Here is a 143214-nt window from a genome sequence, read left to right as displayed (position 1 = left end):
TCCACCAAACACTGATTTAAGTGTTGTTGTGTATTTTGTAGATGAGATTACAACCCTCATGACCAGTGAGTGACTCAGTTTTGCAGGCAGGTCTTATCTAACCAGCTGAAAGCCTGGAAGAGCAGACCTGGAACCACCAGCTTTAACCCTTCCAGCTGCCCTCCTGGGCATCCCTGTGGATTTTGGACTAGACCAGCTAGTTCCTATAGGTGTGAAAGCGAATCCCACATTAAATCCCTGAATATATGTCCCTACTGGTTCTGTTTCTCTACATGAGTCCTGACTGATACAACACACTCTTCTTACTTTGCATTCTAATTCAACAATATTTCTTGGAAATCGCTCCAAGCCCACTGACAGAGCTATAGTTCATTCTATTTAATGCCTGCATGCTGTTCTATGGCATGAATGTACCATTAAGGTTTGACTATTTCCAGCTTTTTTGCCATTACAGAAGACGCTACATTAAACGCCTTATACTGATGACTTTTTCCTTCTAGATAGAATCCCAGAAAGGGGAGTGCTGAGTTAAATGATTATGTAGGTATCTTCTGTAATGTGTATACACATATATACATAATATTAATTGATGTTAATACTTTACTTTCCAAAACGAGTGGAACAACTCCAGTGCTATTCCTTGCATGAAAACATTCTAATAATAGGTGCCACTGTTCTATTTTTTTCTGATGACTATAGAGTGATATAGAATAATCACTTTAATTTTCATTCCCTGATGTGTAAACTGAGTATATTTTATATAGTTTTGAGCATTTAGATTTGCTCATCTTCCTTGAAATTTTCTTAATGTACCTTGTCTATTTTACTTTTGGGCTGTTTGCCCTTTCTTACAAATTTATAAGATATTACTCTGTTCTCTGTATAGCAAAAATTTTAACATATTGTTTATTGACTTCGTTTATGGTATATTAGCCAACATTTTCTTTACATGCAATTAAAATATGCCTATTATATCCCTTATATATACATACATACATACATATTTGGCTGTACTGGGTCTTAGCTTTGGCACACAGGATCTTCAACCTTCCTTGCGGCATGTGGGATCTTTAGCTGTGGCATGTGAACTCTCAGCTGGGATGTGGGATCTAGTTCCCAGACCAGGGGCTGAACCCCAGCCCCCTGCATTGGGAGCCTGGAGTCTCAGCCACTGAGCCACCAGGGAAGTCCCTCCATTATAGATTTTATCCCCCATTACAGCTCTCTGGTTTCAAATCTCGGAGAAGGCAGTAGCACCCCACTCCAGTACTCTTGCCTGGAAAACCCCATAGGCGGAGGAGCCTGGTAGGCTGCAGTACATGGGGTCATGAAGAGTCGGACACGACTGAGCAGCTGTTTCAAATCTTGGTGAAGAAGGTTGCCGATGTCCCTAGAAGAGATGGCGTTTGTAGGCTGTCTTAGATTTGTATTGCTTTATTGTTATATTTAAGCCTTTTAGTATTTTTGTGTATGTTTACCTGAAAAACCTAAGCAGCTTTGGTAAATCTTAATCATATTTATAAACAAATGGAGATTGAATTCTCCTTTTCAAATTCATAACCAATTTAAAACATTTCTTGACTTACTGTAACAGTCAGAAATCCCCCACAACCTGAACAGCTTTACTGAAGTATAATTGACATCCATTAAACTGCACGTTTAAAGCGGGCGCCTTAATCAGCTTTGAAAGATGTACACATCCATGACTCTATCATGACCATTGGGAAAGTGAACATACCCATCTCAGAAGCTTCCTTCATAACCCCGCCCCCTCCTGCCTACACACAGGCAGGCAGATCTGCTTCCTATCACTACAGTGAGCTTGACTTGTCTAGAATTTTATATAAACGGAATCATGAAGTATGTACTTTTTTTTTTCTTGATCTGCCCTTCACTCAGCATTTTAAGATTAATTTACATGATGGAACGTATCAACGGGCTCCCCTGGTGGCTCAGATGATAAAGAACCCGCTTGCAAAGGGGAGAACTGAGTTCAATCCCTGGGTCAGGAAGATCCCCTAGAGAAAGGAATGGCTACCCACTCCAGTATTCTTGCCTGGAGGATCCCATGGACAGAGGAGCCTGGTGGGCTACAGTCATGGGGTCGCAAAGAGTTGGTTGGACAGGACTGAGTGACTAACACTTTCACACTTTCATGTATCAATAGGTTTTCTTAGCTAACTTCTTTTTCAAATTTATTTATTGATGTGGAGTCTTTTTAAAGTCTTTATTGAATTTGTTACAATATTGCTTCTTCTTCTTTTTTTTTTTTTTTAAATGTTTTGATGTTTGGCCAGGAGATATGTGGGACCTTAGCTCCCCAACCCGGGATTGAACTCCCACCCAGCTGTGTTGGAAGACAGAGTCTTCACCATTGGACCACCAGGAAGTCCCAAGTTTATCTCTTTTTATTGCTGGATAGCACTCCAGCATGCAGCTATACCACAGTATATTTACCATTCACATGTTTTTGGACGTCGCCTTCAGCATCGGTTCTCATGTGTGGAGAGTAGGCTTCTCCACACACTTTACATTCGTGTTCATTACCTGTGTGAGTTCCTCACATACAATAAGCAGTGAGATTCCACAGGATTTCCACCCTTAGTACATTTACAGGGTGCATCGCCTATATGAATGCTGTAATATTTAATGTGGCACAGTTTCTGCCTGAAAGTTTTTGCACATTCACTGTATTTTCAGGGCATCTCTCAAATGAGATTTTTCACTTGCCATTGAATAAATTCTCATCTTCCTTACATGCATAGGGTTTATCTCTAGGAAGATCTCTCAAGCACCTACTAAGGCTTGACTTTGGAATAAAAGCTTTCTCATAGCTACCACATTCATAAAATTTCTCTCTTGCATGCATTTGATGAATAATGAGGTTTTCCCTTTTGTCTGCAGATTTTTCACATTCATTACATTCACCAAGTTCCTTTCCAGCCTGAATGTTTTGATCTGTAATGAGGCACTGCTTCTAGGTAAAGACACTTCCACATTGATTTACACTCGGGGCAGTCTTTCTAGCGTGGACTGTCTCACACTCTGTGAGATGAGATTTGCTATGGACGTGGGGATCGCCCACTCTCTTTATACTCATTGGCTCTCTCCACATGCCCTCTTTGATTTCAAAGGAGAAATGACATTCGAATACAAGTTTTCCCACACATTGACAAGGTTTCTTCTTAGAAAGATGAGTGTGAGCTTTTTCTATGACAGCTGAAGGCTTTCCCACCTTCATCACTTTTATATGATTTCCTCCTTATGTGGATTCTGAAATGTAGAATGAGATTCAACAGAACACTTGAAAGGGTGAGAGACGCTTGACTCCACTCAGTGCATGCCTGAATGCACAGTCTCCAGGATGCATTTCCTCCTGGTCTCTGAAGTATTTCTTCTGGCTCATTATATTCGTGAGCGTTCCCTCTAGTATAAATTTCCAACATTCCTTACATTGGAATGTTTCCCTTTGGTGTTCATTCTCAGGTATCTATCGGCATTGTATTTCTGAGAAGAGTCCTCCCACAATGCGGTTTCTACACGTGGACTCAGCAGTTGTGACTCCCGGGCTCTAGAGCACAGGCTCAGTAGTTGTGGCGTATGGGCAGCAGGCTCTTCCTGGATCAAGGCCTGAAACCCTCAGTGAGATCACTACACGTAGGAGGAACCATATCAAGATCATTATATTCATAATCATTCTTGCTCACACTGGCTCCCTCATACTGAAATCCAAGTTATGGTCCAAAGTCTTCAAACTGAGCTACATTCATAAAATGTTTTCTTGAAGCAACAACGTTGGATGGGAAGTACTTTTCCATTTGTCATTTGTGCTTGAAAAACATTAAAGAATTGTTACGCTTGCTGCCAAATGGTTGCTCTTCTTCTTCTAGCGTTCCTTTCCCTCTGATCAGTTTGCTTTCTTCTGAAATGATGAGCTTTCCCTTTTTTGCTCATGGATTTTGTTTTTAACCTTTGTAGGGTTCTCACTCTGTTTTTTTAATGCAGCTCTGTGATGCTTTTAAAGAAAAAAAGTCTTTTACAAACAGCATGTACAGCATTTCAGTTGTTTTCCTTTTTTTAACTTTATTTACTGAATTTTATTTTTGGCATACTGGCTCTTTGTCACTGTGACGGCTTTTCTCTAGTTGCGGAAGCAGGGGCTACTGTCTAGTTGCGATGCCCAGGCATCACAGTGGCTTCTCTCATTTCAGATTGCAGGCTCTAGGGAGTGCAGGATTAAGAAGCTGAGGCATGTGGGCTTAGTAGTTTCAGCTCCTAGGCTCTAGAACACTGACTCTGTAGTTGTGCCACAGGGTCAGGTGGGATTATCCTGGAGCAGGGATCAAACCCTTGTCTCCTGCATTGGCAGGCAGATTCTTTACCACTGAGCCACCAGGGAAACCCTTTGATTAACAGTTGTTTACATGGACCTATCTTATCTGCTATACTATTGGCGGCAGATGTCACTCTTCACCTCCCACTCTTTCTTCAGAAGATTCCTACTACAGTTTCTAACCCTTCCCGGAAGCTGCTATTGACAAATGACCAGCTGCTTCCTCTCCATCTTTCTGGTTATCTGCGTCTTTCTTTACCTCGCAGCATCATGAGCTGCATCTGACGACTATACCCTTTTTCAAGTACTCTCTTCCCTTGGCTTCTCAGACTCCACCCTCACCTGTTCTCCTGTCTTATAGGCCTTCATGATCTCTTTGGTTGGTTCCCCTCTCACCTCTTTGGTTGGTTCCTCTCACCTCTGAATTCAGCAGCTCCCCGAAGTTTAATCCTGGACCCTTTTGTTTCCTCTATAAATACCCTCTCCCTTGTCTAATCCTCATTAGATGACCTCATCTTATTAGACTTCATGGAATCCAGTGTATTGAACAATGATTTATGGCAGGGGGAGGGATAGATTAGAAACTGGGATTAGTAGATACAAACTACTGTATATAAAATAGATGATTAATCAGGACCTACTGTATAGCATAGGGAATTCTAAATACTCTGTAATTAATGGCCTATATGGGAAAACAGATATCCTTTTCATTATAGGGGACTGGAATACAAAAGTAGGAAGTCAAGAAACATCTGGAATAACAGGCAAATTAGGCCTTTGAATACAGAATGAACCAGGGCAAAGGCTAATAGAGTTTTGCCAAGAAAACAAACTGGTCACAGCAAACACCCTCTTCCAACAACATAAGAGAAGACTCTACACATGGACATCACCAGATGGTCAACAGTGAAATCAGATTGATTATATTCTTTGCAGCCAAAGATGGAGAAGCTATATACAGTCAGCAAAAATAAGACCAGGAGCTGACTGTGGCTCAGATCATGAACTCCTTATTGCAAAATTCAGACTTAAATCGAAGAAAGTAGGAAAAACCACTAGACCACTCAGGTATGACCTAAATCAAATCCCTTAGGATTATACAGTGGAAGTGAGAAATAGATTCAAGGGATTAGATCTGATAGAGTGCCTGATGAACTATGGACAGAGGTTCGTGACATTGTACAGGAGACAGGGATCAAGACCATCCCTAAGAAAAAGAAATGCAAAAAAGCAAAATGGCTGTCGGAGGAGGACTTACAAATAGCTGTGAAAAGAAGAAAATCGAAAAGAAAAGGAGAAAAGGAAAGATGCCCCTTTGAATGCAGAGTTCCAAAGAATAGCAAGGAGAGATAAGAAAGCCTTCCTCAGTGATCAGTGCAAAGAAATAGAGGAAAACAATAGAATGGGAAAGACTAGAGATCTCTTTTAAAAAATTAGAGATACCAAAGGAATATTTCATGCAAATATGGGCACACAAAAGGACAGAAATGGTATGGACCTAACAGAAGAAGAAGACATTAAGAAGAGGTGGCAAGAATACACAGAAGAACTACAAAAAAGATCTTCATGACCCAGATAATCATGATGGTATGATCACGCACCTAGAGCCAGACATCATAGAATGTGAAGTAAAGTGGGCCTTAGGAAGCATAACCATGAACAAAGTCAGTGGAGGCGAAGGAATTCCAGTTGAGCTATTTCAAATCCTAAAAGATGATGCTGTGAAAGCGCTGCACTCAATATGCCAGCAAATTTGGAAAACTCAGCAGTGGCCACAGGACTGCAAAAGGTCAGTTTTCATTCCAATCCAAAAGAAAGGCAATGCCAAAGAATGCTCAAACTACTGCACAACTGAACTCATCTCACATGCTAGCAAAATAATGCTCAAAATTCTTCAAGCCAGGTTTCAACAGTATGTGAAACATGAACTTTCACATGTTCAAGATGGATTTAGAAAACGCAGATACACCAGAGATATAATTGCCAACATCCATTGGATCATTGAAAAAACAAGAGAGTTCCAGAAAAAGATCTACTTTTGCTTTATTGACTATGCCAAACCCTTTGACTGTGTGGATCACCACAAGCTGTGGAAAATTGTTCAAGAGATGGGAATACCAGACCACCTGAGCTGCCTCCTGAGAAACCTGTATGCAGGTCAAGAAGCAACAGTTAGAACCAGACGTGGAAGAATGGACTGGTTCCAAATTGGGAAAGTACGTCGAGGCTGTGTATTGTCACCCTGCTTATTTAACTTACATGCAGAGAACATCATGCAAAATGCCAGGCTGCATGAAGCACAAGCTGGAATCAAGATTGCCAGGAGAAATACCAACAACCTCAGATACGCAGATGACTTCATTGGGAGGACTGATGCTGAAGCTGAAATTCCAATACTTTGGCCACCTGATGCAAAGAACTGACTCATTTGAAAAGACCCCGATCCTGGGAAAGATTGAAGGTGGGAGGAGAAGGGGACGACAGAGGATGAGATGGTTGGATGGCATCACTGACTCAATGAACATGAGTTTGAATAGGCTCTAGGAGTTGGTGATGGACAGGGAAGCCTGGTGTACTGTAGTCCATGGGGTCAGAAAGAGTCGGACAGGACTGAGCAACTGAACTAAACCGACTGGTACTTTTCCTCTCACTTACACTACTGTTTTAGTCCAGATCACCGTCATTTCCTGTGTAGATCATATTGCAACAAACACTTACTATCCTTTTCTCCTGATTCCTTCCCTTCCCCACCGTGATAAGCTTCCTTGAGCAGTCTGAGTTATCATTAAAACAAAACGAAATAATGTATCACATCTTTGCTTAGAACCCCTAACTACTTTAAATTGTACTTCAAATACAATCTTCCATATCATAGCCTTCAAAACCACATATGATCTGGCCTTTGCCTGTTAGCCCAGGTTTTTTTTTTTTTTTTTTTTAAGATGTATTTATTTGTTTTTGCTGTGCTGGATGTTTGTTGCTGATTGTGGTCTTTCTCTAGTTACGGAGAGCAGGGGCTACTCTCTAGTTGTGGTGTGTAGGCTTCTCACTGCAGCGGTTTCCCTTGGTGTGGAGCATGGGCTCTAGGCCCATGGGCTCAGCTGTTCCTTGGCATGTGGGATCTTCCTGATCCAGGGATTGCATCCTTGTTCCCTGCATTGTCAGGCATTCTTTACCACTGAACCACCAGGGAAGGACCCCCAGCCCCCAAGGTTTTTTGAATCACTATATTCCTTGCCCTGTGTTCTAGCAACTCAGGCCTTATTGTATTTTTCAGTGTGTTAGGATAAAAGCTCCATAAAGGCAGGGATTTTTATGGGTTGTTTTTCCTTTTGTTCATAATGTTGACAAATCTGTCCTAGGTATCCTAAGCACCTAGGACAGTGCCTGACATATCAGAAGCGTCTGGTGAATATTCATTCAGTGGAAGAATGAGTATGTGCAAACTTTTCTTTCACTATCATGCCCTTAAATTTGCTGCTCTCAGACAGGAATGTTCTCCAGGATCTTAGTGTGGCAGGCTTTTTTTGTTTTTCATCAATCAAGTCCCAGCTCAAATGTTAACATCTTAGAAAGGATATCTTTGACACCTCTATTTAAATTGCCAGTGTTTTCCTCCCCTTTGCATTTTCCTGCTTTTATTTTCTTCAAAGCACTTATCGTTACCTGAAATTATCTCATTTATCAACTTTCTTCTGTTGCCTCCACCAGAATGTAAGCTCCATGAGAGCAGGGGCTTCATTTTGTTTTTGGTTCCCCATTCCATCTTCCTTATTTACAGTGGTGATTGGTACACAGTACATATGGACATGACTTACTGACTCAACAACAACAACATATTCAATACTGAAAGGAGAGAATTCTACCGTATGCAAATTTAATTTAAACATTTATATAAAAAGCAGATTCCTGAGGCTCGTTCCAAACCTTCTGAATAAAAAATCACTGGGGCTGATCTACTCAGCGATTTTTTGTGCAATCTAAGTTTTAGACAATTTCTCCAAGTTCACGAGGCTAAGTTGGGCTCTCTAGTCCAGACAGCCCCATTTCTCATAGTAATCTCCCTTTTTCGGTTCCTTGGCAACATTTAGGGTCACCAGGCCTCAGCTGTGATGATCCCAACCCATCAGAGAGGATGCAATCATATTAAATCTGAGAACAGGGTAAGTTCTCTCCAAGGGCAGTGGATCTGGCCCCTTTTGCCACTGTCTACTCACCGCACCTAAAGGGAACATTTAAGTGGGTCTCTTAACCAACAGCATTGTTCCTAAGGCACCTACTATATAGCACAGGGAACTCTGCTCAACGTTGTGTGGTAGCCTAGATGGGAGGGGAGTTTGGGGACGAATGGATACATGGCATATGATGACTGAGTCTCTTCGCTGAAACTATCACAACATTGTTAATCGGCTCTACCCCAATGTAAAATAAAAAGCTGTGGAACTTTTCCTGGTGGTCCAGAGGTTAAGAATCTGCCTGCCAATGCAGTGGACATGGGTTCAATCCCTGGTCCAGGAAGATGCCCACATTCCTCGAGGCAGCAAGAGCCACCACAGTGAGAAGCCTGTACACTGCAACTAGAGAGTAGCCCCTACTCTCTGCAGCTAGAGAAAATTTGTGCAGAGCAGTGAAGACCCCGCACAGTCAAAAATAAAATAAAAATTTAAAAAGTCAATAAAAAGGTAAAAAAAAAATTTCCTAAGGCCACTGACTTCCGCATGTCTATATCCAGTGATGAGTCAACAGCATCTCTCTCTATAAATGTTAAGGTCTGCCTCATCCAGCCCAAAATATGCTTTTCAGTTAAATTCAACAAATGTTTAACGACAGCTTGCACAGGAGTCTATGGAGGAACAAGCCATTGGCTAGTCATCAAGTTGCTTACAGGGTAGTCAACTGTCTTGAAATTCTAAAAACATAACGTTTTCTCAAGATTTCCCAAACTTTGTTTCCAGTTTTTAAAATACATGAAACAGTAACGAGGATATCGTTTAATGAATTTTACCTCCTCCTCACCTTCTCCCATCAGTGTTTTCTATTCTCGGGTCTTTTACTTAGCTGTACTTTTTTCTTGGTTAGTTAGTGAAGTGAAGTTGCTCAGTCGTGTCCGACTCTCTGCGACCCCATGGACTGTAGCCTGCCAGGCTCCTCCGTCCACGGGATTTTCAGGCAAGAACACTGGAGTGGGTTGCCGTTTCCTTCTCCAGGGGAATCTTTCCAACCCAGGGATCGAAACCGGGTCTCCCACATTGTAGGCAGATGCTTTTACTGTCTGAGCCACCAGGGAAGTCCCATAGTATAGCAATTTTGCCTGTTTCTTCGTCGTTAATTCTTCATCCGTTTAAATTCTAGTGTGCTATTTTACATGTAAATTCCCCTTAATCTTCAAAACAACATAGCAAGGTAGATGTCACGCACAGGGTAACTGCCCCATGAAGGTCCAAAGGTTCAAGATCTGTTCAAGAGCTAGTTGTCATTCATATTAGGGCCAGGGGGATTAGGGCTGATGTCTTGCTGCTAAGCTTGAGCTCATTTCTCTGCCCCGGTCTGTTATGCGAAGGCAATTTTATGGGATGGTACGATGTGGAAACCTGAGGTTAAGAGTGAGTGAAGCCCTGGGTTAACCAGGGTTGAATAAGATCATGTTTGTGAAAATCACTTCCTCTGAGCACAGTAAAGGGGAGAGGAGAGAGCCGGCGTGGCGCTCTAGGGTTCTGCCGGGCTAAGCCCAGACTTCGTGGCCCGGCTCCAAGGCGCAGGGGCGCGAGTCCCGGCCGCCCTGCGCTCGGCTGCGCGCATGGCGTGGGCTCGGCGGGGCCTCCGCAGATCGGCCCGTCGGGTGCCCAGGCGCGGCTCCCGGGACGTGGGTCCTCGGGGACCTGCAGGGAAGGCTGGGCACCCGACGAGCGGCCCCTCCTCCCGACCTGGGGTACAAGTCTTCCCACCTGGGCAGCCGGGGGTCCCCGCAAGCCGTTCTGGCCCTGAATCCGGAGAGTCGGCTTCTCTGATTGGCTTAGAGCACAAACGCAGGCGAGCGCTGCCTGAGACGCGCTCTTTGATTGGATTTGAAACGAACAGCAGAACACGAAATAAAGAGGCCTTCCGTCATTGGGCCATCGTGTGAATCTCCTTTTGGCTTCTCCGCCGACTGAATTAGCGTCTCAGGATCTCGGTCATGAGTCTTAAATCTGGGCCTGTCAATTCGCCCTGGCGTTACTCGTCTCTAGACGAGGCACGGAGTTTACAGAGTTCAACCAATCACATAAGGCCGAGATCAGGTTGCCAGGCAGGTTATGCTAATGAGGCCCCGCCTTTTATGCTGCTCCCACTCTGCGGCGGGAAGAACCACCTGGAGGTGGCGGGGGGGGTTTGATTTCCATCACCCCTAGGGAGAGAGGATCGGGGACCCGCTGATCTCCCAGCTCCCCTCACCCAACGTCGTGTAAGTACCTAAAGGATTAGGGGAACCGGATAAGCCAGCGTCCAGAGTACCCCATCGACTGGGAGGGTGTTTCGTCTTTGCTTAGTCCCACCCAAAATGGCGCCAAGCTCTTTCCGCGTCTAAGAGCCCGGTCGGGGCCAACCGACCGCGGACCCGGGTGGGGGGGGACTTGATGGTGGTGGTGGGGGGGAGAAATCCCGGCGGCACCGCCCGATGGTACAGTCCAGCCGGGGCTGGGACGAGGCACCTCACTCGGGGTGGGGGGTCAAACCATCTGCACCTTCCAAGGGGAAAGGGGCGAGATCTGCTCTCGGAGCCCTCCTGGCGCTGCGATCGGCCATGGCTCCGGCGCCTCTTCGCCCTGCCTTCCCCGCGCGCGGCCTCCCCCCTGCGACCCCCGAGCGGCTCGCACGCTCAGCCGGCCGCGCGCACCTCTCCTCCCCTGCCCGCGTTGGTTGGGCCGGGACGGCAGTTGGGCGCCCTGCGCGCTCCTGCGGCGGCGGTTGGCCGGGCGCTCGGGGTGCGGCGGGCCGTCTCGGCCGGCGGGCGCGGGGGCGGCGGGCTCCGTGGATCGGGCACCCTGCTTTGTCTCGGGAGGCTGCGCCGCCGTCCTGCCGTGGATCGCTGGTGTCCCCGGGACCCAGCGAGGCCCCGCTCGGACGGCGTAGGGGTGGCCGGCGTGGGTCGGTCGTGGAGGACGGTGTCCGCGGTGGGCAGGGCGCGGGCCGAGGTCCACGTGCGCTCGGGGTCGAGCCCGAGGCCTCTGGGGAGCCGGTTGGTGATTCCAGCTGACCGTCTGCTTTCCTTAACCACTTTTGAACCTGCGGCCTCGTATCAGGCCCTCCACCAAATAGAGCGAATGCAGCGCTCTGGAATCGCGGGCGTGCGTGCCTGGCCTGCCTAGCCTTTCCTGGCGGATTGGTGGGTTTCGGTCCACTTTGAGGCAGTGTCTGCCTACGTCTAAGCATGAGCCAGTTCTGGGTCTGAACCCGAGGGTTCGGCGCCTGAGCCGTCCCACCCACCCCGGCCCTGTGCCGTCTGCGCCTGTTCAAATCTGGCCTGGCTCATCGTCTCCAAACGGTCTTGAAACTCAAAAGCAATCTTCGTTAAAAACAGACTTGCTCGTGACGGTTTGCGGCCTGTGGGTCAGACCCACTCCTTCGTTTCTTTTTCCACCTTTTGCTGGAAGCTCTTTGAGGGCAGGAAGATACGCGGCGTGCCCCGGGTACCCTCCCACACACTCCTCCCACGGCACTGCAGCAGCTTCCACGTTGAGGAGCCGTGCTTACATGATGCTGTAGAATTGAAAAAGCAAAATTAAGAAAAAAGCTGGGCTGGGGCAAAGCTATCCTTAAAGCAGCTTTGATTCAATCTGATATGTTTACAAAGTAACCTCTGTGTTTTTAAATGAAGTGAAATTGACATAAAGTGAACAGTTTCGTAGTAGATGAACATTTAAAAATTTTGAACCAAGACTTTTTTTTTTCCACTTTGTAACTCATATTTATTTCTTGAGCACCCATTCTTGGCTCTGTTCTTTGTTTTGCAAGGGCGGTAAACTGCTGTTTGCTTTTCTGAATAAGCCATTTTTTCCTAATGTTTTGCAGTATGCCCCACCTCGCGATAATGTGTCCATCGAGTATGTATTGTAGATAAGGCTGCAAATAAGGCGAAGCTCAGGTCTTCAAGGCCCTCAGTACTTTTTAAGATATTACAGTGGTACAAGGGATAGTGTAGCAATCTAGTGTAATCCTAAATTGGTTGGCACTGCCTCAACCTCCACGTGTCTGAATTTTTTTTTTTTCTAGTTTTAACAGTAAGACATGATCATTGTAGAAAATAGAGAAATAGTATATAAAAAGTAAAAATTAACCTGAAGTTCAATTACTGGAGATAGTTTCTGCTAGTATTTTGGTTACTTCAAATCTTTTGTGTGTGCATAGAAAATGTTTTTACAAACTTGTCATCATGATATGTGGTTTTCATATCTAGTTTTTTTGGGGGGGTTTGTTTACTTATTATTTTTCTCTTTTAAAAATGTAGATAGTTACCTAATGATTTGACTGATGATTTGCCATTTTCAGTAGTTTTCCCCCATTATTTGAAGGGGGCATCATGAAATCCTCTGAACTAAAGGAATTAGGAAATTTGGGTCATTCTGTTTTTCACAGGTAGAATTTATTGATTGCTGTTTAAATTTATCATAGGTAACCTAATGAAATAGGTTTCTGAGTAATAAGTGGAATTGTTTCAGGAGTTGAGAAATACTGTACTGTAATTTTGGTTTGCTTAGTAAGCTTACATGTTAAGCTGGTGAACACATGGTAACTGCATAATTTCGTTTGGTACAAATGATAAACACCCTGTCATTCCAATGTTGGATTTGTTTAGCCAAAGTTTGTTCTAAAATAGGATACTGATGTACTTTGACCTATGCCCAGCAAAATACAGTCTTTCCCCACTGACTTCAGCCCCAGAGAGTGGCAGACACACCCTGTCCAGCCATTTGTATGATTTTCACAAGCAGAATTAATTGGTTACTGTTTAAATTTTTCACAGGTGCTCTAGTAGATTAGCAGTATTGGTCTGGTGACTAAAAAGAGCTGTGAGTTAAGGAAGTGCTATGGCCACCTCTTTGTAGAATGGTCCTGCTGGAGTTCTGGGGATTGGGTAGGGACAGGAAGGTGAGAGGGGAGCTTTTCTGACTTTATTATGTTGGTCATTCTCAACCTCTTCCTCTCCCTCTGTGGCCTTATGCTGTTTACATGAATTACTGCTTAAGGGGTGTCTGGCCTGGCTCATTTTTATTCTCTAAATTGTAAGCCTAGTTCAGGACTTCAGTGGGGCATCCTGAGCAGTAGCCTTTCCCGTTTTATCTGCAACCGCAAAGCAGTTTATTTGCCCTTTCTGTGACACTTGATACATTACTGAAACATTCTTCCCACTCCCTTTCCCAAGTCCTTTGGTGGCTTCAGGCTTCCCCTTGCCCAGACCTGAGTAGATTTTAAATGTTCAGGTTGTAGACAGCAGCTGCAAGTAGGTTCTTTTTGGAGAACTTTGAAATATTCGAAAGAATTGGGGTTGAAGAAATGGAGGGGGGAGGAGAGAGACTGTATAGATCCTCCCAAGTTACAGTCATAGCAAGACCAGTTAAAAATGTGGTGAAAACACATAATAAAATTATAAAACACTCATTATTGCACATTATAAAACAATAATGTGCAGTGCTTTAATAGCTCCAAACAGAGATTGCTGGAAGGTGAACCTGCCAACAGCCTCTCATTTATCTCAGCCCTGGAGCACTGGAGCCGAATCCCCACTTTTCTACCCACATGCTGCACTCTGGCTCTCTGATAGCAGCCACAGTCTCTTCCTAACTGTCTCTCAGACCTGTGCTGTCTGGTCCGGTGGCTAGTGCCGTGTGTGTGACTTACAGGCCAGATTTTGAGATTTAGTGTAAAAAAAATGAAATATTTCAGTTTCTAAAATACTGATTGCATGTCGAAATGATAATATGTTGCCAGTCCCATGTTAATAAATAAAATACATTATTGCAATTAATTTGGCCTGTTTGTACTTTAAACAAATGTGGCCACTGTAAGATTTAAAATTATGTTTATGGCTTGCATGTGTGGCTTTGCCTGATAACAACAGCCACTTTAGGCTTAGTCCCATGGGGCTGGGTGCTCCCAGGTGGCAGTAAATTATCATACAATGTATTCTCTCTTTGTTTCTATAGTTTCAGCCAAAAGATACTGCTTATGGTAGCTGTATCTGATTTCTTTTAGTGCTTTTATGATAGCTCTCACAGAAGCACTATTCTTCTGAAGAATAGCTTAATCTTAAAACCACTTCCAGGTAAATGAGTTAACTGTTACTGAATTAATATATTCAATTAATCATTGAACTTAAAATAATGAAATGACATCTGTTAAGCACATAATCCATTAAAGAAAATGTTGAGCTAAGCATAATCAGCTTAATTTTCCCCAGCTTGGCCTGCTACTTACTCACTGATTTTTATAACGGACTATTTTTCAAAGATTTAAGAAATATTTTTGAGAGAAACTTGAAATTGAGAAAGTCAAGCTCATGATTTATTTTTTTCTCCTGTGATTAAAGAAAAGGCTACAATAGTTTGCTTTTAAGTGTGGAACACTTTGGACCAGCTCGTGGGACAGGTATCCTTTTAACACAGTTGAAAGAATGGTATTCTTTTGGGACTTCCCTGGCAGTCCAGTGGTTAAAACTCTGCTCTTCCATTGCAAGGGGCGTGGGTTCCATCCTTGGTCAGGAAAGAAGGATCCTGCAGGCTAAGTGGCCTGGCAAAAAAAAAAAAAAAAAAGGTAGATGAGACACTATACTTAAAAAAAAAATCATATTTTTATTTGATTTTACTACCCTGTGTGAGGGTTTGATGCAGTGTCCAGTTTAACAGCATAGGCCCTGTGGGGCAAAGGAACCTATATTCAGAGCTCAGCTCAATTGACTGGGTGTGATCTTCGGCCCATTAGTTAAATTCTGTAAGCCTTAGTTTCTTTATGAAATTATTAAACTAGTTTCTTAATTATTAATGGGGTGTAGTAGTATCAGACTTCCCAGGTGGCACAGTGGTAAAGAATCTGCCTGCCAATGCAGAGATGCAGGAGACTCGAGTTTGATTCCCTGGGTTGGGACAATCCCCTGGAGGAAAAAATGGCAATGCGCTCCAGTATTCTTGCCTAGGAAATCCTGTGAACAGAGGAGCCTGGTGGGCTACAGTTCACGGCGTCACAGAGAGTCAGACACGACTGAGCACACACAATATCGTGGAGCAACTATTTGTGTTTATTTCTTGCTTCCTAAATGTGTTGTAAATTCCTAGAAGCTTTGAATATTTTTTTAGCCCCCTCATATAGAATGTGGAGAAGGCAATGGCAACCCACTCCAGTACTCTTGCCTGGAGAATCCCATGGAAGGAGGAGCCTGGTAGGCTGCAGTCCATGGGGTCGCTAGGAGTCAGACATGACTGAGCGACTTCACTTTCACTTTTCACTTTCATGCATTGGAGAAGGAAATGGCAACCCACTCCAGTGTTCTTGCCTGGAGAATCCCAGGGACGGGGGAGCCCGGTGGGCTGCCGTCTGTGGGGTTGCAGAGAGTCGGACACGACTGAAGCGACTTAGCAGCAGCAGCAGCAGCAGCAGCATATAGAATGCAGTTCAAAAGTGTCTTTTACTCGTGTTGTGTTTAGTCTCTGTGGGAATAAAGGAGTGAATGCAGGTAACATAAGACATTAAAGTGAGAACTGGAATTTTCCTCCCTCTCCTTCACAATTCTTTTGTATGCACGTCTCACCATTTTGTTGGCATTGCTTGAAGGTTTTGCTTGGAGGTTATTTTCTTGGGGGTTATTTTCAGTCTCGCCACAAGCCATCATTATAGGCAAACTTGTTATAATGTTTTTCTGATAGGGGAATAGCTATAATCCTTTGACTAATTACTGCTTTGTGTTTGACTGACTTTTCAAGTGTCCTTTCTGAGGCATCTGTTTACATTTAATTCTTACTGTGCAGTAGTGACAACAGGGGTTTACAAGTGAAAAAAAAGGAGACATGAGTTTTGTGAATGATATGAGTGGTGGGAGCAAGGTGTCTAGGTTCTCAGTCCCAGGCAGTGGTATGTAAAAGATTCAACCTCTTACTCATCATTTATTCATCTTCTCTTTCATCCTTTTTCTCTTGAAGCTGGTGAATTGAAAGTTTTCTGGATTTCAGGTGCTTCATAACTTGATAAGCACCAGCGGCCAATCGCCATTTAGGACACTTGTTTATGTAACACTTAAGTTTTCTCAAGTATGTGTAACCCACTGAAGTAAGGTGTGAAATAACCACAAAGCAATAGTTCTAGAATTAAAACTAAATTATGGAGCAGTAATTGTACTTTGATTAACTTTGTTTCATTTAAAAATGTTAAGAAAGTTGAAAAGAATTAAAAAAACAAAAGAAAAAAATACAAAATAAAAAACAAAAAATATGAAATTAAAAAAAAAACAATTTAAGGAAGTTGATCCTTATATATATACATAGTTTTCCCAAACCTTAGAAATCTCATTGAACAATTGTATCTTTTTATACATCATTTAAAAAATCATCTCTTTTTCAGGTTTGTGGTTTTTCAACAGTTATAAACTATAGGAGGCATATTTTAATTCTAACAAAATCTTTACACGACTGCTACATAAAAAAATCCAAAACTTTACTTAGTGACTAAGTAAACTCTAAATAAATGGAGAGATTGGTTTGAGGACTGGAAGATTTAATATTGTAAAGAATCAATTTTTTGGAAACTGACTTAGGGATTTAATGTAATCCTAGCAAACTGAAAAGCAAAAACTAAACAAGCTAATAAATTTTTTGCCAAGACCTGGAATAAAGCAAGATACCCTCGAAAAAGAAAAAGAAGTTGGAAAAACTTACATTCCAGAGATCAAGAAGAGTTAAATAATTAAATCAGTGTGATCCTGGCACCAGGGTAGAGCGACTGGACACCCCAAGGAGTCCAGAAACAGTCTCTCACACAGTCAAACATTTGATTTATGACCCAGGAGGCATGGCAGATAAAAGGCCAAACAACACAACTTTTAGAAGTTGACATTGAGAACTAAATTCATGACCTCAGTCTAAAGAGGGTTTTTTTTTTTTTTTTTAAAGATGTTACCTGCACTAACAGAATAAGGGTAAAAGTCTTGAGCAGGCACTTCTGAAAAGAAATCCAGATGTCTAATAAACATATGAGAAGGTGCTCAACCGAACAAGGAACATAATCAAGGAAAATATAATCAAGAAAAATAATCAAGGAAATGCAAATTATGGCCAGAGTGCTATGTCACTGTGAACCTAAAGTTGGCAACCACGTACTTAACTGGAAGTTGGCAATACCAAGTCCCGAAGCTATTGGGCAATAGAAAAGTCACACCTGGCTGGTAGAAATAGAAACTGGTATGAGCACTTAGGAAAACCTTTTGGCATTGCCTGGAAAATCAAAGACATGCAGACATCAAAACCCAGCTATTCAGCTATTAGAGAAATTCGTATACGTCAGAGAACCCAGACTATTTGGGGTAATTTTCCTGATGTGAGTTGACTGAATTCATATTTGAGGGCTGCTGTGTTCTCTAAACAGGTTAGCTGTATTTTGGCACAATGGTAAATGTTACTTATATTTTTTCCTTCTCTGCTGGATCTTTTAATAATATCCAGTCTGGTCTTCATTTGCTAAAACAGTTGTGTCTGACTCTTTGCAACCCCATGGACTGTAGCCCACCAGGCTCCTCTGTCCATGGAATTCTCTAGGCAGGAATACTAGAGTGGGTAGCTATTCCCTTCTCCAGGAGATTTTCCCGACCTAGGGGTTGAACCTGGGTCTCTTGCATTGCAGGCAGGTTCTTTACCGTCTGAGCCACTGCTGCTGCTGCTAAGTCACTTCAGTCGTGTCCAACTGTGCGACCCCATAGACGGCAGCCCACCAGGCTCCCCCGTCCCTGTGATTCTCCAGGCAAGAACACTGGAGCCACTAGGGAAGCAATAATATCCAGTCTGGTCTTCATTTCCTAAAACAATGCTGGCACAGAATAGGCCTTTAATAAATTTTTTTATATTTAAAAATTATTTGAATTTTTATAGTGAGTACCCTTCACTATAGCTTTGTAGTTGCTTATCCCTGGCTGTTGATTAATTTGCTCAATTAAATCTGTCTGTGGGTTCCAGTTGTCAAGATCAAGATAAAGAACTTGCCTCACATCCAGTATTTTCCCACCACTTTGTACTGAAAAAACACTTAAAGAAATGTCCTGACTTGTACAAGCTATCTCTGAATACCAGGCCAGTGGTGAATGCTGGCTTCCTATGGAGTGAAGTGAAGTGAAAGTCACTCGGTCGTGTCCGACTCTTTGCGACCCCATGGGCTATATACCCATGGGATTCTCCAGGCCAGAATACTGGAGTGGGTAGCCTTTCCCTTCTCCAGGGGACCTTCCCAACCCAGGGATCAAACCCAGGTCTCTTGCATTGCAGGCAGATTCTGTACTGTCTGAGCCACGAGGGAAGCCCAAGAATACTGGAGTAGGTAACCTATCCCTTCTGCATCGGATCTTCCCAACCCAGGAATCAAACCGGGGTCTCCTGTATTGCACGTGGATTCTTTACCAACTGAATCAGCGAAGTCCCACTGGCTTCCTTTAATAGTTTTATTAAGATGGAGGAGGTTGAAATTAGAACAGCATATTAATTATATGCCATTAATACAGAGTTTTTATGAAGGCAATAACTGCCTCATCGTGTCATCTGTCTGGGCATACTGTTTTGTTAATCAGATGCTTATTTTTGACCATTCCATGTTTCATATTTAACTGTGAACAAGGGAGCAAGGCTGAGGAATGAGAATTTGAACACGAACAGTAGGTGAGACCCATATTACGTGTTCACAGGGGGACTGAACTGGATACAGAGGGAATTTGGAGCCAGTGTCATCTGGCTTCTTAGCCCTGGGACAGGGCCATGGTCCAGTCTGTTGGAACAAAAGGCTGTGCTTATCTCAGGAGTAGAGCGTTTCATGCAGAGTGAATGGGTAGTCACACTGTCTTCTCTTGTGTTATACGCATCATGTTAAATTATGAAACCTGTGCTCTGGAATGATTTCCTCTATGCAATTTATATACTTTCTTTTTCTAGTTAAAACATTTTAAAGCACTTGAATTTATTGAGGCAACAGCTTAGTACTTGAAATTATGCCTGTTAACGTTACCTAATATTTTACCCTAACCTGGATTTGTGATCATCGAGTCAGTTACCACCTGGAGCCCTCTGTTAAGAGCGGCTTCCAGGGCCCCAGAAGACCCGTCTGCGAGTCTCCTATTTAGTTACTGCGATTGTTGTTTCAGTGAGGAGCTTGCGATATATGGGCCAGATAGCTTTCTGTCTATAGGTGTGCCCGGGCCACAGGCTGTACTTGTCCTCTTGCCAGTTCTCTTGAGAACAGATGCTTCTGTTGAGAAAGCGGGCTGGAGGGATTGTGCTCAGAGCTATGTTATCCACAGTCAGAAAACGTGGATGCTGCATATTATTTGATGAGTCATTCGTATCAATCGTTCAGTCTTTAGATGTTCCTCATAGGAACATACAAAGCTTGTTTCAAATATTTGCATACAAAGGTTGTTTCAAATATTCCTGGTAAGTGCATGGAATGGATTTGCTTGTTATCATGTGGCTGAGGGAAGCTGGAAAATCAAGTGTGCATGAGAGTAATCTGATTGGCCAAGAAGACCACCTGAAGTAACCACCACCAGCCTTTTCAGAATTCTAAGACATTCATACCACAAACGTATTAGAGAAGCTGGTAAGATGCATATTTTGAAGAAGGGTATAAAGATTCTTGCTAAGTTTTTGTTTGTTAATAAAAGATGTCTCTTTTTAAAAGGTGACTTTGGGCACTAATGGTCTGTTTTTCTTTCTTTTTGGCCACAGTGCACAGCTTTCTGCATCTTAGTTCCCTGACCAGGGATACTGAACCAACTGCCCTTGACGGTGAAAGTTCAGAGTCCTCCCATGAATAATAATAATCACTATTATTTTGGAGGAAATTGATGCAATTATTTAATTTTTAAAGATTAAAAATTATAAATTTAAATTTAAAACAATTTAAAAATTTTAAATTAAATTATTTAACAGATTTAGTAGATGTAATTCATATGCCATAAAATATACCCATTATAGTTAATTTCTTAGCATATATGCAAAGGTTTGCAGCCATCAACACAATTTAAATTGAAAACATTTTCAGCACTGCAGAAAGAAGCCCTATATCTATCGGCAGTCACTCCTGTTCACCTGACAACCCCATCTCCAGGGGATATTTCTAACTCTATAGAGTTGCCTATTCTGGACATTTCATGTTACTGGAATTTACAAGTAGTCTTCAGTGTGCATCAGCCATGAATAGTTATTAATATCATGGAGTTGGAATACGAGTTAAGTGCTCTAATCATTGCCTGTGCTTAGTTGCTCAGTTGTGTCCAATTCTTCACAACCTCATGGACTGTAGCCCGCCATGCTCCTCTGTCCATGAGATTCTCCAGGAAAGAATACTGGAGTGGGTTGTCATTCTCTTCTCCAGGGGATCTTCCCGACCCAGGGATCAAACTCAGGTTTCCCTCATTGCAGGTGAATTCTTTACCATCTGAGCCACCAGGAAAGCCCAGTCTTTGCCCAGTGCTTCTGAAAGGCAGTTCCTGGCTTCAGTATAATCAGTCCTTCATATTGCTTCTAGAATGATTCTCCAAAAGAGTGTTATTACCACGATAAAATATGTTCCGTTGGCCACGCCTAGCTGACTTCAGCATCCTCTGGAGGGGTTCATAAACAAAGACTCCTACTCTTCCCCTTTACCTTTGCAGTGGAGAGAATCTGGAATTTCAAGAGTGAGACTCTGGAATGTGTCTTTTTGCCTAGGTCCTTAGGTGAATCTGATAAAACCAGTTCACGGATGTTGGGAATTGTAATTTTTCACCTTGAAGTCTTAGAGCCCTTCCTTAACTGTGTTTGAGGGTTTTCTCTCTTGTACACACACCAGTTCCTGAGCATAGCCTCAATTTCTGTTGCCTTTGAAACTTTCTCAAGCTGTGTTCATCAGAAATGCCCTTATATTTACTCTAGAAGCAAATATTTTCTTTCTCTATGTCTCTGTCTCCCTGTATATAAAGATTCTTGATGTCTATTACCAAATGGCTTCCTTGAAGGTTAGCATTGATTTAAATGCCCATCTTTTTACTTTCTAAAAAAAAAACCTTGAACATATTCTGTTGTTCATGCTGTTAATTGATGTGCCAACTTAATCCCTATCCTTTCTTATTTTCTGCTGTAAAATAAAAAGTTATTCTTTATTAAAAAGAAAAACAGCTTGAGGTACAATTCACATAACATACAATTCACTCAGTTAAAGCATACGGTTCCGTGGCTTTAGTGTATGCACAGTTATACAGTTGTCAACACCATCAATTTTAAAATATTTTCACAATTTCAGGAGAAACTCTACATCTCTTAGCCATTACCCCCAACTCCTCATTACACCCCAATCCCTGGCAACCACTTATCCATTTTCTATCTCTATTGATTTGTCTTTTCTGCATATTTCATATGAGTTCAACGTGTGGTCCTTTGTGACCAGCTTCTTCCACTTAGCAAAGTTTTGAAGGTTCATTCTTATCATGTCATGTGTCAGTATTTCTCTCCTTTTGCTGAGTAATATTCCATTATATGGATAGACCGTATTTTATTCTGTTCAGGTTGTTTCCACATTATAGCTATCATGAATAATGCTGCTGAGAATGTTCATGTACAAGTTTTTATGTGGACCTATGTTTTTATTTCCCTTGGGGTTTTTTAATACGTTGGTGGCAAAGCTCTGGGTCATTTGGTAACTGTGTTTAGCCTTAAGAAATCGCCAGACTATTTTCCAGTGATTGCAGCATTTTACATTCTCCCCAGCGGTGTATGAGGGTTCCAGGTTTCCTACTTACTCACCAACACTTGCTATTAGCTGTTTCTGTTTCAGAATTTTGAATGAAATTGAGAAGATTAAAGTACCCTGCCAAAATGAGCATAATAGAAGCTAGAAGATCATTAACAAAGGCAACTTTGTGTAGTTAGTTATCATAAAAGATGTTGCCAGTGTTAAGGATATAGATGAATATTTTGCTGAAGTTGAGGGTACATAAACTGTTCAGCGGGCTTCCCTGGTAGCTCAACTGGTAAGAATCTGCCTGCAGTGCAGGAGACCCAGGTTCAATGCCTGGGTTGGGAAGATTCCCTGGAGAAGGGATAGGCCACCCACTCCAGTATTCGTGGGCTTCCTTGATGGCTCAGATGGTAAAGAATCTGCCTGCAATGAGGGAGACCTGGGTTTGATCCCTGGGTTGGGAAGATCCCCTGAAGGAGAGCTTGGCAACCCACTCCAGTATTTTTGCCTGGAGAATCCCCATGGACAGAGGAGTCCGGCAAGCTACAGTCCACGGGGTTGCAAAGAGTTGAACATGACTGAGAGACTAAGCACAAGCTATGTTCAACTAGAATTCTGAAGCTGCAATATGCTGTGTATTTTCTTAGCTGGGAAAAGCTTTACTGTTAGTGGAGAGTTTACGAGTGTATGAATTGAATTTCGAGAATGTTCTGCTTACACAATAGCAGGTGAAAACCAGGGGTGCTCTTTCCTCTTAACCTTAGGAGTCAACTTGAATTGTTAAGGTGTATTAATAATTAGTGTCAGTAATGGGAAAAGACCCTGAGGGTAGGAGGTGAAGGGAGTGACAGAGGATGAGATGGTTGGATGGCATCACTGATACAGTGGACGTGGGTTTGAGCGAACTCTGGGAAATAGTGAAGGACAGGAAAGCCTGGCATGCTGCAGTCCATGGGGCTGCAAAGAGTCACAGATGACTTGGTGACTGAACAACAATCAGTAACAAGAACAACCACAGCCAAGAACATTTGCCAGCGTTTCCTAAGTGTCCACTGGAGAAGGGAATGGCAAACCGCTTCAGTATTCCTGGCTTGAGAACCCCATTAACAGCACGAAAAGGCAAAATGATAGGATCCTGAAATAGGAACTCCCCAGGTCAGTAGGTGCCCAATATGCTACTGGAGAAGAGTGGAGAAATAACTCCAGAAAGAATGAAGAGGTGGAGCCAAAGCAAAAACAATGTCCAGGAGTAGATGTGACTGATGATGGAAGTTAAGTCCAGTGCTGTAAAGAACAGTATTGCATAGGAACCGGGAATGTTAGGTCTATGAATCAAGGTAAATTGGAAGTGGTCAAACAGGGATGGCAAGAGTGACCATTGACATTTAGAAATCAGTGAACTAAAATGTAACGGAATGGGTGAATTTATTTCAGATGACCATTATATCTACTAATGTGGGCAAGAATCCCTTAGAAGAATTGGAGTAGCCCTCATAGTCACCAAAAGAGTCTGAAATGCAGTGCTTGGGTGCAATCTCAAAAATGACAGAATGATCTCTGTTCATTTCCAAGGCAAACCATTCAATATCACTGTAATCCAAGTCTATGGCCCAACCAGTAATGCTGGAAAAGCTGAAGTTGAACCATTCTGTGATGACCTATAAGACCTTCTAGAACTAACACCAAAAAAGATGTCCTTTTCGTCATAAAGGACTGGAATGCAAAAGTAGGAAGTCAAGAGATACCTGGAGTAACAGGCAGGCTTGGCCTTGGCGTACAAAATGATGTAAGGCAAAGGCTAGCAGTTTTTCCAAGAGAATGGACTGGTCATAGTAAACACCCTCTGTCTACAGCACAGGAGATGACACCACATGAACGTCACCAGACAGTTAATACCAAAATCAGATTGATTATATTCTTTGCAGCCAAAGATGGAGAAGCTCTATACAGTCAGCAAAACCAAGACCAGGAGCTGACTGTGACTCAGCTCATGAACTCCTTACTGCCAAATTCAGACTTAAATTGAAGAACAATCAAATTCCTTACATTGTATACAGTGGAAGTGACAAAGAAATTCAAAGGATTAGATCTGATAGACAAAGAGTACCAGAAGAATTATGGACAGAGGTTCGTGACATTGTACAGGAGGCAGTGATTGAGACCATCCCCAAGAAAAAGAAATGTAAAAAGGCAAAATGGTTGTCTGAGGAGGCCTTACAAATAGCTGAGAAAAGAAGAGAAGCTAAAGGCGAAGGAGAAAAGCAAAGGTATACCTATCTGAATGCAGGGTTCCAAAGAATAGCAAGGAGAGATAAAGCCTTCCCTCAGTGATCAATGCAAAGCAATAGAGGAAAACAATAGAATGAGAAAGACTAGAGATCTCTTCAGTAAAATGAGATACCAAGGGAACATTTCATGCAAAGATGGGTACAGTAAAGGGCAGAAATGGTATGGACCTAACAGAAGCAGAAGATATTATGAAAAGGTGGCAAGAATACATAGAAGAACTATACAAAAAAGATTTTAATGACCCAGATAACCATGATGGTATGATCACTTACCTGCGGTCTGAAGTCAAGTGGGCCTAGGAAACATCACAATGAACAAAGCTAGTGGAGGTGATGGAATTCCAGTTGAGCTATCTCAAATCCTAAAAGATGATGCTGTGAAAGTGCTGCACTCAATATGCCAGCAAATTTGGAAAACTCAACAGTGGCCACAGAACTGGAAAAGATCAGTTTTCATTCCAGTCCCAAAGAAAGGCAATGCCAAAGAATGCTCAAACTACCATACAAATGGACTCATCTCACACGCTAGTAAATGCTCAAAATTCTCCAAGCCAAGCTTCAAAAAGTATGTGAACCAAGAACTTCCAGATGTTCAAGCTGGATTTAGAAAAGGCCGAGGAACCAGAGATCAAATTGCCAACATCTGTTGGATCGTCGAAAAAGCAAGAGTTGACCATCTATTTCTGCTTTATTGACTATGCCAAAGCCTTTGACTGTGTGGATCATGACAAACTGTGGAAAATTCTTCAAGAGATGGGAATACCAGACCACCTGACCTGCCTCCTGAGAAACCTGTGTGCAGGTCAAGAAGCAACAGTTCAACAGTTCAGTATGGAACAATGAACTAGTTCCAAAATGGGAAAGGAGTATGTCAAGGCTGTATATTGTCACCACTGGTTTTTAACTTATATGCAGAGTTCATCATGTGAAATGCCGGGCTGGATGAAGCACAAGCTGGAATCAGGATTGCCGGGAGAAATATCAAAACCTTAGATATGCAGATAACACCACCTATATGGCAGAAAGTGAAGAACAGAGGAGCCTCTTGATGAAGGTGAAAGAGGAGAGTGAAAAAGCTGGCTTAAAACTCAACATTCAGAAAACTAAGATCATGGCATCCGGTCCCATCACTTCATGGCAGATAGATGGGGAAACAATGAAAACAGTGAGAGACTTTTTGAGGAGCTCCAAAATCACTGTGGAGAAGGCAGTGGCACCCCACTCCAGTACTCTTGGCTGGGAAATCCCATGGACGGAGGAGCCTGGTGGGCTACACTCCATGGGGTTGCGAAGAGTCGGACACGACTGAGTGACTTCACTTTCACTTTTCACTTTCATTCACTGGAGAAGGAAATGGCAACCCACTCCAATGTTCTTGCCTGGAGAATCTCAGGGATGGGGGGAGCCGGGTGGGCCGCCATCTATGGGGTCGCACAGAGTCGGACACGACTGACGTGACTTAGCAGCAGCAGCAAAATCACTGCAGATGGTGACTGAAGCCATGAAATGAAAAGACGCTTGCTCCTTGGAAGAAAAGCTATGCTCAATCTAGACAGCATATTAAAAAGCAGTGACATTACTTTGCTGACAAAAGTCCATCTAGTCAAAGCTATGGTTTTTCTAGTAGTCATGTATGGATGTGACAGTTGGACCATAAAGAAAGCTGAGTGCCGGAGAATTGATGTTTTTGAACTGTGGTGCTGGAGAAGACTCTTGAGAGTCCCTTGGACTGCAAGGAGATTAAAGCAGTCAATCCTAAAGGAAATCAACCCTGAATACTCACTGGAAGGACTGATGCTGAAGCTGAAGCTCCAATACTTTGGCCACCTGATGTGAAGAACTGGCTCCTTGGAAAAGACCCTGGTGCTAGGAAATGTTGAAGGCAGGAGGAGAAGGGGATGACAGAGGATGAGATGGTTGGATGGTATCACCGACTCAATGGCATGAGCAAGCTCTGGGAGCTGGTGATGGATAGGGAAGCCTGGCATGCTGCAGTCCCCGGGGTCACAAAGAGTCGGACACGACCGAGTGACTGAACTGAACTGAACTTACCCACTGTGAGGTGGTCGCCTCTGTGTGCGGTGGTGATGGTGATATCTGAACAAATGTGCTAGTGCCATTGTGGGCATGACACAGTTCATGGTTGCAGAAACTTCAGAAACTATACCTTCAGACATCAAGATCTGCACCGGGGGCTGAAATGAGTGGACTTCTCAGAGTTTCTTTTAGTTCCATATTTGGTCAGTGTTTTCTGTCATATTTGGCTTTGCGTTTACTAGGACTAATTTTGATTTTGTGTAAGTTGGGAGTGGCTGAGTTCCATGTACCTTGGTAATCTTACAGTTGGTGTGATTTCAATTCCCTTCACGATGTTCAGATTTGCTAGTTTATGGTACTACATAATGTCTTGAGTAATTTACTTTTCCCCTCCGTGTTTTTTTTCTTTTCAGCTCATTAAAGTTCAGTTGTAAATATTGATATCATACATAAACTTAGCTTCTTTACCACGGAAGCAGTTATACACCATCATTTTAGTGGTAATGCATTATTTATGGGAATTTATCCTAAGAGGGTCTTTGTTAAGTAAGAAGTTTCCTCTGAGGCAGGAGACTCGCCCAGAAACAGTGGTGACTGTCTGCTCCTGGCCGGATTCCGGGTGCTGAGGGCCCTGCGTTGGCCCGTCGGGTGAGGGCGCTCTTTTGCAGCTGCATTCCCCTGAGGGAGGTGGCAGGGGACACAGACTCTGCACAAAATGCATGCATCACTTAACTGATGGTGCATGCTCTAGAGAGTGTTATGGGAGAGCAGCATGGGGCCGGGGAACAGGAGGAGGTAACACTGACCTTGAAATCTGATTGAGGAGGAGGAGGTGGCCATTCGAATCCTGGCAGAGCCTCTGCGAAAGCCCTGAAGGCCGGCCTGAGCCCTGGGAGGGTGTAAAGCTGGAAGGAGAAGGAGAGGCTTACTGGTGCAGCCTTTAAGGGTCGGGCCAGTGAATGAGCTTGTAACGGAGGTGGCAGAGAGGCCGGAGGAAACCAGGGAAGTTCCATGTTAGAAGGTGGAGAGAAGAGCTTAAGGAGGGTGTGAATGTTGCAGAGGTCAAGTGAGATGAGAACCTGGAGAGGTAGAAGAAGAGGCCAACTGGGGAGGGAATGTGGGGTGAGGAAGTAAGTGAAGGTGGATGTAGACAGCTCTTTATTGCGTGTAAAAACAGCAGAGAAGGGTAGGTGAGCAGGGAGGTGGGTTCAAGGGAAAAGTTTTTAAATGTAAACAATCAATTGAAATATAACAGCTGTTTAGAAAAGTGCACAGTAAAGTTAGGAGATACTGTTCACATTTGCTGATGTGAATGTTCCAACAGGGAGGGAGCTATGATGCTGCAGAGAGGGGTAGGGTCAGGTGCAGCCCTTGAGGGGACCAGCGGACTGGATGCCAGCCAGCCCAGGTGGAGAGCCTGGCTTGGGTTAGACAGGGGTTGTTTCCTCCATCGCAGTGTATCAGGAAGGATGAGGGAGGAATATTTAATTTCAAAGTTGGGAGAATCACATTTTAATAACAGCACAATATTTTTAGATGCTGCCTATATTCCAAAGCTTTCTCATTGCTTTTCCAGTCCTCAAAAAAGCAATGTGTAGATTGCTTGTACTTTGTCATATCAGGTACTTCACATGACAGTGCTTTTTCTTACCAGTGTCTACCATATCTGGTGTCCACAAATTTTGATAAACAGAGTCACAAGGTCAAAGAGAAAATGTTTTCCAGTCTCATCCTCCTGGGATTGCCCTCAGTTTCCTACCGAGGCAGCCAGTCTTGAGTGGTCAGATCCAGTAGAAAGGTCCTTATTAAAGTATACCCCACTCTCTGTACCTGCTCTCCCCTTTGGAGCATTTTCTGATTCCCAGGAGGCTGGGAAGCTGGTTGGTAAGGGCTGCTGAGAGGCAAAGAGGCAGGTAGTGCTTTAGGCTGCCTTATGGGGCTGGAGAGATAAGACATTCTGGGTGAAGGGCTGCCAAAGCTATCAGAACTGAAGGGCCGGCATCCCAGAGGCAAGGAGGCAGCCTAATGCACCCTGCCCCACATCTGGTTTTCCCCTTGAGGTATTTGTTGACTAGGCCAGGCTGGTCGGGAGGCTCACAAGTCAAGCCCTAAGCAGCTGAGTAGCAGACGGGGATTTGGGTAGTTTTGCTTTGCTGAGAAGAAGAAAATTGGAATTCAGAGCCCACCAAGGAAGAGGCTCCCTAGGAAACATCTTGAAATTCTCATTGCTGCTTCCAGAAGGTCAAACCTAGGAGGAGACTCTGTTTTCTGGTCCTTCAGAAACTGCAGACCAGCTTTGAGTCAGCTGATGGAATGCAGGGCCCTTCCACAGCCTGCTGAGGTTGGTGGGGGAGTGGTGGTGCCTTGGGAGAGAGTGCCATGAGAACTCAGGAGCTGGTGGCGTTCTGTTCCTTGATCCACATATATCCACTTTGTGAGCACCCCTCAAGTTTGGACACTCCTGATGTGTATGCTTCTCTCTAGGCCTGTTGTTTGTCGTTGTTGTTCGATGGCTAAGTCTTGTTTGACCCTTTGTGACCTCATGAACGCCAGGCTTCCCTGTCCTTTGCCATCTCCTGGAGTTTTCTTAAACTCATGTCCATCGAGTCGATGATGCCATCCAACCATCTCATCCTCTGTCACCCTCTTCTTTTGCCTTTAATCTTTCCCAGCATCAGGGTCTTTTCCAATGAGTTGGTTCTTCATGTTAGGTGGCCGAAGTATTGGAGTTTCAGCTTCAGTATCAGTCCTTCCAGTGAGTATTCAGGGTTGATTTCCTTTAGGATTGACTGGTTTGATTTCCTTGCAGTCCCTCGGCACCACAATTTGAATGCATCAGTTCATCGGTGCTCAGCCTTCTTTCTTTATGGTCCAACTCTCACATCTGTATAAGACTTCTGGAAAAACTGTAGCTTTGACTATATGGACCTTTGTAGGCCTGTGATATGCTGCTATTTGAGGCTCCCACCTGAAATCTTGCAAGAGAAGAATGGAGGACTCCTGACAGATTTCTCTTTGAAACTGCCTTCATGCTTTTCCAGCCAGCCAGCTCTTCTTTGTAGAAAAGGAAAAGCAAACATCAAGGTTTACCGTTCTTTAGAACTCAGACTGAGCGCTGGTTCCTTTTGAACTCTCAAGGATATGAATGTAGAACTGTCTGGCTAAGACCTCCAGCATGTCCTTAGTCTGGTTTTTTCTCTCCTTCGAGTATACAGGAGGAGTTGTTTTGAATGACCTGACGGGGTTCTAATGCATTGCTAACAAACTGTCAAATGGGGTGGGAGGATCAATCTTTGTTTTTTTGGTGCATGACAAGTTCTTATCTGAACTAGGAAATAAAGCCCACATTTCTTGGGCTGACACAAAGAAAGAAAGATTTGCTGGCATGCTTCTTTTGAGGCATGAAGAAAGGAGTGCCACAGCCCTGACTGGAAAAAATAACCTTCTTTCAAAGAAAAGTACCCTTAGTTGATAGTCTCTGAAGCCCTTTTTGTGCACAAGAAAGGCAGGAGGAATTTCTGTAGGGGATTTAATAGGATTTCTGTAGCGAAGTGGAAAACACAGAGACACACACGGAGAGGAGGCAGAGATGGCCAAGGTGACCATTTCAGACCTGCCTGGCACATCTCATTCCTTGCTTGCTGTGTTTGCTAATCTTTTTTTTTTTTTTTTAAAGAAAACTCTGTTCAGCTCTCTTCTGGTTACACAGTGTCATTCTTGTTTATGTCCAGAAACAAATTAGAAAGATCCCAACCAGGGATTGAGCCCTGGCCTTGGCAGTGAAGCGCCAAATCCTAACCCCTGGCCTGTCAGGGAATTCTGTCTGCAGTAGTTTTTAGATTGTAACAGGTAGTTCTGTCTCGTTAATATGAAAAGTGCCACTTACGCTGAAATTTGTCGGCCATTGTCTCCCGCTCACTTACCCAGTTTCTGAAGGTTTTTCTGGAGTTTTTCCATTGGCATAAAGTTTTATCTGGAGTTTTTCTGTAGTCTTGAGCATTTCACTATTTACTTCATTGCCAGCATTTGTAGCAAATGTGAATGGCATCGGTAGAAATACCCGGAGGACCCCATTATGATGCCTTTTTCATCCTTTCTTTACCCTTAGACTTCTCTGCTTATATGGAAATATCCCCAATCCATAACTGCTTAGTTGAAAACCCCTCTTTTATTTGGAACCTAGTCAAAGGTTTGTTGTTATAATTTTAAAAATTTCTTTTATAAAAAGAAAAAGATTTCAAGAAACGGTTTTATGAAAGCCTGGTTCCCCGATTATTTTCTTTCTTGGAAACGTTTTAGTTTTTTTAGGCATATTTCCCTTCCCTGAAAGTGTGCTTATTTTATTAATATTTCCTTGTGGAGTTAAACAATGATATTTTAGTCCTACTTCCCTGCCCTCACTTACAGGTTTCCAGGAGCTCTTGAGCTGGGGTCAGAGTGGTCCCATGAAACTGGGCTCTGACAGACGGAGGGACCTCAGGCTGACCAGACCCAGAACTGTGGTCCAGTTGGCACTCCGTCTGTGGTCACTCTGTCTTTTGTGATCTGTAGGCCGGTCTGGCCGAGGCGAAGCCCGAATAAACAGTGTCTGCTGGGCGTGGGGCACCTTGCCAGGCAAGGCAAGAATGTTGCTGATAGTTTTCACTTCTCATTTTCATTTCTTCTCAGTGGAAATAGTAATTTGTTGTGAATTTTTAAAATTGAGAAACTATGTGATGGAGTATTTGGCCTTCCCCCTTTCAGCAAGAATGGGGAGTTTGTGTTGAAATCGGTATAATTCTGTTATGTGTCCATCGTTACTTCCTCTACCGATTCCTGTTCACCATTTAGAACCAAGTTCAGCTTTTCGAACTGATAAGAAAAAGAACCCTCTTTCTTCCAGATATCAATGAAATGTAAAATCTCAACTTCGCACTACAAATGAGTAAACATCGTAGACACTTTTACCCCCAATTATAATGAATTTATTTATTAAAATATAGTTGATTTACAGTGTTGTATTAGTTTTTGGTATGTAGCAAAGGGATTCAACTATGCGTATGTATGTATTTATATACATTTTCATAATCTTTTCCATTATAGATTATTAAAGACTATTGGATACAGTTCGCTGTGCTATACAGTAGGACCTTGCTGTTATCCATCCTGCATATTGCTAGTTTGCGTCTGCTCTCCCAAGCTCCCAGTCCGTCTCTCCCCGGCCCTACCGTAACCACAGGTCTGTTCTCTGTGTCTGTGAGTCTGTTTCTCTTCTATAGACATGTTCACTTGTGTCATAATTTAGATTCCCCATGAAAGTGATGTCATAGCATATTTGTCTTTCTCTGTCCGACCTCACTTAGCTTTCAGGCCCATCTACGTTGCTGCAAATAGCCTCGTTTTGTTCTCTTTTATGACTGAGTCGTATTCTGTTATGCATATATGTCCCATGTCTTCTTCATCTGCCAGACTGAACGTCTGATCCTGTGGCTTGCACGTTTACTGCAGCACCTCAGTCACACGGTGATGGTCAGGTGTGCAGAGCAGAGCACTTGCTGTGACAGTGTCCTGTTGTGTCTTCTGAATTGTGAGATTAAACAGCTTTCTTGGGTGTCATGACATTAAATCAGCTGAATGGACTGATGAGTGTCACTCCTGAGGCCGGTGCTGGCACACGGCAACCCGGCCCATCCTGAGCTTGGCCAGGGTGCACTGTCTTCCCTCGGCTGCACCAGGGTCATGTGCCAGAGGGCTGGCTGGATGGAAGCTGCGCTAAGACAGAAGTTGTCCTAGATGAGTGGTTCCCAAACTGCCCTCTCCCCAGACAGTAGTGTTCTAGAGCTGGGCCAATGTGTTTTCTCCATTTAAGTAAAAACAATGGAAAGAATTTTCTTAATTTTGTCTTGTCCCATGAAATTTCATTAACTGTTTATTGCTATTACTGCCAATCAACTTAGCTCTGGGAGGTGACAAATGAACAAGGAGCAAAAAAAGTTAGTGGAAGATGCGGGAATACCTGCTGCTGCTGCTGCTAAGTCACTTCAGTCGTGTCTGACTCGGTGTGACCCTGTAGACGGCAGCCCACCAGGCTCCCCCGTCCCTGGGATTCTCCAGGCAAGAACACTGGAGTGGGTTACCATTTCCTTCTCCAATGCATGAAAGTGAAAAGTGAAAGTGAGCGACTGCTCAAGTCTTGTCCAACTCTTAGCGATCCCATGGACTGGAGCCTACCAGGCTCCTCTGTCCATGGGATTTTCCAGGCAAGAGTACTGGAGTGGGGTGCCATTGCCTTCTCTGGCGGGAATACCTAGTCTTGCTTAATTGGATAGTTTAAAGAACTGTAAAATGAGATTGGATGTGATATTTATATGACTCATATAATGGAGCCATTTATGCTGGAATCTTAACACAGGGCAAGCGATCTTAGTTTGTGGACTGAGAAGCAGAGTGGAGTAGGAGCCTCCACCTGGGTTCAGAAGCAGGTACCTGGGCTTGTATCACAGCTCTGCCACATACGGACTCCCCCCAGCTCTGTGACCCTGGGCAGGTCACCTAACTCCTCTCTTTCTCAGTCCTTCACCTATAAAGTAGAGACAATTAATGTACCAACTTCATGGTTATTGTGAAAACTAAATGAATCAACACATGCAGAATACTTAGAATATGCCTGGTGCATAGTGCTATACAGTGTTACGGAATGTTGTTTTGTGATGTTAGATGTAAATATTTCATGGTGCTCAGCAGAGAACACTGTGGTCCTGTATTGTGAACATACCTGAGAACCATGGGTTTGGGGTTTCTCTCCTAGTTCTGAAATCCTATTATTCTGTGTCACAGAATTAGATTCCCCATTATCTTTCTTTTCCTTTTTTACAACTTAGTGCTTTAATGAAAGTGGTTTTTTCCCCTCCCCTCTGTACCTAGTGTGAAATCACTCTTTTCCTTTTCCAAGTGGGATCTAATCTTAAATATGACTTCAAAGGGTTCCCTTCCTGTTTCTTGACACAAAGGTGGTTTTGTATTGTGTGCATTAGTTACCCTTATCTACTACTACACGCCTAATATCCTTCAGCTTTTTATCCTATAGATGAGGACACTGAAGCTCAGAGAGAGTAAACAAACTGTCTAAAGCTACAAGTGGCAGATCCATGACTTGACGTCAGGCTGTCTGACTCCGAAGCCTGCTCTAATGTCAGTACAGCAAATCGAAGTTGCTGTTCCAGAGGCTGTGATCCTGTTCCAGTGTAACTAACCTGAAGCAAGTTCTGGCCCCAAATATCCAGATAGGGTTTCCTCAAGGATGCTTTTTTGATGCTATCCCTGCTTATTCAGAGAAAGCTGAAATGTTCAACATGCAGGGAGTTCTCTGGTGGTTCCTTGGTCAAGAATCCACCTGCCAATGCAGGGGATACGTGTTTGATCCCTGGTCCCTGGTCAGGGCAGCTAAAGCCTGTGATCCACAGCTACTGAAGCCTGCATGCCCTGGAGCCCATGCTCCAAAACAAGAGAAGCCACTGCAATGAGAAGCCCAAGCACCACAGCTAGACAGCAGCCCCTGCTCTCTGAACTAGAGAAAACTGTGCGAGGAATGAAGATCCAAAATTTAAAAGAAAAAGTTTTAAGCAAACAAAAATAAGCAATTGTTTGTGCACCAGGCCAGACAGCCTCTGGGCCCAGCCACTTTCTGTCTGCCCCAGGGGATCGTTCCTGTCCTGCACACTCTGCCCTAGCTGCGAGGAGAGGCAGCTGGCGGGCCCCCTTGGTGTCTGCTCTTTAACGTTTCCCGACCGCTGGCTGCGGAGTGTCTGGACTGTGGTGCTGGTGGCACCAGGTGCTCAGGGAGAAGACAGCAGCCCCCACCCTGGGGCTGGACCCCTCCTGTTCTGTCCCCAGACTGCACCCACTGCTCCCTCCCCAGATGGCGAAGCCACCTCCTCCACTGCTTTCCACAGTTTTTATATCCATTTTGCAAGTGTGTCAGCCTCCCTCTAACTTCTCTCCATGACTCATGTCTCGTGTTAAAATTCAGGGAAAGGGTTAGCAGTTTCTGCTGGTTACTTTGTAATGAGCCAGAGAAGTCGGTTCGCATGCCTACCGTCTAGAAGGCAGCACACTTCTCCGGGTAAAGAATGATGTGTCTGGAGGGAGCCATGCCACCCCAGCACAGAAACCTCTGCTGTAGCCTCAGTGTTTCTGAGGCTCAGTAATGTGCCTGTCTACCTTTGAAGGTGGGTCTGGGCCTCTTCTTCCACCTCTTCCTGCAGGTCATGAATCAGGAGTGTCTTCAATTCCATGTCCTACGTGGTTCTGGAGAACTGGCTTCTTTCAGCCCAGAAAGGCCAGTGCTGGTGGGAAACAGGCTGGTGGGTGGTAGGGGGTGAGCAGCACCTGGGAAACAAGGGAACTGTGAGGAGGGGAGATGAGGTGGAGGCTGGACCCCTGGGCCACTCCATCTGGCTCAAGGCTGCCTTACCAGTGAACCGGCTGGAAAGGCAGGCGTTTCTCTGGCCTTCCTCGTCCCCCTTACTGTTCCTCAGTGTCACTCTTAACCATGCAGGTGTCCCAGGTGGGTTGGGAAGCCAGCTGCCCTTCCATCCCACTAGACTGTGAGCTCCAAGGGAGCAGAGTTCTTGCTCACCTTTAATGCTCAATGTTCACAAAGCATGAAAAAAATTACTACTAGTTTATGAATATTCATCATCATGCTCTGTGATCCCAAATGCTGTCATGTTGTATTGAACCGAAGATGTTGCTGGTAAGAAACACAATTATTTTATGTATCATTACGAAAGGAACAAGACTTGCCACCTAAACTCTGATACAAGGGCTTTCTGCTACTTAGAATTTTTATTGTATACTTGTTGAAACAGCTCTTTTAGATTCATTTGGGCATGGATTGGTATCATTCATGCACATATGTGGAGGGGAAAATATAAGTAAAATGTTTAACATACTCCTAAATATCGTCACTTTCAGAATCTGACTCGAGAACCACTTTTGGCTCAGAGTCTTACTGTCTCTGTGTCACCAAGAGTGTTGGTGACACAGCGTTTCTGCTGTCACCAGGAATCTCCTGCAAGCAGCTCCTACCCATTCTGGGAGTTGTGATCCTGGTGTGTTTTCACTCAGCCTGTGGCAGGCCTGTGTTTCCACGTGTCTCAGTAATAACTTCGCACAATGCAGCATCGTTCATGCTGCCCTGTCTCATACCCACATACCATAGATTTGGTGGGCAAGGTCATTTTTCCAGTGACGGATGTTTACTTCCCTAATCAAATTTATGCCCAGCTGCTGTTCGTATGCCTCTTGGATTAATGCCAAGTTATAGTGTCATCTTTTTTGAAGACATTTAAAGTGGCAGCTCCATTCAGGGTGTCTAGTGCTGACAATACACTGACTCAGTGAAGCGAGGGTAGAACTAATGAAGGGCAGCGAGCAAGGTCACACTCGAGCAGGCAGTATGTCCACATCCTTCCCGCCATCTGGATGGTAGTTACTACAGAACCCAGTGTGGTGGAGTCAACCCTCACTCAGCAACGTGAGCAAAAGTGAAAAAAAAGTACTTTCAAGACTTGATGGAACTCTTACAGCAACCGTGCCAGGCAGATAATTTGGATTTTCCAATGAGGAGACTGAGAATCAGTCTGTGGCTTACTATTGTCGTACCCTGGTAAACACGTAGTAGATTTGGGGGCACAGAACCCAGATTTGTCCAATTCTAAGGCTCATACTTTCAATTATATTGTTACACTCTTTATTCATATGTGTGTATGTTCAGTTCTGTCTGACTCTTTGTGACCCCATGGATTGTAGCCACCAGGCTTCTTTGTCCATGGGATTTCCCAGGCAAGAATACTGGAGTAGGTTGCCATTTCTTCCTCCAGGGGATCTTCCCAACACAGGGATTGAACCCACTCCTCTTACGTCTCCTGCATTGGCAGGTAGATTCTTTACCACCAGTACCTATGATGTATATTAATATATATGACCTAGAATAGTCCCTGGCACATACTGATTTAATACATTTGTTAATAAATTTAATAAATATTTGTTGACTAACCAACCCAGGGATCGAACCCAGGTCTCCCACATTGCAGGTGGATTCTTTACCAGCTGAGCCACAAGGGAAGCCCAGGAATACTGGAGTGGGTAGCCTATCCCTTCTCCAGCAGATCTTCCCGACCCAGGAATCTAATGAGGGTCTCCTGCACTGCAGGTGGATTCTTTACCAGAGGGCTTTCAGGGAAGCCCATAAAATCATTAGAGTCCAAAAGACTTCCATACATCTGTGTCCCTTTTGCTGTCTCGCATATAGGGTCATTGTTACCATCTTTCTAAATTCCATATATATGCGTTAATATGCTGTATTGGTGTTTTTCTGGCTTACTTCACTCTGTATAATAGGCTCCAGTTTCATCCACCTCATTAGAACTGATTCAAATGTATTATTTTTAATAGCTGAATAATATTCCATTGTGTATATGTACCAAGGCTTTCTTATCCATTCGTCTGCTGATGGACAGCTAGGTTGCTTCCATGTCCTGGCTATTATAAACAGTGCTGCAATGAACATTGGGGTACACGTGTCTCTTAATTCTGGTTTCCTCAGTATGTATGCTCAGCAGTGGGATTGCTGGGTCATATGGCAGTTCTAGTTCCAGTTTTTTAAGGAATCTCCACACTGTTCTCCATAGTGGCTGTACTAGTTCACATTCCCACCAACAGTGTAAGAGGGTTCCCTTTTCTCCACACCCTCTCCAGCATATATTGTTTGCAGACTTTTGGATTGCAGCCATTCTGACCAGCGTGAGATGGTACCTCATTGTGGTTTTGATTTGCATTTCTCTGATAATGAGTGATGTTGAGCATCTTTTCATGTGTTTGTTAGCCATCTGTATGTCTTCTTTGGAGAAATGTCTGTTTAGTTCTTTGGCCCATTTTTTGAGAACAGCATTGAAACATGTATATTATCATATGTGAAACAGATCACCAGTCCAGGTTCAATGCATGAGACAGGGTGCTCAGGGCTGGTGCACTGGGATAACCCTGAGTGATGGGATGGGGAGGGAGGTGGGAGGGGGGTTCAGGATGGGGAACACATGTACACCCATGGCTGATTCATGTCAGTGTATGGCAAAAACCACTACAATATTGTAAAGTAATTAGCTTCCATTTAAAATAAATAAATTTTAAAAAAAATAAAATTTACCGCCTTAAAAAAAATCATTAGAGAGAATAGAAATGCTTCTTTTCCTGGAAATGAAGTCTCTGACATTTTGGACAGTGGGTGAAAGAAAGAAAGAACGATGGGTGGCCATTCTCTAGACAAGCTACAGTTTATGGCTCTCAGGTTCTTTGAGGTTGAGAAGAGGAGCAGAAAACTCTGTTCCCAGCTCACAGAGTCTGTCAGCACCCACCTGTTGGACAGCACTAAGGTACTTCCTGGAATCCTTCCTGCCCCTGACCCATTGCCTATAAATCAAGATCAACAGAGCTCTATAAACTGTGCTGTGAAATAAAAATAAAGGAAATCAAATATGACAAGCCTTGCTATGAAGGATGTCCAGGTACAGGGCAGTTGTTACTGGACAATTTGCTAAGTTAAAAAAATATAAAACGTTTTGAAAATTCTGAAGCTCTTATGGTTCATCAGGAAAATGTGAAAATTGGCATATTTGAGCACTACCATGTGCTAGATCTATGCCTGGGAGTTTTACACATGTCATGTAACCCTCACAGTAACACCAAGAGGTCATTATCATCTCCATTTTACATAGGATGAAATCGAGGCTCCAAGAGCATACGTGATTTGGCCAAGGGATGTAACTGCTGAGCAGCTGAGCTAGTGGGGAAGCCCAGGTGCTCAACTCAGAGTCTGTGGATTTTCTACTGTTCTCTGCTGCTTCCCATCTAAGCTTAAGGCCAGAAACCCCGTTATACTCTGGTTTTACAGTTGACAGTGCTGATGCTAGAGAATTTCAAGTGACTTACTTAGGAGCAGACTCATACCTAGAATTCAGTTTTCTTGAACAGTTTATTAAACAACAAATAATTGAAGAATATCACACAGTTTTAAACAGTTCAGTAGTTACAGAAACTCCATAGGTCTTGTAAGTATATCTTAAAGAACAAGAACTGGGTGTTCTGTATTGGTGCTTTAGATTCCAGACATTTTTTGAATGAAAGAGTTCGCCATCTTGGGCTTCTTTATGTGCTAACAGTATTTTAAAATGAGTGAGTGAGTGAGTGAAAATCGCTCAGTTGTGTCTGATTCTTTGCGACCCCATGAGCTTTACAGTCCATGGAATTCTCCAGGCTAGAATACTGGAGTGGATAGCCTTTCCCTTCTCCAGGCGATCTTCCCAATCCAGGGATTGAACCCAGGTTTCCCACATTGCAGGTGGAACCTTTACCAGTTGAGCCACAAGGGAAAGTGATTGGGAAGTACCATTTGGGGCAGTATTTCACGTCTGTAGTACTAAACTTTACTAGCAGGCTTTCCTATGTGTCAGTGAACTGTTCTGTCATTTTACCCCATCTGCTAAGTATTATTTCCTTTTTTCTCCCCCGTTATCCTTGCTGTATGTGGTTTCCGGTGTTTTATGTCATTGTTACTTCTACTTCTTTATCTTGGTAAGATTGAAGAAAGATATTTTAGTCTGGAGTAAATTTCCCATCCCTTCCCTTCTCTGCTTTCTTGTTCCTGTTCATCCTTCTACTTTCATCTTCTCCAAGAAGTCATCCGTGGATACCCACTTAGGAATCAGGTGTCTTCTTCTTTTTCCCCCTGGCAACCAATCCGTGCACATGATCAAGGACCTGCCACACGCCAGATCTAGAGCGACTCACATTCCTTGACATGAAGGAACTCAGCGTTGAGATGGGGAGGCACACAGTTAGACAGAAAGATGCAATATGATTGAATGCCTTATTTTAAAGCTACTTGGTGAGTGTTTTTCATGGGGCAGGCATTGTGTGAAGTGAGCATCTTATGTGCATTATCTCCCATTCTCTTAATAACCTTATGATCCTGATTGTAAGGAGAAGGAGAGTGATTTAGAGCACATCCATGTTCTGCCTAATATCACTGAAGTCACAGAATTGCTGCCAAAATCTGGGTCCAGAGCCCACGCTTGTAGCCACTCTGCCTCCTGTGCAGGCCAGAGCACTTCCCTGTGTGTCCCCAGGCCCTCATGTGCCAGGCACGGGGAGAGGACAGCCCCAGTGCTGGAGTTGGAAAGTAACAGTTACTTAATAGTCGCACGGCCACTTTAACTGACTGCATAGCATCCTTCAGTTAGGAATTCAAAATACAAGAATTCAAGACATAACACGCATGTCCAAACTTACTCATCACAAACATTGAAAATAACCATTTATCAACATAACATTAAATACATTATGATATGTTCATACGATGAAATGATAAAGCTCTAGTGAAGAAGGAACAAATGCTATAGGGATCTGGAGCAATGTAAAAGGGATGGTATTATATGGAATAAATAAGGTTTAAAAGAGATACTGCTTTGTACAGAATCGATACTGTGATGCCATTTGTGGTTTGGAGGAGCAGAGAGTGTTTATATTTTTGTTTATATACAATATAAATTGCTTGTATAATATATCTTTGGAAGAAAAGATAAGAAATTGATACTATGAATTGGTTCTGAAGACTGGTAAGGGATTCTAGGTAGCAAGATTGTCCACCGTACAGCTTGTTGTTCCTTTTGAATTTTGAGCCAACTGGATTTGCCACCTATTGAAAGTATGTAACTAAAAATAAAAGAAATAACAGGCAGCTTGCTAGAAATGAAAACAAATAAGAAAGGCACTCTGGGCTGGTGTGTTTTCTGAGTATGGGAGTTAAGCCTGCCTCCATCCTCGCTGCATCCCAGTGTGTGCTTGGTTGTTTGTGCAATTGATCAACTAAGCTGAAAAAATAAAATCTCTGATTCCTGTATGGGGAAAGAATAGAATTTTTTTCTGTTATATTAATTCCTGTTGAAAATAGGTATCCTGAGTCTAACCATGAAGAGACATCAGACGAACTCAATTTAAGGGACCTTCTGAAAAATAAATGGCCTGTGAGTTTGTAAAATGTCAAGGTCATGGAGAACTAGGAAAGACTGGGGACTGTTCCTGGTCGGAGGGAACTGACAGGACATGTTGGCAGCGACACGCCGTGCGTGAGGCTGGAGTGGACCCTTGGCCAGAAAAAGAGGGCTTTCCTTCTCTGCAAAGGACGGTAATCAGACAATTGGCAAAAGCTGAATGTGGTCTGTAAGTTAGATAATAGCACTGTTAATATGCTGATTTTGATAGAAGTACTGTGGTTCTGTGAGAAAATATCCTTCTTTTAGGAAATAGGCACTGAAGAATTTAGTAGCAAAGGAGTTTTTTGCCTGCAACTTACTCTCAAATAGTTTAAGTTAAAAAAAGAAGATGAAAAAGAGAAAGAGGGGATGAAAGAGATGGAGAGAGAATAATAAAACAAACATGGTAAAATGTTAACATTTGGGGGAACAGTGAAGAAATACAAATTCTTTGTACTATTTTTGCTGCTTTTCCATCTGAAATTATTAAAAAAAAAAATTTAAACATTTCCAGTGTGGAACATTTTCTGATTTTATAATATGGGGCCTCTTGTACAGATTTTATCTACTTTTGTACAATTTTGTGATTATCTTCCTGTAGCTCTTTATATTATCAGTGACATTCCTCTGAGTTTCTTAATATTTTTGTTCCTTTTAAAAAATATATAACAACTTTGTTGAAGTTTAATTCACATACTGTACAACTCACCCTCACTATCTTTTTATGTATGCTTAAATAGTACAACTATATAAGGAAGATATGCTTAACAAAAAGACAACATTGTAGGTGTAAGTTACACATGATAAAATTCACCTCTTTTTTTAACTGAATAGGTTGATGGCTTTTGACATGTGATCTCCCCATGTATCTACCACCCCAGTCTAGATACAAGACAGAGAACATTACAGCCCCTTTGCTTACAGTCACCTGCTGTTGACGGGGGCATTGTTTGCAGGATCCTCTGGAGGGTGCAGGGCGAGTGTGTGTGGTGGGGCGGCTTCTGTTGGGGTGAGGATGCTGGTGATGCAGCTGAGCCCCTCCCTGGCTCCCGAGAGGATCCCAGGTGGTTCGGACGTGGCCATTCTGTATCCCAGACACCCCGACGCTATGTGTCCCAGTTTCTTTTCTTCTACGGGCCTTATTCCGGTTCAGAGGCTGGAGCATGCGTAGCTTCAGAAGGTTTCTCAGGGTATTTCACAGTGGAGAAAGTTCTGGCAGGGTTCTGGGCAGTGATCCTTCTCATCTTTAGTTGAGTGGTGTTCTGAGCAGCTTGGCCTTGCCTGTCTATGATGCCACTTACTGGGCGAGCAGAAGGAGGTGTATCAGGCCCGGCTGCCGTGTTAAACAGCAGATCTCACGTGACCTTTAAAGCATCAGTGTTTTATCATCATCAAAAGGGAAGATTGATTACAACATCTGTTTTGGAAAATAGTCATATTTCAAGATACAGGTTTTGTGCCCATTGATGTTTAGTGAGGCTTTGATTTGCCAGCTCATCACTCCTGTATTGACTCCACAGGAAACAAAGTTGGTATCTGTAGTCACCAAACTGTGGCCCAGAAAATTTGGCTCCCTCCACCTGCCATTTTCCCTTATTTTGTGACTTTTATTATGCTGCTTTTCATTTTGAGTTGGTGGTTTAGGAAGTCAGTGTCTTGACAGGTGTGCAAACAGGGACGAGCTTACTGACACCAGTAAGATTTGGTGTCAGCCCAGCACTTGACTGACTTTAGTACATTGGGGCCTTGTCATCCTCCTCCTGGGGAGAACTAGGGACCGCACTCAGGCTCCATCCACCTGATGTGGGCCCAGAGCAGAACATGCACGCAGGACATTGTGTCATTATTACATATAATTTCTCCATTTTCACCTTTTTTGCCCAGGTGTGTTATCTCTTACAAAGCTTTTTTTTTAAGTCTTGGGTCCTGTTCTCTTTTTCTCAGGCATGCTGCCGAGAGGCCTTCCTGTCCCTGACGAGCACATGCGTGGGAGACAGATGACTGTCCTTCACCCTGCACAACTCTAGGTGCCCGGGCCGCTCTCCAGCTAGGAGGGGATGGATTCCAAAGATGAAAGCTCACACGTGTGGCCCCCGGCTGCAGAGCACGAGGAGAACGCTGCACAGGTGAAAAGTGCTCTCCCAGCTGGGCACTGACCGTGGTGTTTTAGTTGGTAGAGTTTGCTGACAGCTAGAGAAATAGCAGCTCCTGTATAGTGATGTGGGGCAAGGAGGGAGCTGATGGGCGGACATGGTTCTCAAGGAACGGGCAGCACTTCGAATGCTCCATCTGCATGGGTTGCTGTGATTTCAAGAAGCTACATACCACCCAGGGGCTTCTCTGCCTTTCCCCCAGCTTACTCTCATAATCCTCCTCACTGCTCCATTTTATTTCATGGTGAAAGCTTCAAACTGCAGGGTTTCTTTTATGTTATCCAGGAAAGGGTTTTGAGTTTTTGTGTGTAGTGAAGTACAAGGTATGTCTATAAAGTGAGTGGCTTTTCCTTTTCTTTTCAAATTCAGAATGTAAACTTCTCATTGAAAGTTGTCCCAGTGAATCAACAGCTCTGGAGGTTAGTCACTTATTCAGATATTGCTCTACTAACCAGCTACACAATCTTTTGACTGTCCTTAGCAAAAGTGAATCTCTGCATTTTTGGTATGGATTTGAATTTTGGTAAGAGTCAGCAGTCATAGGGAGCCACGTTTTATATGTGACCAAACTATGAAACTTCATTTTAAAGCATTATAATGTATATATAATTTCATTTTCAACAAATTACATAACCATAGTTGTTCAGTTGCTAAGTAATCAGAAAATTTATATTAAAGCCTTAAAATACACGTTTGATTTAAGTAGTATAACTAATGTTACAGTACATAAAATCAGTCATCAGATGTGATTTAAAAGTCTGTGTCTGAATACTGAGAAAAAGCTACCAGAGAAGCTTCCAGCAGAATAATTGAGAATGCTGTTTTGGTTCTATCTGGTTGCTACTTTCATGTAGTTATATGTTTGGGGGTACTTTGTTTATAAAGAAAAATGTAGTCCATTAATAAATAAGGTCCACATTTGTAGGTAACCAGACAGTAGACAGCAGAGCTCAGCACCCTCTGTTGCATCCCATCCTTGCAATATTTCTTCTCCCATCCAGGAATCCTGGTTTAGCCGAGTACTTGGTGATGAAGACCAAGTTGAAGAGTTTGGATAACTCTCAAGGAGAAAATTTTTTTTCCTTCTTAAGCACTGAGACTAGTTAAAGATTTTGATGTTAATGAACAAATCTAAACTCACAAAAGTGCAGCACTTAAAACTGCACAAATATTTCAGAAGCCCAATTCTTGTGCAAACTGTATCTTCATGGGCAGAGCAGATCTATGTAGAAGCTGGGGTAATAATCACTTAGTGCTAAAGTGGACATTTGTTTTATATACATGGTGCTTGACTGCATCTTGTCTCCAGTTTTCTTTCTGTGGGTTGAATTAGCTTATGTCATCTTTGGGATCTGTTCTCCACTGGAAAAAACTGAAATAAAAAATTATGTGTAAAGCCAAGACAGTGTAAGAGCAAAGATTCCGACCTAAGAGGGCCTGACTTCAATATTAGCACATAAATTATTTCTTTCCCAAATGCGTACTTTGACCATCTGCTTTGTACCTTCAGTATCAGACACTAGGCTGTGTGCCAACCTGCAGGAACTCAAACCTCCAAAGCTGACTGCTCAGAAAGCACTTTACAGAATCAGTTTTCTGCTTTAGTTCCTCATAGACAGAAAATTATTTCCCCTGGTGACAACTGAAATAGTTATCCAAAACCCCTGAAAAGTACATTCTCAGAATTTTTTGTGTCCTTACCTACTTGGCAAAGAAGAGTTCTGTTACATTCACCAAGTCAGCAGACATTCACCCCTTGCCTACAGAACAGCCACGGAGGACAAAAGAATTTTATGAAAGCAAGTGACCTTGTTTTAATGTGTTTGCCAAAAGGCACTCTTCGTTAGAAAGTAGAATTTTTATGACATGTTGAAAGCAACTGACTTTTGAGTCTTGACATATTTTTCCACCTTACAGAATAATCTGTGTTTTGTAGTTTGATAGTATTGTCCATCAGGAATCTTCTGTCACATTTCTTCTCAGCACGCCTCAAAAGAGAGACCTGCAGTTGATATTTGAGGCAAAGGGGTGTTTAAATTGCTTGCTTAATATTAAGTAAAAATCAGTGAGAAGGTCCTTGGATCCCTCTGCCAAGTCACTAACTCAGCACAGATGATCCATTTGTTCACTGTGTTCTCCTTTCATGGGGATCTTTTAGAAATGCAAGTGTGTGGTGTTCTCGGTCAGTTGCCCGTCTTTGTGCTACAGGGTGGGTTCCACAAGGATGACCGCTTCGTACTTGCTGTTTTTTTTGCCCCAGGTGCATTTTGTTCCAGACGCTGGAACTGTGGCCCAGATCGTCTACACCGATGACCAGGTCCGTCCGCCGCAGCAGGTGGTGTACACGGCAGATGGTGCCTCCTACGCCTCCGTGGATGGTCCTCAGCACACACTGGTCTACATCCATCCCGTGGAAGCTGCGCAGGCACGTTGGGACCATGGTTGATGGCTTGTTTGTTAATCTGTTAATTCATCCCTTAGGTTTACGCTCTGCCAGTCACTGTGCTGCTGGCGGGTGATGCCGGAAATAGGCAGATAAGATGTGTGCTCTCAAGGAGCTTATAACCATCTTGGCAGAGGAAGATGTGGTTTATTTATTTAAATAAAGTGTAAGGAGTTAGAGCACTAACCTGGAATGAGGTCTTTTCCCCACTGACTGTTGATGTCTATCGATTATTATTATAAACAAGATTATCAGCCTGTTACTTTTCCTAAGTATCAAGAACCAGGCCAAACATGGCATTTATTTCTGTGTAACTTAATCAAGATGAATCTCAGTGGAAACATGCACGTTATTTCAGTTAAACGTGTAAGTGAGGGATCCCACTAGCTTGTTAACTGCTATTTACTAATAACTTATTGACTTTTAGGACTGTATAGAAGTGAGGGTAAAATTATAACTGCTTTCATTTTTTTTGCTAGTGACTTTCAGTGTTGGTTTCCAAATGCATAACAGGAATATCCCCTAATATATAAATGTTACTTTGTATTTTTAGCACTTTATAATGTACATAGCACTTTAAAATATATTAGAAATCAGTTCCATTGTTTTTTGTTAAAAAAAATTTTTTTTTAACATGGACCATTTTTAAAGTCTTCATTGAATTTGTTACAATATTGCTTCTGTTTTTATGCTTTTGGTTTTTTGGCTGAGAGGCATGTGGCATCTTAGTTCCCCAACCAGAGTTGAACCTGTACCCCTGGATTAGAAGGTAAAGTCTTAACCATTGGCCCTCCAGGGAAGTCCCCAGTTCCATAGTTTTTATAGTAGAATCCTGGTAATGAAAATTTGCCCTCATGCAATGTTTAATCAGGAGACCCAAAGTACTCCCAGAAAGAAATGAGACCCACCTAATAAATGCCTTTCAAATCTATATAAAGGTAAAATTGCTTGATAGTCAGATGTTACTTTTGGAATAGCCCTTCTCAGTTTTAGTCCCCCAGCTGTACTGAAATAAGAACACGTAGATTATGTAAAGAATGTCCTGTGCTCAACTTTTAAATCATTACTATGTTACTAAATGTCTGAGTTATGATAGTTTTTAAACATCAAATATAAGAAATCTGAAGCTCGCTAAAATTCTCTTTTACAGTTCTCTGGAGTCAGCACTTAACCATGGTTCCTATGACCATAAATTTGCTAAAGCCTTAGGCAAATTAGAGTCATTTAAAAGTTTTAGAGGAAAGAATACTTTTTTGGATTGGAGATTTCTTGTGGTGTCCTGGCTAAAATAATTTTGAAGGTTTTCCTTCTTTAGTTATCACGACTGTCAGCCAAATAATGTTTATAATAAGAACCTTGAAAATTATGATCTTACTGGCTTTATCCAAAAAGAGTCTGTGGAACATTAAATGCAATTTATTTATTTATTTTCTGTATCTGCTGAGTGTGCATTTTTATTGGGAAGAGTTGTAATCCTTGGGTATACAGTATTCTTCTCTTTGTCAGTGTATCTCCAACCATTTTCATTTAATTGCAAGTCTACCCCTGAGACAGAGTGGTACGTGAGAATGCATGCCCCCTTGTTCATGGAATGCCTTTTTAATTAACCGTGACATTCAGTCTCAGGAGAGGCTTTGCTTTAGAGTAAAATCACGAAGTATGCAGTGTGTTGGCCAATGAAGAGGGTTAGCTTTTACAATCTCTTTGAAGACATATAAATGAAAGGCTTTAGCAAAATATAGGATTACTGTCTTTATCTTCTTTATTAATGAAAGATTATTACTAGCTATTTGAGAGTAACTCTCTCAGGAATTGGTGCTTAGCAGTAGGATAATTTTTCCTGCATAGACAAGCTGTCTGAAGATCTATTGATAAGCTTTTGTTGTTGTTGTTTGTTTAGACGCTGTTTACAGACCCAGGCCAAGTAGCTTATGTCCAACAGGATGCTACAGCTCAGCAGGTAATGAGTTGCTTTTTTGCCTTCTTGTTGTTTCTGGATAATATTATGAAGTTACCCTTTCCTGGAATACCCCCAACCTCTGCACTGCGCATTCTCTGAAAGTCTGTGTCTCATGTGTTTAGAATATTCTCGATGTCTGTTAATAAAGACAAAGCAGAATGCAACATTAGCACACTCCAACCAGTATGTATTGAAATACTTTGGTAATACAAAAATGATTTGTCAGGGAAATTTAAGCATTAAATTAAAATAAGGATATTAATTGGGTATTGGTTCAAGTCCCAAAGAATAATCCTGAGTTTCAAAAGTGTCTGTGGAAATTTGGAAACATTTTAGTACTTGTTCTTTTTTTTTTTTATGATTATCGACTTACATTTGATTTGTAATGTTGTGTTAGTTTCTGGTGTATAGCAAAGTGATTCAGTTATATCTACATTTATATTATATATATATTCTTTTTTAATGTTCTTTTCTTTATGGTTTATTACAGGATTCTGAATATAGTTCCGTATGCTATATAGTAGGACCTTGTCGTCTATCCATTTTTTATTTACACCTACCCCTCTTTCCCCTTTGGTAACTATAAGTCTGTTTTCTAAGTCTATGAATCTGCTTCTGTTTTGTAAATAAATTAATTTGTATCACATTTTAGATTCCACATATAAGTGATATCATATGATATTTGTCTTTTTCTGACTTAGTATGATGATCTATTTTAAAATATTGGGGTAAAATTCCTGCTTAAATTGCCTATACCCTTAGTGGCAACTTTCTTCCTTTTAGTTTCTGAGAATTGAGATTCTTCTTGGTTTTCTTTAAAAACATTTCTTTTCTTTTACCTCTATTTCTAATATATCCTACTTGACTTTGAGGGACTGCTTCCTTATTTTTCTTCTGGTTGTGAAAGTGATAAAGAAGGTGCAAAAGCTTGATAATTGTCAGTCCTACCCTAAAAAGAATGTGACTCCAAATAGTTTTATTTTCACGATGGCTAGTATGACTGTTATTCACCTGTACCACTGAGTGTCATGAGTGATTATTAAGTAAGCTTTCTCATCAGTAAGCACTTTTGCTTTTCAGATGTCTTAGTAGGTGATTTGGATACTTCCATTTTATTTTATTATTACCTTTTTAAATCAGCGGGACACTGTTATTCTGTTTTGTTTTTGACTATGCTGTGCAGCACGTGAAATCTTAGTTCCTCTATGAGGGACTGGGCCTGTGGCACCTGCAGTCAAAGTGCAGAGTTCCAGTCACTGGACTGCCAGGGAAGTCCTTGGATAATTAATCATATTTTAAAATTTGAAAAGTGAACAGTAGTTGGGTTAATATTATTTATGGAATCTAGAGAAAATTAGGAGTCTTTGTCGTATCACTTACGGTTGAATTTATTCCTGATTACTGCTGCTGCTAAGTCGCTTCAGTCGTGTCCGACTCTGTGTGACCCCATAGATGGCAGCCCACCAGGCTCCCCCATCCCTGGGATTCTCCAGGCAAGAACACTGGAGTGGGTTGCCATTTCCTTCTCCAATGCATGAAAGTGAAAAGTGAAAGTGAAGTCGCTCAGTCGTGTCTGACTCTTAGTGACCCCATGGACTGCAGCCCACCAGGTTCCTCTGTCCATGGGATTTTCCAGGCAAGAGAACTGGAGTGGGGGTGTCATTGCCTTCTCTGATTCCTGATTGCTAGTGATCTACAATTTTGTGAGAGCTGTCAACTTGCATGAGAGTTTGTCTTAGCACATTGGGGCTGCTAGAACAAAACATCATATGTAGCATGTGTGCCTTTGTTCAGTCGCTCAGTCATGTCCAGTTCTTTCGATCCCGTGGACTGAAGCCCATCAGGCTCCTCTGTCCATAGGATTTCCCAGTCATGAATACTGGAGTGGGTTGCCGTTTCCTTCCGGATCTCCTGTGTCTCTTGCATTGGCGGGCAGATTCTTTACTGCTGAGCTACCTGGGAAGCTCCTACCATGTACTGGGTGGATTATAAACAACAGAAATTTATTTCTCACAGTTCTGGAGTTTGGGAAGTCTAAGACCAAGGTGCCAATAGATTTGTTGTCTGGTGAGAACCCTCTTCTTATTCACAGATGGCTGACTTCTTGCTGTGCCCTCCATGGCAGACAGGGCGAGGCTGCCCTCTGGGGTCTTGTAGAAGGGCACTCATCCCATTCATAGGGGCTCCACCCTCATGACCCAGTCACCTTTCAGAGGCCCCACCTCCTAACTTCTTCACACTGGGGATTAGATTTGGACATATGTATAAATTTGGGGAGACATATTTTGTAGCAGAGTTGGTATTTTATTTTAATAATTTTATACTAATTAAGTATATTCTTGATAAAGACAAATCATGTTCATTTCTGTGAATATTTATTGACTCTACCAAACAAACAATGGCTAGATTTAATTCAATTTTACATCTGAAGAGGAAAAACAAAATGAAATGCCTTTGTATTTCTAGATAATTAATTCATTTACTCATTTTTAGAGTAATGATTTTTTTTTTCATAAAAAAGTTGAAGCAATGCAAAAAAGAAAGTACATAAAAACCCAAACAATGTTTCTGCCCAGAAACATCCTCATTAACTTACAGTTGGTAACTATTATTCTAGACTTCTTTCGGACATAAAACAGACAAAGAAAAACAGGGGAAAACTGTGCCCAAATGCTATTATTAATCTAAATACTTTAAACTTAATTTACTCATGTTTTCCTAACCCGTCTTGATCTCTGGTCCCCTCAGGCTTCACCTCCTGCTGTGATGACCTGACTCAGCACACTGACCCTTCCCCTGCTTCTCTCCCCCGCTGTTTGGGATTAGTTGTGTTATTATTATAACTAATTCATTTCTGTTCTATTCAGTAACCACAGCTATTTAGAATTTTGCTCTATTATTTCCTGGCATTTACTTTTGTAGAAATCTTGAGTCTAATTTTGATTATTTTCCTCATTCCTTCTTTATCTTAATGCCTGTTTGAGTCTTTCTCTATTCTTGAAGTTTTTCTTTGAAGTCTAGTGACTTCACCAGCACATGAATCAGAATTCCCTAGGACAGGGTGTGTCCTTTTGATAGATAGGTTAAGACTCTATTTTGGGAACATTTTCATCTATTAGATTTTTGAAGATCTTTTTAGTTTCATTTGATGTGTTCATTTTCCCAGGAATATCAATGTGAGTATATTGCTTTTACCTTCTGAACCTAACATTTCTCTGATCATTTTTATATCTATTCTTTTCCATTTTATTTGTGTAATTTTTTTGTGTCCCTCATATTTCCTTATCGTGTTTTTTAAGCTTTCTGATTAAATTATAACATATACATAGAAAAGTACCAAAAATTATAAGCAGTAATGCAATGATATGAAGTAAGCATACTTTGTAACTAACACCCAGATTAAATAACAGAACATTGAAAATAGTGAAAGTGAAAGTGAAGTCACTCAGTCTTGTCCAACTCTTTGTGACCCCATGGACTGTAGCCTACCACACTCCTCCGTCCATGGGATTTTCCAGGCAAGAGTACTGGAGTGGGTTGCCATTTCTTTCTCCAGAGGATCTTCCCGACCCAGGGATCTCCTAAAGGCTTCCCAGCTGGCTCAGGGTAAAGAATCTGCCTGCCAGTGCAGGAGATGCAAGAGATGAAGGTTCAATACCTGGGTCAGGAAGATCTCCTGGAGGAGGAAATGGCAACTCACTCCAGTATTTTTTGCCTGGAAAGTTCCGTGAACAGAGGAATCTGGTGGGCTACAATCTGTGGGGTCAAAAAGAGTTGATACACACACATAGACACACACCCCATCTCCTAAAAGCCATCCTTATGCTTCCTGCTAATCACTGCTCCTTCCCTTCTCAAAGGTTACACACCTTAGACTGGTTTTCCATGGTTTTGAACTTTATATAAATGGAATCCCTTAGTATGGTTTCCTTTCTGTTTTGCTCTCTTATTTAACATTGTGCCTGGGGGAGTCATGTAGTTCATGTCGTTTGGTGTGGCTGTGGTTATTTCTCCTTCTGTTTTCTTTTCTTTTTTTTTCTCCTTCTGTTTCTATAGCTGCATCGTGTTCGGCTTTATGAGTGTACCACAACTGATCCGGGAGTGTGATCCCACCTCTACTGAGTTCTTCAAGAGTCTCTTGTCCCTTTGCTTTCCCATGCTTGCCTGGTGGCTCAGCTGGTAAAGAATCTGCCCACAGTGGGGGAGAACTGGGATCGATCCCTGGGCTGGGGAGATCCCTCTGGAGAAGGGAAAGGCTACCCGCTCCAGCATTCTGACCTGGAGAATTCCATGGACTGTATAGTCCACGGGGTTGCAAAGAGTTGGACACGACTGAGCGACTTTCTCTTTCACAACAACTTTCACTTGCTTTTCCATACACATTGTAGAATCAGCCTGGAAGTTTCCACCAAAGTCCTATGGGAAACTTACTGGCATTTCATTGTACCTATGGGTCAGTTTGTGAAAAATTGACATTTTATTTAATATTAAGTCTTCTAATCTATGAATATGTTCTATCCGTGAGTTTTATTTATCTATTTATTTTTAACATTTTTATAGAAATATAGTTGATTGACAGTGTTGTGTGTCAGGTGTACAGCACGGTGATTCAGTTGCACATACATGTATAAATATGTGTATTCTTTTTTTCTTACATTCTCTTCCATTATATCTTATTATAAGCTATTGAATATAGGTCCCTGTGCTACACAGTAGGTCCTTGTTGGTTATCTATTCTATATATAGCAGTATCCCTGAGTTTTAAATGAAAGTTCAAAAATTATCTTATGGGTAGAGGTCTTTCAATAGATTTACTGTTAGATGTTTGGTATCTTTTGATGGTATTTTAAATTATGGTATAATTTAAAAATTTTTCATTTTCTAAGTTACAGTTTAATTTTCTTGGTAAATAATTATGTTGTCTATGAATACTGACACTTTTACTTCTTTGCAGTCCTTATATCTTTTTTTTTCCCTTTGGTTTTATAGAGATATAATTGACGTATAGCAATGTATTATAAGCTTAAGGTGTACAGCATAATGATTTGACTTACATGCATCATGAAATGGTTGCCACAGTAAGTTTAGTGAACATCCATCATCTCCAAAATTAAAAAGAAAAAAGAAAAAAAAACCTTTTTTTGGTGATGAGAACTCTTAGGATTTACTCTCTTAACTGCTTTTGTGTATAACACACAGCAGTGTTAATTTTATTTATCATGCTATTCATTACACTCCTAGGACTTACTTATTTTATAGCTGGAAGTTTGTATGTTTTGACCACCTTCATCCATTCCCCCTTGCCCACACCCACCTCCTCTGGTAACCACAAGTATGATCTCTTTTTCTATGAGTCTGTTTTTTTTTTTTTTTAAATTAGAATATAGTTACTTGACAAAGTTATATTAGTTTCTGCTATACAACAACACGAATCAGCTCTATGTATAAATATATCCCCTCCCTCTTGAGCCTCCCTCCATCCCCAATCCCACCCCTCTAGGTCATCACAGAGCACCACGCTGAGCTCCCTGTGCTCAGCTTGGGAACCTAGTAGGTTCCCAACGGCCGTCTGTTTTACACATAGGGATGTATTTACATCAGTGCTACTCTCTCAGGTCTTCCTACCCTCTCCTTACCTGCTGTGTCTGCAAGTCCAGTCTCTACGTCTGCATCTCTATGCCTGCCCTGCAAATAGGTTCATCAGTAGCATTTTTCTAGACTCCACATATATGCGTTAGTACATGATATTTGTTTTTCTGTTTCTGACTTTCTACACTCTGTATGGGAGGCTCTAGGTTCATCCACATCACTACAACTAATTCAATTTCATTCCTTTTTATGGTTGAGTAAGGCAATGGCACCCCACTCCAGTACTCTTGCCTGGAAGATCCCATGGACGGAGGAGCCTGGTGGGCTGAAGTCCATGGGGTCGTAAGAGTCAGACACGACTGAGCAACTTCACTTTCACTTTTCACTTTCATGCATTGGAGAAGGAAATGGCAACCCACTCCAGTGTTCTTGCCTGGAGAATCCCAGGGACGGGGGAGCCTGATGGGCTGCCATCTCTGGGGTCACACAGGGTCGGACACGACTGAAGCGACTTAGCAGCAGCAGCAGCAATATTCCATTGTATACACATACCACAGCTGCTTTACCCATTCATCTGTTGATGGACGTCTAGGTTGCTTCCATGTCCTGGCTATTGTAAATAGTGCTGCAATAAAAAAATACATATGTCTTCTTGAGTTGTGGTTTTCTCAGAGTATATGCCCAGGACTGGAATTGCTGGGTCATATGGTAGCGATGTGTTTAGTTCCTGTTACACAACATAGTGATTTTTTTCTATATATCTCATATATTCCATGATGTCTAGTTATAACATGTCACCATATAAAGATACTATGTACTGACTGTATTCCCCACACTGCACGTTTCATACCCATGACTCATTTATTTTGCAGCTAGGAGTCTGTATCCCTTATTTTGCCACACCTATTTCTTTCCATCCCCGACCCTCTGCTACTCTAGTAACCATCTGTTTGTTCTCCGTCTGTAACTGTTTCTATTCTGTTATGTTTGCTCTTTTACGCCTTTCGTTTTTATTTCTTCTTTTGTTCCTCTTTGCTCTGCTGGCTAGGATCTCCAATCCATTAGTGAATGGAGTTGGTGCTGGTAGATGTGTAGGTTTCTCATTTTCCTTCCTGATTGTAGAGGGAAAACTTTCACTACTTCACTATGAAGAATGATGTTTAGTGCCAGGATTTTTTTTTTTCCCTTGGGCTGTACCACATGGCACGTGGGATCTTAGTTCCCCAACCAGAGATTGAACCTTCGCCCCCTTCAGTGGAAGCATGGAGTCTTAATGGCTGGACCACCAGGGAAGTCCTCTCGTGCAGGCAGGATTTTTATAAAAAGAACACATTGATGAAGACAGCTCCCTTTATGGTTTTTAATGAATGTTTATTATTGATTGATGTTGATTGTTATTCATGGATGTTGATTTTTACCAAATGCTTTTTTTAAACCTGTTGAGATTTTTCTCTTCATTGTTAATAGGGTAGATTATATTAATTGATATTTAAAAGTTAAATCACAGACTTCCCTAGTGGATCAGTCAGTAAAGAATCCACCTAAGTATCTGCCTGCAATGAAGGAGACCCCAGTTCAATCCCTGGGTCAGAAAGATTCCCTGGAGAAGGAAATGGCAACCCATTCCAGTATTCTTGCCTGGAGAATCCCATGGATAGTGAAGCCTGGCTGGCTATAGTCCACTGGCATCTCAAGACTCAGGCACAACTTAGTGACTAAACCACCACCAAAAGTTAAGCCAGCCTTTCATTCTATAATAAACTCCTTTTCTTGTATGTCTGGATTTGGTTTGCTGATACTTTGTTTGGGGTTTTATGTTTTTATTCACTAGTTCATTGTATTTTTAACCACTTTATTTGATTTTTTTTTTTCTTTTAAAGTAGCTTTCATCTTGATGATATTTTTTTCTTTTAATAACATCCTGGAAAGCTGTATCATCATTTTTGTTGGCTTTACAGTGTTCTATTATGGGGATTTACTATCATTCATATTCTTGAACTATTGTTTGTATCAGTTTAGTCACTGAATTGTGTCTTTCTTTTGGTGACCCCATTGACTGCAGCACGCCAGGCTTCCCTGTGCTTCACCAACTCCCGGAGCTTGCTCAAGCTCATGTCCATTGAGTTGGTGATGCCATCCAACCATCTCATCCTCTGTCATCCCCTTCTCCTGCCTTCATTATTTTCCAGGATCAGTCTTTTCCAATGAATCAGTTCTTCACATCAGGTATCCACAGTATTGGAGCTTCAGCTTCAGCATCAGTCCTTCCAATGAACGTTCAGGACTGATTTCCTTTAGGATGGACTGGTTTGATCTCCTTGCAGTCCAAGGGACTCTCAAGAGTCTTCTCCAACACTGCAGTTCAAAAGCATTAATTCTTCGGCACTCAGCTTTCTTTACAGTCCAAGTCTCACATCCATACATGACTACTGGAAAAACCATAGCTTTGGCTAGATGGACCTTTGTCGGCAAAGTAATGTCTCTGCTTTTTAATATGCTGTCTAGGTTGGTCATAGCTTTTCTTCCAAGGAGCAAGCATCTTTTAATTTCATGGCTGCAGTTACCACCTGCAGTGATTTTGGAGCCCAAGAAAATAAAGTCTGTCACTGTTTCCATTGTTTTTCCATCTATTTGCTGTGAAGTGATGGGACCAGATGCCGTGATCTTCGTTTTTTGAATGTTGAGTTTTAAGCCAGCTTTTTCACTCACCTCTTTCACTTTCATCAAGAGGCTCTTTAGTTTCTCTTCACTTTCTGCCATAGAGGTGGTGTCATCTGCATATCTAAGGTTATTGATATTTCTCCCGGAAGTCTTGATTCCAGCTTGTGCTTCATCCAGCCTGGCATTTCACATGATGTACTCTGCACATAAGTTAAAGAGCAGAGTGACAGTATACAGCCTTTCCAAATTTGGAACCAGTCTGTCGTTCCATGTCCAGTTCTAACTTTTGCTTCTTGACCTGCATACAAGTTTCTCAGGAGGCAGGTCAGGTGGTCTGGTATTCCCACCTCTTGAAGAATTTTCCAGTTTGTTGTGATCTACACAGTCAAAGGCTTTGGTATAATCAATAAAGCAGAAGTAGATGCTTTTCTGGGACTCTTGTTTTCTTTCTGTGATCCAACGAGTGTTGCCAATTGAATCTGTGGTTCCTCTGCCTTTTCTAAACCCAGCTCGAACATCTGGAAGTTCATGGTTCACATACTGTTGAAGCTTGGCTTCGAGAATTTAGAGCATTTACTAGTGTGTGAGATGAGTGCAATTGTGTGGTAGTTTGAACATTCTTTGGCATTGCCCTTCTTTGGCATTGGAATGAAAACTGACCTTGTCCAGTCCTGTGGCCACTGCTGCGTTTTCCAAATTTGCTGGCATATTGAGTGTAGCACTTTCACAGCATCATCATTTTAGGATTTGAGATAGCTCAACTGGAATTCCATCACCTCCACTGACTTTGTTCGTAGTGATGCTTCCTAAGGCCCACTTGACTTCACATTCCAGGATATCTGGCTCTAGGTGAGTGATCACAGCATCATGGTTATGTGGGTCATGAAGATCTTTTTTGTATAGTTCTTCTGTGCTTTCTTGCCACCTCTTCTTAATATCTTCTTCTGTTAGGTCCATACCATTTCAGTCCTTTATCGTGCCCATATTTGCATGAAATGTTCCCTTGGTATCTCTAATTTTCTTGAAGAGATCTCTAGTCTTTCCCATTCTGTTGTTTTCCTCTATTTCTTTGCACTGATCCCTGAGGAAGGCTTTCTTATCTCTCCTTGCTGTTCTTTGGAACTCTGCATTCAAATGGGTATATCTTTCCTTTTCTTCTTTGCTATTCGCTTCTCTTCTTTTCACAGCTATTTGTAAGGCCTCCCCAGGCAGCCATTTTGCCTTTTTGCCTTTCTTTTTCTTGGGGATGGTCCTGATCCCTGCCTCCTGTACAGGTAGAGGAACCTCCGTCCATAGTTCTTCAGGCACTCTGACCATCAGATCTAATCCCTTGAATCTATTTGTCGCTTCCACTGTATAATTGTGAGTGATTTGATTTAGGTCATATCTAAGTGGTCTAGTGGTTTTCCCTACTTTCTTCGATTTGAGTCTGTATTTTACAATAAGGAGTTATTGCAAATCTGAGCCACAGTCAGTTCCTGGTCTTGTTTTTGCTAACTGTATAGAGCTTCTCCATCTTCGGCTGTAAAGACTATAATCAATCTGATTTCGGTGTTGACCATCTGGTGATGTCCATGTGTAGAGTCTTCTCTTGTGTTTTTGGAAGAGGGTGTTTGCTGTGACCAGTGTACTCTCTTGGAGAACTCTGTTAGCCTTTGCCCTACTTCATTCTGTACTCCAAGGCCAAATTTGCCTGTTACTCCAGTTATCTCTTGACTTCCTACTTTTGCATTCCAGTCCCCTATTGAATGCAAGATGAAAAGCACATCTTTTTTGGGTGTTAATTTTAGAAGGTCTTGTACATCATCATAGAACGGTTCAACTTCAGCTTCTTCAGCATTACTGGTTGGGGCTTAGGCTTGGATTACTGTGATACTGAATGGTTTGCCTTGGACACAAACAGAGATCATTCTGTCATTTTTGAGACTGTATCCAAGTACTGCATTTTGGACTCTTTTGTTGCCTATGATAGCTACTCCTTTTCTGCTAAAGGATTCTTGCCCACAGTAGTAGATATAATGGTCATCTGAATTAAATTTTCCCATTCCAGTCCATCTTAGTTCACTGATTCCTAAAATGTCGATTGTTTGTATATGTAGGTTCTTTCTTTCTGCTTTCCTTTCTTTCTTTTCTGCTAGTGTGCCGAACGCTCGCATAGATGTCATATCAGATTATTTCCTTAGAGTAAATTCTCCAAAGAGAAATGATAGAGACTAAAGATATTCACATTTTAAATTATTTAAGAACTAAGATTTTTGTGAAAGTGAAGAAAGATACAAATATAGAAATCTCACAAGTTAAATAAAAAGTTTGAATCCTAAATTTGAATTAGAATATCAGTATAAACTGAGGATATTTTTTCTCTTAAAAAATAGGTTTTCTAATTCTGTCCACTGAAAAGATTTGGATGTAGTCATCAGTCCAGCAGCAATGATTCTATGTGGTGTCTAAATATAGCTTCCCAATAAGAGGAATCAGGGCTACTTAGAAAAATGCCAGATTCTTGCTCTGGGGCTGGAGATGTACCTGAAACATCTACCTGAAACATCCTGTCTTATCAGAATGAAAGGAAGCAAATTCTGATAAAAATTTCTCTTCAGGGTCCTGGGAAAAGAACTCAAGATGTAACTGAAGAGGCCAAAATGGGTGTACAATTTGACCCATTAAAAAGGAAAAATATCTCCGATAGATTGAAACACATTACGTGTATTTAAAACCCACAAGTTCATACTGATAGGAAAAGAAGTACTCTTTGGTCACTTTCTCAGGATGTTAGGAGACCACAGTGTTATTGGGAAAAGTGGTAAGTGATGGGCACAAATCCAGCCTTTCCCCTGGAATATCCTCGCTTGATGAGGGAAATTTCACTAAGGAAGCATCCAGCTAATAAGTGAAAGGGGATGACCGGCTTAGAGCATCACCATTTCTCATCTCCTGTCATCAGGGAAAAACGGAGGAGGCACTTTGTAGTGAATGGACCAGCTCACCCCCCTGGACACGGTTGCCATCACTACAAAGAGAGAGCATTCTTTATAGGGTTCCTGGTCTTGTGTGCCTCCTCTGGTGTTTTACCACATAGGAGGTATTCCCCATCCTCCCCCCAAAGGAAAGCTGAATCTGATCGAGTCTCTAGGCTTCACTGCCAGTGACTAGGAGGCACAGTCAACAAAGCGGAACAAGTTTTAAGGTCACAAGGATGCAGTCAGCACAGTCTACACTGTGAGGAGCAGACAAATTGCAGAGAAAAAGAGAGAAAGAAAACTTACTGATTAAAGGAGGCTTCAGAGACATATCAGTCAGGTGCAGTAGGCAGACCTTGTTTGGGTTCTGACATGAACGATCCTATTGTAAAAAAGAAAAAAATATGAGACAGTTGGGGGAACTCCTAACAATAACCAGATATTTGATGATATTAAGGAGTGATTTTTTTTTTTTAGGTATGATAATAAAATATAAAAGTCCTTTTTAAAAAAAGAGTTATCTACTGAACTACTTAGAGATGAAAGTGTATAGTGTTTGAAGTTTGCTCTAAAACAATCCAGTGAGGGGGAAAATGGGTGGGTGAACAGTTGAAGAGAGGTGAGCCATAAGTTGATAATTTTTGAAGCTGAGTGACTGGTGGATAACATCTATTACACTGTTCTGTCTGTTTGAGATATGTTTGAAATTTATAAGTATAAATGGGAAAGTTATTTTGATAGGACTTTCAAATTGCGTCTCCGATACTGAAAAAGTTTACATTCCCACCAACAATATATGAGCTCTCCCATTTCCATACTGGCTATTTGCATTCTTTTAAAATTGTGCCAATCTGATAAGCAAAGTGGCATTTTGTTGTTTTAATTTTAAGGTGTCGTTTTAATTAGAGGTTTTGTTGCCATTTGCACCTCAAAGGGCCCTTCATCGCCTCCCATCTCCTGAAACAACCTGCCTGTTTCATGCTTTGCACAAAAGAAAAGTTGTGCTCAGACAGCTCTGTGAGCCCAGCATTACAGACGCTGTCGCCACTGCCTTGCCTCTCTACTGCAGTTTCCTCTCAACCAGCATGATTTTTATTTCCGGCTGTAACACCTCAGTGATCATCAGTTTATTCTGTGACCTGGATAAATTCTGCATAGAAAGCTGGAGTGCGGATTTAACATAGATGATAGGCGCTTTTTTTTTTTTTTTTCTTTCATCCTTAGCAAACAGGTTCCTGTTACCAGTTGTCTTTTGCGGTAGCGACATCCACGTGAAGCCTTGTTCACAGATGCATTCCCCCATCCGTAAGGAAGGCATGGAGCTCCTAGGCTAGAGGCGCAGTCTGTGCTTTGTTTCTGAGCAAGGGCGTGTGTGACTCCCCACACACTGTGAGGAAAACATGCTGCCCTCATGATTGGCCTCAGCAGGAACCCAGAGCATTCTGTTGTGTTTGCTGCCGTCCAGCGTCGTTTCATAGTTCCCTCTCAGATAAATTGTGTCCTGCAGCGCGTGATGTCGTTTCAGAAATAATTACCGAGAGTGGTGCTAAGTGGGAAGGAGAAAGTATACCATGACTTTAACAAATTCCTTTTCCTCTCCCACGTTTTATGGTGCGTGACAACATGCAGGGGCGTACACTATCTTTGTTACTATTCTTTCCCTCCAAGTGGAGTTGACACCCACGGCTCCCCGCCTTGCTGCCTGGCTGTTGCCTCAGGAGCAGGTGTGTTAACTTGTTGCTCAGCCCACAAGGTGTGTGTGCTGTTTACCTCCTCCTCGAACAGACCCCATGCTGCAGAGGCCATTGTGAGGCAGTGGGAAAGCCAGGCCAAATGAGGGTGTGCATTTCATCTCTGCCTCTCAGGAGCTGGTGGTAAAATGATTTGGCCTCAAAGGAGCTTAGATGTATGCCTGGCACCCAGTGAATGGCAGCTGAATTTGAATTATTAATTAAATAAATCTGTAACACATGCCTTCTGTGTGTTAAGGTCCAGGCTGTCTGATATATACAGTTCTTACCTACAAATTGATGATCAGCCATGCTTTTCAACAGTAACTCTCATGATTCTGGTGTATGTTCTATCTGTGTGTAGAGTATCAGTTCTCTTTCAATGGTCCCCCACCTTTTTGGCACCAGGGACCTGTTTCCTAGAAGACAGTTTTTCTACAGACCCAGAAGGGGGATGGTTTCAGAATGATTCAAGCACATCCCATTTACTGTGCGCTTTATTTCTCTTATTATTGCATCAGATCCACCTCAGATCATCAGGCATTAGATCCTGGAGGCTGGGAATCCCTGCTCTAGATACTGCTGAAGCCTTCCAGCCTTTTTCTTGCCACAGCCTTTGAGGAGAGTTGCAGCCTGGGGATGAGGAGGTTGTTGGTCTGTTTTAATGTCAGCTTTTCAGCAGTGGCGAGAAGCCAGCAGTAACTTGCCTGACCACAGTCTTTCTAGCAGCATCAGTTGGTAAAAAATAACATCGCAGCTTCACAGGAGTAACTCTCAATTGCTGATTTTATTCTTTCAGGTCAGCTCCGCAAAGAGATGAAGAATTTATGAGGAGTGGAGGTGGATGTATGCTTTGGTTTGCTCAGTGTGTGATAACATTCATCCCTAACACTGGCATAGAATTTAAGTGGCTCAAACCTAAGCGTGATACCAGAGCTACGCTCTGAGATAGCAAGCAGGAGCCGAGCAAGTGAGGACCCAGAGGGGTGGCAGACAGAGTTTCATGGCCAGAAGTCACTGCTCTTTTTCCCTTGTTGAGACCTCACCCCAGTGGGCATTTTCTTGTTTTTATTGAAGCTGAAGCAGGAGCATGTCCCAGAATCGTGTCCTCCTGTCGACACTTGTACAAGGCCCTGAGCTGCAGGTGGAATATCACAAATGAGTCTGGGTTCCTGGGCTGAGTGAGTGCACAGTTCAAACATGCAGGTGCTGTTTGAGGCAGCTGATCTTATCTGCCTTCTTCAGCCTGAGGGTTTCTCATGTTGGGCAGTGACCTTTAATTGCCAGAGCAGGTCAGATTCTGTAAACGCCCACAATACTGTTTCTTCATGGAGTTTAATAAGTTCTTAGATGTAGATGCACAACTGAAAACGTACTTTTCTGTGATGATTGGCAGAGTCCCTTTCGATGCCTAGAGGGACTGACATCCTTTCCAAAGGGCCAACCGCCTCTCCGCAACCTGACCTCCCCTGCCTACCTGCCACATGCCCAGCAGCCTGTTAGGGCTGTAGAGGAAACACGTGCTGTTGCTTCGGTCCTTAAAGGACTTATGATAATAATAATCTATGATTAATAGTAAACGCTTACTAAATGCTGGACACTACTACTGGCCTCACGCACACATCATTTCATTTAATCCTAATGTCCTTTTTACAGATAAAGAAACACAGGTTTAGAGAAGTTTGTTCACTTGCCGAGTAGTGGAGCCAGGAGTTTAATCCCAATCTGTCGGACTCCAAAGCCTGTGGTCTCTGTCCCTGTGGTGCAGTTGGAGTGGCAAGCTGGACTCACGTGAAAATGCACGCAAATGGGCAATGGAAACCAAGCTTGGGGGGCAGCCAAGGTGTGAGATGTGAAAACCAAGGTTCTGAAAGATCTTGCCTGACTGGAAGAACGGAAGAGGTGGTACAATGAAATTTTGTAGGGATAAATTGCCATTTAAGTAAAATCCACTGTTTAAGTCCTGAGCAGAAGATAGGGGTTCCTTATACTCTGTGAGGGGACAGCTAGGCCCAGGGGTCTTGGGGACCTACAGAGTCCTGATGGAGCAGCACTAGGAAGTGGCCGTCTTCAGTGAGCGCAGGTGCAGGCTGGTGGGGATCCACTGAGGGCTGAATGGACAGAGCAAGACCCTGAGGGATCTGGATGATTTGCCTCATGAGAAATGAGTCCATGACCTAGGGGTTTTCGTCTTGAAGTCCTGGAAGAGCTGTCTTCATGTGGCGGAGGGGTGGACTTACTTGGTCTAACTCAAGAGGAAATTTGGGGGGCTCTTGACCCCCCGGTAACATTCCCCTGAGCTATTTCGGAACCATCTGGGCTGCCTGGTGGGCTGGATGGTATTGTCAGGTGGACTTCTGTGACTGCAGATGTACAGGAGAGAGGGCAGAGATGGTTCCTGGAGAGGTGGAAGAGGACAGGGTTTAGGAGATTGCCTAAAGGGAAGAGCGAGTATTCTAGGGGAGGAAAGATCCAGGCAAGGGAAGTAGCTTGAGTATGAGTTATGGTGCTAATGGGGCAGGAGAAATACCCTTGCATAAGAGGGCCTGGATGGTGTGTAAAGCCAGGTGAGGACTCTCAAGGCAACATTATTTTCTTCCAGCATATTTGGTAAAGTGGTATTAATCTAATCTATGACATAAACCATGTCTTATTTGCAAAAGATAATTTCAGCGTGATGAACCAAGTAGGCATCTCTTTTCTTAAGGTCAAAGTCAAACCTTGACCTCTCTGGAGTGTGTGAAAGTGCGCCTATACCCACTGAATTTTGCCACCTGCATCTTGCACCGCGTGTAAATTTCTAAAGCCACATGGTTGCAGGCCGGTCAGGCCTTTACCTGCAGTAGGGTGTGGCTACCTGCAGAGGCAGGAGAGCCCTACCCAGAACCAAGATGTTGCAGCTGATGGTACCACACATGCTCCAGGAGGGTGTAGAAGGGTTTGTTACATTCGTATTTGAAGTCTCCAGGGAGGCAGGGCAGGCCTCTCAAGCAAGTTTGGAAAGGCTGAGAGAGTGAGGAGGTGGGACTTAAAGTGAAGAGTGGGGTCAATATGAGGGTCCTCAGCCTTCTGGCAGGGGCTTGTGAGGTTTGAAACTCTTGCTGACATGAAAGGAGCCCAGATGTGAGACAGAAACAGCAAAAATGAAAACAGATTCCTCATTACAGTCCATAGATAGGCCTTTCTGCACGGCCCCAGAGGGAGCTGGTGAGAAGAGTGTGTGCGTGTGTGTTAGTTGCTCAGTTGTGCCTGACCTTTTGTGACCCCATGGACTGTAGCCCCCCAGGCTCCTCTGTCTGTGGGGTTTCCCAGGCAAGAATACTGGAGTGCCTTCCATTAAAAGCTCGAGTTCTGTGTGTCCGGGTTCCCTCCGACCCCACGTGGGCTGTGCTGACGTTGTGATTAAACCTTGTCCAGGCCTCGCTGCCGGTGCACAACCAGGTGTTACCCTCAATTGAGAGTGTGGATGGCTCGGACCCTCTGGCGACTCTGCAGAACCCCATGGCCAGACTGGAGGCCAAGGAGGAGGAGGACGAGGATGAGGACGAGGATTCTGAGGATGAGGAGGAGGAAGACGGGGAGGACACTGACCTGGACGACTGGGAACCTGACCCGCCTCGGCCCTTCGACCCCCACGACTTGTGTAAGCGGAGCTGCTTCTTGGGCGCAGGGTGGGCCCCTCTGCTAGGGCTCCCAGTGCAAACTCTGCTGTCTCTCTGAAGGCACCCTTTCCCGTCATCCTCGGGCAGCTGGGGAGGGAGGGCCCTTTCCCATCGTCCTCGGCAGCCGGGGACGGAGGGCCCTTTCCTGTCGTCCTCGGGCGGCTGGGGAGGGAGGTGCTGGCTGCTGCTAGAGCTCCGATTGCATCCACAAGCGGCTGCTTGAGGAAGCTGGGCAGCCTGCTGGTGTCACAGGGGCTGGGGCTGGGTCAGGACCCAGCCTCAGCCTCTGATCTCAGAGCTCCAGCTGCCAGGCCATGATGGTGTCCAGTCCTGGCAGATCCGGCCATTCCTTCTTTCACATGTTTGCTTCACCTCTCTTCGTACCAACCTTAAAAAATGCCTGCTGTAAAAGGATGCCTCTCACACCCCGGGCACTAGTGCTCTGCCCAACTCGAGCAATACTCTCCATGAGCTTGTGAAGTCGGCAGCTTTCTATAGGTCCTGCTCAGTTGGCAGCTTTCTAGAGGTCCTGCTCAGTTGTTGCAGGAATCAGGATTCAAATGCAGGTGGTCCGGTTGCTGGTGCCCACAGTCAGCCGACACTACTGCCTGTCTGTCCTGCCTACTTGGAGGGGCCTGCTTCCTTCCACCAAGCCGCCGCTGCTGCCTACCAATGTCCCACATAGATGGCAAAGTCCTTATCTCCTCTTTCGAGTTACAAGGCCATGCAGAGCTTTGTGGTCTCACCATATCTCTCCCGGGACCCTCTGCATAGCAGTGGTGAGGCCATTTGCCTGGGGTCTGTGTTCATCTCCATACCCAAAAGAGAATTTCCTCGTTTTGCTTTTCTTTGAATTCTTAAGTGTTCAAGGCAACTCCTTAGTCAAATACACATGAAGTCACTTTAATCTTCTAAATAGGAACACAAGGTAGCTGTCCATTACTGGAGAGTTGTAGAAATCGAAAATACATGTTTCCTAAGCCAGGCCACCCCACAGCCAGTTGGGTGAGATGCGATTGGTTGACTAGATATGTTGAGAGTCAGGAGTCTGCTCTCTGTGGGGCACAGTCTCTTTCCTCTGTTCTGCTGCTGTTCACATTGCAGCGGGGCGGTTAGCTCCAGATGGGGGATTCTGGGAAAAAGTGGGTGGATGTGGACGCTGACTGCAAACCCATCATTCCCGGAATGAGCTGAACGTACATATCAGGGCTGGCCTCGTTGTGTCATCGGGTGAATGAAGGGTGGGATGCTAAATTTATTCACTTCAGCATTATCTTCACGCAATATGCACGGGAATCTCAAATTCAACAGCACTGTTTCTACAGCTCCCTTTGAGGAAACTGACTATATTGTCAGGTTGTTTAAAAAAAAACAGGTTGATTGACCTATAATTTACATACTATAAAGTTTACCTCATTTGTTTCATCTGATTTTGCAACATTTAAGCAACTAATAAGCACTTCTTTCCTCTTTCCAAACATGGTTTATTTGATTTGTAAACTTTTTAAAACTTTTTTTTAAATTGAAATGTAGTTGCTCAATGATGCTGTGTTCGTTTTTGCTGTACTCGACCACGTTGACTTGTAAATTCAGTGCCACTCTTCGAATGGCCATCCAGTAGAGAAATAAGTCACAGCCTGCTTAGTATTTTTGGCAGGCCACAAGTTAATTCTGCCTGATTCTCCCAGTCTCTGGAGAGTCACGTGTTACAGTGGAATGGGTTGTGCGGTTGTAGGAGCTAATTGAATTTGGCCTTAAAAACTTAGGTGTGGGGGTTCTCCAGGTTAGGACCCTTTCCCGCGAGCCGGTCACCTAGAGGCTATCCTTCTCGTGCAGGGTGCGAGGAGTGTAACAACGCACACTCTTCCGTGTGCCCGAAGCACGGCCCGCTGCACCCGATCCCCAACCGGCCAGTGCTGACGCGGGCACGGGCCAGCCTCCCGCTGGTGCTCTACATTGACAGATTCCTGGGCGGCGTGTTCTCCAAGAGGCGCATCCCCAAGCGCACCCAGTTTGGCCCCGTGGAGGGGCCACTGGTCAGGGAATCGGAGCTGAAGGACTGTTACATCCACCTCAAGGTAATGTACACTTTGTCCCAGTCCCCTCCTGTCCTGATGACTTGTGAGGGGCATGCATTTTCCCACCGAGCCTCTCAATTCAGTCTCATAGCAGCTGTTCACTGTGTTTCTCTTTCTATGCTTGATTGATTTAAATGTAGACATTTTCTCTCTTACCAATAAGAGAGAAACCGTGGACGGTACAGTTTCAGACCGTGGTGTGCTCAATCGCTCAGTCCTGTCTGACTCTTTGCAACCCCGTGGACTATAGCCCACCAGGCTCCTCTGTCCATGAGATTTTCCAGGCAAGAATACTGGAGTAGGTTGCCATTTTCTTCTCCAGGGGATCTTCCCTACCCAGGGTCGAACCCGCGTCTCCTGCACTGGCAGCGGAGTCTTCCCGCTGAGCCACCAGGGAAGCCCTCAGACCCTGAAGCCTTATGTGAATAATTCTGAACTCTTGTCATTCTCAGGGGCTGGACTAGTCTTCGAGGGCTTCTAGGACCAAACACCACAGACCAGGGGGCTTAAACAATGTGTTTGTTTTGTCTCACTGCAGGAGGCTGGAAGTCCAAGGCCAAGGTGCAGGCAGGCTTGGCTTGGGTCAAGGCCCTTGGCTTGCAGGTGGCTGTCTTGGCACTAAGCGGTCCCTGTGTGCTCGGGCCTCTGGTGCTTCTCTGTGTGCCCTGATCTCCCTGTCCTGTGAGGACAGGACCTGCTCTGATGACTTCATCACCTCTTCCAAAGCTTTGCTTCCAAATGCAGTCTGAGCTACTGGGGTCTGGAACTTCAGTGTATGAATTATGGGGGAAACCAATTCAGCCTATAATAGAGGCTTGACAACTTTTTTTTTGAATATTAACTTTGACTAGAATACAAAGAGAATTACGTCAACTCATGTCATCTGTTGGGCTTCCCTAGTGGCTCAGTGGTAAAGAATCCTCCTGCCAGTGCAGAAGACATAGGTTCCATCTCTGGGTTGGGCAGATCCTCTGGAGAAGGAAATGACAACCCACTCCAGTGTTCTTGCCTAGGGCATCCCATGGACAGAGGTGGGCTACAGTTCATGGGGTGGCAAAGAGTCATACAACTTAGTGACTAAACAACACCAATATCATCTGTGAAGTGCTGATAATGTTTTTAGGAAAACCTCTTTTTCAGTCTTTGAAACAGGTCTATCCTGTTGAATCTTCTGCTAAAGAATAGTTCACAGAATGTTCAAGTATGTGTATACTGATGTCTGTTCCTCACTTTTGATGCTTTTGCTTTGATCGAAAGCTTCCTGTCTGCTTTTTGAGAGCCACTCTGGAGAACCGGGAAAGAACAGTGGGAGGAGAGAATATATGGGGTGTGTTTTTGAGGAGTCAGCAGCTGTCATGGGGAGATTTTCTTGGTGAGAGCTCAAGATGTCCAAGAAAGAATATCACTTTGTAGAGAGAAGGATCTGCCACCAGCCTCCACGTTATAAATGAATGCAGTTGAAACCCCAAAGGAAGCCACTTACAATGAACTGGAGTGTATTTTGCTTGCACTTTCTGGCTTATCAATAGCATTTTTGATGTGTTAGTTAATGATGAAATGGCAACCAAAGCTGTACAGTGTGCTGACTTTTAGATTTTACTAGGTAATCCTGTGAGTGGGTCTTTAGAAAGTGTCTTTTCCCTTTTTCATTTGGTAAGACACAATTCCAGTAGCTTTCCAGATACAAAGGGGAGAACCAGTGTATCTGGTTAATTTAAAGAACAGTATTTTGCATATTATTACACAACTATCTATGATGTTAGAGGTTTTGTGTGTATGTGTCTTTTCACTTTCACTCTGGTTGCAGGTTTCTCTCGATAAAGGGGACAGAAAGGACAGGGATTTGCATGAAGACCTGTGGTTTGAGTTGTCGGACGAGACCCTCTGTAACTGGATGATGTTCGTACGTCCGGCCCAGAACCACCTGGAGCAGAACCTGGTGGCATATCAGTATGGTCACCACGTGTACTACACAACAATCAAGAACGTGGAGCCCAAGCAGGAGCTCAAGGTGCAGCACTGGGGCTATACTACATGCTTCTAAATTTTATTTATTTATTTGGCTACACTGGGTCTTCTTTGCTGTGAGAGGGCTTTTTCTAGTTGCAGAACTAGGGTTTACAGGCTTTGGTGTGGTGTTTGGGCCTAGTTGCCCCGAGACATGTGAAATCTTCCCAGACCAGGGGTCAAACCCATGTCTGCTGCCTTGGCAGGCAGATTCTTAACCACTGGACCACCAGGAAAGTCCCTGTACACTTGTTATAATCCCGCAAATAGAATAAGAAGTATATGACTTTGGGATCTACCAAAGGCCTTTATAAAGGCGTTAGGCCCAGGGGGTGAGGAATTAGGAAGTAGTTATTTTGGGGGTACAGACAGGTCTATTGACTGAAGATGGAGTTACTTCACTTCATTTTGGGCTTCCCTGGTGCCTTAGTGGTAAAGAATCTGCCTGACAATGCAAGAGATCTGGGTTTGATCCCTGGGTTGGGAAGATCACCTAGAGAAGGACATGACAACCCATTCTAGTATTCTTGCCTAGGAAATTCCATGGACAGAGCCTGGTGGGCTACAGTCCATGGGTGGCAAAGAGTTGGGCACGACTGAGTGTGCACACACACACACACACACACACACAACCTTTAGTTTTCAAGTCTGAGCAACTGGGTGGAAGGTGGGGTGTTAGTTGGGATGAGAAAGGTAGGTGAGTGTCTAGAAGTCCGTTCTGGACCGGCTGCATCAGGCAGGTGGTAGAATGTAGGTAGAGGGAAGAAGCGGGAGGATCTGGGATACACGTGGTAACTTGAGAGTCATTAGCACAGAGTTGGCTGCAAACAGATGTGATTGCCTTGGGGAGAAGTGAGAAGGCCCTGGACGTGGACTAAGCTTCCAGAAGCAGCACTATTTAGGAGTGGTGGAGGGGTGGGTGAGCCAGACAGGAAGCAGAAGCAACCACCCCGGGGTGGGATGGAGGCAGAGACTCAGGAGGGCAGGGTGGCTCTGGTTAACCCCAGCAGTGTGAGGGTGGGGCCACAGTGACCACAGCTGCGTGGAAACCTGTGTTTAAACAGATAAAAAATCAGAAGAGGCTCTGTTTCATTAGATCAAGAGACTACTAATGTTATCTCTTGTGAAGTTGTTGTAATAACAAAAACAGTTTTTTTAAAAGGATAAAGAAAACACTTAAAATGGATAACCAACAAGGACTTACTGTATAGCACATGGAAAAAAAAGAATCCCACACAGTGTGTCTCGCCGTGTGAACTTCCTGACTGACAGTCTGTGCCAACGGGGTCACCTCACGGTGCGGCTTCTTTTGTTAGTTTGCTGGTTTGCTGTGGGAAACCTGGGTTGTTTTCTGTGAGCAGGAGGAGGAACTGAAGCCTGTGAAGTGCATCCTGTTATGTCCTTCCCCCCTGATGATGTGCTTGGTTCTTGCAGGTGTGGTATGCTGCTTCCTATGCCGAATTTGTGAACCGGAAAATCCATGACATTTCTGAGGAAGAGCGGAAAGGTACTTGGATTTTTTTTTTTAATTTCATGTATTGATTGTAAATTGTATGTATTACTTACATCTTTGGTGGTGGTTTAGTCACTAAGTCATGTCCAACTCTTGCAACCCTGCGTTAGGCTCCTCTGTCCATGGGATTTCCCAGGCAAGAATATTGGAGTAGGTTGCCCTTTCCTTCTAAGGGGATCTTCCCAACCCTGGAATTGAACCCATATCTCCTGCGTTACAGGTGGATTCTTAGAACTAAACCTCCTTGTGTAATTCTAGGGTCGAATGACAATGACATATTTACATTTCTTTCATGGGCTGTAGAAAATAGTATTTAATATAATAAAAAGTCCAAATATTAAATTAGAACCTAGATCAGAGGATGATTTTTATCTTGATGTAATCGTCTCTGAACATAGCAAGGCAGGGATTGTCTTTGTTGTGAAAGTAAATGTCGCTGAAGTACAGTCTACATCCAGAAAAGTACAAAGTCATAAATAACAGCCTGATGAATTTTCACAGCATGAGGATACCCAGAGACCCAGGTCAAGAGTGGGCCACAGCTCCAGGAGTCCCTAGCACCTTCTAATTCCTCTTCACTCCCAAGTATAACTATCTCCCAGCTTCAACACCACAGATACTATCTGCTTGTTACTGAACTTTGTATACATGGAATTATGTGACATGTACACTTCTGGTATATGAGAACCTTTTGTTTGTGAGACTTTTCCATACTGTTGTGTATTATTCTAAGTTGTTCATTTTCTTTGCCACTTTGTTTTCTATTGTGTGAACTTGTTGTTGTTGTTCACTCGAAGTCATGTCCAGTTTTTGGTGACCCCATGGACGGCAGCACGCCAGGCTTCCCTGTCCTTCACTGTCTCCTGGAGTTTGCTCAAACTCATTTCCATTGAGTCGGTGATGCCATCCAACCATCTCATCCTCTGTCGTCCCCTTCTCCTCCTACCTTTGATCTTTCCCAGCATCAGGGTCTTTTCCAATGAGTCAGCTCTTTGCATCAGGTGGCCACAGTATTGAATGTATTGCAATTCATTTATCTATTTTCAGCACAGAAGTTTGGGTTGAACTATGTAATTCTGACACTGACTAGTTGGAGTTAGGTCACATCACAGGTCAAGGGCAGAGTCCTCCTTTAGACTCTCTCTACTTTAGGCACCATCTTCAAGCCAGGGGGATCCCATGCCCCCTGCACTTCTGAGCAACTAGACTAGTAGCATTTAGGGAGTTTCCACTACCCTCTTAGTCCTAATAATTCCCTAGAATGGTGCACAGAGGTCAGAAAAGTGCTGGGCTTAGAATTGCCATTTTATCATAAAGCACACATGTCAGGACCGGCCAAATGAAGAGACGCTTAGGGCAAAGTTTGGGAGGGTCCCAAATGAGAAGCACCTGTGTCGCAGCCCTGGCGGCCCAATGTGTCATCACCAGAGTGGGAGGCTCACCTGAGCTTCTGTGTCCAGAGTTCTTATCGAGGCATCATCACAGCGATGTGATCAATTGGATCCTTGGCCCATGACTGGATCTCCTCTCTAGCCCCTGCTCCCCTCCCTGGCTATACCCCCTCATTCAAAGCCACAGCCCTGTTTTCAGGTGGTTGGTTTTCCAGGCTCAGCCATTCCCATCTGGGCCCTCTCATTAGCATAAACTCAGGTATGGTCACAGATCACCAGGAATGACAAAGATGTGCCATTTACTTGGGAAATTCCAAAAGTTGTGAGGCTATTTCCTAGGGGACCAAAGTCAGTCATAGTCTTTCTTGTTCGACAAAGTCATTTCCGGTGTCCAGTGTCTGGCCGATATGAAGGTACCACTGTGAACCTTCTTACATGTCCTTTACTGAACATATGTGCATATTTCTGTTGGGCGCACATTTAGGGGTGGAATTTCTGGGTCACAGGGTTCGGCTTTAACCCGTGCTTGTGAACCTTTTGCTAAAGTGATGATATTGAGCATTCACCTTCCAGTTATTTGTTTTACACTATACCCTCTGATTATGAAGCTTGGATCTGAATTACTGGGTTCTCTGCATACGCATTCCCATTGTAGCACACCTTGTCTTCCCAGTGGGGTAAGGTTGTATGTGTGCTGGGGGTGGGAGAGGGTGGCACACGGTAGTTGTTCTTTTGATGTCTTATGTGAATATATCAGAAAACCAGATCCCCAAAACTACTTTCTGTCAATCTTGAGCCTTTGCTTTTATAACAAAACAGCAGACACTGGGTATCTTTGAGCACTGGGCTACGGTGAGGTGAGAATGGTGGGGGTGGCCAGGCATTTGAGTTTTATTGGGGCCGATTGGTCACCAGCCTCCATGGTCTCTCTCCTATGGCTGCAGTTCTTCGAGAGCAAGAGAAGAATTGGCCCTGCTATGAATGCAACCGCCGATTTATAAGCTCTGAACAGCTGCAGCAGCATCTCAATTCTCACGATGAGAAACTGGATGTGTTCAGCAGGTATAGTGAGGGGGAAGATTTCACAAACTTAGTGTTTAAAGTTCCAAAGTCATTTCTGTATCATCTATGAATGTATGAGGGTGTGTGTGTATGTCTGTATGCACATGGGTGGGTGTGTAGACATAACCAGTTAGGCTGCTGAAGGACATTTCTTATGCATCATTTCCTTTCTTCCCCCTGGTCCTCATCACAACTTGTGTCTTTTCTAGAATCATGCATACCTAGCAATAGGAGATCTTTCCACCTTAGTAAACATTTCCCTGAACAAGCGTAATCAATGCCCAGCAATAGGAGATCTTTCCACCTTAGTAAACATCTCCCCTAACTAGAGATTCTGAAACAGGGATTCTTGAGATAGCATACACCTTTGAAATAACCTACACCTCTGATTTTCAAACTCTTCAAAGGTAAGATTCCTTCATCAAACTAACTCCTGTGTTTAATTCCTATATGAAAAAAAGAAAAGGGGGTAAATGAAGGAGAATTCCACAGGGTGGGGTGGGCAGCAGCTGGATCACGTAGGCCTGATGGTAGTGATAGGAGATTTGAATTTCATTCTATGTGTGATAAGAAGTCCTCAGAGGCTGCTGAGCAAGGGATATTATGATGTCAATTATATTTCTAAACATCACTATGCGTGCATGCTCAGTCCCTTCAGTGTGTCTGACTCTTTGTGACCCCGTGGACTGTAGCCCCCCAGGCTCCTCTGTCCATGGGATTTTCCAGACAAGAATACTGGAGTGGGTTGTCATTCCCTTCTCCAGGGGATCTTCCTAACCTGGGGGTCAAACCTGCGTCTCCTGCATTGGCGGGTGGATTCTTTACTACTAGCACCACCTGGGAAGCCCAAACATCACTGTGGATAAAAGTAAAAACAGCACTTAGGTTATACTGCAGTAAGAGGGAAGACAGGGAGTCTGGTTAGAAACTATTTCAACAGTTTGGATGAAAAATGAGAGTGGTTTGAATTGGGGTAGTTTCAGTGGGACAGGCGTAGGCTTGCCAGCATTTATAGAATTTGAGAAGAGAGAAGGTGGTGTGAAATGGCCTTTAGGAATGTGGGAGAGTAAATACTCCAAGGGAGTGCGGTGTGATGGCCCGCAGCAGCCAGAGCTCACTGGGGGCTCTCGCGAGTCAAGGCCATGTCCTCACCCGGCGTCTCTCTCTGTGCGGGTGTCTGTGGAGGGAGGGCACAGAGTAGGTCTCACCAAGCGCCTGCAATGCAGTGAGAGTGGCGAAGCAGCAGGGTGGGGGGAGAGCGTGTGCGCGGGAGTGAGTCCAGTGATGGGCTTTGGAGGTGATGAGTGGAAGAAGGGAGGGAAAATGTGAAGGGAATACAAGACTGCTGACAGGCTGCAGGACTGGAGATGCTGGGGAGGGGGCACATCCGGGAGTTCAGGTGTCTGAGGGGCGGACGGGAAAGTTAGGACACGGTGTTGGCATGGACGAGGCGTGGCGTTAGGGTCCTGGGGTTCTGCAGCTACTGAGGATGACAAGGGCAAGGTGTGACCTTGGAAGCAAGCAGCTGAGGTGCATGGAGGGCACAGCGAGCATTCTGTCCTGTACTTCCTCCAGGGCATCCCAAACACACCAACGTGGCTCTGTTATAACACCTTTTATACCCTTTTGTGAGTTTTGCTTTATACGCCTGCTGCCTCTGCTGGACTTCTGAGGGTAAGAACTGTTGGGTATAACTTCCCATCTTTTAGTGCTGAGCACCAGGCAGGGCACACTGCAGATAAAATGTTCATTAGCCAACTGCTAAAAGAAATCTGAGACAATTAGGCAAATCTGAACTTTGACTAGATTTAATAAACATTGAGCAACTATCAGTTGCGATAATAGTATTGTGGAGATATGTATTTTATATATATTTATATATCTTTATGTTTTAGAGATATGTATTTAAATATTTATGAATATGAATGAGATGAAATGATGTCCAGGATTTATTTCAAAATACTCTAATGGGTATGTGTGTGGGAGAAGTGGTAAGGATTCAGATAGAATAAAACTGGTCATGAGCTGATAAGTATTGAAATGAGGTAGTGAGTACACTGGGCTTGTATTTGCAATATTTGCTGAGGTTCAGAATTTCCCATAAAAAAGGATCTTTTAAAAGTCCTTGGAAAAAATCTATATTTTTAATTAAACTGTTAAGTACATGAGTGGAAGAATAAAGCACAGTCTGATTGATTTTAAACACATCTTGCACGCATGTCTTCTAAAGGAGATTTTAGTGACATACTTTTCTGAATCCCTTTGATTAAGGAACTTTTGTATGTTAGAAGCCTTTCAAAGGGGATAAAATTCATTTGGCGTTTATTGGATGTATTATTGAACCACTGAATTAGAAATTCATTCTGGCCTCCCAGAAGATTATAGAAAAGCAAGAACATATCTTTAACTCTAGCCAGATTCCATGGAAGGAATATGAGGTGAGCAAGGGGAAAGACCTGAATCTTGTCTCTAGGACACACACCAGGCTCCGTGTGTTCTGTCCTGTCTGTGTTGCTCACGTAACTGCGGAGATGTGTTCGAGCTTTCAGAATGTCCAGTGGCAAAATGGTGTCAGCACTTTGAATTTTTAAAGCTCCCTTTATTCTGAATAATTTAAGATGTCTCTTTGAGCTATATAGACAGGGAAAGATGAGAAATTGAGATAGCGTGTATTGGCAAAATGATCATCTACATTAGAAAAAAGAATCAGAAAGAGAAAGAAAGTGAGTGGAAATCAAGATTTGGAGTTACTCCCGATCACTTAGGGAAACATTTGTTGTGGAGTATTATGTAACTGTGACTATTTATCACCCAATCTCTTGTCCCCAGAGCAAGAGGCAGAGGAAGGGGCCGAGGCAAGAGACGGTTTGGCCCTGGTCGAAGGCCAGGACGTCCTCCCAAATTTATCCGGCTGGAGATAACCAGTGAAAATGGGGAAAAGTGTGATGATGGGACACAGGTAAGCGGAGAGGGGAAGGCAGGAACTCTTCTTGGACGCCTGCTCAGAGAACTTAGAACTGTCCCTGGACTCAAACACAATGCCTTTCAGAGGCTGACAGTCCTGCCTGTTGGCACTGCGCTGCCTGTTAATTAAAGTCTGATTGGACAAAAACTCAAAAGAACGTATTTTTAAATGTTACTTAAAACATAAGGCTAACTTTGCAGCCCTAAAGATTTGAAACTGTCCAGAGATATTATGGGGGCCTCTGTTTAATTAGTTCAGACAATTGAAATTATGATATTCCAGAAGAGTCCGGCCTTCTTTTTCCTCATAAAGTGATCAGGAATATGTCATGGTTTTTCCATCCTGTGAATGGTTACCTAATTCATGTCCTCAGGAGGAAAATAATCTTTTCTGAGCATTATGAGGCTAATCATTTAAAACATAAAGCAGCAGTTCTTAAGTCCTTTCATGGATGTCTGTCTAGGCAGGGAAATAACTCCTGGTTCTTATGATTTCAGGACCTGTTGCATTTTTCCACCAAGGAGCAGTTCAATGAGGCTGAAGCTGCGACTCCTAACGGGCTGGACCAACCAGAGCAGCCCACCCTCCCGCTCCCTCAGCTGCCCTCGGAAGCCCCGTCTTCTCTGGAGCAGGAGCCGGACACACATGAGCTGCACCTGCAGCCCCAGCATGAGGAGAGTGTGCTGCCCGCCCAGAGCACCCTGACGGCTGACGACATGCGCCGTGCCAAGCGCATCCGGGTAGGCAGGATGCCCAGCTCCCCCTTCCCCCACCCCCTCCGCCTACCGCATGGGTGCCGACTCTCCTGCAGGCAACCAGCTCTGTAGGCACCATACTGTTCACCATCCGCTGCTCAAACCCTTGTTTGTTTTGGAAGAAAGTGTGAACTGTTTCTCAGGGCCTCCATGTCCCATGGCAGGCTGGCATGGCTGGTCCTAGATTCCATCAGTTTAGCAGTGACATGGAAGCCTGGCTCTTGGCAACGTCCAGACTAGGGTGGTTAGAGTAGGATAGCGCCCTGGATCCTAAAACTCACAGATTGGAAATGGAGAAATAAGTACACTGAGCTGTAATAGTTATTAACATTGAAGCCAGGCTAATCTGTGCCTGATCAGAGCTCTCAAGTCAATTTGGGGTTTTGAATTTGGTTGTTGACAGTTTCCAATGGGAGACTGGCAGATGCCATGTCTTGTCAATGCGCAGGGACCTGAGTCCAAGCAGATCTGACAGATGTGGCCCAGACATGGGGAGAGCACGGAGCTGAGCTCCAGGTGTGGGGGTAGGGCAGTGTCTTCTCTCCTGTGTAACCTGCTTTGTGACTTCAGACCGTGTGGCTGAGGGCCTCCATCAGTGGCTGCCTGGCCAGGGGTATTTTGTCCGTATTTAACAGATAGCGTTGTGTGTGCGTTCAGACCTGCGGGAGACACAGGTGGAAAGCCGTGTGGTTTTGCGGGCTCAGTGCCTGTGTGGACAATTGACATCCAGAAAACAATGACTTAAATCCATGTTTGTGGCAGCAAGCTGTTTAAAGACATTTCTTAGTCCTTTACATGTGGATGAAAGAGACTTATTGTGTATCTTCCCAGGCTTTGCAGTTTCTAGATGAACGCTCATTTCTGCTTACGTTTCTTTCAGTCTTATTTGCCTACAGGCTAGAAGGCACAGACAAAACTTGAACAATAGTCTTGTCTGAGCCTTTATGTAAAAATACCTTTAAACATTTGTTCTGTATGGCATCGCGGACGGGATTCTGAGCAGTCAGGCTGAAGAGCCTTTATGAGGGTCCTGAAATGGAAACCTGTGAACCTTACAGCTCCATGAATATTATTTCAAAAGCAAACATGAGCATACAGAAATACAGACCAGAACAGCAAAGGGCTGTGAATACTTCCTACCTATTTTGCTACACGAGTCCCAGTCTGCTCTCCTCTCTCTCTTGCACAACTGCTGTCTTTTCGCTTTGGCCATTCTGATTTCTTACTAGGTCCAGAGACTTGCGTCCTAGGTTTAATTTTCTGAAGGCAAGAATTAAAGCCCACACGTGTTGTGAGGCGTGGGTGTGCAAGCATAGTGCGGCCGTGGTTGTACGTGTGTTCTGGAATGAATTGGGTCACTGGTTTTGGAACAAGTTTCCTTGTATCAAAGCAAACCCCACATGCATGTGACTTTTGGCAGTCTTCGGCGAGCTAGTTTTGTTTTTTTACCTTCTCACACATTCTAAGAAGCAGGGCTATGTATTTTTTCATCTCTTCTATCCAGATTGGTAATGACCCACTGAAGGGAAGCCTTCCAACCCCATTGGTAATGTAACTATTTTTCTCTCCTCTAATGCTGCCTGCTCAGTTGGAGCTGCAGGTATGTCTGTTTCCTGTGTTTCACTCACATAACAGAATGCTATTTAAGTGTCTGCCTGACCTACTGTTCTTTGCAACCCGTACTTACTAAATCCTAGTGGAAACTACAGTTTGGTTGCTACAGTCAATGCAAATTAGTTAACGAATAATGCTAATTTATTATTAATGTATTAAGAATCAGTGAGTAAACTGTGGGCTGCAGTGTGCTCATACGTGAAATGAAGAGTAGGACTAAGTAATCTTCAAGGTCCCTTCCAGCTCTGAGACAGCTGAGTGTTCTGAAATGCCTTCTGAAATGACACCGAGTTCTGACTGGATGTCCAGTACTTTCGAGGTGCACAGGAGAATTTTCATTGGAGTTCTGTCTGCTGGGATCTTCCAGTCTAATTAGGGACATAATGCTAATGTAAGCTGGGTCACAGTTCAGTATCACATTTAAAGGTGCGTGCATACATGCATGCTCAGTCATTCAGTCCTGTCCGACTCCTTGCAACCCCATGGACTGAAGCCTGCCAGGCTCCTCTGTCCATGGGATTTCCCAAGCAAGAATACTGAAGTTGGTTGCCATGCTTTCCTCCAGGGGATCTTCCTGACTCAGAGAAAGGTAGAGCCCATAATTACTAGAGAAGGTTGGAAGAGTGAAAGGTTTAAAGAAAGCTGGATTCAGGGAATAATTTGTAGATGAAAGAGTTAAACTGGTCCTTGAAAGACAGGAAGAAAGGAGACCATTTCAGAGGTGGGCAGCCATAACTTCAAAGGCAAGACCCAGGAATGTGCTTGATGTGGTTATGGGCACTGCACATGTTGGTCTGACCCGAGCACGGGTGCCAACCGGAGGAGAGTGGAGAGTGAGATACTGGGCAGGACTAGCCCAACAGAGGTTTTGAAAACCAGGCACAAAAGAGACCAGAGGAAAGTTGTTCTTTTTTTTTAAAAGGCAAACAAACATGATTGATTTCCTTTTCATGTCAGGGTCAAAATAATATGAACATTGGTCAATAATTTAGGTTCCTTTCGCTATTCATATCAGACTTTAGAAACATTTTATGGGTTTTGTCTGCACAGAATCTGTTATCTCAGGACTCACTTCAATGTGAGTAGAATCCCTCGTCACAGATTTTAGCGTCTCTACCATCTTGGCAACTTATGTTCCATCCAGCACAGAGTTGTTGGCCAACGGCAACTCTGGGGTTCATCTTTGCTGCCTCTGCCCTTTCTCATTATAGCTTCTAGAAAATATGTACCAATCACAGCTCTGCAGTGCAGGAGATACGGTAGAGATGGCCTCCAAGTGGGGAGAGGGAACGGGCAGTTTCAGCACTTCCACTGCCTTGTAGTGAAGGGGCCCCAGCAGGATTATTTGATCACACATGCAGTCTGGTTCCTGTATGTAGACAGTGTCCAGGGCTCCATGGAAATCACAAAGATGGTCAAGATAAGGTTTGTCCACAGAGCTAAGAAAGTGGAGCTGCTGCTGGGTTTAGATCCAGTGTCTGAGGACACTCACACTAAACAGAGATGACAGGAGACGTATAAGCATAATGAACCAAAATAAAACTGCGATCCAGATTTGGCGCCCAAGGGGAAGTGGAAGCCCTGAGGGACCAAGATCAGTTGCTGTGCACTGTCTGCCCTTGGAAACATGGCTGAATCTGGGTAAAGGAAAGGATGATTAGATTTCCTGAGCACCCTGTACCTTGAACCTCTGAACCTCATGATAGCATTTGTTCATTTGGAATATTTAGTCTGGAAAGTAGCCAGAACAGTGAGATACTTATTTTATGTGAAATAAGTATCTTTCCAGATAGAGTAGAGAGATTAGGTGACTGCTAAGCTGTCTAATGAAGTGAAAGAGAGCTCTCTGGCTGATTTCAAAAAGGTTTTTTGTTTACAACCTCTTCAGATGCTGCAGAAAAGATCTGGAAATCATTCTTTTTGATTTTTCGCGTGAGATACTTTTCATTAATTCACAAACTTTTATTGACACTTTCTATGAACTCAGCTTTTTAAAGAGATCTAGATTCAAGGGAGAATAAAATATGATGCAACCCCAGTGAGCTTGGGAAGATGACAGAATTGCTGAATATTGGCTTAAGATAAATGAGTAGGTGAAATATCTCTCCCAGCCTTTTTAGAGAAGCCTTGAGAAAGATGTTTCCTGTTACATAGGAGCTATGTTCAAAATTCTTAACAGTAATAATAAATTAAAAAATTGACAATTATTTTGCTTTCCCCCTAAGAGATTATTTCACAATAAATTTAGAAGTTGCTACTTATAAGTAATTTGAAATTTAAGAGTTTCAACATTGTTCATTATACTGTTTTCCATTGCACAAATAATGCATTAAGATCTCCATTAATCCTTTAATTATTATTCTCTTATAGTTACCCAAGCATGAAAGTGAAAGTGTTAGTCACTCAGTTGTATCCACCTCTTTGAGACTCCATGGACTGTAGCCTGCCAGGCTCTTCTGTCCATGGGATTTCCCAGGCAAGAATACTGGAGTGGGTAGCCATTCTTTTCTCCAGGGAATCTTCCCAACCCAGGGACCAAACCCATGTTTCCTGCATTGCATGTGAATCCTGCAGTATGAGCCATAAGCATACCCATTCACAGATATATTTTTTGAGAAATTATTTTCTTCCCTCATAGTTGTCTAGAGCTTTCCTCCCGGTGTTTTGAGGAATTTATGAATGAGTCTTCATTATAGTAGAACTGAAATACTGAATCTGTATTCTCTGTGTGAAAGATGAGTCTGTTGATTTGCTGTCAGTAGAGAGGAGAGTTGTTTTCCCAGTGGTGGTGATGAATTTGTACTAAGTATCCATATTCTCTCACTTGGATTCCTTATAACAATTGCATGAATTCACAAGATGCCTAATCAGCATTAGACCTGCAATCTTTGAGAAAAAAGAAAAAGAGCAGAATTGACTGGTCTAGACAGGGAACAAAGCAATAAGTTTAACCCAGTTAGCGAGGAATTCTAACCAGTGGCACTAATTAGCTACACTGAAGAGCGTTTCTAAAGTAGGACATAATTAAGGCACATATTCCATTTAGGATGCGTGCTTTTATGTCTTGTCTCAGCAGCAAACACGTCTATGTAAATCTGTATCTTTGTTCTCCTTCAGTTCTTTTTCATAATTGATATGCAATTCATGTACTATAAAATTCACTCTTTTGTAGTGTTTTTAGAATACTCCCAAAGTGGTACAACCATCACCACTAGTCCCGGAACATTTTCATCATCCTCGAAAGAAATCCCATGTCCACTGCCTCCTTCCTCCAGCCCCTGCTATGCTTCAGTTCTTTTTATTATCTTCAGTTTTGCTAAATGTCTTAATCAAGCTTCAAACTCTTTGGCTCAAGGACTTCAACAAGTAACATTTGGCTGACTTGCTCCCGCCTCATCATGCGTGTGTCACTCACCCCAAGTCATTTCTTCCAGATCTTCAATTTTTATTCTACTTGACCCAGGGATTTTTTCTACCGTACAACTCTTGTTTTTTGAACGTGACCTAGATCCTTTCAGAAGAAAGCATACACACATAGGCGTAAAACAAAACACAAAGTCTGTCTTTTCAAGATGAACTTCTTTGAAGATGGCTTCATTTTTAAGGTCCCTACCAGAAAAAAATCTTCTTTCAACAGTGTATCCTAGTTTAATTTCTATGGAAAGTCTGTGATTGCTGAGATCATCCTCTCTTCCTATAAATGTGTGAGCTGCTTGCACATTTGGCCTACTCACTAAGTAATCCCACTTGTGTGTGTCTTTCAGAATGCAGCTCTGCAGCATCTGTTCATTCGGAAGTCTTTCCGGCCTTTTAAATGCTTGCAGTGCGGGAAGGCCTTCCGCGAGAAGGACAAACTGGACCAACACTTGCGCTTCCATGGGCGGGAGGGGAACTGCCCGTTGACCTGTGACCTCTGTAACAAGGGCTTCATCAGCAGTGCATCCTTGGAGAGCCACATGAAGCTCCACTCGGACCAGAAGACTTACTCTTGCATTTTTTGCCCAGAATCCTTTGACCGCCTTGATTTGTTGAAAGATCACGTGGCCATTCATATCAATGATGGCTACTTCAGCTGCCCAACTTGTAAGAAACGGTTCCCAGATTTTATCCAGGTGAGTACCAACTGCCGAGATGCCCGAGTACTGCCGTTTTTTAGGAAAGAAAAACAGCGGTTTTTGGAAAATTGAGATGGCCCATTATCTGTATCTTTCATCCCCCTTCTTGACAGCAACTTCACAGTTGGAGAATGATGTCTCTTCAAACTGCTTTTGATAAGAAGAAGATGATTGTGACCATTAATTGTCGAAATAAGACATTGGCATTTAAACATTTAAGTTATATTACAGGAAATAAACAGTCAGATCTGATTATTATTTTTAAAAAAGTCTTTCTTCATCCCTGCCAATACTCACTGCTTATAAAATACGTAGTACCTGTAGAAGACAGACTCCCATTTCCTGCCTGGAAACATTTTCCCCCCATCACTGTGGCTTCCTATCTTAGGCTACTAAGGTGGTGCATTTTGGAAGGAAATGAAAGAGAAGTTGGTATATAACATACTGATTTTGGGGGGGGACCTTATTGTACAGCATGTGGCATCTTAGCTCCCAATCCTGGATCAAACCTGTGCCCCTTGCTTTTGAAGTGTGGACTCCTAACCATTGGACCACAAGAGACGTCCCAGTACACTTTGCTTTTAAACGCTGACCTCCTCCCCTGTGTTATATTCTGGAGCCAAATGGGGTGAGGATAAATTCCAGAATATTCATGATTTCATCTGGACTTCAAGCAATAATTGTGTTATATGCTAGTGAATGAATAAGTAAGTCTAAATATCTAATGAGTTTCCCTGGTGGCTCAGATGGTAAAGAATCCACCTGCAATGCGGGAGACCTGTGTTCAATAATACAAACATCCCCCCTCTCTGTTTTTTAAATTACCAAAAGAAAACTGAGAAATAATCATAGTTCTGCTAGTATTAAGAGTCCTGATAATTTTCTCACTTTACACAAACAATTAGGTAAGTTTCTTCTTAAAATTTTTTTTAATTTTTATTTTTTAGCCATGAAAAGTTGCATTAGGGTAGAATTTAATGGCGAAAGAGACTCCAAAAATAATAAAGGACAAGTCTTACAGGAATGGTTTGATAGCTCAATACCTAGGTCCCATACGTAACTCTTCACTGTATATTTATGACTGAGAGACTTCAGAGGCCATATTCTTTTATTTAAGTTATCTGAAAGTACAGGGAATAAGTCTCAAGTAAGGGGAAAGGATGCTGGTGTTGTATTGTCCTCATAAATGGGTGATGTGTTTTGTATCATTGAATTAATGTCTTCAGTGGTAAAGAATCCACCTGCCAATGCAGGAGATGCAAGAGTCTCCCCTGGAGGAGGGAATGGCAACCCATTCCAGTATTCCTGCCAGGGAAAATCCATGGACAGAGGAGCCTGGCGGGTTCCAAAGAGTCGGACATGACCGAGAGACTTAACACACGTGCACACATGTCTTTAATTCTTCAGAACCTGATTTTTATAGACGGGTGTAAAAGGACCTATTACTGCAAGGGGCTAAATTGTTTGTATCCATATTGGAAGCAGCAAAAAGTGAGAAAGAATTATTTTCTGTCTTCTTATATTTAATTTTTGCCAAGATTCATTTAAATCCAAAGGAACTCTTACTTTTAATCTTCTTTTTTTTTTTTTTTAAAGAGGGAGAGAGACAAACGTGGCCCATGTGATCAGGGCTTGGACTAAGCAAGCATTTTCTTCCTCCTCTCAAGTCCTGGGAGGTCGAGGCCGGTAAGGTTTTCTGGCCACCATGAAAAGGATGCTGTTACTGAGGCCAGTTATCAGTAACACCTGCTTGGTTCCCAGGCCAGGCTGACGAGAATCCAAGGCAATGCATTTGGCTCCCTCTAGCGTTGGCGAGCTGCCTCCTGTCATTTTCCCTGACTTTCCGTGTCTTCTCTGCCAGGTGAAGAAGCACGTGCGCAGCTTCCACTCGGAAAAGATCTACCAGTGTACGGAGTGTGACAAGGCCTTCTGCCGTCCCGACAAGCTGCGTCTGCATATGCTCCGGCACTCGGACCGCAAGGACTTCCTGTGCTCCACGTGTGGGAAGCAGTTTAAGGTGGGAACCAGCGGGCAGTCTGCGCGGTCTCGGGCCATTGAAATTGTCACGCCTGCTCATTTTGAGGGTGTGTCACCTGTGCTCACAGCACGGACTTGAGGTGTACTTTGTGTCTCAAGTTTGATTTGAACGTGATAGTTGCTCAGTCATGTCCGACTCTTTGTGACCCCATGGACTGTGGCCCAGCAGGCTCCTCTATCCATGGGATTTTCCAGGCGAGAATACCAGAGTGGGTTGCCATTTCCTTCTCCAGGGATCTTTCCAGCCCAGGGATCTAACCCAGTTCTCCTACATTGCAGGTAGATTCTTTACCAAGTGAGCCACTAGGGAAGCCCTAAAATTAAAGAGGAAACTCACTGTAATTTTCCCAAATAATTAATTCATATCTCCAAATAGGGTAATAATGCATTTCCTACAAGAATCCAAGTGTATAATGAATAGAACTAAACTGCTATCAAGGAATTCCTAAGAGGACAATATATTTACCCATCAAATCAAGAGATTTTTTTGTTGAGCATTTGTGAAGTGTAATAGTCTGATAATTGAGCCCTAGGTCATCAGGACGTCATCCAGTGGAAGTGGGAAGTGTATGGGATGTTGAGAGGGTTAGGCTCCTTTGGGGAATGTTAATGATTTCTGGGATTAAGATAAAAGATAGGAAGTATAAGAATATGCCTGGAATTTAGAAGAAAGCAAAGGATAATCCCACAGGAGACTCAGAGATAAGAGTTAAACAAGTAATTGTGAAAATGGTAAAACAAGCTTCCTTGGGAAGCCAGATGTTTCTGCAAAAATGTCACTGAGAGACACTCTGCAGAATATGAGTGTAGGTCATCTTGTCATAGAAACTGGAAAAGAATCAGAAATGGATTCAGGAGGGGAAAACTGACTTAGAAAAGGAGTCCTGGGTAGAATGTGGAGGTTGGTGGGGCTGCCTGGCCATGCACCTCTGAACTTAGCACGGTGGGCATTCAAGAAATGTTCGTTACATAAATGTGCTGAAAAATGAAGGGGGTTACAGAAACATCCTTGAGCCAAAATGTGGAAAGAACTGGTCTGGTGGAAAGGTTCAAAGTCTTTATAAGACCAATAACAGTGTAATTACATGTCTGAGAGCAGAGCCTCACTGGATAAGGGAGCTGGCATTTTTGGAGTTTGTTTTTATTCAGGATGGGCTCTGCCTAATTTTCTGTCTGTGGACTCATATCAACCCATATCCCTCGATCAGATCATCAGACTAAAAGCTGTGACCTTGACCTGTGATCGTGTACCCCATCCATAGCGGGTAGTATAACTGCTTACACATTTCTAAATCCGTATGGTGAAAAACACTTAAATTTACTCGGGGTTTAGAGGAATGCCATGATGTGTGTGAAAACATGTGGGAATTGTTTAAAAAAAAAAAAAAAGCGTGGGAATTGAGTACATACATGGCTTTGTAAATCCAGTATCACCTACCATTCACAATCAATTTATCTTGTAGTTCTTAATACCAAATTTATTCCATGTGCCCTTTGATTGCTTCTACATAAATGCCAAGTCCTTCTTCTCAGAAGTCAGTGTGTAGCTTTCAAACTGAATGGTTATTTTAAAGCCCAGCTCATTGCAATGCACTTACTCCCTGGTGAACGGAATGATTCCCAGTCAGTGTTGCCGTGTCCTTGTCCCTTCTAGCAACTTGGATGCAGCCCGGTGGGTCCTGTTACTGCTAAGAGAGATTTTCTCTTTTAATCTCTTCAATTTAATTTTTTTCTGTCCCCACCCCCACCTGCTGCCTTCTCAAAAATTCTCTGCCAACAGCGGAAAGACAAACTCCGGGAGCACATGCAGAGGATGCACAATCCTGAGAGGGAGGCCAAGAAAGCCGACCGCAGCAGCCGCTCCAAGACGTTCAAGCCCCGTATCACGTCCACCGACTACGACAGCTTCACGTTCAAGTGCCGTCTCTGCATGATGGGCTTCCGGAGGCGGGGCATGCTGGTCAGTGTCCACTGCCCCACACCCAAACAGGGTTCTGTGCTCAACCTGTCCCCGGGTTTCCTCACTGGCTGGGCATGATGGCGAGACAAACGGTTCCCAGCATGGGGCTCCTCTCCTTCCCAGGCTCCCTTGCCCCCTTTGCCATGGTTCGTTGCTGGTGTTTCTTGGAAGAGGTCTTTGTGATCACTTTTCCTTTGCTTTGCCATGCTGGGTCTTTGATGTGTGTTTTCCTTCCCTCTTCTCTTCTGTGTTCCTGAACCAGCCTTCCTGGTGGGGCCCTCGACCCCTCCCTGTTCTCTTCTGTGTTCCTAAACTGGCCTCTCTGGTGGGGTCCTCCCCCCCAGCCGCCCACTCTGATTGTCCCAGATATGACACAACAGTAGACGGGACTTTCCATCTAGGCAGAGCATGGGGACCAGCTTGGCAGAGACACCAGGAGAGCTGGTTCTCAATTCATTTTGCCCTGATGACAGTTTTTGCAACATGTATTTCTGCCAGGACCTGCCAGTAAAGTCAGAGACCGTTATTTAATTGTTTTTTTAACTTTTCAAGTTTATGTTTGGGTATGGTTGATTAACAATGTTGTGATAGTTTCAGGTGGACAGCAAAGGGATTCAGCTATATACATATACATTGATCCATTCTCCCCCAAACTCCCCTCCCATGTAGGCTGCCACGTAACATTGACTCGAGTTCCCTGTGCTCTGCAACAGGTCCTTGTTGATGATCCATTTTAAATATAGTGCTGTGTATGCGTCCATCCCAAACTCTCTGACTACCCCTTCCCCCCATTCTTCCCCTCTGGCAACTGTAAATTCGTTCTCTAAGTCAGTGAGTCTGTTTCTGTTTTGTAAATAAGTTCATTTGAGTCATTTCTTTATAGATTCTACATATGAGAGATATCATATGATATTTCTGATATTTTTCTTTCAGAGACCATTACTTATAATGCAGAACCTTCATTTGCATTCTATTCAACATCCTCAGTAAGGTTAGGGCCTTAAGTAATGAGAGACAGGCTTCCATCAGTAGAATTCACTAAAGAAATTCCTGCTAGTGTAATTTTCCTTTTCTTTTAGTCAAAGGCTGTTAATGGAATCTCCAGCAACCCAATTCACCTTCAGTAATTTGCTGAATTACCGTCACCTCCTGTTAATGCTTTGGTCTCAGAGGGACCGGGCCATGCTGGTTCCGGCCGAATGCCTTACGTTTTGGGACATTGCTTCAGAGAACTTGAACTTCCAGCAGTCGATATCAGAGGTGTTTGTTCAGTGCTTGTAATAGGATCTCTTTTTCTCATTTGCTTTTTTTCCTTTTAGGTAAATCACTTATCAAAGAGGCACCCAGACATGAAGATAGAAGAGGTGCCAGAGTTAACTCTGCCCATCATAAAGCCCAACCGTGACTACTTCTGTCAGTATTGTGATAAGGTAAAAGGCAACCGTCCACAGGAGGACGGACCTTTGTGGGAGCTCCTCTCAGGGCTGGCTTGTCTGCGTGTATAAATTCATACTGGGCTTCCCACGTGGCTCAACAGTAGAGTCCGCCTGCCATCGATCATGGGTTCGATCCCTGGGCTGGGAAGATTCCTGGAGAAGGAAATGGCAACCCACTCCAGTATTCTTGCCGGGAGAATCCCATGGACAGAGGAGCCTGGAGGGCTACAGTTTATGGGGTCGCACAGAATTGGACACAACTGAACGACTGAGGACACACGCACATAAATACATACTAGGATCTCACAGTTTCTCTTAACAGATGGTTCTCTGTCTCAACAGTTTTCCATTTAGACAAGAAAGGACTAGAAGTGCACCCTCATTTTAAGCCAAAATTTTTTTCTTAAAAATTAGTTGACTTTGTTTTTCTTGTTGTTTCTTCTTTCTGTGATTATTATTATTATTATTGCTATAGAAGAAGAGGCTTATTGTCAAGAGCTTGGTTTATGAATTGGTTTTAAATTCAAAAGCTCTAAAATGAGAGTGCTTATCATCCTACAGTAGATTTTGGGTTTCTAGAAGATTGAGTAGGATGGGAAGAAGTTTTGTGGTGTAATACTCTACTTATACTTGTACATTCTTGATTTTTAGTAGTTAGGAAGAAGACAGGAATAGAATATCCATTTAATGTTTCATTGTAACATTGTTCCCTTATCCAATGTCAGCTGTATAAGGTGTAAGCTATATATAAGTAGTGTCAACTTAAAAGCAAGAAACATTTTTAAAGCACAGATTCACCACTGTGGGTTCTAATTGCTACTAGACTTGCTGTTTTGGAAGATTCTTTGGCGTATGAGTCAACTACATACATCACATGAGAGCTTTCTCAGAAAGTCGAAAGGGTGAGCTGGCCTTAGAAGCAGTTCTTTCTATGACTATATCAGTTCCGTTCAGTTCAGTCGCTCAGTCGTGTCCGACTGTTTGCGACCCCATGAATCGCAGCACGCGAGGCCTCCCTGTCCATCACCAACTCCCGGAGTTCACTCAGTCTCACGTCCATCGAGTCAGTAATGCCACCCAGCCATCTCATCCTCTGTCATCCCCTTCTCCTCCTGCCCCCAATCCCTCCCAGCATCAGAGTCTTTTCCAATGAGTCAACTCTGTGCATGAGGTGGCCAAAGTACTGGAGTTTCAGCTTTAGCATCATTCCTTCCAAAGAAATCCCAGGGCTGATCTCCTTCAGAATGGACTGGTTGGATCTCCTTGCAGTCCAAGGGACTCTCAAGAGTCTTCTCCAACACCACAGTTCAAAAGCATCAATTCTTCGGCGCTCAGCCTTCTTTACAGTCCAACTCTCACATCCATACATGACCACAGGAAAAACCACAGCCTTGACTAGATGGACCTTAGTCGGCACAGTAATGTCCCTGCTTTTGAATATGCTATCTAGGTTGGTCATAACTTTTCTTCCAAGGAGTAGGCGTCTTTTAATTTCATGGCTGCAGTCACCATCTGCAGTGATTTTGGAGCCCCCAAAAATAAAGTCTGACACTGTTTCCACTATTTCCCCATCTATTTCCCATGAAGTGATGGGACTGGATGCCATGATCTTCGTTTTCTGAATGTTGAGCTTTAACCCAACTTTTTCACTCTTCACTTTCACTTTCATCAAGAGGCTCTTTAGTTCCTCTTCACTTTCTGCCTTAAGAGTGGTGTCATCTGCATATCTGAGGTTATTGATATTTCTCCCGGCAATCTTGATTCCAGCTTGTGTTTCTTCCAGTCCAGCGTTTCCCATGATGTACTCTGCATATAAGTTAAATAAGCTGGGTGACAATATACAGCCTTGATGCACTCCTTTTCCTATTTGGAACCAGTCTGTTGTTCCAGGTCCAGTTCTAACTGTTGCTTCCTGACCTGCATACAGATTTCTCAAGAGGCAGGTCAGGTGGTCTGATATTCCCATGTCTCTCAGAATTTTCCACAGTTTATTGTGATCCACACAGTCAAAGGCTTTGGAATAGTCAATAAAGCAGAAATAGATGTTTTTTTGGAACTCTCTTGCTTTTTTCCATGATCCAGCGGATGTTGGCAATTTGATCTCTGGTTCCTCTGCCTTTTCTAAAACCAGCTTGAACATCAGGAAGTTCACGGTTCACGTATTGTTGAAGCCTGGCTTGGAGAATTTTGAGCATTACTTTACTAGCGTGTGAGATGAGTGCAGTTGTGCGGTAGTTTGAGCATTCTTTGGCATTGCCTTTCTCTGGGGTTAGAATGAAAACTGACCTTTTCCAATCCTGTGGCCACTGCTGAGTTTTCCAAATTTGCTGGCATAATGAGTGCAGCACTTTCACAGCATCATCTTTCAGGATTTGAAATAGCTCCACTGGAATTCCATCACCTCCACTAGCTTTGTTCGTAGTGATGCTTTCTAAGGCCCACTTGACTTCACATTCCAGGATGTCTGGCTGTAGATGAGTCATCACACCATCGTGATTATCCAGGTCGTGAAGATCTTTTTTGTACTGTTCTTCTGTGTGTTCCTGCCACCTCTTCTTAATATCTTCTGCTTCTGTTAGGTCCATACCATTTCTGCCCTTTATCGAGCCCATCTTTGCATGAAATGTTCCCTTGGTATCTCTAATTTTCTTGAAGAGATCTCTAGTCTTTCCCATTCTGATATCCACCTCTTAAACTTCAGATAAAGGTATAGATATTTTTACTATTTCTATCTTAGATGCATAACTTCAAAGAAGATGCCTCACTTATCTATTATGTTCTTGCCCTGCGTGCTGTGCTCAGTTGCTCAGTCATGTCCAACTCTTTACAACCCCATGGACTATAGCCCACCCAGCTCCTCTGTCCATGGGATTCTCCAGGCAAGAATACTGGAGTGCATTGCCATTTCTTCCTCCAGGGGATCTTCCTGACCCAGGAATCGGTCCCACGTCTCCTGCATTGACAGGTGGATTCTTTGACCCCTGAGCCACCTGGGAAGCCCCATATTATGTTCTTATGTTATTTTAATGTATGTTATATCCTCATTATCCTTCAATATGTCTGTTAATATATTTTATTTGGGGCTATATGAGTGCTCTTTCTCATTTCCTTGCAGTGAAATTGTTAGTTTACTTTAAGCAAGACAGCAGGACTGTATACTGCTTTCATGGCAAAACTTTTGAATTTTCAGGTTTACAAAAGTGCCAGCAAGCGAAAAGCCCATATTCTGAAGAACCATCCCGGGGCCGAGCTTCCACCAAGCATTCGGAAACTTCGCCCCGCGGGCCCCGGAGAGCCAGACCCTATGCTGAGCACCCACACCCAGCTCACAGGCACCATAGCCACCCCACCCGTCTGCTGCCCTCACTGCTCCAAGCAGTATAGCAGCAAGGTACGTGGCAGGCTCGGAGTGCCCGGGAACCAAGGTCCCGGCTTAGGGAAACATGACTTAAGACAGCTTCTCATCTGGGTGCTGTGATGGGGGCTAGAGGAGCTGTTTTCTGTGATCAGGGACCACAGTACAGAACGGGAAGAGAATATGGAAGGACTGTCTCCAGAATTAGCACCATCTGAGAGCCCAAGCACTCAAATGGTTTCTTTTTCCCTTGGTCTGAGGAGGGTCTCAGATTTGAATATTCTGTGCTCGTAGGTTACGAACTCAGGCTTGCAGCAGCACTATATAAGAACTTTAATGATGGTTTCTGAAAAGCGAGTCACTTTTGCTTGCGGGCTTATCACCGATTGCTGCAAGTATGGGTGGGATGAGGTCATGCTGTGAGGTATCCTAACCTTACCTGATAGCATGGCGGGGGCGGGGCGCTGGGGGAGGAGGTGGGGGGAGTCACACACCTCTTTTTTCCCTTTCAAACATGCCATTGTCCCACTTCAGGAAAGGCAGGTCAAGGCAGTGTTGCTCTGACTTTTTTTTTTAAAGAAAAAGCATAACATGAAAGTCTTTAGGAACCACTGGAGACTTTGCATTTGGGAAAGCTTGAAAATAACCAATTCTAGTAATTATTCTTGGTTTTTGCCATTTTTCAGACCAAGATGGTACAACACATTCGAAAGAAGCACCCAGAATACGCCCAGCTCCCCAACACCATACACACACCTCTGACCACAGCTGTGATCAGTGCAACGCCAGCTGTCCTAACCACCGACAGTGCCACTGGAGAGACCGTGGTGGTAAGTGTGAGCGGAAAATACCTCTTCTATCCTTCCTGCCTGTCACAGCTCCAGTGCCAAGGCCTCGTGACTCTTGGCATTTAATTGGCTGGAGATGTAGCCCATCACCCTTCAGTGTCCTATGCGAGGCACGATGTTTATGCTTGGGTCTCCCAGTCGGTGCGTCCCAAAGCTGAAGGGAACAGCAGGAAATCCTCAACGCTGCCTGTTCATCCCGACTCTCAGAACCTCTGGGGTAACTCCCCTGCCCAACACAGACAGACCGAGATAGAGAGGTCATCTTCCAGCACCTTCTTCTTTTTCTTTTTTTTTTTATATTTATTTATCTATTTGACTACACCAGATCCTAGTTGTGCCACACAGGATCTTTTTCTAAATTTATTTATTTGTAATTGAAGGATAATTGCTTTACGTTGTTGTGTTGGTTTCTGCCAAACACACACAGGATCTTTTATCTGCAACATGTAGACTCTTAGGTGCAGCATGAGGAATCTGTTGTTCCCTGACCAGGGATCAAACCCAGGCCCCCTGCATTGGGAGTTCTGAGCCGTAGCCACCTGATCACCAAGGAAGTCCCCCAACATCTTCTTAACTTTGGATTTTTTTCTATCTGTGCTTAGGACTTATCTGTAGTCCCCTGATCCACCAGTAAGACAAACTGAAGAAAAATTTTTCTTTTTGATTGAGCTGTGCGATATGTGGGATCTTAGATCTCCAACCAGGGATCGACCCCATGCCCCCTGCATGGGGAACCCAGAGTCTTAACGCTGGACCAGGGAAGTCCCAAGACAAACCAAATTTTGTAGGATTTCAGAGCACTGAAATAGCTACACCCAGAAGTGTTATCAGCAATGTGCTTCTCGTCATTTTTCTAGACGACAGACCTGCTAACCCAGGCAATGACAGAGCTGTCCCAGACCTTAACGACGGATTACCGAACACCACAAGGGGACTACCAGAGAATCCAGTACATCCCTGTGTCACAGTCTACGTCCGGCCTGCAGCAGCCTCAGCACATACAGCTTCAAGTGGTGCAGGTGGCTCCGGTACTGTCCTGCGCTTCTTTCTCTTCACCTGCATGAATACCTATTGCCGTCAGTCAGTAGAGCAGTGGGGGTCCCCTAAAGCACCCTATGCTCAGAGCTGGAGCTGGGCCCTACTTCACTGTGCCTGTCAGCTTGGAGTCAAAGGCATCTGTACAGCCCCTGCTGTTGATGGCTCTAGACTCAGTGGTGTAAGGGATTTCTGTCAATAGTGTCTAGAGATTTTCTCTAGACACTAGTGAAAATGTGCAGCTAGCTAGCACACTAGCTACAGTGTGTACCATTATCCTGCCCTACTGCAGGACAGCGTGAGCCTCTTCTGAACCCTTACCTTGGGCATCCAGGTTGACTACTTGTTGAGGAGCCTGTTTGATCAGCCCCTATCTGAGCATTGAATGATGTCTATCAGTGGGAGCTTATAAGGAATAACTGTGAATTTTGAGTATCAGTACCTTATTAGTAGTAAGGTATAATTGTTCCTTCTGCAAGGTAATTAGTAGCTCATTCTTACTGATTCAGGAGCTAAAAGGAAAAAATCTTCCCCAAACTATTGTTTCACTTAATTATGCTGAGAAATTGTACTCAAGGCACACATGAACAAACATTTTGCTTTGAAATAAACTGGACTCTGAAGATTTAAAACTAGTATGAAAGCAGGAAATTGGAAGTTGTCATTGACTGTTCTTTTTTTATAGGAGGGTTTTTTTTTTTTTAATATATAGCAGTGTTATTAATTTTAGGCTTTGGAAGAATCTTTGAATATCTGAAGTTGTCTGTAAATTGTGATACATATGTACATTATTTTGAAAAACGTGTCTCTGCTTTGGACACATGTTCACAGATGTCTGTGCTACAAATAAGGTTAGGAACTACTGTTCTAGTGATCAAGGGTGACAAGCCAAAAGCAACTTCTCTACTTTGATCTCTTTTAGCTGATAAAGGGTAGGCCATTACATTTAACTGAAATATAAGGGGAAAGGATTTTTGATTCTCATAGCTTCTCATTCAGCTATATTCCCTCATTTCCCTTCCAGTATTAAATCACATTACTGTTTCATGGCTGGTAAGCATCATTTTAAAATTAATTTATTTTAATCGGGATATAGTTACTTTACAACATTGTGGTGTTTTTTGCCACACATTGACACGCATCAGCCATGGATGTGCATGTGTCTCCCCATCCTGAAGCCCCCTCCCGCCTCTCTCCCCACCCCATCCCTCTGGGTGGTCCCAGAGCCCCAGCTTTGAGAGCCCTCCTTCACGCATCGAACTTGCACTGGTCATCTACTTTACATATGGTAATATACATGGTTCAATTCTATTCTCTCAAATCACCCCACCCTGACCTTCTCCCACATAGTCCAAAAGTCTGTTCTTTACATCTGTGTCTCTTTTGCTGCCTTGCATATAGGATCGTTATTCGCATCTTTCTAAATTCCGTATATATGTGTTAATATACTGTATTGGTGTTTCTCTTTCTGACTTACTTCACTCTATATAATAGACTCCAGTTTCACCTACCTCATTAGAACTGACTCAAAAGTGTACCTTTTTATAGCTGAGTAGTTTTCCATTGTGCATATGTACCACAACTTCCTTATCCGTTTGTCTGCTGATGGATATCTAGGCTAGCAAACATAACTTTTAAGGCTGTCTTTTCCTCTGAAGTTTGCCAGCTTGGCTTCAGTGTGAGCTCTTGGGACTGAGCTCTGGCTCTGAAGTCCCATCTCTTCTGGGGGACATGATTTCAGCTGCACTTTCTCTCTGGAAGGCTTTCTCTGAACTGTACTCAGCACAGGTCTGGGTTTCTCCTCCCACAGGCCACTTCCCCACACCAGTCCCAGCAGTCCACGGTGGATGTCGCCCAGCTCCACGACCCTCAGACCTACACACAGCATGCCATCCAGGTGCAGCACATCCAGGTCACCGAGCCCCCTGCCCCTGCTATGTCCACATCCCAGGTACGCTGGCCCCTGCTCCAGGGACTAGTCCCAGGATAACATGGGCTCAGGGACTCTGGAGATGTACTAAGAGCGGAGAGACATTATCTCAGACCTAGTCTCCTCGACTATGGGAGTGATATCTTTATTTGGGGGGCCTTTGAAGAGTCATCTTTGCCTCCAGTGGCTCATTGGTAAAGAATCTGCTTGCCAGTGCAGGAGATCCAGGTTCCATTCCTGGGCTGGCAGGATCCCCTGAGTGACTGAGCATGCCTGCATTAGGGACACACCATTGAGTGCTCAGCCTCCCCTGTCTGGATGGAGCCTGACCTCTGATCTCCTGGAGACCTCCTGTCCTCAGTGGCTGGATGATGGCCGGCAAGAGAGGGGTCATTTCTATAATTTTGGAGCAGTGACATTGTGAAGGATTACTGTGTTTCTGTGATAGAGACCTTCGTTGAGAAAGCAGAACACTGGAGTGGGTTGCCATTTGCTTCTCCAAAAGCAGAGCTACATTCGCTTGCAAAATATTTATTGAATTCTTACTCTTTGCAGGAAACTTTTCTAGATCTTGCCCTCAAGGAGCTTAGAGTCTGGCAGGGATGTAACAGACGTGCACAAGCAAACAGGCACGAAGGGAAGGTACCTGACCCATAAAGGATCCCCATACACTCTCTCCTGACAGTCACAGGGGCCAGGACAGGAGCACACAGGAAGGCTGCATGTCACCGCCCTGAGTGGTTAAAGCTTTCACTCAAACCCACCAGCCATTAAATAAATATGTTCTATCTTCCTGCCTGACAGAGGTACTTTCATAATGGTCACATTGGAAAATATACACAAAGTAACCATGGATATTAAATAAGGTGGATAGTGCTAATTAAAAATTAAATGTATCCACAATGCAGTGGGATAATATTTACAGACTTGTGCAAAATTAGCTGTTATACTAAAATAGTGTGCACTGGAAAACAGTAAAGATGAAATTAAAAAAACAAAACAAAACAAATTAAATGTTTTTCTGCCAAACACATGGCTGACACTGGCAGTGGCCAGGTGGAGGTGGGAGGAAGTAGGGAAAAGGATTGCTGTTGTTGTCATTTAGTTGCTAAGTCGTGTCTGACTCTTTGCAACCCCATAGACAGTAGCCCATCAGGCTCCTCGGTCCATGGGATTCTCCAGTAGTGGGTTGACGTGCCCTCCTCTAGGGGATCTACCCAGCCCAGGGGTCAAACCCACGTCTCCTGCCTTGGCAGGTACATTCTTTACCACTGAGCTACCAGGGAAGCCCTTTTTTATGGTCTCCAACTGCTTCCTCTTTTGTATCCCACTTTTCCTGGCTCCAACTGCTATGTAAATCTGGAGGATAAACATGCACTTTCTCTGCCCTCCTATTTTTCGGGGGGGGAGGAGGCCTCTGCTGCTTGCTGTCTGATTGCCCCTCCCCTCCTTTTAGTGTAAGGTTTCTGATGACTTGTCCCAGCCCAAGACAGGCAGCCTCTTTCCACAAGGGGCCATGAGTTTCTCAGGTGCACTAACATCACGCTTTTGCGTTTCTCAAAGGAACCAGAGGCTGGAGGGCCAGGACAGGCTCCTCAGAGTCCCTTGTCGGGATGAGGTGGCTGTTCTATCTTCCTGTGGGAAGCAGAGGCTGCCTGCTGCCCCCTTCTCCTCACCCAAGCTCCTTCTTGCACTCATGGGGCCTCTGTACTGTGTGGACACCTCAGCCCATGTGTCTCAGCTCCATCCACACCCCTGCAGTTGGCAATCCAGGCCATCTCATTGGTTTCAGGTGCCTGAATACAGTTAGAGGAGCCCTGGGTGGGAGATAGGACCCCTACGGGAGGCCATGCTCAGAGGAGAGACATGTGTGGGTCCTGGAAGCAGGTACAGGGCCATTTCCAAAGTCCAGGAGGCCTCACGTGAGAAGGGCCAGCCAGCATCCCTACAGGGTGCCTCTTGCCCACGTCTGATGACGACGTAGACATGGCATTAGGTTAGGGGAACTCAGTGGAGGGAAAGATGGTACTTGGCAGGGAATCAAGGAAAATCATGTAGAAGTGGTTAGGTCTTGGAGGAGGGTATGATTTTGACATGGTAACTGGGGGAGGTTGTATGATCTGAATATGCTCTCATTGTGAGAAAGATACGGGGGGAATGAGTGAGACAGACACAGACATGAGAAATTGTGGTGTGTCTATAAATTGTGATGTGGTATCTTAGTGACAGGAAATCGTGCTTGGAAACAAGGCCAGGAGGGTGGTTTGGAACTGAAGTGTGGACGACTTGAGTGGCAGACAGTGGTAGTGGGGGGTGGGGGGTTTATCCTGTAGACAGAATGGGTCCCTGTGTCTATCTCCACTAACTGGGGGGTATCTAGTGCACGGAAGTGGAGATTCCAACTTCTGGGATCAACTTCAGTTTGTGTTCCAGGTTAGCTTTGTGACACAGGAAAGTCATTGAGCTTCTTAGGTTTTTTTTTTAAAACCTATGCATTGAAGATAATTATACTTCCATTCATCTACTTTTCTAACAATTAAGTCTTTGGATGCCCTTGTAGATAATCATCCTTTTGAAGGTAATTAGGATTTCATAGTTATGATTGCTTTTCATTAATTCTGTTCTTATTTAAAATAGGTCTAATTTTAGGGACTTCCCTGGCGGTCAAGTGGTTAAGGCTCCACGCTTCCACTGCAGGAGGCATGAGTTCAATCCCAGGTCGGGGAACTAAGATTCCGCATGCAATATGGTGCAGTCAAGAATAAAATTTACTATTTTAACAGTTCTGCGTTCAGCGTTACAATTCCTGCGAGCATGATTTATTTTCTTCAGCAACGAGTTGACAGTTCACGCATCCCACTCTCTTTCTCTCCAGGTGGCTGGGCAGCCGCTGAGTCCCTCCCCACAGCAGTCTCAGCAGGGGCTCAGCCCCTCGCACGTCGCAGGTAGCTCCTCACAGGGCCAGGCCCTCCAGCAGCCTCCCCAGGGCTCCACGGTCCAGCACACGTACCTCCCCAACACCTGGAATTCCTTCCGTGGCTACTGTAAGTAAGGCTGGGGCTCCAGGGTGCAGGTGGGGAACCTGCAGCTACAGGGAGGAATTTCATCGGCTTTATCATCGATTTTCTGGATTAAAGGTTCATTAGCCATTTTCTACACTCTGTGGAGCTTGTACTCCGATGAGTTTCACGATTCACGCAGCGTCTGATGTCAGGGCCACCCCAAAATGACATTTTTCTGAGAAGTCAGGAATATTGCTGCAGCAAGTGTAGGCAGGTGGTTTAAGTAGTACAGTAGCTGCATTTAGGATTTGAGGTCATGATTCATCTCTTCTAGCCATGTTTATTGAAGGTGTATATATCAATCACTGTGCGAGGCCCTGTGTGTACAAAAAATGAATACTGACTTTCAAAGTAACACCACACAATAATCATGCTAACCAAGTTTCATTAAGCTCTTACTGTGTGCCAGGAAGGATTCTAAACTGAATCTATATCACATCTAATATCCACAGCAGCCTCCTAGATAAGGTATCAGTACTTGCATTTTATAGATAAGGCAGTTTGGACACAGAGTAACTCATCCAAGGAGCATAGCTACTAAACAGAGGACTAGAACCCAGGCAGCTTGGGTGCAAGTTTACACTCTAAACCAGCACACTGTGCTGCTCATCCTCACCAGATAGTCTTGGGCTCAAAGAAACTGTTGCTGCTACTGCTAAGTCACTTCAGTCATGTCTGACTCTGTGCGACCCCATAGACGGCAGCCCACCAGGCTCCTCCGTCCCTGGGATTCCCCAGGCAAGAACACTGGAGTGGGTTGCCATTTCCTTCTCCAATGCATGAAAGTGAAAAGTGAAAGGGAAGTTGCTCAGTAGTGTCTGACTCTTCGCGGCCCCATGGACTGCAGCCCACCAGGCTCCTCAGTCCATGGGATTCTCCAGGCAAGAGTACTGGAGTGGGGTGCCATCGCCTTCTCCCACTGTTATCTCATTGTTATTCAGTCACTCATTCGTGTCCGACTCTTTGCAACCCCGTGGACTGCAGCATATCAGGCCTCCCTGTCCATCACCAACTCCCGGAATTTGCTCAAACTCATGTCCATTGAGTCGGTGATGCCATTCAACCATCTCATCCTCTGTCGTCCCCTTCTCTTCCTACCCTCAATCTTTCCCAGCATCAGGGTCTTTTCCAGTGAGTCGGCTCTTCGCATCAGGTGGAGACAGATATATGAGTAGCTGATTTCAAAACCCTGAGGTTAGTGTTACCAGAAGCAGTTGGACTGGCTGCCAAAGGTCAGAACAAGTAGAAATCTTGGTGGGGACAGAGCTTTGGGTGTCAGCTGAAAAGCATGAGGCCGTTATCACTGAGGAATGGAAGGAACAGGAATAGTAACTGTTAAGAGCTCCATAGCAGGAGCTAGGAGAGCAGGGGCTCTGTTGGTCTCTGTCTTACTACTGACTTTGTTTTGGGGTCCATCTTGCTGTGATTGATCTTAGGCTGTGTTACGTAGATTTGGTGTGGAGACAGGCTCAAATGCTACTGTTTAGTTATCTTTACAATCTGCCCTAGTGTGTGTCAGGGAAGGACTCCTCCTCATGATGAATCCCAGTAATCCTGGTAAATAGACTGACATTTACACTCAGTTTCATTCCGGTGAGAAGAATGTGGAATGATGTCGACAGTCATGGTGGTCATAGTAAGAACTAGCATTCTAGCCTGGTGAAACGATCTGAAATTTCTTATTTGGAAAAAAAAAAGTTTAAAATATACAAAAATAGGAAATTCCCTGGCAGTCCAGTGGTTCGGACTTGGCGCTTTCACCGTGAAGGGTGTGGGCTCGACCCCTGGTTGAGGAACTAAGATCACACAAGGTGCACAATGCGGGGGGAAAAACCCCCCAAAACCATATATATAAACACAGAAACACACACACACACACAGAGAACAGTAATGAACTCCCCTGTACCAGCTATCTAGCTTCAGCACTTACCAGCTCATGGGCATCCTTGTTTGATATGTACCCACTGTCATTCTCTCCCAGTCCTCCAACTATATAATATCACCCATATCATTTCATCCATAAATGTTATTATCTATCTCTAAAATCAAGGCAGTGAAAACAAAAAAACACAACTCCAGTGTCATTATCACACCTAAAAATAAATTACAGTAATTGTTTAATACCGTCAAATATCCGGGGTTCATATTTCTGTGACTGTCTCATAAATGTTTTAACAGTTGGTTTTTCAAATTGGGTTCCAAATAAGGGCCATACATTGCCATCGATCATGTCTGTTCAGTTTCATTTAGTATATGTGTTCTTTTTCTTTCTCCTAAGTTGCAGTTAACATGTTGAAGAAACTGGGTCACTTGTGTTCCCTTCTGGATTTTGCTGTTGACATCTCTGTATTGTCATTTAAGATGCTTCCCTCTGTCTCTTTTATTTCCTATAGATGGGCAGTTATATCTAGAGGCTTGATCAGATCAGGTTCTGGTTTTTTTCCCCCCAAACACGCCATAGCTGTTGATATATACCTCCATCAGGAGGCATGTGACGCTTGTCTGTTTCCTTTACCCCGCCATTTCATTAGGCACTGCAGAGATGTGCTGTTCTGATGCTATCCCACTCTTCTTCTTTTTTAATAAACATTTATGTACTTGGCTGCATCAGGTCTTAGCTGGAGCACACGGGATCTTTTAATTGCGTCACATGGGACCTTGTTCCCTGACCAGGGATTGAACCCGGGCCCCCTGAATTGGGAGAGCAGAGTCTTACCCACTGGACCACTAGGGAAGTCCATTGATTCTATCATCCTTTATACACTTACTGCTAGGAAACTTCCATAATGAAAACAATTTTATATTAACTGTCAGGTTATTGTGGGGTATAATTTGCACAGGAATGGCAGGATAGATGCTTTAGATATTTGGCTCATCTCCTTAATTTACCAGTTTTCAAAATTAATGGATTGTCTCCTTGTATTATCTAATCACATCAACACAAGACTCTGAGAGCAAGCAAACCCGTGGAAAATGACTCAGGAGGGAAAGTGGTCACTGGTGAGATATTTGTTTTTACCACTTGTATTGAAATCTGAGACCACCGAACTGTGGTTCTTTCCTGTTTTTCAGCATCAGAGATTCAAATGATGACACTTCCCCCAGGTCAGTTTGTGATTACAGACAGTGGTGTGGCAACTCCGGTCACCACTGGCCAAGTGAAGGCGGTCACTCCGGTAAGCTGTGCTGCTTGGAGGGTTTTTCTGTTTCCCATGCTGCACCAACCCCGCCCTCCTCCCAAACTCTTCTTCCAGACTCTTCCTATCTGAGTTAGAAGTATGTCTTCTGTTTTCCCATAGTATCTGTGGTAAAATAGCACAGCTTATTTTAATTATTGGTTCACCATCTTTTCCTAGTAGGCAATGAATTCCTCAAAAGCTGGGTCCTAGTCTTTATTATCCTTAATGTCTTGCACAGGAGGCTGGGCTATAGCAAATACTCGAGAAAGATCTATTCAATTAATAACTACAGTGAACCTTCTGGATCCATATATGTATTTCTTGTGTTGTTGTTGAGTCACTAAGTCATGTGTGACTCTTTTGTGACCCTGTGGATTGTAGCCTGCTTGGCTCCTCTGTCCATGGGATTCTCCAGGCAAGCATACTGGAGTGGTTGCCGTTTCCTTCTCCAGGGGATCCTCCTGATCCAGGGATGGAACCTGCATCTCCTGCATTGGCAGGCAGATTCTTTTACCACTGAGCCACTAGGGAAGCCCATACATATAGATATATGTAGATAAATGATCATCTTTTCATGTGTTTCTTAGAAAGTATATGAGTCTTCATGATTGTTGATCCTCAAGTAGGGAGAGAATAATATAATGAATGTGTTATGAAATTCTTCCCTGACCAGGAATCCATACCCTCTGTTATGAGAACAGAGTCATACTGACTGGACTGCCAGGGAATTCCCTGCCATAAATTATTTTGTTGTATTGCACCTGCTACCTTTGTTTTTATCCTCACTGGGTTCTTCTGGCCTGCCTCTGGAAGACAGCATGTGTAAATTTAAATTAAGAAAGATATTCTTAACTAGCCTGGGATATTGAGATGTGCCCAGGGGAAGACTGATTACTGCCCAAGAGTCCTCAGTGTGTAACAGGGTAGTTTAGTGGCCTCAGAAACCTGGCTTTTTTTTTTTTTTTTTTTCCCAAATCACACCAAGAGCTCACCCATTTCTCAGCACATGAATTCATATTAACTAGACTGAGGAGAGTTGTATAACTCTGGAGTAACACTTTTGTCATGGAAACAGTAACTAATGTAAAATGGAATGGTCTCCTTGGCATGATGAGTGAAATTTTTGCTCTTTTTTGTGAGTCCCACAAGGACTTACTGACTCTTTTTAGGCCCTGCCACAGTATACACGGGGCTTCCCTGGTGGCTCAGTGGTAAAGAATCCGCCTGCCAGTGCAGAAGACTCGAGTTCAATCCCTGGGTCAGGAAGATCCCCTGGAGAAGGAAATGGCAACACACTCCAGTATCCTTGCCTGGGAAATCCCATGGACAGAGGAGCCTGGTGGGCTACAGTCCATGGGGTCGCAAGAGAGTCAGACACGACTGAGCGACTAAACAACAACAGTATACACACAAACAAGTTTAATGTACAGTTTTGGTCATAGATTATCTACAGCCCACCTATGAACCACTTAGGTGTCCATGGACCCTTGGTTGAGAACCAGCCCCCTCCAGCTAGAGAAAGACCCATTCGGGAAACTAAATGCTGATCAGAGAGTTGCTGTGATGAGCATGGATTCAGAACATATGTTCCAGATAAATCAAATTCATATTTGGCTGTGGCTTTCTCTCCGGACAGTCCTTGGAAAGGCTGCTATCAGTTTTCCTCTGTGCCTTTTTTCTCTTTCAGTCTATATAGTTGACCAATCTTCCTTCTGACAGACACATGTTTTCTTTAAAAATGTTAAGGTAGCTGACATGGAGATGTTTTTCATCATCAGAGGGAAAAATGAGGAAAAATTAAGACAGTGTATGTCTTCATAAAGTCAAATTTTATTCAATGCCAAGGACTTAGTATTCTAAGACTGTGTTCTTCCTGTTCTGCTGTAAAATGTCTCTCATTTGACAGCAGCATTTAAAAAATGATTTCACTTGGCAAATTAAAATTTGGGAACATTAATTCTTACTTTAATTTTGCTGGGTCTTTCAAATTCTGAACTCTGGGAACCATTGATCTTGACGTGGGGTGGGGGTCATTCTGCCTCTTTAAGGATAATTTAACTATCTCTTCTTTGATCCATTTTGTATTCACCTTTAGACATTAATTGATACGGTCACCTTATTTTATGAATTTCTAAATTCTTAGGGACAATATATAGCACATTTCCTTTGCCAGGTAGGTTACGATCATGGTGCAAATTTCTGTACCTGATGTTTCTCACTCTCAATTGGTAGGACAACTAAGGTCCTCCTTTAAGTCATCTTTGTAGTCTACTTCTGTGGCTGAATCATCCCCCGAAAGGACTTAGGTAAGCCATCTCCCCCCATAGATGCCTATTTGGGTTCCCCTTATAACATTTCTTTGCATATTCCTTCTCTCCTCCGCCCCCCACCGTGGCTCTCACTCCGACATCTGGCCTCAGATTTCTAAAGATCCTTTTCTTCCTGCTCTAGGGTCATTATGTGTTATCAGAAAGTCAATCAGAATTGGAGGAAAAGCAAGCATCTGCTCTCTCTGGAGGAGTCCAGGTTCAGCCAGCTGCACACAGTGACTTGGACCCCCAGACCACCAGCCAACAGCCCACCCAGTACATCATCACAACCACCACCAACGGGAATGGGAACAGCGAAGTGCACATCACTAAACCCTAACTCCTACCCTCAAGCCAGAATCAAGCAGTCACATCATGTCTTTTCTTATTCATATGTCTGGAAGCTTCTGGCACTTACAACTCCTTTTTAAGATTTATCATTCACTCAAGAGTTTGGAAATCACAGTTTCAATCCTCACCAGGGCTTATTTTATCAAGATCATCTTTACCAAGTGGACTCTTCAAACCCTAGGAGTTCCCGCCATGGGATGGAGGTCATTCAGATTTCAAGATGGAAAAACTTTGCCTTGCTCTTGAACTGGTTTTTTAACACATGGATAAGCCTTACTTTTCCTTTGTGGAAATATTAAGTGATGTATTGTATTGTACCAAAGGTGGAGAAAGGATGTACCAAGTCCACGGCCACTGGGCTTCTTAATCCCAAGCCACAGCACCAAAGGCAAAGGGGCATTTTGTAGGCGCATATTAGGTCAGAACTGCTTCTTCTTGTGAGTTTGCATTTTCAATAATTTAACAAAGGGAGCCCACTGAATATGAAAATTACAATGATGAAACCTTATGATTATCTGAAGGAAAAACTGTCATCTAAATTTTTCTTACTACTGATTTTTAAAAAACTTGCCATTTTGGGGAAAAGCGCTTTTGGGCTCTTGGTAGTGCTTTGCACAGACCCTGGTCCTTAGCAGATTAGGTCAGAACCTCGTGTTCTGACAGATCTTACTTTATTACTCCGCAACTGTGGACTCCCTGTACAAGGAAAGGTTGCTTGATGTGAGCAGAATTTAAACTCCCACCTTAAAGCTTGGCCTCCTATTCTCTGGTTGAACTTGTATGAAGGAGATACTGGAGATGACAGTATCAAGGAAAATGGCTAAAGCAACTATACAGAGAGTGAGAAGCACTGAGACCTCATCCTGCCTTTCAGGATCCGTTTACCACTCATTGATAAACAGGCGAGCCCTTGCTCTTCCCAGGCGTACCTGCAACCCTCCCTCACAGCGTGCAGTGTATTTTAGTCCTTCCAATACTGTCTTAAAATGAACATTCTTTCAGGTTGGATGGAAAGGTGGTCCTCCTTATTTCCTAACACTTTAAATATATTGCAGTTCATCTGGGCCTTTTGGTAAGATAACTAACTTCACACCTTGGGGAAAAATTTTTAAAGGTGGGACCATTTATAATGTCTGTTAGGGCAATTATAAGGGATCTAGAAGAAACCCAATCTTCATATTACATTGTTAGTTGGGAGAGGGAGAAAATTCTGCCTCAGTGATAGTTTTTCTTATCATTGTTCCTGTTTGGGAGTCTTAGTAGCTATGAATTCAGTGGGGGAAGGTATTTCCCTTCTTTTTACTGTACATTCCGGTTGTGCACAGAAAACATTGCAGAAACCAGTATGTATTTTAACAACTTTTTGTGACATACATTTTTAGAATAATTATGGAAATGGTAGAATTTATCATTCCAGAACAGGAAGACTGACCTTCAGTTTCAAATAACTAATTTATTTTATTTACATTTCTGGGTAAAAACTGGCTCTACAAATTAAGAAGTATAGTAGCTTCTTTATGGTAAAGATACCTTTCTGAAAAGTAAACCATTCTATTGAAGTAACTTTACTAATATGTAGATTTTGCACTTTATTCCTGAGACCTCATTCATGTAGTTAGCCCTGAAAATTTAGGCGCTAAGAGAACCTGAGAGTTCTTAGGTAGTCGTGTGGAAAATGAAAACGGACTCTGTTTCTTTGGTAACAAAGAGGTAATGCTGATGTTTTCAACAGGAAATACAGACTGTGTGTCACAATGTAGAGATCCTGAGCCCCACAGTCCTCCACTGTGATGATTACAAATGCCCTAGTGTCCAGCCTCAAAAGATTTGCGAGGTAAAGAGTATCGGGCTTTCCCAAAGGTCCAGTTTAGTTTTTTGGCCCTGTTGGGTTCCTTTTTTATTTGAACCAGCAATGTACCTCCCTCCCCTCAGGTATAACTTATTGACTAAGATGGAAAACGATCATTGAATGGAATGTTCATTTTATGCCAGCTATTTCAAGTTTTAAAATACACAGAAGAGAAAAAATATTGTGGAAGGACTTCTGTTTCTTTCCCATCGAAGTTTTTTTCCTCTTTTTTTTTTGTCCTTATGTGGAGAAAGTAAGGACTCTAGAACTATTGATAATTTGTATATTATCAACCAGAGATGCAGGTGTGGCAGTTGAGCCAAACAACTTTGCTTTAAGATCAGGTATTCACATTTATTTTAAGGTAATGGATTTTGAAAAGGACTTGGATTTGAAGAGATGGCAGATGGTAAGCCATCTAAGACTCAATTTGAAAAAAAAATTTTGTTGCCACTGTTTATACTGTGGTCTCTCCTAGGACACACTGGCACTGTAGCCTTCAGTGCAGTGTGGAAATTTTGGAGTAGGTTACATACAGATTTTACATTTTTACTGTTTGGTTTGTGCCCACATAAACAGATATTTCATCATGTAAACTTTCTGTTCTTCTGGAAAAATCTATTGTTTTGGTCTTCTTGAATTGTTTTCTGATTTGGAATTATACTTTCAAAAAACTCTTAAGACATGTAGGGCTAAAAAGCACTTCATGAGATGCTGAAGCTGACCCACAGGTTGGAAATGTTGACCCTACCCTGTTATTTAAATGTGAACATTTATGTACATTCAGTGAGTTATAGTGTTAATAGTCTTGTGCTACTCAGCAGGTGTAAAAATTAATAAATATTTTTTTTAATAAACATCCTTCTTGTTTGTATGTGTACAAAATACAAGAGCTTCTGATAGTTACTTTTTTTTTTTTAATAGTACAGCTTACATTGTTTTGACTCTTTAGTTTACCCTGGTGTGGTCAGAGACACAATGTCTGGGAATTTATGGATGACAATATGGAACGTTGTTCCCCTGCCCTTTTACTTGGTGGTGTGTAATTCCAGACCCCTCCCAGCAATCTAAGGGGCAGAGTACATCATGAGAAATGCTGGGCTGGAAGAAGCACGAGCTGGAATCAAGATTGCTGGGAGAAATATCAATAACCTCAGATATGCAGATGACACCACCCTTATGGCAGAAAGTGAAAAGGAACTAAAGAGCCTCTTGATGAAAGTGAAAGAGGAGAGTGAAAAAGTTGGCTTAAAGCTCAACATTCAGAAAATAAAGATCATGGCATCTGGTCTCATCACTTCATGGGAAATAGATGGGGAAACAGTGGAAACAGTGTCAGACTTTATTTTTGGGGGCTCCAAAATCACTGCAGATGGTGACTGCAGCCATGAAATTAAAAGACGCCTACTCCTTGGAAGAAAAGTTATGACCAACCTAGATAGCATATTCAAAAGCAGAGACACTACTGTGCCGACTAAGGTCCGTCTAGTCAAGGCTATGGTTTTTCCTGTGGTCATGTATGGATGTGAGAGTTGGACTGTGAAGAAGGCTGAGGACCGAAGAATTGATGCTTTTGAACTGTGGTGTTGGAGAAGACTCTTGAGAGTCCCTTGGACTGGAAGGAGATCCAACTAGTCCATTCTGAAGGAGATCAGCCCTGGGATTTCTTTGGAAGGAATGATGCTGAAGCTAAAACTCCAGTACTTTGGCCACCTCATGCGAAGAGTTGACTCATTGGAAAAGACCCTGATGCTGGGAGGGATTGGGGGCAGGAGGAGAAGGGGACGACAGAGGATGAGATGGCTGGATGGCATCACTGACTCGATGGACGTGAGTCTGAGTGAACTCGGGGAGTTGGTGATGGACAGGGAGGCCTGGCATGCTGCAATTCAGGAGGTTGCAGAGTCGGACACGACTGAGCAACTGAACTGAACTGAACTGAAGAGGCAGGCGTGCAGTCAACAAGGGAACAGAGACTGGCTTTGTTTGGAAACCAGTATTTTCCAAGCAGGGAGGAACACTAGTTTGGCCTGCCAGCTTGTCTGACATATTTCTATGCAGATAACAGAGGATGGTCCCTGAACAACTGATTGGAAGTAGCTGTGTAGTAAAAAGTTCGAAGCCGTTCAAAATAAAACCTAGTGAGTTAGAAGAAAGGGGCCTAGGTTCTTAACTATCGAGAATAGTTGAGAGAAAGTATAGTAATAGAGAGAAGGCTATCCAGTTTGATTTAAAATGTATTTTAAATGTGTGTGTACTTTCTTTCCGGACGTCGAGGATCCAGGGATGGGAGAGAGAACTGGGGCCACGCCGGGGTTAGTTGGAGCGGCACAGGCTCTGATCAGCATTCTCGATGAAACTTGAGAAATCACAAAATAGGAGCTAACAGCGCACCACGTGGCTGGTACAAAGATTCTTGGATGGAAAGTGCTCAGGTGCCAGGAGGAGGATATTGCGCTCTGCAAACGTTAGCTAATAAAACTGCATTCCCTCACTCGTGCTCCGGAGCTTCAGCTCGCGCCAGGTAAAGACTGGCCACACCCGGTTCGCCCTCCGGACACTTGTAAGTCTAGTGCGATCAACGAGCCAGACAGCAGCCCTCTAAGGTCCAGCCCTGAGGGCTCTCGGCACTACAGGCTGTTTGCCTTCCGAGCCCCGCCCCGGCACCTCCGGCCCCGCCCCGCGCAGACCCGCCCCTTCCGCCGCCCGACCCCGGAGCGTGCGCGCACCGAGACGCCTTGCGGGAGCGAGCGCGTCCGGTCCGGGAGCCCGCGGGCTGAGACGTGCGGCGGGTTACGAGACCCGCTCCCGCGGCGCAGGTGAGGGAGGGCCGGGGTGGCGAAAGCGTTAAAGTGTTGTGTGGGGAGAAGGGAAGGAAACAAGCGGTCGGGTGTCCGAGGGTCGCTGCTCCCTCGGGCTCGAGGCAGGGGAGCGGGCGCGGTGGGAGCTGGGCGGCCTGGGTGGGTGGGGGTTAGGGTTAGCGCGGTGTGGGGGAGGGGCCATGGGCGCGGAGGTGGCGCGGGACCCGGGCCTGGGGGCTCTGGAGGGGTTTGCAGTTTGAAGCGGGCGGCTGCCGCGGCCAGAGCCTGGGGTTTAACTTCTGTGTTGGGGAGGGGCCGGGAAGGAATGTTCTCCCAGGTGCAGAGGAAGGGCCTTGGGGAGAAAGGCCTTCCTGGTTGGTCAAGCAGTGCAGGACGCCGCAAGAGTTAAAAACCCTAAAAAAACCCCTTGGCTTCCGGGGTCCTGACCCTTTGGCAGCTCCCTGCTTTTTTGTGTTTTGAGATTCTCTAAAGAAGAGTTGCAGGGCAAAGGTTGCCACTCGGATAGATTACATTTAGCGATCCGTTCAGTGTAATTGAAGAAACTGGTGAGCAGTTTGAGAAACAGGTGGTTCTCCTAAGAGTCAGGTAAAACTCTGCAGCTGTTACCGTCTTCGGTGCCAGTTCTGGTAAGAGGGCTTTATTCTGAGCATCAGGTTGCATCTACTTTTTTTTTGTTTGTTTTGTTTCTAAAGTTTTGTTAAAGGCAAATGCCATGTGCTTTCTCACCGGTGTCGGTAGTTTAGGCATCAGAAGTGTTCAAGATGCCGTCCTTCATCGTGTAGTGAAGGATGATAGGACATAGTCCCATAGGGGACCACGCAGCTGCTTTGCACAAGAGTCTTTCCACTGTATCATTATGTACATCTGACATCTCTTCCAGATTACTTGAAATGATTAGCGGAAAGGTGCTTGTTTTAACAGTAATATTCCAGGCCTGCTCTTTATCTTTTGAGAGTTTTTCAGAATGAGAAGTCATTACATGACTGCATTAAGTTATATAAATGCATCCATCTGGAAATGATTCACTGCAGGCTTCCAGGATTGGAAATAACTGTAGAGAGGACCAGAGGACCAGGTCCTGCTCCTCTTCATCTTAAGTAAGGAAATTGATAGCTGGTTAGGTAAGATGTGCTCAGAGTCGCTGAGATGAGACTAGGAGTTTGGTGTTTATTAAATCTGTTTTTATTCCTTTCCATTTGGTAGGAATCAGAGTTGGAGAAGGGATTTAGCAAATGTTTGTAGAGTGGCTGAGTTCAGCCTCCCCTTGGACCAGTTGTTAATAACTATGGCCTCAGCCTTATGAGATGCTCTCTGAAAAAATTTTCGTATGTATGTTTCTAAAGGTAGCCAACAGTGTTCACTTATTACAGGAAGGAGAAAAATAGCATTATATTTACATGGTTATACATATCAGCTGGACCAACTGAAGTGCATTGGCCACTGTCTTTTAGTGTTAAGAACATGGATTTGCTGTCATGCACACCTGAATTTCAGTCCTATCTCTGGGATTGGGCAAGTTGCTTATCTATTCTGATCCTCGGTTTTAGTATCTGTAGTGCAGATACAATAACCCTATCTTGCACACTTATAAGAATTAAATCAGGTACATGAAAGGCCTGGCACTTAATAGGCCCTCATTAAGTAACTTAGTGTTACTTTCTGAACTTCACTAGTCTCTGGATTTTCAGTCAATTCTTTTGTGAAGGAACAACAAAGAGTTGCTTAAAAAACAATATTAAGTAAACTATTTTAGTGTTGAGAGATTTCAGGTGTTGGTCGCTAAGTCATGTCTGACTCTCTGTGACCCCGTGTACTGTAACCTACCAGGCTCTTCCGTCCGTGGAATTCTGTAAGCAAGAGACTGGAGTAGGTAGCCATTCTCTTTTCCAGGGGATCTTCCTGACCTGGGTATCAAAACCTAGGTCAGTCTTGCATTGCAGGCAAATTCTTTACCATCTGAGCCACCAAGGAGGCCCCCAAAGTAGTGAAAGTGTTAGTCTCTCAGGGAAGCCTAAATGGTGGACTCGATCTAGTTACCGGTTAATCTGTAAGTCTCATTTTGCTTGTGTGTAAAATGAAGGTATAAGAAATTCTGTTGACTGGGGAGTTGCTGCAGAACTGTTCTGAGTATTGGGGGAGACCTACTGGATAAGATGTGAAATTCTGATGAGGATATGGTGAGAGGGAGGGAGAAGAGCTGTTTAGCAGAGGTTAGGGTTTAAGGATAAGGTAAAAAGGGTTTAAGGATAAGGTAAAAGAAGAAATTAGAGATTGAATATTTTCTGGGTTGGATATTTTGTGAAGGAATATTTGTGTCAACAGATCCCTGGGATTTCTGCCTTTGTGTCTCATGGTCTGACTGCACAGATTTGTCTAGCTTAACCTGTGGAACGTAAACAATGGATTCCTTGGACCACATGCTGACGGATCCCTTGGAACTGGGCCCGTGTGGGGATGGCCAAGGCTCGCGGATCATGGAGGACTGCCTCCTGGGGGGCACCAGGGTTAGTCTGCCTGAGGACCTTCTGGAGGACGTGAGTAGTGACATCCACACCGCTGTTTCCTTCTGAGTTCTTCTCTGCAGTCTTTTCTACACTGTGCAGGTTTTCAGGATTTTGTGCTCCCTTCTTTCTGATTTTCTACATTGCAACCAGAGCGATGTTTTAAGTGTAAATCGGTTTAATATTCTGATTAAGGAAGAAAGTATAAGCTGCATTCTACATGTTTAATGACGTATTCACTTGATAATATGGCATAAGCCATATTTTCAGTTCAGTTCAGTCACTCAGTCATGTCCGACTCTCTGCGACCCCATGAATCGCAGCACGCCAGGCCTCCCTGTCCATCACCAACTCCGGGAGTTCACTCAGACTCACGTCCATTGAGTCAGTGATGCCATCCAGCCATCTCATCCTCTGTCGTCCCCTTCTCCTCCTGCCCCCAATTCCTCCCAGCAATGAGTCAACTCTTCGCATGAGGTGGCCAAAGTACTGGAGTTTCTAACAAGACAATTTTCAACAGTTCGCTAGGTTTTTTTTTTTTTTTAATTATTTGGCCGCTCAGCCTGCGGAGTCTTGAGTTCCCCAAGCAGGAATTGAACCTGCACCACTGGCAGTGGAAGCAGAGTCTTATTATCCACTGGACCGCCAGAGCAGTCCCAAGAAGTTTTATATTTAAGGACAGAATTATGTGTATCTTTTATATTAGATGTTTACCCAAGTTGTGAATCACGATACAGAATGCATACATTATCTGTCCATAAGGTAACCAGCTTTCTAGTCAATTAATAGTTCATTTCTTGAGGTAGTATTAATAGTGTGCTTGTGACCACTTTTCACAGTTGAGCTGTGCAGTCATCATTGGCTACCATTTATTTAGTAGCTTATTATGTGCAAGGCACTAGGTACACTGAAACATGTGTTTATTTGTTTATTTTGCCAAAGTTCAAATATATGGACAGGTATAGAGTATCATACGGTCAACATCCATGCATTCGATTTGGGGAGATACTTTCATTTAGTCATATTTGGTTCAGGTTTTTCTTTCATCATATGTTAAAAACTGTAGATAAAATTAAAGCCACCATTTTGCCTGTATTGCCTCCTTTCCCAAAGTAATAGCTACTGAACTTGGTATATGTCTTTCCCATCCATGTTTTCTTTACATGCTCTTTCAAGTAAACCTCTGTATGTCGTTCAGGCAGCCAGCAAGCACTTGTTTTACCTAAGTACCTGCTCTATGCCAGACGCTGAGATGCCACTAGTAACGTGGTGTGCAGAAGTAGGTTTGTGCGGGGAGGTCTTAGGGAGCCGGAGGTGCTGTGCTGCCTGCCTGCTGAGACGCCTGCAGGTGGTTGATTTCTCGGTTCTCTCCTGCTTACACCCTTCAGTGTCTCCCTATTGTTTGTCCTTGTCATTTAGGATAAAGTGACAAGTACTCACCGTGTTCCTAGGTCCCTCGCTCCTGTCTTACTGTCTGCTGCTTCCCTTGCCCTCTTTCTTCTTGCGCTTCTTGATGTTGCCTGGACTTCTGTTTGTTTATTTATTTACTTGGTTGAACTGGGTCTTATTTAGGGTGGAGCGGAGTCTTAGCTGATGGACCGCCAGGAAAGTCCTCTGAACTTTTTTTTTAATTAAACAGTGAAAGGTGTCTCACGTAAGAATATATAAAGCGCACGCACATATATATGGAGTTTAAGCAGTAATAAAACACCTGTGGAGCCCCCACTTGAATGCCGACTCTCCTCTTCTCCCTCGCTATTGCCCCTAAAGGTCGCTGCTGTCTTTTGTTTTGTAGTAATCTTTTATTACTCTGGGTTTTTAACCCTTCTGCCTCAGCACATTTTCCTCTTATCCCTTGCCGCCTTAGATGTCACTTTGTATGAAAGGTGTTCTCCGAGACCGTAAGTCTGGGAGGTGTGCTTCTCCCGTGTACTCACAGGTAAACTTCCACTCCATTGCAATAGCTTGTTTAATTGCTCTCCCGCCAGGCGGTATATGCACTTGTCCATCTTAGCACACAGCACTTAGGATGTGTCCTGTACATAACTGGTGAGTGGAGAACAGACCTGGTTCTGCTGCTTTGGGTTCTCAGCAGATGCCCTCAGCTCTTCGAGTTCTCGCCTCCCACGTGGGCTTTTTCTGCCCCTCATCTTGAGCTGAACTGAGATGTTCACCATCCTATCCCCTGTTGGCAGAAGTGGTTTCTAAATGAGATTCTCTCTGCTGAGCTCATTTTCCTGAGGATTATTATTTACTGCTGGGTATAAGATTGAGGTTTATATGTAATCTTTACTGATCTCTCAAGTTTTGTTTTGTTTTGTTTTCGCTGTCCTGTGCGGCTTTTGGTATATTAGTTTCCCAACCAGGGGTTGAACCCGGGCCCCAGCAGTGAAAGCACGAAGTCTTAACCACTGGCCTGCCAGGGCATTCCTGACAAATCTCTCAAGATTTCAGAATTGAATAAAGATCAGTGAAATTTTAGTTTGTTTAAAAAACATAAAAACTTGGATGATGTTGATGGTTGCACAACATTGTAAATGTACTTAACGCAACTGAACCATACACCCTAAGATGGACAGAATGATAGATTTCATGTTATGTATATTTTACCACTTATGTGCAGAAAACTTAAAAACTTTGTTTTTTTTTTCTCGTTTGCTTTCCTCCTGCCTTTTCTGATTCTCCTAGCCCGAGATCTTCTTTGATGTAGTCAGCCTCTCAACGTGGCAGGAAGTGCTGAGCGACTCGCAGCGTGAGCATCTCCAGCAGTTTCTGCCCCTCTTTCCTGAAGACAGCATGGAGCAGCAGAATCAGCTCATCCTCGCCCTGTTCAGTGGGGAGAACTTCCGCTTTGGGAACCCTCTGCACATCGCCCAAAAGCTCTTCCGAGGTGTGTAGCCCCACAGTCTTGTCTTTAGAGGCATGGGGGTGGGAACACGCCCCGTTCTGTGTGTACTCCTTTCGCGTTACTGTGCTTTTATGTGCAGACACTGTCCACTCAATCAAGTGGTTTCCGGAAGCACTTTGCTGCCTAGGCTGTTCTTTTTTTAAATAAAAGAGTTTCACTTAATAGGAAGCATAAATCATAGGTGTTGCTCATTGATTTGTTATATGAACCCAGCTGTGTAGCCACCACTGAGATTAAGAAGCAAAACATTATTAGCATCTTGAGGACACCCTTTATGACTAGTCTTCAGAACTCACTAAAAACAGTTTACTGTTTGGTTTATCACACATGTGTATGTGTGTGTGATGCCCACACACTTTTTTTCTGCAGAAAAGTTAATACTTTACCACCAGGCACTTCAGCATATAGTGTGTCTCTTAGCAAAGACATCCTTCCACATAATCACAGTGTTAATACCACACCCAAGAAACTTCACAGTGAACAGGAATAGCATAGTAGCCCTTGTTCAGATTTTCCCAGTGGTTCAGTGTCCTTTATGGTCAACTTTTAAATCCAGGTTGTGCTCATGGTTTGTGTGTGCTGTGTGTGGATTTCCTGTCTCTCAGCTCCCTGAATCTAGGACCTTTTTTCCCTTGTCTTTCAAAATACATTTGCGGCAAGCCCAGGACACTTGAATTGTAAAATGTCTTGCTTTCTGGGGAGTTACCATGTTGCTTCCTCAGGATATAAATTTGGGTTAAACATTTTGCCAAGAAAGGAAATGGGAAATTTCATCCCCCCACCCCACCCCCACAGGGGGCATGTGATGTCAGTCTTGCTTCTGATCACTTGGTTCTGTGGTGTCTGCCGGGCCTACTGACTGTAAGGGCACCTTTTTCCCACTGTAATTAATATGCAATCCATAGGGTCGTATTTAGGGACCATGTGATAATCTTATTTTCAAAAAGCCTTTGTTTTCCCCAGTGGTTTTAGCACCCACCAATCCTTTCCTGAATCCATAATTACACTGGGGATTCCAGAATGGGTTTGGGGTTACTCTGAAGTCCCCATTTGCTTTGCTCCTTGTCCCATGGAGAGGAACAGAAGGTGCTTCTCCCCTTCCTGCTTTCTGGGGTGACTTTGCTTTGGCAGGAGCCCCTGAAAAACACCACCACTTGAGTTCTGCTAAACTGGACAGTTTGACAGCTACAGAAATATTGGAGAGAAAAAGCTTATCATATCATACCTCATTATCTTAGGGGTTCAAATGAGTGTTCCCTTCTTTGGTGGGTTATTAAGGAGGCTTTCCCCCCTCTGGTTGGCCAGGGTTTATGTGGCTGAAGCCAGGGTCTCAGGTGGGAGTTGGGCTGGTAGGCCTGGTTGGTGGTTGAGGCCATGTCAGGGACTGTCTGTGACGTTGGCATGCTTGCTTCCAAATCAGAGTGATGGTTCTGGTGAGGATGCAGACAAGGAACGCCAAGGTGGGAGTTCAGTGATGCTCACTGTCCTGCATCGTGCTTCAGCTCCAGTGTTGGTGAGGATGGCTGCGCCACCACGGTTGTTGTGGTCATGTGTCTTGACCGAGTTGGCATTGCTGCCAGTTCTCTTACCTTTGGTTTCGTTTTCCTGGTAATGTTTTAAATAGAATCCTTTTTTTTCTTAAGCCCAGGTGCTTGTCAGTCTCCCTGGTCTTCTGTTTCTGAGGAAAGCCTCATGTGTCAGGGACTCAGCTTCCCACCTGTAGCCACACTCCAGCTCACTGTGGTCGCTGCCCCCTCACCTACTTGTCTCAGAGGAAGGACCTTTCTTTGTTTAGGGCTGACCCCCACTCTTGCTCTTTTCGTGTTTTGCTTCCTCCGGGACCTCATTTCTTGGCAGTTGTTCCACTGTGTGTATTTGCTGTACTTGTTCTTTTTCAGTCTGTAGATGGGATCAGGGATCTCACACTGTAAAAGTCCTTAACCATCTGTCCCCTTCATCATCATCTGTCATTTTCCCTTTTCTCCAAGCTTATGGAAAGACGTCATAGCTTGCAGTGCTTGCGGGGCTGTCCCCTGCACCTGTCAGCACCTTTCTAAATTTTAAACTTCAAATCTACAGAAAAGTGACAAGAATCTGAAATTGACACCCACGTACTCCTCACCAGGTTCACCAACTATTAACATTTTGCCCCGTTTATTTTCTTGTCCTTATTGTGCTTATTACCACTATTTTTAGTTTCCCTGAACCACTTGAAAACTCCTAATTTTTCAGCATTCATCTCCGAAAAGCAGGAACATTCTCTTGAGTGAGTGAGTGAAGTCGCTCAGTCGTGTCCGATTCTTTGCCACCCCATGGACTGTAGCCTACCAGGCTCCTCCGTCCATGGGATTCTCCAGGCAAGAGTACAGAGTGGGTTGCCATTTCCTTCTCCAACATTCTCTTAGGTAACCAGAAATGATCAAGTTCAGAAATATATAAAATACTGTATTGAATTTAAATTCTGAATATCAGTGTGAAATTTAACACTGTTACGGTACTGTGTGGCTCACATTCCTATTTTGCCACTTGTTCCAGTGCTCATTTTTCCCTCTGGTCCATATTTCTTTTCCGTGAAAATGCAATTTGCAGACCAGCAGATGATTTTCAGTTCTCTTCTTAACCTGTCCGTAATGTCTGATGTCTTGACCATAATGTCTGATGTCTGAAGTGAGACTTTCACCTTCCTACTTTGCACTTATGGCCCTCCAGTTCCCGACTTCTTCCTGGGCCTTGCACATCCTTCCAGCATACCCCTTTCTGCTGAGTCCTCATTAACTCACTGTTCCTGCCTCTGCTTCTGCTATTAGGCCCACTCTCCCTCCTTACTTGCCTGCCCCCGTCTACTAGCTCTTCTCTGGGACCTCTTATTGGGGCTACTTCAGACACCATCTCCACACAGCCACCAGCGTGAGCATCTCAGAGTTTCAGTTTTCAGAATATTTGCCACTTGCCTTCACTTCAAATAAAATCCACCGCCTACCAGGCTCTTTTGCCCTCTTAGCAACCTCACCCAAGGCTGTAGTTGCTTCTTCTGCTGTTCTGTGGCTCAGCGCGGTCGATAGAAACACTACATGAGCCACATGTTCAGGTAAAAAAATTCCAGTGACCACATTAACAATACTAAAAACAGTTGATTTTAATGTGTTTTCTTTAGTTTGATGTACTCAGAATTCTGTTTTAATAGAGCATTTGTCTGTTGTGGTTATCAAAAGTGGGGGAAGCTGAAGACTGAAGGAAGGTCACATCAGAGAAGCACAGAGGTAAAGAAATAGAATTTTCGTCCAGTTCCTGTATGTCAGCATCATTAGCATTAAACTCTTGCCTCTTTTCTTAAAAGTCAAATTCCCTGTTTCTCTACACCAGACAGCGTTACAGTGTGGTGGCTGAGAGCTTGAGCTCTGGAGCTGGATGGCCTGTTTTCAGACTCAGTTTCCCCTTTTAGCTGTGTGACCTTGGACAAGTTATATAATTTCTCCACGCCTCAGGCTCTTCTGTAATGTGAGAATGTAGTGGTATCTTTTTTATGCAGGGAAGGGGGGTTGTGAAGATGGGGTGAGTTAATATATTCACGGTCCCTATATGATGACAGTTACGTGTCAGGTGCTGTTCTAAGTGTTTGCTGTTGTTGATTACATCGGAATGTCATTAAAGGCGGTTCGAATAAAAACAGACGTTTTGATGCCGTGTTTTCGCTTTCTGAGATTAGCTGTTGCATCTGTCTTCTTAAGTTCACATTGTGGCACCCTGCTCAAGTCTAATATTCCAAAACAGACTTCTCTCACTGCGGCTCCCGTGATGGTACCAGTCGCCCGTGGCAAGGGATCTGGGTACCACGCTCCTCTTCCTGCCCCAGCCTCCAGGCTGTCAGCAAGTCTAGTCTTTGTCCCTTGAAATACATCTCAGGGCTCTGCTGCTGCTCACTTAACCACTACTTAACTGATCAGCTGATAGACGGCTTTCTTCAGGGTTCTGGAGGTGTAGTCATGCTCTTAATTCTAATGGGGGAAAACAAGATGCCAGATGAGCAAATGTGTCTTGGTGTTAGGCACTGCAGAGACTAAGGGTAGTGGGCCTGGGAGTGACACGGAGGAGCTGTCTTGGGTGGTAGCTGGGTAGGGCTTCTCTGATGAGGTGCATGTGGACAGAGGCTGTGTTGAAGATCTGAGGAGCAAGCTGTGAAGACCTTGGGTCTTAACAGGAAACATTGTGGGTGGGTGGAGGGCACTCTAAGGAGAAAGGCCTCGGGAAAGTACGGTGTGCTTGGGAAATAGCGTGGAGGCCAGTGGGGCCAGGGTGGAGGGAGCAGAAGGGAAGCTGGTGGAAGAAGAGGCCTCCAGGCATGGGGCCCACACAGCAGGGTCTGTAGGCCTCCTAGGGCCTCAGCTCTGCCCTGGGTGTGGGGAGATGAGGTGGGACCAGGCCACTGTCGGCCGTCACCTGGACCGCTGCAGTGGTGACTGTCTTTCTCTTTTGCTCTTCGTTGTGTTATTCTCCTTCAAATCCGTAGAGTTCCCCAAACTACACAGAAGTTTCTCATTATCTATCTTACACATTCAGTTCAGTTCAGTCGCTCAGTTGTGTCCGACTCTTTGCGACCCCATGAATCGCAGCACACCAGGCCTCCCTGTCCATCACCAACTCCCGGAGTTCATCCAGACTCACGTCCATCGAGTCAGGGATGCCATCCAGCCATCTCATCCTCTGTCGTCCCCTTCTCCTCCTACCCCCAATCCCTCCCAGCATCAAAGTCTTTTCCAATGAGTCAACTCCTCGCATGAGGTGTCCAAAGTACTGGAGCTTTAGCTTTAGCATCATTCCTTCCAAAGAAATCCCAGGGCTGATCTTCAGAATAGACTGGTTGGATCTCCTTGCAGTCCAAGGGACTCTCAAGAGTCTTCTCCAACATAACAGTTCAAAAGCATCAATTCTTTGGCGTTCAGCCTTCTTCACAGTCCAACTCTCACATCCATCCATGACTACTGGAAAAACCATAGCCTTGACTATACGGACCTTAGTCGTGAAAGTAATGTCTCTGCTTTTGAATGTACTATCTAGGTTGGTCATAACTTTTCTTCCAAGGAGTAAGCGTCTTTTAATTTCATGGCTGCAGTCACCATCTGCAGTGATTTTGGAGCCCAAAAAAATAGTCTGACACTGTTTCCACTGTTTCCCCATCTATTTCCCATGAAGTGATGGGACCGGATGCCATGATCTTTATTTTCTGAATGTTGAGCTTTAAGCCAACTTTTTCACTCTCCTCTTTCACTTTCATCAAGAGGCTTTTTAGTTCCTCTTCACTTTCTGGCATAAGGGTGGTGTCATCTGCATATCTAAGGTTATTGATATTTCTCCTGGCAATCTCGATTCCAACTTGTGTTTCTTCCAGTCCAATGTTTCTCATGATGTACTCTGCATATAAGTTAAATAAGCAGGGTGACAATATACAGCCTTGATGCACTCCTTTGCCTGTTTGGAACCAGTGTGTTGTTCCATGTCCAATTCTAACACGTAGTAGTATTTATATGTCAATCCCAATCTTGAAATTTTTTAAACATAAGAAGAGTTGAGAAACTATATACAATGCACACCCATGAAACTGACCCATGTTCATTAGTTGACGTTTCCCACGGTTGCTCTAATCAGGCCTCATTTTATGTTGCCGCCTCTAGGGCGACTCTTCTCGCTCTTGACGGTTGTTCCAGGCTGCTTCCTGCACAGCCTCAGGGAGTTGAGTCACGGCGTGTGTGCTTCCTGTGTCACCCCACCGCCTGCCCCACCCCCACCCCCACCCACCCCGCCGTCCACAGGCTCCCCTCCCCCAACACCGTCCCCTGGTCAGTGCAGAGCTATCCCCTCTCCACGTGGATGGTCGCTGATGTGGATGTGCCTGTTCCTGCAGACGGACACTTCAACCCCGAGGTGGTCAAGTACCGGCAGCTGTGTTTCCGGTCGCAGTACAAGCGCTACCTCAGCTCCCAGCAGCAGTACTTCCACCGGCTGCTGAAGCAGATCCTGGCCTCACGCAGTGTAAGTGATCCCCCTCCCGGGAGCGGCGCAGACACGCACCTGGTGACCTGAAGGGGCAGACGGGGCAGCAAGGAAAGACTGCAAGGAAGGAAACTGCCCATCTACCCCCAACACAGCCAAGTGCACCCTTCCTTTTTAAGGTGCATTTTCAGACGTGTCCTAATTTCAGAGATGTTAGGACAGAGGAAAAAAGGATACGTCTTAGAATCGATGAAATGTCATAGCTTCTTTATTTACCCAGAGAGGTGGCTTTCAGTTCCATGGTGGGTCATGCAAGAGAACCAGGTTGTCCTCAGTTTCACGTCTGGCTGCCTGAGGGGAGCCAGGTTTAGTGGCCCTAGGTCTGGACCAGCCGCGAGAGGCCTCAGGGTCAGGTAGTCGTGCCCTCAGAGGACCTGTAAGTTTCGGTGTGGAAATACTTAGGTAAAAGTATAATACTTTGGTATAAGTACTCATTCTCGGTTGAGTAGCTCTCCGATTTGGGATTTTACACCGTAATCAGTACAAGTTTATTTGAACGTATTCATCCACAAGTATCTTTGTGATCGGAGGGAGGGAACTGAGCTCGTTGAAGAAGAGAAGGAAGCCTGGACTTGGGGGTCCGGCCAGGGTAAGCTTCCAGGACCCCGTCCCGTCTGTCTGCTCTGCAGGACCTGCTGGAGATGGCTCGGCGGAGCGGCCCCGCCTTCCCGTCGCAGCAGAAGCGGCCCTGGCCGTCGCGCGCACCCGAGGAGCGGGAGTGGCGCACCCAGCAGCGCTACCTGAAGGTCCTGCGGGAGGTGAAGGAGGAGTGTGGGGACACGGCGCTGTCCTCCGACGAGGAGGGTGCGTGTCCTCGGGCCCCCGGGGCTGGCGTCCGTCTCCACCACTGCTGCTCATCCACCTGGAGCTGGTGGGCACCGTTCCCCCAGCCCTGCGATGAGGAAGCCATGCCTATGCCCTGTGGTCCGTCTGGGCCGGTGGTAGAGCTTGGAGCCCCTGGTTCTTGGCCCCTGAGTTCTCCCGCTGGGTGGCTGTGACTGCAGACCACTGCGCTCTCGGCGCTCGCGTGCCCGCGGGCCTGCCACAGGGTCTCTAGTTCTGCCGGCTGCTTGAGAGGACTGCTTCCCCCCAGGAGGGGCGTAGTGACCTGGCCTCCACAGTGACCCACCACTGTGAATGTCTCTCCTGGACAAGCTGCTTACATGACCTCAGAGCTACAGTCTGACTGGGAGGGGTCCGGCGGGAGTGCTAGAATCTGGCTTCCCGATTGTTGGCTTAGGCATCTTGAACCCAAACGACCACTTGGCCAGTCTCCCCTGCCGGGGTCCAAGACCATGTTGGATTTACAAGGAAACTTTTCTTTTGAAGATCTCAGCTCATGGCTCCCAAGCTCCCCAGCACGCTCCCCAAGCCCTGCTGTGCCCCTGAGGGTGGTGCCCACGCTCTCCACCACGGACATGAAAACCGCAGGTGAGCTCTGGTCTGGTGCCAGGGTGTGGAGGGGTGTTGAGGGGGGCTGCGGTGGGGGGAGCAGCACTGGCTTCTTCCTGCCAGGAAAAGAGCAGTGTTCCTTAGACCTAGGAGGTTTGGAGAGGTTTTTGTTTGGCTCTACTTTTTTTTACAAATAGGCCAGCTAGCATTCCTTCCTTTACTTTGAAAATTTCCCTTAGGAGTTGATCAGCTGGCATTTTGGCCTAAAGAAAGCAGAATCTTAAAATAACAATACTAAGGGACAGTTTAATAATGGAACAAGAGAGGTAACCACCGGCATAACAGTTTCTTGGCATGTCCATGGAATTAGAGAATATTCTTAATTGGATAGGAATTAAAGAAGACTGTGAAGAAATTCAGGAGCAGCCGAGTACGAAGATTATCGTTACTGACCAGGTTACAGAAGAGCTGCAGAGCTGAGTCAGTGACTGTTCATGTTTTAACACTGGTACTTGTAGCACACGAGTCAGAAGGGAAACCCAGAGATGTCTTACTTTTGAATACTGAAGTGGCCAGGAAAATGTGAGGCTGAGCCCTGTGGAAATACGGACTATCCATGTGGTTCAATTCCTTTTCTCTCAGATAAAATAGAGCTGGGGGACAGTGAGCTGAAGATAATGCTGAAGAAGCACCACGAGAAGCGGAAATACCAACCAGTAAGATTGGAGGGGGTAGTGGGCAGGTCGTCAGCCTACCTCCGAGCAGGCGTCCTGACCATACAGGGAGTCACTGCGTCCTCAGTCCCCTTTCCTTGTACTTGTTAGAGGGCGGGAGCAGCATGGAGGAGATGTGAGGAGAAGACAGACGCTTTGACTTCATAAGACACGCTCACCGTGACGTCTCATCTAGTCTTTAGGAGAGTACTGCCGCGTGAATCATTATGTCCAGTTAGCAGGTCTCAGAGAGGCCAGGGAGCTTGTCTTCTGCCTGATGGCTAGCAAGCAGCAGAGCCTCAGCTCCTCCCACATTTTGTGTTTCCGTTCCTCCACTCCACCAGATCACGGTAACGCCAGGCCAGAGAGTGCAGTGGAGGAAGGAAAGGCAGTCCTTCTAAGGCGGAGGGGTGAGATGGGCAGAGTCTCCATGGGAGCTAAATCCAGGTTCTGCCTCTGTCTTTTCCACTCACAGTGGTGCTGGCTGAATCCCTTCATTCCTCTGAGCCACACTGTCAGTCTTTGTAAAACATAGCACCACTTAAGAATACTATTGGGAGAACACGTAAAGAATGCACAAGAGCTTCATGAACTAAACGCCACACATGAAAGGTCCTTCTCTGCCCTGTTAGAGCAGTAGTTTTCCTCTGTGTACTTTTTAAACTCAACACAGTTTCTTCAAGCACACCTACCATCTAATTGTGTCTGTTAGGTACACGGGCAAAATCACCAGCAGTGTGTAGCTCCTCTCTGGGGCCTTGATAACGCATCTCTGAATATCGTGTCTAGGATCATCCGGACCTGTTGACAGGGGACTTGACTCTGAATGACATCATGACTCGAGTGAACGCCGGCAGAAAGGGCTCGCTAGCAGGTAAGAACTTCCTGCAGAGGTGGCCATCGTCCGACTGGTGTCTTCTTACACAGGCCTCTGCATAGCACAGAAGGAAATGTAGCCACAGCTTCTTCCTTGCTGATGATCTTTGTTTCATTATCGCCTCTTATGGATTTGTAGGTGGAGAATGGTTATTAAATCAGATCAGCATATCATTGGCTTTTTAAAGCAGTCATTGAGTTTGGTTTTAAAAACAAAACTGTGTCTTATTACTGAGGCTTTTCTTTGATTTGCTAGTGGGCCTTGGGAAAATAATAAGCAAATAAGCTCCATCATTTCCTGATGTAGAAGTTGCAGTTTTATGACTTACGTTATTTTTTTCCCCCAGCCCTATATGACTTGGCTGTCCTTAAAAAAAAGGTTAAAGAAAAAGAGGAAAGGAGGAAGAAGAAAATAAAATTGATCAAATCAGAGGTAGAGGAACTGGCTGAACCCCTGAGCGGTCCCGAAGGGCTCCCACCCCTCTCGCAGGCTCCATCCCCACTGGCCATACCTGCCATCAAGGAAGAGTAAGTGAGCAGAGGGGTTCATGGCTCAGGGCCACCCCTGTGCTGGTGCCTCCTCTGAACCCTGAGTCCCAGGGTCCTGGGGAAAGTACATGGTGTGGTCCTTTACTGAACTGTTCTGTGACTGCTAAGAGGCTTGGAGGGCCTACAGCAACTCAGAGTTGTGGGTTTTGTTTTGTTTTTTTGATGGTCCTTATCTTTTTCTTCCCTTACTAGGCCTCTTGAAGACCTCAAGCCTTGCCTTGGAATCAATGAAATATCTTCCAGCTTCTTCTCTCTTCTGCTGGAGATCTTGCTGCTGGAGGGACAGGCTAGTCTTCCTTTGGTAAGAGTTTAGGAAAAGCCAAGGGCACTGCGGTTTCAGGTGGTAGAAATCTTCAGCAGACTGTGGCTTGAGAACTCTGGGCTCTCACCAGAGATCTGCAGCCAATTTGCTTTGTGAATTGGGCTCACGGGACAGACCCCGCCGGCTCGTTGCGGCACAATCATAGAATTGCCGGTGTGTTAAAACAGAATGGAAATCTAACCAGGTCCTGCCTTTACTTTCTCCCTCAGCTAGAAGAGCGGGTTTTAGACTGGCAGTCCTCTCCAGCCAGCTCCCTCAATAGCTGGTTCTCTGCGGCCCCCAACTGGGCAGAATTGGTACTACCAGCCCTGCAGTATCTTGCTGGAGAAAGCCGTGGTAAGGTGCTTTTTCCCATAGGGTCAGTATATTCCTCCCTCCCACCCACCCCCGCCTTTGTCCGATTCTATTAGAATGCAGTCTCACTGCTTACATCCATCATGACTGCCTGGCGCCATGCGGCAATGGGCTGTGCTGCCCTGATATGCTGTTGACATACAGAAGTGACCTCCCAGCCCAGGGGAGTCAGTGGTTCTGGGTTCAGCACTCTCTGGCCTGTGTGGCTTGCTTATGGGCATCCATTTCTTGTAGCTGTGCCGTCCAGCTTCTCTCCGTTTGTTGAATTCAAGGAGAAAACCCAGCAGTGGAAACTGCTTGGTGAGTACTGCATGCCACTGACCTGTCACAGAGGTGCTCTTTCTCTCGTTTTCCCCCCTAAGTTTCTGGTGCCTTCCGGGTAGCACAGGCCACGAGAATGTTGAGAAGGGCCGTGTTAGGCCTTGTTTTGCTCAGTAAGAGGATCCTTGCAGGCCCTTAGGAACTCTCATGGTCTAAGTTCATGAACCCCATTGGGTTTTGGCTAAGCTGAAATTGCCCTCTGTCCCGATGCACCCTGGGGCTGCTAAATCGAAATCTGGGCGGGGCGGGGGGGGGGTGTCTTACATTAGCACCTGTGTTTGTATCATTCATATCTGTGCCCTTAGTGTAACTTATAGTAACATGATTGTTTTTCTTTCCTAAAATGGGCTTTGTTGTTGAGGATAATGTGTCAGGCAGCCCCAAGTAAGCTGTTTCTACAGGAAAGACTTCCTTTGTTATAAATTTGTAAAGTCTCACTTACTGTGTAAGTTGTAGTAACGTGTACTTGAAATAACTTGGTGATGAGAGGAAGGTTCATGTTGATTTCCTGTGGAAATACTCAAACCTCTCTCCACTCTTGTCTAGTGGTCTGTGAAGAGAAACACGGAGAGAAGCTTGTGAAGCAGTAGGTTCATTCCTTCTTACAACAGTGATTCACTTTCTAGGTGTCAGGCAGTGTTAGGCATTGAGGGTATAATGGTTTGTGATGTAATCAGTGTGTTCCCCTCTTGTGGAGCTTAAGACTTGTTTGGGGAACAAGTACTCAAATAGCAAACGTGCACATTCTGTGAGGGAAAGTGCTGGTAGGGGTGGATATTTGAAATGAGGCATTGGTATGGTGTGCATGCAGACAGCTGTCCTGGGGAAGGTCATTTGAGCAGAGTTCTTCACAGTGGCTAGGGACCAGCCCAGCAGTGGGACGGGGAGGCTCCCATGGAGGGAGAGGGGTGGGGAAGCTTCCTTTCAGGAACACACCAGCCTGCAAAGAGAGAATGATAATCCGGACTAGGGTAGGGAGAATGGACGCACTTGAGAGTTTTAGGTAAAAGCTAGAAAGGTGGTTATGGACTGTGTGGTGAGTGAAGGAAGAGGGTTTCAAGTGTCACTGGTGCTGGACTTGTAACTGGTGAATAGGGTCCGCCATGGGCAACTGGGGAGGATGTCAGGCTTGGTGAGGGTAAGGAGCATGCGTGTGGTTATGGACACGCTGCAGCTTGAGCTTCCTTTGAGGTGTTGAGTGGATGGTGGGTTTAGAGTCCAGACCAGAGAGTCAGGGTGGAGAGCTGTGGGCATGTGTGCGGTAAGAGAAGCCAGAGGCATGGGCCCAGTGAGGAGGCCAGAGGGCCTGGGATGAAGCCTTGAGAGACTCCAAGGTGGGAGAGGCAGAGGGGAAACTGGAGGCAATGACCACAGAGTTGGGAGGAAGCCATGAGGTCTCAGTCAGGAGATGGGGAGTGTTCATTAGCCTCCATGGTTCCTGCAGCTCAGGAACGTCAAGACGGGGGTCTGTGGACATGGAAGAAATGGTGATGCTCTTGTAAAAGTGATGCAGGCTGTGGCCAGAGGTGCGCTGAGGCCATGGGTCCACCTGGCGTGGGGCCGGGGGCGGCAGGCCTGACCCAACCAGGGAGTAAGTGTCTTGGGCTTGTGGGTCAGATGCTTCCGCTGCAGCTGCTCAGCCCTGCCCTGTGCAGGGCAGCCAGAGACATGACGTAGGCAGACAGCCACAAAGCTGGCCTCTGCGTGCACCGTGGAGAGCTGCGTGTCCTCGCTGTCAGGGCCCTCTCCTGCAGCTCCCCTCCAGTTAGGGAGACAGTGGACCTGGACCGTGCTTTCTACAAGTGTGTTTTGTTGTTGCTGTTATTTATTTAAAAAATTTTTTTGTTGGCCGTGTTGCGTAGCATATGGGATCTTCATTCTCTGACCGGGTTTCAGACCAGCACCTCATGCATTGGAATCACGGAGTCTTAAGCACTGGCCTGCCAGGAATGTCCTGGGAAACTTTAAAAAATTCTGATGCCTGGGCCTTCCCCACACCTGTTCTGATTAGTTGGTTTTGGGGAGCCTGAGCCTCAGCATTTTCAAGTTTCCAGGTAATCCAGGTAATCCCACATTACCAGGGTTGAGAAACTGGATTAGGCATCTTGAAGATTCCTGTTTTGGAGAATGACAAGATCTAGTTGTGGTTGTGGGAGTGATTGGCTAGGGTAGAGGGAGGCCACCAAGATCAGGAGTTAAGGTGCTGGCTAGACAGCTTGTGGGGATGTCCATCAGATACTTGAAGTTAATCCTGTCAGGTTTTTAATCCCTTCAAGTCAGTTTCAAGTTAATTTCCTGTGAGTGTTGTCAGACAGCAGTCCAGTTTCATCCTGCCTGTGGAAGTCCAGGCCTGAGGGCTGTTCTGTACACAGGACCATTGCCACGGTCCTGACAAGTTCTTCCTTGGGCATAGGTACAGCGAGGGGGAGGAAATGGGGTCCTTACCTTGTGCCTTTAGAGCACACTGTTGTTATTTTTGCCTTTTTGTTCTAATAGGCCAGTCCCAAGATAATGAAAAGGAATTAGCTGCACTCTTCCAGCTGTGGCTGGAAACCAAAGACCAGGCCTTCTGTAAGGTATGCTGTGAGAACCTTCTGTACGGTATGTTGTCGAGAACCACCAGCTCTCTTGTCTTGGGCTTCCAGAACCTTTGAGTTAAACAGAATTCTGGAGTCCATTGACCTGTCACTGTTTTCCTTTCTCCAGCAAGAAACTGAGGACAGCTCAGATGCCACAACGCCTGTTCCTCGGGTGTGAGTATAGCAGTACCCTGACTGAGGGTGGTGCCCCAGGAAACCCTTGTCTCAGTCCCGCCCTGGTGGTGCTGACACGTCCTTGTACATTAGAGCCGGAGCGCTTGAGAGAGATGGGGTCCATGGGTGCTTGCCTGCCTCAGCCTCCCTGGGGGGCAGCATGCTCCCAGAGTAGGAGTGTCGCCCCAGGAGTCTGAGTGGCAGGATCCACCTGTAGGTGTGTGCTTTTCCCCAGTCTCCCTTCAGTTCCCTTGGAGAATGGTGGTTCTGGGTGCTGGAGAAGGGGTGATGGACCCTGGTGGTTCTGGGTGCTGGAGAATGAGTGATGGACCTGGTGGTTCTGGGTGCTGGAGAAGGGGTGATGGACCCTGGTGGTTCTGGGTGCTGAAGAAGGGGTGATGGACCCTGGTGGTTCTGGGTGCTAGAGAAGGAGTGATGGACCTGGTGGTTCAGGGTGCTGGAGAAGGGGCGATGGACTCTGGTGGTTCTGGGTGCTGGAGAAGGGGTGATGGACCTGGTGGTTCTGGGTGCTGGAGAAGGGGTGATGGACCTGGTGGTTCTGGGTGCTGAAGAAGGGGTGATGGACCCTGGTGGTTCTGGGTGCTGGAGGAGTGATGGACCTGGTGGTTCTGGGTGCTGGAGAAGGGGCGATGGACTCTGGTGGTTCTGGGTGCTGGAGAAGGGGCGATGGACCCTGGTGGTTCTGGACACTGGACAAAGGGCACTGGGCCTGGTGGTTCTCGACGCTGGAGAAGGGGCGATGGACGCTGGTGGTTCTGGGTGCTGGAGAAGGGGCGATGGATGCTGGTGGTTCTGTATGCTGGAGAAGGGGCAATGGACGCTGGTGGTTTTGGGTGCTGGAGAAAGGATGATGCACGCTGGTGGTTCTGGGTGCTGAAGAAGGGGTGATGGACCCTGGTGGTTCTGGGTGCTGAAGAAGGGGCAGTGGACCCTGGTGGTTCTGGGTGCTGGAGAAGGGGCGACGGACCCTGGTGGTTCTGTACGCTGGAGAAGGGGCAATGGACCCTGTGGTTCTGGGTGCTGGAAAAGGGGCAATGGACGCTGGTAGTTCTGGGTGCTGGAGAAGGGGTGATGGACCCTGGTGGTTCTGGGTGCTGGAGAAGGGGCGATGAACACTGGTGGTTCTGTACGCTGGAGAAGGGGTGATGGGCCTGGTGGTTGTGGGTGCTGGAGAAGGGGTGATGGACCCTGGTGGTTCTGGATGCTGGAGAAGGGACGATGGACCCTGGTGGTTCTGGACAGTGGTTCGGGGCAGTGGACCCTGGTGGTTCTGGACAGTGGTTCGGGGCGATGGACCCTGGTGGTTCTGGACACTGGAATAGGGGCAATGGGCCTGGTGGTTCTGGGCGCTGAAGAAGGGGCAGTGGACCCTGGTGGTTCTGGACACTGGAAAAAGGGCAATGGACCCTGGTGGTTCTGGATGTTGGAGAAGGGGCTATGGACCCTGGTGGTTCTGGATGCTGGAGAAGGGGTGATGGGCCTGGTGGTTCTGGGCACTGGTGGAGGGCAATGGACCCATAGGTCTTTGTGTTCCAGAAGGACTGACTACGTGGTGCGGCCCAGCACGGGGGAGGAGAAGCGAGTTTTTCAGGAGCAGGTGAGAAAAAACTGGAACCCAGTGTAAATCTCTTGTGTCTGCGAGACCAGGTGGAGAGATGCTTTGAGCCCAAAATGCTTGGAAGCAGGTCACACTTTTAACCTCACTGTTCTTTGGGATTGCTTTTCTGGAGCAGAGATGGTGTGAGGAAGGGAATGGGAAACCTTTTGATGGTACTTTTTGGAGATAACAAAACGCATTGACTTCTTGATGACTTTGCTAGCGACTGGCCTTTGGGGGTCGTCCTTTCCCCACTGTGGTCGGCTCGGTGGTCCTAGTGGAATAGCCTGATTCCTCCTTGCTCCAGTCTCTGCAGGCTGACCCCTCACTGCTTGGGGCGGCTGGAGAGAGCACTTTGGTGGACTCAGGCACTTTGGCCCTTCTCTCGGCAGGAGCGCCACCGGTACAGCCAGCCCCACAGGGCCTTCACCTTCCGCCTGCACGGCTTCGAGTCCGTGGTGGGGCCTGTGAAGGGTGTGTTCGACAAGGAGACCTCGCTCAACAAGGCACGGGAGCACTCCCTGCTGCGCTCTGACCGGCCTGCCTATGTCACCATCCTGTCTCTGGGTGCGCCAACCCCCCCCCCCCCCCCCCAGCCAGCAAAGGCGGGAGGGTCAGTGTAGCTCCAGGAAGCTTTGCAGTGGGGACCCGGAGGGCCGGCTCCTGCCCAGAGACTCAGGGAATCTTGTCTTCTTTCTGGATTGTGTGCTCAAGTTTACGTTCCTTTAGGAATTATTCAGTTAGCTTAGGTGCCAGAATTTGTTTCCTCCAGACAGGGATTCTTTTAAAGGTGAGATTTTTCACTTTTTTTGTACCATGAATTGTTGGCAGTCTGGTAACCACTGGACCCCTTTCTCAGGATTAGGTTTTTAAATGCCTAAAATAAAATACACAGTTATGAAAGAAACCAGTCATATTACAAAAATATACAAGCAGGTTTATGGTGCAGAAATAGGTCTTTATTATGATAAATGGCATGACGTTGCCACAGGTGTTGTGACTCCTCTGATTCCCACATAGTGAAGAGTAGAAATGATACTTTGAGTTGTCTCAGCAGCTGTGCTATGGTAAGAAATCATCTGATTTCTGTTACAACATCATAGCACTGCCAGCATGTGGTTGGCAACATATGTCAGCAAAGATTGTGCCAGCCTTGGCTCACAGTGGAAGGAAATGCTGTTTTCAGTTTAAGTTGTAATTATCTCCTGGACCCCATGAACTCTCAAGTTGAGGGCCTTCAGCCGGGGCTGAAAGTATGAGGGGTGTGGAGGAAGCCGCCCCCAGAGGGCCGTGTCCCCCCGCTGCTGGGTCAGCAGCTGAGGGGCGGCTCCCCCAGGAACCCTGCTAACCTGTGCACTTTGCTGTTTCTGGTGTTAGTTCGTGACGCGGCAGCACGACTGCCCAACGGGGAGGGCACGCGGGCGGAGATCTGTGAGCTGCTCAAGGACTCCCAGTTCCTGGCGCCTGATGTCACCAGCACGCAGGTGTGAGGGGAAGGGCTGCTCGTGTTTTGTTGAGGGGTTTAAGGTTGCTTACAAGGGAATACAGAATGTGTGTGCTAAGACACTTCAGTCGTGTCTGACTCTCTGCGACCCCATGGACTATACCCTGCCAGGCTCCTCTGTCCATGGGGATTCTCCAGGCCAGAATACTGGAGTGGGTTGCCATGCCCTCCTCCAGGGGATCTTCCCAACTCAGGGTTTGAACCTGAACCTGTCTTACGTCTCCTGCATTGGCAGGTAGGTTCTTTACCACGGGAATCACCTGGGAAGCCCACATGAGGGAATACAGACTGGAATAACAAATTTAATAAAACTGATGAGGAATTTCCTGGCGGTCCAGTGGTTAGGATTCTGAGCTTTCAGGGCCAAGGGCCTGGGTTCAGTCTCTGGTTGGGAAACTAAGATCCCACAAGCCTAGCGGCAAGGCCAAAAAAAAAAACCCCAAAAGAAAGGAGTCTTTCTGGGGAAGGGTGAGCAGAGCTGCTCTGTGACCTTACTGACGGCAAGGCTTTCCTTCAGCGTCTGCTGAGGGTCCTCAACTCACCGTCTTCAGGGCAACTCCATCCCCCAGGTCTCATAGTTTCTTGTTTTGTGGAGTGACAGGTGAGCCAGTGGGAGTAGGCTCTGTGTGGGGGCCGTGCCCTGCACCCCCGGGCTTCCTCTGGCATCTGAGCCGGTGGTTTCCTCCCCTTGTCCCGGGTCCCAGGTGAACACGGTGGTGAGCGGCGCCCTGGACCGGCTGCACTATGAGAAGGACCCGTGTGTGAAGTATGACATCGGGCGCAAGCTGTGGATCTACTTGCATCGGGACCGCAGCGAGGAGGAGTTTGGTGTGTGCCCCGCTAGCCCAGGGCACCCTGACGCTCTGTCCCGGCCCCACCCTGCTCCTTGGCATCCGCTCAGGACGCCACTGTGCAGGGGGACGGAGCCCTGGCTCTCAGCGAGACCTCCCTCCTTCCTGAGCTCAGCTGCCCACTCTTGCCCACAGAGCGGATCCACCAAGCCCAAGCAGCTGCGGCCAAAGCCAGGAAAGCCCTCCAGCAGAAGCCCAAGCCCCCGTCCAAGGTGGTGAGTGACCTCGTGGGATGGCAGCAGAGGGGCTGAGCCATCCCTGCCGCCTGGCTCACGCCGTGTGCGTTCCCTCCTCTGCGCGTGCAGAAGGCCAGCAGCAAGGAGGGTCCGGTGAAGGTCCTGAGCGGCGGCCCGTCTGAGCAGAGCCAGCTGAGCCTCAGCGACTCCAGCATGCCCCCCACCCCGGTCACGCCCGTGACGCCCACCACGCCTGCCCTGCCTGCCACGCCAATCTCCCCGCCGCCACTGCCGCCAGTGAACAAGAGCGGCCCTGTGACAGTCTCGGAACCAGCCAAGTCTACGTCAGGGTGAGCATCCCGCGTCCTGTTGGGCCTTCTTCCTCCAGGCTCCTTTTGTGTGCTGTCCTGAGTTGGCGTCTTCTTTCCCCGGGTGTTCCTCGCAGGGTTCTTCTCGTATCCTCACCAACCATGCCACAGCTGGGAACCATGCTGTCCCCAGCATCCAGCCAGACCCCGCCGAGTTCTCAGGCTGCTGCCCGTGTCGTGAGCCACTCGGGCTCGGCTGGGCTCCCCCAGGTGCGGGTGGTGGCCCCGCCCAGCCTTCCCGCCGTGACACAGCCAGCAGGGCCAGCCCCGGTGCTTCCACCGATGCCCACAGGAACGCAGATCCGCATGCCAGCCACTGGTGCGCAGGCCAAAGGTGGGCCACAGGTAAGAGGGGCGGGCTGCCCACATGGGCTCATGAACCTGGTGGGCAGTCTGGGTCAGGACCCAGGACCTGGGTCACTGCTGCTGCTGCTGGCATTTATCACAACAGCTCAGTTAATGCTCAGGGCCCAGTGACTGAGTTAGGAGTTGTGTTTGCACGTCGGGAGTCAGAACTATGGGAAGTTTAGTGATGCACCCCAGGCTGTGACTTCAGGAACCTGGTGGATGGAGGTGGGATGTGAGTGAGGCCTGTGAGTGCTGGTGTCAGGCTCTTCTGTCGTGACTCTGATCTTCTCTAGGCCACTAACCGTGGAGCTGTAGACGAGGGTCTCCTGCCTCGGGCCCCTGTGCTGTAAAGGGGTGTGGTGTTTCCCCTCTGCTTGCATGGCTAAAGTGAGATGTTAGATAGGAAAGTGTTTCTGAAAGTTCAGCTGCTCTACCAGCATGTCAGAGCTCCACACTGTCCTTTTCAGGGGGTGGTGAGTGCTCGGTACTGTGAGCTTAGAAACCCTCCTAGGGGAATGCGTCTTGGGTGGTGACAGCTGGAGGCCTCTCTGGGCGCCGGTCTGCGGCTTCCTGTCTAATTAAACTCTCGGCCCCCTGCCCGGAACTAGACAGTCATGGCCGCTGTTCCAGTCAAAGCGCAGACAGCGACGGCCACTGTGCAGCGGCCGGGACCTGGGTCGGCGGGGCTCACGGTGACAAGTCTCCCTGCGACGGCCAACCCCACGAGCAAGCCCACCACCAGCTCTCCTGGGGGCTCCGCTCCCAGCACCCCCACAGCGGCCGTTCTTCAGAACGTCGGGGGACAGAACATTATCAAGCAGGTACACGAAGGCTGTCTGCGCGGGTCTGAGTCCTTTGCCCGGAATCAGAGGGAGACCTAAGTGGTTTGTGACCTCTGATTCTGAGTTCATTTCTATTCAAGTGTGAGTTTCCACTAAGGGCAGTGCAAGCTTGGGAGATGCTGGAAAGGGGTTTTTTGTTTCTTTCCATGTAATTCAGGATTTAGTAGCTGAGTCTTTGGATTTGGAGTCAACTTTTCATGGATTTGCTTAAACCTAAAACCCTGTAAATAGATAGAGTGCCTGATGAACTATGGACGGAGGTTCTTGACATTGTACAGGAGGCAGGGATCAAGACCATCCCCATGGAAAAGAAATGCAAAAAAGCAGAATAGCTGTCTGGGGAGGCCTTACAAAAAGCTGTGAAAAGAAGAGAAGCGAAAATTAAAGGAGAAAAGGAAAGATATAAGCATTGGAATGAGGAGTTCCAAAGAATAGCAAGGAGAGATAAGAAAGCCTTAGTGATCAATGCAAAGAAATAAGGAAAACAATAGAATGGGAAAGACGAGATCTCTTCAAGAAAATTAGAGATACTAAGAGAATATTTCATGCAAAGATGAGCTCAATGAAGGACAGAAATGGTGTGGACTGAACAGAAGCAGAAGCTATTAAGAAGAGGTGGCAGGAACACACAGAGGAACTGAACAAAAAAGATCTTCACAACCCAGATAATCATGATGGTGTGATCACTCACCTAGAGCCAGACATCCTGGAATGTGAAGTCAAATGGGCCTTAGAAAGCATCACTACGAACAGAGGTAGTGGGGGTGATGGAATTTCAGTTGAGCTGTTTCAAATCCTGAAAGACGATGCTGTGAAAGTGCTGCATTCAATATGCCAGCAATTTGGAAAACTCCGCAGTGGCCACAGGATTGGAAAAGGTCAGTTTTCATTCCAATCCCAAAGAAAGGCAATGCCAAAGAATGCTCAAACTACCGCGCAATTACACTCATCTCACACGCTAGTAAAGTAATGCTCAAAATTCTCCAAGCCAGGCTTCAGCAATACGTGAACCGTGAACTCCCTGATGTTCAAGCTGGTTTTAGAATAGGCAGAGGAACCAGAGATCAAATTGCCAGCATCTGCTGGATCATGGAAAAAGTAAGAGAGTTCCAGAAAAACATCTATTTCTGCTGTATTGACTATGCCAAAGCCTTTGTGTGGATCACAATAAACTGGAAAATTCTGAAAGAGAAGGGAATACCAGACCACCTGACCTGCCTCTTGAGAAACCTGTATGCAGGTCAGGAAACAACATTGAGAACTGGACATGGAACAATAGACTGGTTCCAAATAGGAAAAGAAGTACGTCAAGGCTGAATATTGTCACCCTGCTTATTTAACTTATATGCAGAGTACATCATGAGAAACGCTGGGCTGGAGGAAACACAAGCTGGAATCAAGATTGCCAGGAGAAATACCAATCACTTCAGATAGGCAGGTGACACCACCCTTATGGCAGAAAGTGAAGAGAAACTAAGAAGCCTCTTGATGAAAGTGAAAGAGGAGAGTGAAACAGTTGGGTTAAAGCTCAACATTCAGAAAACTAAGATCATGGCATCTGGTCCCATCACTTCATGGGAAATAGATGGGGAAATAGTGGAAACAGTGTCAGACTTTATTTTTGGGGGCTCCAAAATCACTGCAGATGGTGATTGCAGCCATGAAATTAAAAGACGCTTACTCCTTGGAAGAAAAGTTATGACCAACCTAGATAGCATATTAAAAAGCAGAGACATTACTTTGCCAACAAAGGTCCATCTAGTCAAGGCTATGGTTTTTCCAGTAGTCATGTATGGATGTGAGAGCTGGACTGTGAAGAGGGCTGAGCGCCGAAGAATTGATGCTTTTGAACTGTGGTGTTGGAGAAGACTCTTGAGAGTCCCTTGGACTGCAAGGAGATCCAATCTGTCCATTCTAAAGGAGATCGGTCCTGGGTGTTCTTTGGAAGGACTGATGCTAAAGCTGAAACTCCAATACTTTGGCCATCTCATGCAATGAGTTGACTCATTGGAAAAGACTCTGATGCTGGGAGGGACTGAGGGCAGGAGGAGAAGGGGACGACAGAGGATGAGATGGCTGGATGGCTTCACCGACTCAATGGACATGAGTTTGAGTGAACTCCGGGAGTTGGTGATGGACAGGGAGGCCTGGTGTGCTGCAATTCATGGGGTCGCAAAGGTCGGACACGACTGAGCGACTGAACTGAACTGAAAACCCTGTAGAATAGCTGGACAGGCGTTATTGGCATTTCCTTTTTTATTTGTAGAAATGGGACATGTCTGTCTGTGCTTTCATGGTGGTGTGTATGTGAAGATAGCCGTTGAGCTGCAGGGACTGGTTGGGCAGAATCGCACCGACTGCTGAGAGCAGGGCCTGGGCGCTGCTGAATGTGCTGCAGATGCTGAGCACTGTCGTTCTCATGAAACTGCGGGGCGGCCACTTGGATTATCCCCATTTTACTGTGAAGGAACAGAACCACTAATGATGACGCAAAGTTATTTCTTCATCAAATGAAGGTTTCTTGAGTGCCTCCTGTGTGCCGGGCACTGTGCAGGGTGTGGGGTCAAGGGGTGAATCACACAGACTTGTAGTGTCACATGTCACAGCGCTGGGGGACAGGCACGTACCTCTGGGTCGGGTGCTATAAGGCCGTCACAGTTGGTCAGTGGGGGCGGGGGGGTGGTCAAGGGTGATGGGCAGAGGTGGTGGCTGATGAGAGAAGGCCTGTCTGGGGAGGGGACTCATGAGCGAGGTGAGCCAAGCTGGAGAGCACGCTGTGCTGTGCTTGTCTGGGCCCAGCCTCCCAGGCATGGGAATGGCACGTGAAGAGGCCTCCATCAGGAGTGTGTGGGGAACAACAGGAAAGCAGCTGGAAGCTCCTGAGCGCGTGTGAAGGTGTTAGAAGGCGAGGTTGCCAGCAGTTAAGTCAGGTCAGACTTTGCCTTTAATTTAGGTGTGACGGGAACCCTGGAAAGACTGTGGGCTGGGATGACTTGACCTAGTTTACACTTAAAGAGATTCCTGCCTGGGGAGGGAGCTGGGAAGGGTGTTTAGGTGGAGGAGAACATAGGTAACTGTGGCTGATTCATGTTGATATTTGCTACAAACCAGCATAATAGTATAAAGCAATTATCTTTCAATTAAAGAAATATAAATTAAAAAGAAACCCCTGCTTGCACATTGTGGATACTGGGAGCCAGGAGCAGAAGCAGGGAAGGCACGTGGGAGGGGGTAGCAGCCATGTAGCTCCAGCATTAGGCATGTGTAGGGTGTGAAATGAGGCCTGAGAAGTGAGCACTCAGTGGACAGGGGTAGTGAGTGAGCTTGACTGGCACACTGGGTCATGGATTTTGGGGAACAGGTTTACAATAGAATGTGAGGCAAGGTAGGGGAGACAGTGATAGATAGCCTTGCTTTTGCTGAGGGCGGAGACCTGAGGCTGCAGGTGGATGTGGAGTGAGGCAAGGGTGGGCACGCTTTAGGGTGGGGGCGGCACTGTGACACTCAGTGGTCCAGCAGAGGTGGGCGGTGGCTCACCAGACATAGTTCCTCGGCTAGGAGGGTCGCACCTGTTGCATGTGGATGTTGGCCGTAGGTAAGTAGGCGTTGTGAAAACCCAGGAAGTCTGGTCCCCAGGGCTTACGCCTGTCAGCACCAGCCTGGTGCTGCCTCAAAGTGGAGGTTGGCTCAGCCATAATTAGGTGTTTTTGAGACAGTAGGAGAAATGTGAGTGTGTCTTATAATATTTACCGGGTGGTTATTAGATAAGAATAGATAGTTACTTTTAAATTTGGTCCTGGGCTATTTTATGTGAAGGGCTGGAGCAGCCTTGGATACCCAGGGACGAGTGTGTTGATAAGCAAAATGGTATTTATTGGTTTACTTTAAAATATTCCGACTCCCCCCTCCCTCCACCCGGGCCCCTGAAGAGTGGGGAAAAATAGATACTCCTGGCCACGTGGTGACTTCTGAAGCTGGTGGTACGTGACTTTGTTAGGCTGTTCTCTACTTTGGTGATCGTCCTCCGTTTTTCAAAGTAAAAAGTTAGGAAAGTTCGTGAAATGCACGTCTCTTGTACTGGAGGTTCCCCAGCTTTCCCCTGAAACCCTTTGAGCCTGGAGAAGACCTGTGTCCGTGCTCTTCTTCCCCTGCAGGTGGCGATCACTGGGCAGCTTGGTGTGAAGCCCCAGACAGGCAGCAGCGTGCCCCTCACAGCCACCAACTTCCGGATCCAGGGCAAGGACGTGCTGCGTCTGCCGCCCTCCTCCATCACCACGGACGCCAAGGGCCAGACGGTGCTGCGCATCACCCCAGACATGATGGCCACGCTGGCCAAGTCTCAGGTCACCACAGTCAAACTGACCCAGGACCTCTTTGGGACGGGCGCCGGTGCCACGGGCAAAGGCATCTCGGCAACCCTCCATGTCACATCCAACCCCGTTCATTCCACTGACAGCCCTGCCAAGGCCGGTGTGGCCACTGCCCCGTCGTCCACTCCAGCAGGGACCACTGTGGTCAAAGTGACTCCTGATCTCAAGCCAGCGGAAGCCTCGAGTTCAGCTTTTCGCTTGATGCCAGCGCTCGGTGTGAGCGTGGCCGACCAGAAGGGGAAAAACACAGTGGCCTCATCAGAAGCAAAACCAGCTGCCACCATTCGCATCGTGCAGGGCCTGGGGGTGATGCCGCCCAAAGCAGGCCAGACCATCACGGTTGCAGCTCACACCAAGCAAGGGCCCTCAGTGGCCGGTGGGTCCGGAACTGTTCATACGTCGGCCGTGTCCATGCCCAGTGTGAACGCTGCCGTGTCCAAGACCGTGGCTGTGGCTTCTGGGGCGGCCAGTGCCCCCATCAGCATCGGGACCGGAGCCCCCGCCGTGCGGCAGGTCCCAGTCAGCACCGCGGTCGTCTCCACGTCCCAGGCTGTGAGTAACTTGAGGGGTATAGACTAGAAGCCCAGTCTAGCTCCTCTTTTGACCCGGACAGGCGTATTCACCATATGACTCTTGCTTGTTTAGTTCTGAAACACGTTACAAAAGTGTGGCACAGGCAGTAGTTCTCATGACAGTAGAGCCGCGCGGAGGCGCGTGGAGTAAATACGAGCTTTCTCTTCCCGCTCTCCGGTTCCCCTTTCATGAGGCTCATCACTAGTGGTGTTTTGCCATTTATCCTCCAAGTCCTTTTTCTGAGCATTTCCATACATATGTACGAAATTTTAAGATCCCTATGAGAAACCTCAGTCTATATACTGTTGTGTGATTTGCTTTGTTCATTTAAAAGTATGTCTTGGGGGTTGTTCCAGATTCTACGCAGAGACTGTGCCCTTTCAGTGAGATCACTGTCCTTTTTTAACACCCGGCGCTACGGGGCCTGTTTGTTGTGTGAACACAGGGCAGTGTTTCTGGAGTGGGTCGGGGAGGTGTGCATCAAATGTTCGGACACTCCCGCTGTGTTAGGCCAAAGACCACACCAGCTTACGCTCCATCAGCCAGCCTTCTGTTTCCCTTACCCCTTAACCAGCACTTGGGAGCCTGTTCTGTAAATCGTTACGTCTCCATCTTACTGGGGTTCTGTTTCTCTTTTCCTTGTCTTTGGTGGGGATGGGCATCCCTTTGTTGGGGGAGGTTGGTAAGGGCTCTCCAGGGGTGAATGGGACATTTGCCATTGTTTTTCTGGGGTGTTTTTCTGGTATTTTCATGTTGTGTGAGCTTGTACCAACCTTTATATTTTCCACATAATAATTCTTATATGTGTAGAAAATATTTTCTTTCAGTCTGTCATTTTTTAACCTTGCATGTGAAGCCTTTTTGCTCTGCAGGCATTTTATCTAATTAGATCATCAGCATTTTCTGGTTCCTAGGTTTCACGTCTCATGCCTTAGCCCAGGGTTATGAAGATGTTGGCTCTCATTTTCATAAAATATTTTTAGAGTTTAAAAAAAGTATAATGGATAAATCCACTTGAAATGTTTTTCTGTGAATGTCACGTGTGATAAAGCTCATGTTACATTTTTCACATTATTCTAGCATCGTTGAGTAGTATGTCTCTTCTCAACTAATTTGAGACACTACCCTTATCGTAAACCAGGTTCCTGTTATCAACAGGTGTGTTTTGGGGAGCAGGTGTTTATTCTTCGGCCTATAGGTAAGGGGCAGTGTTCTGTATGGTGGCTGCATCTGGACAGTAGAGAACACAGTCTGACTTCTCTCAGTAAGCCGCATAGCAAAACCTCATCAATTAGGATAAAATCCAGAGTGATGGGGAGAGGAGGACCAACACGGTAGTAAAGCCAGGCAACCAACCCTAAAGTGCAGCGTGGCTTTAAAGGAGAGGCTTGTTGAGGTTCTCACATCAGAGAATTAAGGCAATGGGGAAGCGGCGCTCACTTGATCCACTTTTCTCTTGAGTCCTGACACAGGTGTGTCCCTCGGCATCCAGCTTGTGGCCATCAGTCGGGGTGACCAAGCGGAGAGCTCCGGGTGGGGCAGGCAGGTTGAGGGGTGGTGCCTAGGCAGCTGGTTGCCTTGCTCACAGAGGGATGCTCGGTCGGTGAGTGCTGCTCTGAAGTCTCCCCAGCCCCGGGCTTCTTAGCACAGCCCTGCAGCCCTCAGTCAGTTCCCTGAGGGCACCACCTGGCCGCGTCCTCTGGCCTGCTGGCACCGTTCAGTGCTTTCTAAGGGTCTACAGTTCAGTCATTTGGAGATCAGTGTCCGGCCCGGGGGACAGGTTTCCTCCCGAGTGCCTGGCTGCTGTAGAACCAGCTTACCTGTAGGAAAGATTGATTCCTTTTCTTTGCATCTTGTCAATTACTCCTCTCGAGTTATTTTTTTCAAGTCAGATTTACACAAGATTTTACTGTGTGTAAGTTTTATCAACCAAAGGTTAAAACCAGGCAACCTAAAAACTGGTGGCCGTAGTGACCTACCCTGACCATCCTGAAGTCCCAGACATGCCAGGCATCTCCAGCTCCCTTTGTGCTCCTCCCCCACATTTAACTGTGGGGTGCACTTCTCTCTTGGGTGAGTTTAGTATTAGTGTCCCCAGCTCTGCTCCCTCATCTCCGGGAGGAACAGCACCCAGGAATGGGCCCTGCTGTGTGCTCCCCTGTTCTGCACCTAACCGTGATAACTCCTGATTGCCTCTGTCCCAGCTCGGGTCTTCCGCCTGGCTGCCATGTGCCAAGTGTCAGGGTGGGTGGGTGAGTGAGAGCCTCCCCTCTGGGAGCCCAGCCTCTACTGCCCTGAAGGGAACACACCCTTTCCCTTGTGGCTTGGGCGCACATTTTATCCTGATGCCGGCAGGTGCACTCGGCTGCTCTGATTCGGCAGGAAGGAGGAGGCTTACAGACAGATAACCTGTTGGTAGAACACACGAGCCCTCACCTGGACCCCAGCTATAGGATCACTGGGCCCTGCAGAGGACCCCTTGGTTCCTGCAGCCCCTGGGTGACGCTGCGTGGTGGTCCTTGCCTCCTCCTTTCCATAAACCTGATTCTTTTTCTCTGTAGGGTAAGCTGCCTACACGGATCACAGTTCCACTGTCTGTCATCAGCCAGCCCATGAAGGGCAAGAGTGTGGTCACAGCCCCCATCATCAAAGGCAACCTGGGGGCCAAGTAAGTGCTGGGGGCTCCTGGACACGAGGGTATGTGGAAGGCGGCTGGTTTCCTGGGCTCCTTCATTGTGCTTGACAGCGTCTCACGCACCTCAAGTTGTTTCAGGCGCTGGGGATAAAGTGAGGTCAGTGCTACCAACAGGCTCATGCTGTAGGAACAGTGAACTAACCTCGTCTATGGGGTGGTAGTGCATGCTCTGAGGACAGAGCAAGGGACCGACAGGAGGCACTGGGTAGAGTGCGCGGTGACCGGCGTGCTGTTAGGGAAGCCTCCCCTCGAAGTCAAGCCCTGGGGTGTGATGGCACAGAGGGCGAGGGCCTCCCTGGGGCCAGGGCTTTGTGGCTCTGACTTGACGAGAGTGAAGGTGAAGACAGGAGTCTGGGTGTCTGGGCAGCTGCCCTGGGGCCGGGTTTCTCGCTGGGAGAGCACACCTCCTGACGCCCATCCTGACCCTGGCCAGTCACCAGGTAGACACAGAGCCTTTTCATCCAGAGCACCAGGAGCCTTTGTCTGGCATGGGAGTGTGGCACCTGGAAGAAGGGGTGGGATCTCTGGCTCGTGTCCTGTCAGTCCAGTGCTGGGGTCCCCTGGCCCGGGCCTGGCCTCACGCCTCTCCCCCACAGCCTCGGGGGGCTGGGCCGCAACATCATCCTCACCACCATGCCGGCGGGCGCGAAGCTCATCGCTGGCAACAAGCCAGTCAGCTTCCTCACGGCCCAGCAGCTGCAGCAGCTCCAGCAGCAGGGGCAGGCCACGCAGGTGAGGCCCAGTGCCCTCACAGGGCTCAGGCTACTCCCTTCCCCATGCGCTCATCCTCACTGCGGGCCACTGGCCATCTGCCCACCAGCCTCTCTCTCTGTGCACAGGTGCGCATCCAGACAGTCCCCGCATCCCACCTCCAGCAGGGAACAGCCTCCAGTTCCTCTAAGGCCGTCTCCACCGTCGTCGTGACCACGGCCCCGTCTCCTAAGCAGGCACCCGAGCAGCAGTGATTCTCAGGGAGGAAGACATTCGGCGTCTGGACGCCACGCCAGTTGGCCTTCAGGCTGGGAGGGCAGGAGCACGGTGGCTGCCTCGCCTCGCTCCGCCGGGCTGGGTGGGTGTCTGAGGAAGGCCAGCAGTGGGACCCCAGCTGCGCTCCGCAGGGAGTGGGCTGTGCCAGGTGTCCTGGGCCCCTGAGCTCTGTCCTGTCTGGTCCGGGAGAAGTGTTTCTGGTGGGGGTGTGTGAACTCACCGTGGTCACACGAGCCCAGCTCTCCCGAGAGGAGACACTGGGGACGGGCTAATGTCACGGGTATGTGGATGGTGAGTGAGACTCGTTCTGTGCAGGGGTTGTGTTTACCCTGGCCTTGTCTGTGGTCGGTGGTCTGGGTTGTCGTTCTGTGTCCAGATATTTTTATGTAACATTTTTTGAAAAAACCTGTTGTATACCTCTATCAAGTAGAAACCTGGGCTTAGACACGCCCCCACTCCCCAAAAACGCGTATTAAGTTGCTTCAGTAGTGTCCGGCTATTTGCAGTCCTGTGGACTGCAGCAAGCCCAGGCTTCTCTGTCCATGGAATTCTCCAGGCAAGAATACTGGAGTGGGTTGCCGTTTCCTTCTCCAGGGGATCTTCCTGACCCAGGGATCGAACCCAGGTCTCCTGCATTGCAGGCAGATTTACTTAATTTTTTGACCAGAGTGAAAGAACAGCAAGATTGCTAGTAAGTTATTGGCTGACTTGATAGCTGCATGCTGACAGAGTGGCCATGAGCTGGGGGAGAAACGTGGGCAGTGAGGCATGGGGTCCCAGAACTGGAATTAATGTGGCAGCTGTGCCTAAAGATGGGCAGTCAGGATTTTGCCTGCGGTCCACCCTTCACTCGCTGACTCTGTCCTCCTTGTCAAGCCTGTCTACATGTATGTCCAGAGCCAGTGGACAGAGCAGGCAGAGGCCAGGACACATAACTGCTTTCGCAGCACAAGCTTTATTGTGGTTCAGAGAGGATACGTTTTACTTTGCTCCAGAGCAAGAGTCAGCAAACCTTGTTCCTTGGGCTGGCTACCCGGTCTTGTAAAAAGTACTGGAATATAGCCCACACCCATTCACTTAGGTATGGTCTATGGTTGCTTCCAGTTAGAAGGCAGAACTTGGTAGTTGTCACAGAGACTGCACAGCCTCAAGTCCAAAAAATTTCCTGCCTGACCCGTTGAGTAGAACTTTGCTGCTTCTGCACCAGAATGTGGTGGGCCCGGGGAGTATGTGGCCACGAGGCAGCACCAGCTGCAGAGGAGATGGGTCTGGGTTTATTATTAGCTCCTGGCTGTTCACGGTTCTCAGTCTCCACTGAGCTATAGGCAGAGCTCAGAATGTGGTTTTAAAATGTAATTAAAAGCACTGGTTGTCAACAATATGTGCCTCTTTCATATTGGAGTGGGCGTTGGGTGGTAAAGCTGTTCTGCAGTCATGGGGCTTTCCTGTCTCTCAGGACAGTATCTGGGTTATTAAGAATGTTTCCCTCACCCATGAAAGTTCAGTGACACTCTTTGATGGGGTCAGGGTAAGGAAGTGGAGTTGGAGGGCAGAGAGGTGGAATGTCGTCTTTGGGAGGGGTTGCTGGGTGGAAATTGAGTATCAGGCAAGCTGCAGTGGTGCAGAGAAAGTTCGAGCAGTTCACTGGACACAAAGACGTTTGATTCCTAAAGCAGATCTGTGAAATAGGCACAGTCATCCTCTTTTAACTGAGAGGATCTGCGTCTTGAGGTTAGAAAGAACCAAGATATTAGTGCAGTCTTCTGGTTGTTGGTCAAGCGCTCTCTTTGCTGCCTTCCTGTGGGGAAGTGACGTATCCTGATGAGACCTGGTGGCCACCCCAAGCCGAGAGGGCTGAACCTAGGGGACAGATTGCAGAGGTGAAGGGGTGGGGCAGGATGGAGGTCTTGACGGGTGGTTGAGGGCTGGCGCAGAGAGGAGGTTGGTGATGGGGAGAGGTGGAGCCTGCAGGGAGGGAAAACAGCCTTTGAGCTGAGTGGAGGAGGGCACGTCCACACGGTGTCACTCCCTGCAGCACATTGCACGTGGAAACCCCGGGTCCTGGTTTCCGGGTGAGAAAGAGGCAGTAATTTGAGGAATCCTGGCTCTGGTATTTACTGCTGGTTAAAACAAACCTCTTCTGAATTTACTTAACAAGTGATTTAATGATGTGTCCAGCCTTAACCCTCAACCCCACTTTATTTGCTGAAGTCACCTGACTCTGACTGTCTCCCTGGTGCCCAGACATTACATCCTAGCAGACAGGTTATTTTCAGAACCCTGGTGATGTGTGACCTGGTGCTGCCTGCCCAGCCTGTCTGTGGGTCCCCAGGGTGGCAGCCTCTCCTCCCCGCAGGCTGCTCCAGTGACGCTGCCAGCACAGGCACCGGCTGTGGCTGCTTCCGGGCAGACCTCAGGGGTCTTGCAGAGACATGGGAACTATCATGGGGGTTTGGGGACAACAAATCCAGAAGAATTTGGTTCAGAGCCTGGCGTAAGTATGCAGACCACGTATCTGAGACTAGATTTGGTACAGGGCATCATGATGGGTTTGTACTTCATCACACACACCTCCGTGAAGGTGTCTCAACCTGTGCTGTGCAGGGGGTGTCAAAACAAGTTTTAACATTTGCATCTGACCCTCAACACC

At 45.3% G+C, this 143214-nt stretch overlaps 2 protein-coding genes across 5 annotated transcripts; both read left to right on the top strand.

Moving 5' to 3' along the window:
- Positions 1-42721: 42721 nt before the first annotated feature.
- Positions 42722-102878, top strand: PRDM10 (PR/SET domain 10). The gene is made up of 22 exons (XM_052661819.1): positions 42722-42790; positions 45078-45242; positions 47161-47220; positions 63578-63803; positions 65659-65900; positions 67708-67911; positions 69342-69414; positions 71756-71873; positions 74703-74832; positions 75336-75578; positions 77182-77193; positions 80972-81319; positions 83184-83339; positions 85140-85319; positions 86639-86749; positions 89946-90146; positions 90797-90940; positions 91816-91986; positions 93804-93944; positions 96799-96967; positions 100058-100161; positions 102616-102878. Exons 1-22 carry the CDS (start codon positions 42722-42724, stop codon positions 102811-102813), a joined length of 3465 nt encoding a protein of 1154 aa, XP_052517779.1. The 3' UTR covers positions 102814-102878.
- A 4524-nt stretch (positions 102879-107402) lies between these two features.
- Positions 107403-141945, top strand: NFRKB (nuclear factor related to kappaB binding protein). 4 transcript variants are annotated; one of them, XM_052661857.1, is made up of 26 exons: positions 107403-107492; positions 109818-110029; positions 112685-112886; positions 118804-118931; positions 119582-119756; positions 120282-120383; positions 120987-121060; positions 121847-121931; positions 122281-122461; positions 122675-122783; positions 123014-123140; positions 123393-123458; positions 125976-126055; positions 126186-126232; positions 127793-127850; positions 128243-128417; positions 129228-129334; positions 130059-130182; positions 130341-130420; positions 130511-130731; positions 130827-131094; positions 131706-131918; positions 136094-136861; positions 139444-139550; positions 140174-140309; positions 140417-141945. In XM_052661857.1, the coding sequence occupies exons 2-26, from the start codon at positions 109895-109897 to the stop codon at positions 140540-140542; spliced, it is 3894 nt and encodes a 1297-aa protein (XP_052517817.1). In that variant the 5' UTR covers positions 107403-107492; positions 109818-109894; the 3' UTR covers positions 140543-141945. The 4 variants fall into 4 exon arrangements, with proteins under 4 accessions (XP_052517817.1, XP_052517816.1, XP_052517815.1 ...); XM_052661856.1 differs by having other exon boundaries at positions 127790-127850; positions 130341-130417; XM_052661855.1 differs by having other exon boundaries at positions 127790-127850.
- The last annotated feature ends 1269 nt before the right edge of the window (positions 141946-143214 follow it).

Source organism: Budorcas taxicolor, chromosome 25, assembly GCF_023091745.1.
Source record: "Budorcas taxicolor isolate Tak-1 chromosome 25, Takin1.1, whole genome shotgun sequence".
NCBI lineage: Eukaryota > Metazoa > Chordata > Mammalia > Artiodactyla > Bovidae > Budorcas > Budorcas taxicolor.
The sequence above is the reverse complement of the archived record's forward strand: the minus strand, read 5'-3'. Positions and strand labels throughout refer to the sequence as shown.

Coding starts and splice junctions, on each gene's coding strand:
- PRDM10 (XM_052661819.1), top strand. CDS start 42,722: ATGGATTCCAAAGATGAAAGCTCACACGTGTGGCCCCCGGCTGCAGAG. Junction 42,791..45,077: donor ACGAGGAGAACGCTGCACAG/GTGAAAAGTGCT, acceptor TTTTTGCCCCAG/GTGCATTTTGTTCCAGACGC. Junction 67,912..69,341: donor AGCCCAAGCAGGAGCTCAAG/GTGCAGCACTGG, acceptor TGGTTCTTGCAG/GTGTGGTATGCTGCTTCCTA.
- NFRKB (XM_052661855.1), top strand. CDS start 109,895: ATGGATTCCTTGGACCACATGCTGACGGATCCCTTGGAACTGGGCCCG. Junction 122,462..122,674: donor ATACCTGCCATCAAGGAAGA/GTAAGTGAGCAG, acceptor TTCCCTTACTAG/GCCTCTTGAAGACCTCAAGC. Junction 131,919..136,093: donor GACAGAACATTATCAAGCAG/GTACACGAAGGC, acceptor CTTCCCCTGCAG/GTGGCGATCACTGGGCAGCT.